The sequence below is a fragment of the Coregonus lavaretus genome (genome assembly GCF_964263955.1).
Source record: "Coregonus lavaretus genome assembly, chromosome: 20".
Taxonomy (NCBI): Eukaryota; Metazoa; Chordata; class Actinopteri; order Salmoniformes; family Salmonidae; genus Coregonus; species Coregonus lavaretus.
The window spans coordinates 14,319,617-14,441,512 of NC_140007.1; the positions used below are offsets into that span (position 1 = coordinate 14,319,617).

At 42.3% G+C, this 121,896-nt stretch overlaps 5 protein-coding genes across 14 annotated transcripts; 3 read left to right on the top strand and 2 right to left on the bottom strand.

The window, feature by feature from the left end:
* Positions 1-34,310: 34,310 nt before the first annotated feature.
* LOC311147622 (outer dynein arm-docking complex subunit 1-like) lies at positions 34,311-53,129 on the top strand. The gene is made up of 17 exons (XM_084184356.1): positions 34,311-37,590; positions 39,423-39,502; positions 39,651-39,750; positions 40,871-41,083; positions 41,188-41,446; positions 41,740-41,865; positions 41,963-42,076; positions 42,178-42,245; positions 42,412-42,599; positions 44,247-44,387; positions 49,475-49,557; positions 49,918-49,971; positions 50,465-50,633; positions 50,988-51,151; positions 51,432-51,535; positions 51,993-52,080; positions 52,345-53,129. Exons 1-17 carry the CDS (start codon positions 37,565-37,567, stop codon positions 52,444-52,446), a joined length of 2,079 nt encoding a protein of 692 aa, XP_084040482.1. The 5' UTR covers positions 34,311-37,564; the 3' UTR covers positions 52,447-53,129.
* A 94-nt stretch (positions 53,130-53,223) lies between these two features.
* On the bottom strand, positions 53,224-68,100 carry LOC311148353 (putative oxidoreductase YteT). 4 transcript variants are annotated; one of them, XM_084185291.1, is made up of 15 exons: positions 67,479-67,521; positions 67,320-67,398; positions 66,402-66,510; positions 64,781-64,865; positions 64,442-64,515; positions 64,169-64,228; positions 62,268-62,375; positions 61,961-62,017; positions 59,871-60,001; positions 59,710-59,764; positions 56,963-57,055; positions 56,598-56,732; positions 56,143-56,244; positions 54,081-54,242; positions 53,224-53,684 (listed from the first exon to the last, which is right to left on the bottom strand). In XM_084185291.1, exons 1-15 carry the CDS (start codon positions 67,492-67,494, stop codon positions 53,559-53,561), a joined length of 1,392 nt encoding a protein of 463 aa, XP_084041417.1. In that variant the 5' UTR covers positions 67,495-67,521; the 3' UTR covers positions 53,224-53,558. The 4 variants fall into 4 exon arrangements, with proteins under 4 accessions (XP_084041417.1, XP_084041416.1, XP_084041419.1 ...); XM_084185290.1 differs by having other exon boundaries at positions 66,402-66,513; XM_084185293.1 differs by lacking the exons at positions 67,320-67,398; positions 67,479-67,521 and adding an exon at positions 68,022-68,100.
* A 53-nt stretch (positions 68,101-68,153) lies between these two features.
* Positions 68,154-73,355, top strand: LOC311148355 (transcription initiation factor TFIID subunit 10-like). 2 transcript variants are annotated; one of them, XM_084185297.1, is made up of 5 exons: positions 68,154-68,489; positions 68,805-68,962; positions 72,493-72,557; positions 72,780-72,894; positions 73,061-73,355. In XM_084185297.1, exons 1-5 carry the CDS (start codon positions 68,357-68,359, stop codon positions 73,148-73,150), a joined length of 561 nt encoding a protein of 186 aa, XP_084041423.1. In that variant the 5' UTR covers positions 68,154-68,356; the 3' UTR covers positions 73,151-73,355. The 2 variants fall into 2 exon arrangements, with proteins under 2 accessions (XP_084041423.1, XP_084041422.1); XM_084185296.1 differs by having other exon boundaries at positions 68,174-68,489; positions 73,058-73,355.
* A 191-nt stretch (positions 73,356-73,546) lies between these two features.
* On the top strand, positions 73,547-113,494 carry ppih (peptidylprolyl isomerase H (cyclophilin H)). 5 transcript variants are annotated; one of them, XM_084185302.1, is made up of 10 exons: positions 73,631-73,714; positions 87,487-87,778; positions 105,437-105,501; positions 105,653-105,676; positions 109,348-109,392; positions 109,713-109,755; positions 110,915-111,007; positions 111,180-111,267; positions 111,355-111,395; positions 112,945-113,494. In XM_084185302.1, the coding sequence occupies exons 3-10, from the start codon at positions 105,449-105,451 to the stop codon at positions 113,011-113,013; spliced, it is 456 nt and encodes a 151-aa protein (XP_084041428.1). In that variant the 5' UTR covers positions 73,631-73,714; positions 87,487-87,778; positions 105,437-105,448; the 3' UTR covers positions 113,014-113,494. The 5 variants fall into 5 exon arrangements, with proteins under 5 accessions (XP_084041424.1, XP_084041428.1, XP_084041425.1 ...); XM_084185298.1 differs by lacking the exon at positions 87,487-87,778 and having other exon boundaries at positions 73,547-73,714; XM_084185299.1 differs by lacking the exons at positions 73,631-73,714; positions 87,487-87,778 and adding an exon at positions 95,449-95,570.
* On the bottom strand, positions 95,727-104,889 carry LOC311148354 (uncharacterized protein). Of its 2 annotated transcripts, none has more exons than XM_084185294.1 (2): positions 103,691-103,792; positions 95,727-97,693 (listed from the first exon to the last, which is right to left on the bottom strand). In XM_084185294.1, exon 2 carries the CDS (start codon positions 97,597-97,599, stop codon positions 96,526-96,528), a length of 1,074 nt encoding a protein of 357 aa, XP_084041420.1. In that variant the 5' UTR covers positions 97,600-97,693; positions 103,691-103,792; the 3' UTR covers positions 95,727-96,525. The 2 variants fall into 2 exon arrangements, with proteins under 2 accessions (XP_084041420.1, XP_084041421.1); XM_084185295.1 differs by lacking the exon at positions 103,691-103,792 and adding an exon at positions 104,789-104,889 and having other exon boundaries at positions 95,893-97,693.
* Positions 113,495-121,896: the final 8,402 nt, after the last annotated feature.

The window sequence follows — 121,896 nt, forward strand, 5'->3', positions numbered from 1 at the left end:
AGGAGATTGGAAATGAAAGGATTAGCACTAGGCTACATAAACAAACACACACACAGACACACACTTTCACAGGATGCTGAGAGAGGGTGAAACAAAGTGAGTCAGTGACTAAACAACTGGGCAAGGAAGTGGGCATGGATTAAAGTGATTTTAACACAACACAAATGATTTCATGGTGACGGCCAACTGTGAAATGCAAGTTTAAGTAGGATCTCCTAAATGAAAGGGGTGATTCTTTGCTGTTTGCCCAGGATACAGCACTGGAGGCCTGGGCAGCTTCCCTACCCGTGGTCCCAGGCCTTGGCCAGGGCAGAAGGTTTGCAGGCCCAGCAGGAGGCCTTCCGCAGCCCATTGTGAGAGAAAGGCCAGTGCATTAATTTACCAGTGAATGACTGGGAAAAAGAAACTCCAGCACACTGGCATTCTTGTATGGTCCACAATGTTTTTAATGGGGCTACTACTAATGAAGTACTCCCAATTAAGAAGAGGAAGAGAGGGAGAGTGGGAAGACAGGAAGACATAGATAGGCCTATTTGGGACTAATTCAAGAGAGATATGTAGGCCTATGATAAGTGGGTTGGAAAGTAAAAACTTATTTCCACACCAACACTGAAAATATGATGAGCACATTTAAAAAATGTATTTAACCAGGTAAGCCAGTTGAGAACAAGTTCTCATTTACAACTGCGACCTGGCCAAGATAAAGCAAAGCAGTGCGATAAAAACAACAACACAGAGTTACATATGGGGTAAAACAAAACATAAAGTCAAAAATACAACAGAAAATATATATATAGTGTGTTCAAATGTAGCAAGTTATGGAGGTAAGGCAATAAATAGGCCATAGTGCAAAATAATTACAATTAGTATTAACACTGGAATGATAGATGTGCAAGAGATGATGTGCAAATAGAGATACTGGGGTGCAAATGAGCAAAATAAATAACAATATGGGGATGAGGTAGTTGGGTGGGCTAATTTCAGATGGGCTGTGTACAGGTGCAGTGATCGGTAAGGTGCTCTGACAACTGATGCTTAAAGTTAGTGAGGGAGATAAGAGTCTCCAGCTTCAGAGATTTTTGCAATTCGTTCCAGTCATTGGCAGCAGAGAACTGGAAGGAATGGCGGCCAAAGGAGGTGTTGGCTTTGGGGATGACCAGTGAGATATACCTGCTGGAGCGCATACTGCGGGTGGGTGTTGCTATGGTGACCAATGAGCTAAGATAAGGCAGGGATTTGCCTAGCAGTGATTTATAGATGGCCTGGAACCAGTGGGTTTGGCGACGAATACAGTGAGGGAAAAAAGTATTTGATCCCCTGCTGATTTTGTACGTTTGCCCACTGACAAAGAAATAATCAGTCTATAATTTTAATGGTAGGTTTATTTGAACAGTGAGAGACAGAATAACAACAAAAAAATCCAGAAAAACGCATGTCAAAAATGTTATAAATTGATTTGCATTTTAATGAGGGAAATAAGTATTTGACCCCTCTGCAAAACATGACTTAGTACTTGGTGGCAAAACCCTTGTTGGCAATCACAGAGGTCAGACGTTTCTTGTAGTTGGCCACCAGGTTTGCACACATCTCAGGAGGGATTTTGTCCCACTCTTCTTTGCACATCTTCTCCAAGTCATTAAGGTTTCGAGACTGACGTTTGGCAACTTGAACCTTCAGCTCCCTCCACAGATTTTCTATAGGATTAAGATCTCGAGACTGGCTAGGCCACTCCAGGACCTTAATGTACTTCTTCTTGAGCCACTACTTTGTTGCCTTGGCCGTGTGTTTTGGGTCATTGTCATGCTGGAATACCCATCGACGACCCATTTTCAATGCCCTGGCTGAGGGAAGGAGGTTCTTACCCAAGATTTGACAGTACATGGCCCTGTCCATCGTCCCTTTGATGCGGTGAAGTTGTCCTGTCCCCTTAGCAGAAAAACACCCCCAAAGCATAATGTTTTCACCTCTATGTTTGACGGTGGGGATGGTGTTCTTGGGGTCATAGGCAGCATTCCTCCTCCTCCAAACACGGCGAGTTGAGTTGATGCCAAAGAGCTCGATTTTGGTCTCATCTGACCACAACACTTTCACCCAGTTCTCCTCTGAATCATTCAGGTGTTCATTGGCAAATTTCAGACGGCCCTGTATATGTGCTTTCTTGAGCAGGGGGACCTTACGAGCGCTGCAGGATTTCAGTCCTTCACAGCGTAGTGTGTAACCAATTGTTTTCTTGGTGACTATGGTCCCAGATGCCTTGAGATCATTGACAAGATCCTCCCGTGTAGTTCTGGGCTGATCCCTCACCGTTCTCATGATCATTGCAACTCCACGAGGTGAGATCTTGCAAGGAGCCCCAGGCCGAGGGAGATTGACAGTTCTTTTGTGTTTCTTCCATTTGCAAATAATCGCACCAACTGTTGTCACCTTCTCACCAAGCTGCTTGGCGATGGTGTTGTAGCCCACTCCAGCCTTGTGTAGGTCTACAATCTTGTCCCTGACATCCTTGGAGAGCTCTTTGGTCTTGGCCATGGTGGAGAGTTTGGAATCTGATTGATTGATTGCTTCTGTGGACAGGTGTCTTTTATACAGGTAACAAACTGAGATTAGGAGCACTCCCTTTAAGAGTGTGCTCCTAATCTCAGCTCGTTACCTGTATAAAAGACACCTGGGAGCCAGAAATCTATCTGATTGAGAGGGGGTCAAATACTTATTTCCCTCATTAAAATGCTAATCAATTTATAAAAAATTTGACATGCGTTTTTCTGGATTTTTTTGTTGTTATTCTGTCTTTCACTGTTCAAATAAACCTACCATTACAATTATAGACTGATAATTTCTTTGTCAGTGGGCAAATGTACAAAATCAGCAGGGGATCAAATACTTTTTTCCCTCACTGTATGTAGTGAAGACCAGCCAACAAGAGCGTACAGGTCACAGTGGTGGGTAGTATATGGGGCTTTGGTGACAAAACGGATGGCACTGTGATAGACTACATCCAATTTGCTGAGTAGAGTGTTGGAGGCTATTTTGTAAATGACATCGCCGAAGTCAAGGATCGGTAGGATAGTCAGTTTTACGAGGGCATGTTTGGCAGCATGAGTGAAGGAGGCTTTGTTGCGAAATAGGAAGCCGATTCTAGATTTAACTTTGGATTGGAGATGCTTAATGTGAGTCTGGAAGGAGAGTTTACAGTCTAACCAGACACCTAGGTATTTGTAGTTGCCCACATACTCTAGGTCAGACCCGTCGAGAGTAGTGATTCTAGTCGGGTGGGCGGGTGCCAGCAGCGTTCGACTGAAGAGCATGCATATAGTTTTACTAGTGTTTAAGAGCAGTTGGAGGCTACTGAAGGAGTGTTGTATGGCATTGAAGCTCGTTTGGAGGTTTGATAACACAGTGTCCAATGAAGGGCCAGATGTATACAAAATGGTGTCGTCTGCGTAGAGGTGGATCTGAGAGTCACCAAGCAGCAAGAGCGACATCATTGATATACACGGAGAAAAGAGTCGGCCCAAGAAATGAACCCTGTGGCACCCCCATAGAGACTGCCATAGGTCCAGACAACAGGCCCTCCGATTTGACACATTGAACTCTATCTGAGAAGTAGTTGGTGAACCAGGCGAGGCAGTCATTTGAGAAACCAAGGCTATTTAGTCTGCCAATAAGAATGCGGTGGTTGACAGAGTCGAAAGCCTTGGCCAGGTCGATGAAGACGGCTGCACAGTACTGTCTATTATCGATCGCGGTTATAATATCATTTAGGACCTTGAGTGTGGCTGAGGTGCACCCATGACCAGCTCGGAAACCGGATTGCATAGCGGAGAAGGTACGGTGGGATTCGAAATGGTCGGTGATCTGTTTGTTAACTTGGCTTTCAAAAACTTTCGAAAGGCAGGGCAGGATGGATATAGGTCTGTAACAGTTTGGATCTAGAGTGTCACCCCCTTTGAAGAGGGGGATGACCGTGGCAGCTTTCCAATCTCTGGGGATCTCAGACGTTACGAAAGAGAGGTTGAACAGGCTAGTAATAGGGGTTGCGACAATTTCCGCGGCTAGTTTTAGAAAGAAAGGGTTCAGATTGTCTAGCCCAGGTGATTTGTAGGGGTCCAGATTTTGCAGCTCTTTCAGAACATCAGCTGTCTGAATTTGTGTGAAGCAGAAGCGGGGGAGGGGGGCATGGGCAAGTTGCAGCAGAGGGTGCAGAGCTGGTGGCCGGGGTAGTGTTAGCCAGGTGGAAAGCATGGCCAGCCATAGCAAAATGCTTGTTGAAATTCTCGATTATTGTAGATTTATCGGTGGTGATAGTGTTTCCTAGCCTCAGTGCAGTGGGCAGCTGGGAGGAGGTGCTCTTATTCTCCATGGACTTTACAGTGTCCCAAAACTTTTTGGAGTTAGTGCTACAGGATGCATATTTCTGTTTGAAAAAGCTAGCCTTTTCTTTCCTAACTGCTTGTGTATATTGGTTCCTAACTTCCCTGAAAAGTTGCATATCGCGGGGGATATTCAATGCTAATGCAGTACACCACAGGTTGTTTTTGTGCTGGTCAAGAGCAGTCAAGTCTGAGGAGAACCAGGGGCTCTATCTGTTCTTAGTTCTGTATTTTTTGAATGGGGCATGTTTATTTAAGATTGAGAGGAAATTACTTTTAAAGAACAACCATGCATCCTCTACTGACGGAATGAGATCGATATCCATCCATGATACCTGGGCCAGGTCAATTAGGAAGGCCTGCTCGCTAAAGTGTTTTAGGGAGCGTTTGACAGTGATGAGGGGTGGTCGTTTGACCGCGGACCCGTTACGGACGCATGCAATAAGGCAGTGATCGCTGAGATCCTGGTTGAAGACAGCGGAGGTGTATTTAGAGGGTAAGTTAGTGTTACGGATACAGGTATCCTGTGTCCTGTGTTTTTCTCTCCTTCTGCCCTAATCACAGGTGTCCTGTATGTTCCTGATTGGTGGTCGTTGAGATGTCTGCTGATTGCAAAGGTGGACCAATCAGTGAACATTCCTCTGCATTTCACCACCTGTTGCTGGGTTTTCAATCACACATCCCATTATATAAAAACCAGTCAGTTATGTTTGTTGAGAGAGAGAGACATTTTCCGTATGTGAGTATGGACACTGTGGTGTCCTGTTTTTGTTTACTCACTAAGTTGCTGGTTCCGCTGTTTAGTAACTTTGTTTGACTACTTTTTGTATGTGAGTATGGATACGGTGGTGTCCTGTGTATTGTGTACTCACTAATTTGCTAATTACTCTGTTTGGCTATTTTGTGTGTTTCTGGGAAAAGGGGAAGTTAAGCAAGCTGCCCTTGGGCATACATTTCCCGTAGAAAGAACTGTCTATAAACACTAGTTAGACCTGAGCGGACCACCCACTGTATTTTTTTTATGAGTAGCAGTAGCTTAGCGGTTCTTGAGGCAGGCAAGATCAGTTTAGGGGTGTTTTACACTATTGTTTCATTTCTTGGGTCCTGCTCAGCCCTTTTTCCCAAACCTTTACCGTGTGTTCAGAAATAAACCATTTATGTTTGACGGTAGTTTATGGTTGTCGCGTAGTTTTTTCTCACTGTTCCATGTCACACTCCTAATTTGCCTGAATTATGTTACGGGTCTCATGTCCATCCACCCTAGACGTTTAGAGCCACGGGATTCGTAACATAAAGTGGGGGCTCGTCTGGGATCTATCCCATGCTACTCATGCAAATTAGTAAGTGTCTGGTTCAGTGTTGAGCTTGGCAGCTGTACTACCTGTTTTTTTTGTGTGTTCAGTAGTCGACGGCTCGTGTTGCTAGTTTAGGATGGCTACTTTTGATTTGGACGCATTTTTGGAAAACCCTACGTGGGAGGTTTTTGATAATTGCCGTAGAGTGGATCTACAGGCTTTGGCTGACCACTTTTCTGTACCCATACCGAGGGGTTTAGTGAAAGCAGAAGTTAGGGAAGTAGTGCTAGCGATATTGTTGAACGAGCGAGTGCTTGAGTTACCGCCGCCTGAGTCTGCTGCTCCTGTAGGGGATGTGGTTGCTGTTCCTGTAAGCCCATCAGTGTCTGAGGACGAGGCTAAGGCTCCAGCCACATTGCCCCGTTATGACCCACTCTCCCCACTGACTGACAGTGATGCCAGGATGGATGTCCGCTCGACACGGCTCCAAATGGAGGCGGAAGAGCGGGCACAAATCAGGCTAGACAAGCTGGAGACGCGTAGGCTTGATCAAGAACTGGAGACGCGTAGGCTTGATCAAGAACTGGAGACGCGTAGGCTTGATCACGAACTGGAGACGCGTAAGATGGAACTGGAGGTGCGTAAAATGGAACTGGAGGCAGAAACAGCGAGGTTAGTCTCTGCTCATACTATGCCTGCTAGTGAGCCATCCTCACCAGCTGTGTCGGCTGCTACGTTTGATATTAGTAGGCAGATCACCTTGGTGCCTGAGTTCAGGGAGTCAGAGGTTGATTCCTATTTCAGTGTTTTTGAACGTGTAGCATTGAAATGGCCCAAAGAGGTATGGTGCCTATTACTTCAGTGTAAACTAACAGGTAAAGCCCAAGAGGTTCTGGCAGCGCTACCTCTTGAAGACAGTTTGAATTATGATGTGGTCAAAGCTACTGTTCTTCGTGCCTATGAGCTTGTTCCTGAGGCATATCGACAGAGATTTAGGTCTCATAAAAAGTATCCTACTCAGACTTATGTGGAGTTTGCTAGAGACAAAGGAAATCTGTTTGACAAATGGCACAGTGCTAGTAAGGTAACTGATTTTAACTCTCTACGGGAGTTAATCTTGTTAGAAGAGTTTAAAAATTGCTTACCCGAACGCATTGTAGTTTATCTGAACGAACAGAAAGTATCCTCACTGTCGGAAGCATCTGTATTGGCAGACGAGTTTGTGTTGACGCATAAGAGCGTGTTTTCGGCTCGTACGGAGGGCAGGGCTGCGGAGTTGCTAACTTTTAGTCCTAGTCGACCAGCAGTACATCCAGCACGCCCAAAAGATGTGCGTCACTGTTTCTATTGTCATAAGGTGGGACATATGGTTAATGATTGCTTTCTGCTAAAACGCAAACCGGGGATGCCTCAGCACGCCAGGCCGCCAACGGGTGTTGGGCTGATTCGTACGGTTGTAAGGCCGGAATCAAGACAGAGGCCTCATAGTGAATGTGGTTTGAAAGTCCCTGTCCCAGATCACAGTTATGAACCGTTCATTTTTGAGGGGTTTGTTTCTATATCAGATGACGAAGCGTCTCAGCGTCCAGTTAGAATCCTCAGAGATACTGGTGCGGCGCAGTCGTTCATACTATCTGATGTGTTGCCCTTGTCCAATAATACATATTGTGGTTCCAGTGTGTTAGTACAAGGAATTGAAATGGGATTTGTCCCAGTGCCATTGCACTTTGTGAACGTACACTCTGAGTTAGTCAGTGGATTGTTCAGAGTGGGCGTACGTCCTATGTTGCCAGTAAAAGGTGTGACATTTATAATGGGAAACGATATTGCCGGAGGAAAGGTGATACCCGTATTGGAGGTATTGGATAAAAGTGACCAGTCTCTCTCCGAGGAGCTGGCACAGGGTTATCCAGATGTGTTCCCCGCTTGTGCTGTCACACGTGCTCAAGCACGACAAGTGGGTGAAGTGATAGATTTGTCAGACACGATTCTATTCAGAGAGTGTGACCCAGAGGATAGTTCGGGTGCTACCTCTGGTAAGCTGGTGCAGTCTGACCAACAGCCCAGAGAAAGGAAGAAGGATGTGGAACTTGTTGCTGAGGCAATACAGTTACCAGTTACTCGTGAGCAGCTGATCGCTAACCAACAGGTTGACATTAGCCTGGCTAAATGTTTTTCTAGTGTTGTCTCAGAGGAGGAGCTAAAGAAGAAAAACATGGCATACTTCATTGATGGTAATCTCCTCATGCGTAAATGGACATCCCATGTTTACGCTGGCGGAGATTGGAATGCTGTTTACCAAATAGTGATTCCTACAGCCTTTCGACAAAATGTTTTATCCCTCGCTCATGATCACCAGTGGTCCGGACATCTGGGAGTCACCAAGACTTATGATCGAGTTTTGCGACATTTCTTTTGGCCTGGTTTAAAGCAAGATGTGGCTCAGTTCTGTCGGACTTGCCACACCTGTCAAGTAACTGGGAAACCGAACCAGGTTATTTCCCCTCGCCTCTTTGTCCCATACCGGCCATAGGTGAACCCTTCGAACATGTGATGGTTGATTGTGTTGGACCATTACCAAAAACAAAATCTGGTAACCAGTTTATGTTGACAATTATGTGTGTTGCCACCAGGTACCCAGAGGCCATTCCTCTGCGAAGGATTACTGCTCCGGTGGTGAGTAAAGCGTTGATCAAATTCTTCTCAACTTTTGGGTTACCTAAGGTGATACAAACTGATCAGGGTACGAATTTCCTTTCTACACTTTTCAAACAAGTGTTAAAATCCTTGTCAGTTACACACCGTGTGTCAAGCGCATATCACCCAGAGTCTCAGGGTGCGCTTGAACGTTGGCATCAGACCCTGAAGTCTATGCTCCGTAAATATTGCTTGGAATCTGAGAAAGATTGGGATGAGGGAGTTCCTCTAGTTTTGTTTGCTGTCCGTGAGACAGTACAGGAATCCCTAGGGTTCAGCCTAGCTGAACTGGTGTTTGGACACACCATGAGAGGACCTATGAAAGTCCTTAAGGATCAGTTTTTGTCACAAGAGTTGTGTGTGAAAGAAAATGTGTTGGACTACGTTAGTCGCTTTCGTGAGCGCCTACATGCTGCCTGTGCTCTAGCAAAGGAAGCGCTGTCTTCCTCACAGAAACGGATGAAACGACACTATGACACACAGGCTGTTTCTCGTTCACTGCAGCCAGGTGACCAAGTTCTTGTATTGTTGCCTGTGCCAGGAGCGTCATTGTCAGCACGTTTCTCTGGTCCTTATGTCATTGAAAAGAAACTAAGTGAAACTGACTACGTGATACAGACTCCTGATAGAAAACGCCAATCTCGTGTGTGCCACGTTAACATGTTGAAGACATACCACACCAGACCCGGCACTCAGATAGACAGTCCAGAGAAACTGGCTGAGTCGGCTGTCTCTATTGCTGCTACGGCTGTAGTGGGAGGTCATGTTAATGATGTGGACGGAGATGGTTTGGAGTTGCGCAATACTCAGCAGCAGTGTGCTAGATTGCCCGATTCAGAGATGCTGCTGTCTCTCCCGTCAAGCCTGATTCATTTAACGGACAGACAGTCAGATGATATTGTGAGACTATTACACAGCTTTCCATGTCTTTTTAATGATGTTCCTACGTGCACAAATGTGTTAGAACATGACATTAATGTTGGAAACGCTGCACCTATCAAGCAACATGCTTATCGTGTCAACGTCTCTAAAAGAAAGATAATGAGGGATGAGGTCGGTTATTTGCTGGAGAATAACCTGGCTATGCCAAGTTCAAGTCCTTGGAGTTCTCCGTGCATTCTGGTTCCTAAACCTGATGGGACATCCAGATTATGTACGGACTATCGGAAGGTCAATGCTGTCACAGTGCCCGACTCGTTCCCGTTACCCAGACTGGATGACTGTATTGATACTGTTGGTGCTGCTACTTATGTAACCAAACTAGATCTTCTAAAAGGTTACTGGCAGGTGCCGTTAACCCCACGTGCCTCCGACATCTCTGCCTTTGTGACCCCAGATCACTTCCTACAATATGCTGTCATGGCATTTGGGATGCGGAACGCACCAGCCACTTTCCAACGCCTGGTTAACACAGTATTGGCTGGAGTTCCTAATTGTAGTGCTTACCTTGATGATCTGGTAATTTATTCAACTGAGTGGTCTGATCATGTTAACACTCTAAGGGTAGTGTGTGAACGTCTAGCCACCGCTTCTCTAACCCTGAACTTAGCAAAGTGCGAGTTTGGGAAGGCCACTGTTACTTATCTCGGTAAACAGGTCGGCCATGGTCAGGTGCGCCCTGTAGATGCCAAGGTCTCAGCTATAAACGCATTTCCCGCACCTACCACCAGAAGAGAGCTACGCCGTTTTTTAGGGATGGTTGGCTACTACCGTAGTTTCTGTAAAAATTTCTCTGCGGTAGTTGCTCCATTAACGGATTTGCTCAGTCCGGCGAGAAAATTTGTATGGTCTGAAGATTGTCGTACTGCTTTCAACACTGCTAAAGCACTCTTATGTAGTACTCCTGTTCTTGCTGCGCCAGATTTTGAACGACCGTTTAAACTGGAGGTAGATGCAAGTGCCAGAGGTGCTGGTGCTGTTCTACTGCAGCAGGACCAGAGTGGAGTGGACCACCCTGTCTGTTATTTTTCACGGAAATTTAACAAATGTCAGACAAACTATTCCACCATTGAACAAGAAGCTCTAGCTTTGTTGTTAGCTCTGCAGTACTTTGAAGTTTATGTTGGTTCCAGTGCATTACCAGTGATAGTGTATACTGACCATAACCCCTTAGTTTTTCTCCACCGGATGTACAACCAGAACCAACGCCTTATGCGTTGGGCACTTGTCGTGCAAAATTATAATTTGGAGATCCACCACAAAAAGGGGTTGGATAATGTGTTGGCAGATGCTTTGTCTTGAGTTTAATGATCTAGGTTTTTTTTTTTTGTTATCCCGGCAGGATGATTTGTGAATTTTGGATGTTGTGATAGTACGTGTGTCGCAAACCATTGTGGTTTGCTCTTTTAAGGGTGGGAGTGTTACGGATACAGGTATCCTGTGTCCTGTGTTTTTCTCTCCTTCTGCCCTAATCACAGGTGTCCTGTATGTTCCTGATTGGTGGTCGTTGAGATGTCTTCTGATTGCAAAGGTGGACCAATCAGTGAACATTCCTCTGCATTTCACCACCTGTTGCTGGGTTTTCAATCACACATCCCATTATATAAAAACCAGTCAGTTATGTTTGTTGAGAGAGAGAGACATTTTCCGTATGTGAGTATGGACACTGTGGTGTCCTGTTTTTGTTTACTCACTAAGTTGCTGGTTCCGCTGTTTAGTAACTTTGTTTGACTACTTTTTGTATGTGAGTATGGATACGGTGGTGTCCTGTGTATTGTGTACTCACTAATTTGCTAATTACTCTGTTTGGCTATTTTGTGTGTTTCTGGGAAAAGGGGAAGTTAAGCAAGCTGCCCTTGGGCATACATTTCCCGTAGAAAGAACTGTCTATAAACACTAGTTAGACCTGAGCGGACCACCCACTGTATTTTTTTTATGAGTAGCAGTAGCTTAGCGGTTCTTGAGGCAGGCAAGATCAGTTTAGGGGTGTTTTACACTATTGTTTCATTTCTTGGGTCCTGCTCAGCCCTTTTTCCCAAACCTTTACCGTGTGTTCAGAAATACCATTTATGTTTGACGGTAGTTTATGGTTGTCGCGTAGTTTTTTTCTCACTGTTCCATGTCACACTCCTAATTTGCCTGAATTATGTTACGGGTCTCATGTCCATCCACCCTAGACGTTTAGAGCCACGGGATTCGTAACAGTTAGTCAGGATGATATCAATGAGGGTACCCATGTTTACGGATTTAGGGTTGTACCTGGTAGGTTCGTTGATAATTTGTGTGAGATTGAGGGCATCTAGTTTGGATTGTAGGATGGCCGGGGTGTTAGGCATATCCCAATTTAGGTCACCAAGCAGTACGAACTCTGAGGATAAATCGGGGGCAATCAATTCACCTATGGTTTCCAGGGCACAACTGGGGGCTGAGGGGGGGCTGTAGCAAGCAGCAACAGTGAGAGACTTATTTCTGGAAAGGTGGATTTTTAGAAGTAGAAGCTCAAACTGTTTGGGCACAGACCTGGATAGTATGATAGAGCTCTGCAGGCTATCTCTACAGTAGATTGCAACTCCACCCCCTTTGGCAGTTCTATCTAGACGGAAAATGTTGTAGTTGGGGATGGACATTTCAGAATTTTTAGTGGCCTTCCTAAGCCAGGATTCAGACACTGCTAGAACATCAGGGTTGGCGGAGTGTGCTAAAGCAGTGAATAACTCAAACTTAGGAAGGAGGCTTCTGATGTTAACATGCAGAAAACTAAGGCTTTTACGGTTACAGAAGTCAACAAATGATAGCTCCTGGGGAGTAGGAGTGATACTGGGGGCTGCAGGGCCTGGGTTAGCCTCTACATCACCAGAGGAACAGAGGAGGACTAGAATAAGGATACAGCTAAAGGCTTTAAGAACTGGTCTTCTAGTGCATTGGGTACAGAGAATAAAGGGGGCAGATTTCCGGGCGTTGTAGAATAGATTCAGGGCATTCTGTACAGACAAGGATATGGAAGGATATGAGTACAGTGGAAGTAAACCTAAGCGTTGGGTAACAATGAAAGAGATAGCATCACTGGAGGCACCGAATGAGCCGGTCTCGGCGTGTATGGGGGGTGGAACAAAATAACTATTTGAGGCAGTTTGAGAGGGACTTGGGGTTCTACAGTGAAATTGTATAATAAGAACTAACTGGAACAGCAATAGGCAAGGCATATTGACATGGGAGAGAGGCATAAAGCAATCACAGGTGTTATTAGAGAGAGCTAAGACAACTGGTAATGGCGATAAAGTTTGGGCTGAGGTTAAACAGATAAACAGGACAGGGTACCGTGTAAAGGAACAGTCCAGCAGGCATCAGCTGTGCAGCTGAGAGATCATAAGGTCCAGTGAACAGCAATATGTGAGTCCGAGAGCAGTTCGAATTGGTACTACAGCACAGCGATCAGGAAGCACGGCTGTCGTTTACGTGTGCTAGCGGGCCCGGGGCTAGCAGATGGACCTTCGTGGTCGTCGCAACGGGAAGCCTGTTGAAACCACAGACGATTACGTCGGCAGACCAGTCGTGATGGATCGGCGGGGCTCCTTGTCGACTCTAGGAGGTCCCGTCCGGTTGACAGAGAGGTAGATAGCCGGGAGATGTGCCTGACTCAAGGCTAGCTCAAGGCTAGCTCAAGGCTGATTAGCCAACAACAACGTTAATTTGGTTGCAGCTAGCTAGTTGCGATTATCCAGTGTTAAAGGTCCAGTGATTCAGTGATTCCGGCAGAAAATCCGATAGGTTCTGGGTCGATAACGCGCTGTGCAGACAGTGCAGACTGGCCGATAATAGTCCAGGCTAGAGCTGTCTGGTAGGTAGTGCAGGCCACAGACAATGGTGAAAAACCGCTAACGGTGGCTAATAGCAAGTAGCTAGTTAGCTGGTTAGCTGGCTACTCCCGTCCGGTAGACAGAGAGGTAGATAGCCGGGATATGGGCCTGCTCGAGGCTAGCTCAAGGCTAACTGATGCTTGCTTCGGGGGCAGTGGTGATTAGCCTACAGCAACATCCATTCGACATCCATTCGGTTGCGGCTAGCTAGTTGCGATCCGGTGTTAAGGTCCAGTGATTCAGTTATTCCGGCAGAAAATCCGATGTTCTGGGTGAAAACCGCTAACGGTGGCTAATAGCAAGTAGCTAGTTAGCTAGTTAGCTGGCTGGCTAGTTTCAACTGGAGATTCTAGATAAAGGTGAGTAAAGAATAGAATCCGTTCTACATTGAGTGAGGCGGGTTGCAGGAAAGTATATTTAGTAGATGGATGAAAAGTGTGATAGGGAAATATATACGTAAAATACAAAATAATACAAAAAACTGGCTATTTACATGGACACACAAGAGAACACGACCGCACTGCTACGCCATCTTGGAAAATACATTAATGTTAATGTTAAGTTCTACATCATTTACCTGTATACAGAAAGTACATTGTCAAATGCTTATATTCATCATTCTATTAAATTTTTTATATTTGCTTGTTTTCTTTTCCCTCAGGGGTGGATAAGGGTGACAGTGTGTAGACAGCGTGTGTAACCACCTCCTGGTGGTGGTGGTCGTGGTGGTGGTCGTGTGTGTGCGTGTTTGTGTGCGTGTGTGTGTTTGTGTATGAGTGTTTGTGAATTTATTTTGTGTGTATTCATCTGATAGAGTTAGGAGAGCAGTGACAGGGACGTCTATGTATTTTTGGCCCACAGATTTCCTCCGAGGTCCTCTGGCCTCTCTGTCTGGCAGGAACTTCTTTGGGAATTCAGAGGCATTACAAAATTCAGCCGCAGCCCCTCCTCCCTCCTTTCCTTCTCCCACCTACTCACTCCCACCCTCCTCTCTTTCCATCCACCTCACAATCCACTTCCTGTTGAGTCACAGAACAGGACAGAACCATGTTTTACACTTTTACAGCTCCCCTCATCCCTTTCTACCTTCTTTCTGCTCTCTCTCTTTCGTTTAGTTCAATCCCTTACAGAGGGAGAATGATATAGTTGGATATATCTTTCCTTTGGCAGCAAGCAAAATCAATGAATAGCAGATGGTATGAGTGTACAGTGTGTATCCATTCCTGGCAATTGAAGTTCAACAGAGTTCATTGGCACAGTACATGACAAAGTGGATCATTGAATTATGAGCTTTGCAGAAAATATTAAATGGCAATATTATACCATAAAGAGAGGATAGAGGTGAATCTGTGAATTGTAACCATCCTAAGTGCTGGTATGTATCCACATAAACACATTAAAATGCACACGCACGTGCACACGCACGCACACACACGCACACACACACACACACACCCTGATACATAGTTAGTGTGGAGGCACAGCAGCCAACTGAGTCAGCAGCAGTATTTTAAATGAGTCAACCAGGCAACCACTGAGCCCTTAGTGTCTCCAAGTCCTCCCACATGCATACAAGCACGTATCCTACATTACACAGTGCCCTCCCTTTGCCTCACCATAGACCTTTCCCTCTGTCTGCCAAATTTGTTAGCACCTGGTTTTTATTAAAGGCAATAATGCTTGTATAATGTCGAAGTTTGCAATATTTTTATAGTGAGGAAAAATGTTTGAGGCTGCAGAATTGGACTGCACAATGTTGTAATGACATTTCTTGCAAATGGGCTCTCTAGTAGTTACTATACCATATACGTAGCCTACATAATGTTAGGGAACGAGAAACACTGAGATAGGGTGCAAAACAAATTTGCAAAGTACAAATTATAACTAGAGCAAAGTGCTTTAAAATGCTTTAAAAATAGAAAAACATATATAAATAAGTATAAAAAAAGAGACCGTCCTAAAAGCCTCAACTTCAAAAATAACTGAGGATAAGGTGCAGGAACAGAACGTAACGTTTAACTCACAAGAGGGGACTACACAGAGAGAATATGGGAGTGGCCAGTTCCATTCTCAGATTGAAGGGAGAAGTCTGCAAACATCAATTTTAAATACAGACTAACATAATATAAAGTTTAAATGCACTGATCAGATTTGAAATACAAACATTATTTACATTATTTTAGCATTAGTACACAACATCAATGTATCAAACTACTTTGCTATTTTAAACTCCTCAAGGGAAATGAATTCCCCCGCGGTGAATAGAGAGGTGGCATTTCCCAACACTGCTCCAGAACCATACTTCAGTATTCATACTTCAGCATTCCTTTACCAGAACACAACCGGCATCCATGCTGCGCAGACATGGTGCCGGTGTGGTGATACTGATGATTTGTCGAGACTGATGGTTTGTTGACAACTGTAGCATTTTAGCTAAGCCTAACCTACTACAGACACAGGTAACTTTAAGTAGCAGGTTATGAGAACTAACGCAGCAGGTTAGGGGAATGAACGTAGCAGGTTAGGAGAATTAACGTAGCAGGTTAGGAAAAGTGTTAGGGTTAGGTTTAGCTACAATTCTAGAGCTGTACTGATAGCCACAACCGTACAAACCATCCGTCTCGACACACCATCAGAATCATAACACTGGTAACTCTGAAGAGACATGGAGGTAAAGACATTATAGATAACTTTGACTGTTTGTTGATAATGACAATGGTTAAATTATAAAGTTAGATGATTAAGTTAAATTAAAACAGTGACTGTTACAACGTAAAACTATGAAGCATTCATTCAAGAAACGCTGTTAACAAATATCAAGATTGTATTTTAGAATTTCTGCAATGAAGTTATATGTCACGTTGCTATTTATATATTATGTGTTAAGTGTATCGCCATGTGTATAGTGTAAAGTGAGTGTTACGTGTATAAATGTTTTTTTTTATTGTGCAGTGCAGCCGTCACACATACCAGACCTGGGTCAATAGGTGTACTTGATTTAGCTTGCCTGGTGTGACAGGTCGACAGATTTGGCACTTTTGGACTATTCAATTGGCTCTATTTTGCTGGAAAAGCTAAATCAAACGCATCTATAATATTTGAATGAAATCAAATACTATTTTGACCCAATGAAGCCCCTCCCCTGACTTGAGCCAGGCTAGTATATTTCCTCCAATTCTATCCCTCTTTAGGGATTTGATCTGTTTACACCATACTCACCAACATACAGTACCAGTCAAATGTTTGGACACACCCTGTCCTGTTGAAAAACAAATCATAGTCCCACTAAGCGCAAACCAGACGGGATGGCGTATCGCTGCAGAATGCTGTGGTAGCTATGCTGGTTAAGTGTGCCTTGAATTCTAAATAAATCACTGGCAGTGTCACCAGCAAAGCACCCCCACCCCATCACACCTCCTCCTCCATGCTTCACGGTGGGAACCACACATGCAGAGATAATCCGTTCACATACTCTGCGTCTAACAAAGACACGGCGGTTGGAACCAAAAATCTCACATTTTGGACTCATCAGACCAAAGGACAGATTTCCACCGGTCTAATGTCCATTGTTCGTGTTTCTTGGCCCAAGCAAGTCTCTTCTTCTTATTGGTGTCCTTTAGTAGTGGTTTCTTTGCAGCAATTCGACCATGAAAGCCTGATTCACGCAGTCTCCTCTGAACAGTTGATGTTGAGATGTGTCTGTTACTTGAACTCTGTGAAGCATTTATTTGGGCTGCAATTTCTGAGGCTGGTAACTCTAATGAACTTATCCTCTGCAGCAGAGGTAACTCTGGGTCTTCCTTTCCTGTGGCGGTCCTCATGAGAGCCAGTTTCATCATAGCACTTGATGGTTTTTGCGACTGCACTTGAAGAAACTTTCAAAGTTCTTGAAATTTTCTGGATTGACTGACCTTCATGTCTTAAAGTAATGATGGACTGTCGTTTCTCTTTGCTTATTTTGAGCTATTCTTGCCATAATATGGACTTGGTATTTTACCAAATAGGGCTACCTTCTGTATACCACCCCTACCTTGTCACAACACAACTCAAACGCATTAAGAAGGAAAGAAATTCCACAAATTAACTTTTAACAAGGTACACCTGTTAATTGAAATGCATTCCAGGTGACTACCTCATGAAGCTGGTTGAGAGAATACCAAGAGTGTGCAAAGCTATCATCAAGGCAAAGGGTGGCTACTTTGAAGAATCTCAAATATAAAATATATTTTGATTTGTTTAACACTTCTTTGGTTACTATATGATTCCATATGTGATATTTCATAGTTTTGATGTCTTCACTATTATTCTACAATGTAAAAATAGTAAAAATAAAGAAAAACCCTTGAATGAGTAGATGTGTCCAAACTTTTGACTGGTACTGTATATTGCCACAGCCATGTAGTAATTGTGTCAATTGCTACAAGAAATGAAATGTGGTTCTACTGGTAATGTGGACATTGTGACGTAGCCAGGATTACTCACACTAGAAGTGTTGCAAGAACATGATCACTCACATCAACATTCCCACCACTGTAGACAACGACAGTAGGTCATGGCATGAGCAAATAATCAGTGGCAAGATGGTACTTTTCTTACATAAAGTCCACAGGTACGAAGCCGTACCTTTAGAAAATATACAAATTTGCCTTTTTAGTAAATTTTTTGCTACTTATTTAAAAGGAACAAATGGCTTTGTCACTGTGGTGTTACCCTAAAAAGGCAAATGTGTATATTTTCTAAAGGTACGCCTTCGTACCTGTGGACTTTATGTAAGAAAAGTACCATCTTGCCACTCTAAGGTCCACTATTGCCTCTTTTAAAGTACAAACTGCAAGGGTACAATGGAAGTACCTTACTGTACACACTCCCCTCCATATGTATTTGGACAGTGAAGCTACTATTTTAAATTAGGCTCTTTCCTCTAGCATTTTGGATTTGAGATTAAATGTCACCTTTTATTTGAGGGTATTTTCATACATATCTGTTTTACCGTTTAGAAATGAAAGCACTTTATGTATATAGTCCCCCCATTTGAGGAAGTCATAAGTATTTGGACAAATTCACTTATAGTGTATTAAAGTTGTCAAAAGTTTAGTATTTGGTTCCATATTCCTAGCACAAAATGACTACATCTGTCACGGTTTCGGCCGAGGCTGCTCCTCCTCCTTGTTCGGGCAGGCTTCGGCGGTCGTTGTCTCCGGAGTACTAGCTGCCACCGTTCAATGTTTCATGTTCGTTTGGTTTTGTCTGTTTGTAACACCTGTCCCTTGTTAGTGTTTGATTGTGTTCCCTATTTAGTTTCGTTATTTTGGGTCAGGTGTTATGTGTGATTGTTTTTGTCAGCTGTTCGTGTTCTTGGTATTTTGACTCTCTTCCTGTGTATTTCGAGAGTCCGCACTGCGTGCGCTTTTTCCTTGTTTTACGCACTGTGTTGTGTGCGTATTTGTCGTTCTCGCCTCCCGGTTGGGTTGGCTATTTTCTCCTGTTTGGAGTTGTTTTGCACCACTAAAGACTGTTGACGTACTCTTGTGTGCCTGCGCTTGATTCCCTACACCACATCCACACACAGCGTTCGTGACAACATCAAGCTTATGACTACAAAATTGTTGGATGCATTTGCAGTGTGTTATTGATGATGGTATCAATGTACTCATAGGTTCTTAAGAATATTAATGTTTTCCCATAAACATGCATACTTAATGCCCTGTTAAATGATTGATGATGTTAGTGGAGAAACAATGGTGATGCGAATTCATAGTTGTAACATATGGTTGACGAGTCATATTATGATCCTCCAATAAATCTATATCAAGCATCATACACATCGTTAGCCATGAAGGCTCTGCCATTGGGGAATGTGTACTGTCCCTCTCTTTGCATATCAATTCACTGGTTGGCAGTTGGGGTGGGCGGTAGCGTGTTCTGTGCACACACACACTGTCGGTCTACTAACCACCGGCCCTGGCAATCTTCATTACGCACACCTGCTCCCAATTAGGACATTGAAATGTGTGTCCTCTTCGTTAGAGTTCACAGACTTTACGGTATGTAACATTTATCATCTAACAGTGCCATTAAGTGGTTCACGCTTTTCATTGGCTAAACCTTAAGACATGTAGGCCTACCTCTCATTGGTGACCTATACATACCTATATTTCCTATATTTACTTATATTTCCCAATGATGGTCGAAGAAACGTGTATTCAAGAGCTGGAATTGAGATATACATGTTGATCCACCAATGTTTGCTATTTGCACTGCAGTGATAACCTGTGCCCTGGACAAAGTCAGTGCACACAAGCCATGTCGTTCCATAGGGCTGGGAATAATGTGGGCAGACCGCAAGGACATGTTCCTTGTCTCATATAAATTATGTCACACATACACACGTTACAGTGGTTGTCTAATACGATACAGCTGTAGCATAACTATCTATAGGCCAGGCCTAATATCTGTTTCTCTCTAATAGACTATAGCTTACTCTAATACTATTCCCACATGAATGCACACACCGAATAGGCCTACACAGACAAATATCAAAGGTGCTTCACAGACTACATACATATACAGAGAGGTTGAACAATTCTGACATCCAGTGGCAGTCACTGAAACTGAACATATTCAAAGCAATTTCTTGTTAGGCTAAGTTCTAGTAATTGTAATAAGGCCTCATCGGGTCGATATGTGACCGGATATCTATAAAAATGTTTTTAATTTTTCAAAGACCCAAGTTGGTGTCAATGTTGGTATACAAGCAGTCAATATCAATTGAGAAAAACAGTTTCTTGGGGCACACAAATCTTAGTTTTGTCACAAATTCATACGTCTTTAATAAAGCTTGGATGTTTCCATGACAGAGGATTGATCAAATGACCTAAGTACTCAGCTATTCTATACGATTCAGAGCCACAATCAGATCCAATCAGCCAACGGCATGGAACCTCAGAGGGGATTGTCCAAGTCTCAGGAGTTTTATGGATTTTAGGCAGTAAATAAAGTTGTCTTGGTCGTGGGGTGTCTGGTCCAATTAAGTAAAACATTTGTTTGTCATTAATGTAGTTTCTCATAAAGTTCCCCTATGATCTGTCTCATTTGTTTCTGGGTCTCCTGCAGCAGTGAGTGAGTCAGTGGTCTATAATGTTTTGAATTACTCAATTGTCTTTTAGCCTCTATGAGGTACTGAGTTTTTCTGCTGGTTTTATAACTATGTTAGAATTCTTGCTTAATGACTTTAAAGCTGCATGATCCTGTTTTGTAAGATTATCTGTCCATGCAAAATGAAACCTAAATGTACTAAAATAAATTGAGTCCTTTTGAATTAAGGTCTACATCGTATGAGACACTGACTGCAGCTTGGGTTCCCAGTGGGATGGACTAATAAATGGTCATCTTTGATTATCAGTATTATAGTTAAAATGAGTGGCACAGTGGTCTATGGCACTGCATCACAGTGCTTGCTGTGCCACTAGAGATCCTGGTTTGAATCCAGGCTCTGTCGTAGCCGGCCGCGACTGGGAGACCCATGGGGCGGCGCACAATTGGCCCAGGGTAGGGGAGAAAAAGATCAAGTAGTTTTAATTTCCTTTGATAAGTATTAAGATCCCTCCTGAGCTCCATGCGATCTTAACGGGTGTAAGGATAAACATGAGGCCCTTCTCCAGAAGTTACTGTTCTGCCGCTGTAAGCCTAAAAGTAACTGATAGGTTAAGGACATTGGAGTGTTGGGGAGTGACACTAGTACTGTCTTCCCCGTTTAATTGGTCTAGCTAGTAGTTCAAACTCTTTACAGCTGTATCTGGTCTCCAATGCACTGGATCGTAATGAGCCGTGTGGAATCTAAGCTCAGATCCAACAGTTCCGTAAAAAAATTCTGGATATGCTTATTCAGTTGGTTCAGTACCTCCTGCATTTCCCATGGAAGCTCATCCGAAAAGTGTATGATGGGAACATAAACCTGTGCATGAGGAAAAACTTTACAGTGAGGGAAAAAAGTATTTGATCCCCTGCTGATTTTGTACATTTGCCCACTGACAAAGAAATTATCAGTCTATAATTTTAATGGTAGGTTTATTTGAACAGTGAGAGACAGAATAACAACAACAAAATCCATAAAAACGCATGTCAAAAATGTTATAAAAAGCCTACCCCTTTTCCTCCAAACATAACGATGGTCATTATGGCCAAACAGTTTATTTTTGTTTCATCAGACCAGAGGACATTTCTCCAAAAAGTACGATCTTTGTCCCCATGTGCAGTTGCAAACCGTAGTCTGGCTTTTTTATGGCGGTTTTGGAGCAGTGGCTTCTTCCTTGCTGAGCGGCCTTTCAGGTTATGTCGATATAGGACTTGTTTTACTGTGGATATAGATACTTTTGTACCTGTTACCTCCAGCATCTTCACAAGGTCCTTTGCTGTTGTTCTGGGATTGATTTGCACTTTTCGCACCAAAGTACGTTCATCTCTAGGAGACAGAACGCGTCTCCTTCCTGAGCGGTATGAAGGCTGCGTGGTCCCATGGTGTTTAAACTTGCGTACTACTGTTTGTACAGATGAACGTGGTACCTTCAGGCGTTTGGAAATTGCTCCCAAGGATGAACCAGACTTGTGGAGGTCTAAAAACATTTTTCTGATGTCTTGGTTGATTTCTTTTGATTTTTCCATGATGTCAAGCAAAGAGGCACTGAGTTTGAAGGTAGGCCTTGAAATACATCCACAGGTACACCTCCAGTTGAGTCAAATTATGTCAATTAGCCTATCAGAAGCTTATAAAGCTGTTTAAAGGCACAGTCAACTTAGTGTATGTAAAATTCTGACCCACTGGAATTGTGATACAGTGAATTATAAGTGAAATAATCTGTAAACAATTGTTGGAAAAATTACTTGTGTCATGCACAAAGTAGATGTCCTTTCCGACTTTACAAAACCATAGTTTGTTAACAAGAAATTTGTGGAGTGGTTGAAAAACGAGTTTTAATGACTCCAACCTAAGTGTATGTAAACTTCCGACTTCAACTGTATATATACCCCTTACCAATAGGTGTAGTCTGCCATAAAACCTTCAAGAAGCAGAAGTAGGGGAAGGGTTAGCTAACATGCTAAGTAGTTGCAAAGTAGCTAAAAAAAGTAGTAAGTAGTTGCTAAAATTGTCCGTGATGAGAGGCTAGACATTCATGTTATACGCCCATCCATCTTTCGTTTCTGCCTTAAGTAACCTTCTGTCATATGTAACCATACCAAATGTAACATATCATACTAATTTGAGTGTCCCAGATTTACTATGTTACATTACATTTTAATCATTTAGCAGACGCTCTTATCCAGAGACACTTACAGTTAGTGAGTGCATACATCAAAAAAAAAATCATACTGGCCCCCCGTGGGAATCGAACCCACAACCCTGGCGTTGCAAGCGCCATGCTCTACCAACTGAGCTACACGGGGCAGGTATGGTGTCGCGTGCTCACTGCTCAAGAAGCCTAGCTTGATCAACATTTACAATCAGTCATTGACAATAAATCTATATCTAATAGATATGTGGTCCTCTGTAGCTCAGCTGGTACAGCACGGCGCTTGTAACACCAGGGTAGTGGGTTCGATCCCCGGGACCACCCATACACAAAAAAATGTATGCACGCATGACTGTAAGTCGCTTTGGATAAAAGCGTCTGCTAAATGGCAAATTAAATTATTATTAATTAAATTAATAAATCTATATCAAGCATCATACATTGTTAGCCATGTAGGCTCTGACATTGGGGGAATATGTACTGTCACGCTTTTTGCACATCAATTCACTGGTTGTCAGTTGGGGTGGGCGGGAGCGTGCACACACACACACACACACACACACACACACATTACAGAGGTTGTCTAATACAGCTGTAGCATAACTATCCATAGGCCAGGCCTAATATCTGTTTCTCTCTACTAGACTATAGCTTACTCTAATACTATGCCCACATGAATGAATGCACACATCGAGTAGGCCTACACAGACAAATATCAAAGGCGCATCATAGACAACAAGCGTAAACAGAGGTTGAACCACTCTGACACCCAGTGGCAGTCACTGAAACTGCAAAAAATGCAAGGTGGTCTAAGCCTTCATATACACTGAGTGTACAAAACATTAAGAACACCTGCTCTTTCCACGACAGACTGACCAGGTCAATCCAGGTGAAAGTTATGATCCCTTATTGATGTCACTTGTTAAATCAACTTCATTCAGTGTAGATGAAGGGGAGAAGACAGGTTAAATAATTATTTTTAAGCCTTGAGACATAGATTGTGTGTGTGTGTGCCATTCAGAGGGTGAATGAATGGGCAAGACAAAAGATTGAAGTGCCTTTGAACGGGGTAAGTTAGTAGGTGCCAGGCGCACCGGTTTGTGTCAAGAACTGCAACGCCGCTGGGTTTTTCACGCTCAACAGTTTCCCGTGTGTATCAAGAATGATCCACCAACCAAAGGACATCCACCTAACTCGAACTGTGGGAAGTGTTTCAATATGCTTTGCGTTGTAGTCATGACAGACAAAGATATATAGTTAAGCAAACTTTACTAGGCATGTTGTCAACCCGCACATTCATGCAGTAAGTCCCAACTGGTTTCCGTTTCCTGTGTAACATCAATATGAGTAACATCAATATTGCTACATGTTCTCTTTTTTTTTTTTTTTTTTTACAACAAAGCCATACTCCACCTAACTTTGGCTTGTAGTCCATGTCTGCAATAAACTGGAATGTGAACTGAATGTTTGTTTACTGTCTCTGACTGTCCATTAATTCTTATTATTTTTACCTTCCCACAAAGTCTTTCAGGTGTATAGGTCTTCGGATGGCCATACCAGACCTTGTGTGGGGAGTGTTGATTACATCAGGAGGTGCTTGACCTGAGATGTTTGGATCTTCTTGTTGAGGTGCAGCGTCCACCTCTAGGTTGTGTTCAGCATCCTGCTGGGTGTCAGCTGGTGCTCTGTTTACTGGCTCTGTGCCAGGCTCCTCAACAGTGGGGAAATCCTCCTCTATTTCTCTGCTCTTCCTCAGGTGTCGCCTGTTCCTCCTGAAGACTTGTCCCTGTTCTGTCTTCACCTCATAGGACGTTTGCTCCACTGGTCTGACTACTGTGGCCCTCTGCCACCAGTGTTTCTGTCCTGTGAGTGGCTGAACTCTCACCCTGTCATCTCGTTGCAGCTCTGTGAGATCCTTAGCAGAGGTGTCGTAGTACTTTGCCTGTTTCTGCTGTCTTTCTTTGAACTTCTCCAGCTGACAGTTTGCCATCCCTGATCTCAGAAGATTTTCACTCATTATAAGTAGTGTCTTTGTACGTCTTCCCATGAGCACCATTGCAGGGCTGCTGTTCCTTGTGACGGGGTATTTCTGTGATCCAGCATGGCCATGTATGGGTCAGCACCTGCTCTCTTTGTTTTCACTGCCGATTCCACTTTCCCATTACTTTGCGGGTATCCTGGAGACTATGTTTTGTGTGTAAAGTCCCAAGCCTTGCTGAAACTTCGGAACTCGTCTGAAGAGTACTGGGGAGCATTGTCTGAGTAAAGGTTGTCAGGTATCCCATAGCGTGCAAAGTGTGTCTTCAGTTTTCGAATGACCGTTTTCGACTGTGTGTTCTCCAAATGGTCCACTTCCCAGAAGTTGGAGAGATAATCAACTGTGACCATGTAGTCTCTGTCGTTGAACTGGAACAGGTCAGTCCCTATTTTTTCCCAGGGATGCTTTGGTGCTTCGTGGGGCCTCAACGTTTCTTTCTGCTGCTTCATACCCCATGCCGTGCTGGTGCTACATTGTGCCATGTATGTTCTCAGCTGTGGATTCATGCCTGGCCAGTAGACTCACTCGCAAGCTCTTCTCAGACATCCCTCTGTTCTTATGTGTGAGGAATGGATTCTCTGCATTATCTCTGACCTGAGGGCAGTAGGCACAATGACTCCCTCACCTCTGAAGATAACTCCATTTTGCACACTCAGCTCATCTCTGTTGTGAAAATGCATGGCTACATGTCCTTTCACTTCAGGCCACCCCTGCAGGATCACATTTTTCAGTGTCTGGAGCTTCCGGTCCAGCTCAGTGGCTCTCTGGATGTGGTTTAGTCTCTCGCTTGACCCAGGGAGGTAGTGTATCATATTGATTGATTCCACTTCGACCTCCACAGGGCCTCTGTTGTCTTGTTCTGTGAGGTACACCCTGCTCAGGGTGTCGGCCAGAACCACATGTTTTCCCGGAACGTATCGGAGACTGACCTCATAGTTTTGGAGTCTCATGAGCATGCGTTGTAGTCTTTTTGGTGCACTGAGGAGAGGCTTTGTCATGATGATTTCTAGAGGCTTGTGATCTGACTGCACTTCCACAGTTCGTCCATATGTGAATTGGTGGAACCTCTCCATGCCAAACACCACTGCAAGCAGCTCCTTCTCTATCTGTGCATACCCTTTATCAGTCTCTGTCAGGGCTCTGCTGGCGTATGCTATTGGTTGTCCTCCCTGCATCAAGGCTGCTCCTAACCCACTCTTTGAAGCATCACACTATAGTACAAGCTGCTCTGTTGGGTTGTAGTATTTCAGCACAGGGGTCTGTGCAATGGTATCCCTGATTGTATTGAAAGCCTGCTCATGTCTCTCTGACCACTCCCACAGTGAGTCCTTGTGTGTTAGCTGTCGCAGTGGCTCGCAGAGCTCCGTGGCATGGCTGCAGAACTTGGCCAGGTAGTTTACCATGCCCAGGAAGCGCTGCACCCCCTGCACATCTGTAGGCCTAGGCATCTGTTTGATGGCTGTCACTTTTCCTGGGTCCACTTTCAACCCCTATGATGTTAGCAGGTGGCCAATGTAGGGCACTTCCTTCAGCCTAAGCGGCAGCTTCTCCGGATTCAGCTAGATATTGAGCTTCCTGCATCTGTCCAGGAGCATTTTGAGGTTTTTGTCGTGGTCTAGAGTCGCCGCTTCATCGTTGTCTCCCTCTCCCACAATCAGGATGTCATCTGCAATGATTTTGACTCCTGGAAGACCTTCCATTGCCTGGTTCAACTTCCTCTGAAAGATCTCTAGGGCTGGACTGATTCCCATTGGCATGCGCAGCTACCTGTACGTCCCATGGGAGTAGAGAACGTGGTGAGATTCCTCCTCCAGTTCCACATGCCAAAATCCATTTTTTACATCACAAACAGAGAACACACGTCTTCAATAGTGGGAAGTGGGTAATGGCTCCTCTTGAGTGCCTTGTTGAGAGGTTTCGGATCAATGCACACTCTTAGTTTTCCAGATGGTTTCTTCACTACGATCAGGCTGCTAATCCAATCTGTGCTTTTTTCAACTGCTTTTATCATCCTTCTTTTCTCTAGACCACTGAGCTCCTCTTTGAGTGGTTTATATAGTGCTACTGGCACTCTTCTCTTTGGCAGCTGGACGGGCTCCACCCGCTCATCCACTTCCAGCTTCAGTTTGCCGGGTAAGCATCCATCTCCCTGGAATACATCAGAGTACTCTTGTTTAATTTGCTCTTTAGTCCAGGATCCTGTTGTTTTCTCGATGGCCAGGATGTTGTGATGCTGCACAGTAATCAACTCCATTGCCTGGATAGCCTTACTGCCTAGAATGGGCCTGTGCACATTCTTGTTGACTACGATGAACTCAACTCGGTAGGTTTTCTTATTGCGTGGATTGGTCACTTTAAGTGTGCACTTCCCCAGTTGCGTCAGAGTACTCTTGTTATACATCACCAATACCTGACTGCAGGGCTCTAGGTGACTGGCTTTTATGAGGTTTGCAGGGATAACATTACAACTAGCACCACAATCTAGCTGAAATCTGACTGACTTTTTGTTGACCAGTATGGTTGCAAAGAGAGCTGCATTGTGGTCTGTGGTTTTCTCCTGCACCATGTTGATGCTCTCTGACTTTGGCCCTAGTGTGATGCAGAGAACATCCTCACCGCTCTCTGAGTCAGATAACGCATTTTCCATTGCCAGGACTCTGTTTCTCTTGCTGGTCCCTGCACTTTTGCAAACCGTAGAGAAGTGATTGTTTTTTCCACAGGATTTACATTTTTGTCCATATGCAGGGTATTTTTCATTTTTTCTCTCATGTGTCCGTCCACAGTATCTGCATTGTATAATGCTCTGTCCCTCTGTAGCGTCTCCTCTCCCTCTCTGTCTATCTTTCTGTGTGACTGCATGCACTGCTACAGGGCCCTGCACATTTATGACTAGCTCTCTGTCTGGACAGTTCTGCAGCTCTGCCAATCTGTATGCATTTCGCATTTCTCTAAACTGAGATCAGTCTCTCTGAGTAAGCGCTCTCTTAAGTGTGGGTCACATGTGCCACACACAATCCTGTCCTGTTGAAAAACAAATCATAGTCCCACTAAGCGCAAACCAGACGGGATGGCGTATCGCTGCAGAATGCTGTGGTAGCTATGCTGGTTAAGTGTGCCTTGAATTCTAAATAAATCACTGGCAGTGTCACCAGCAAAGCACCCCCACCCCATCACACCTCCTCCTCCATGCTTCACGGTGGGAACCACACATGCAGAGATAATCCGTTCACATACTCTGCGTCTAACAAAGACACGGCGGTTGGAACCAAAAATCTCACATTTTGGACTCATCAGACCAAAGGAGCGATTTCCACCGGTCTAATGTCCATTGTTCGTGTTTCTTGGCCCAAGCAAGTCTCTTCTTCTTATTGGTGTCCTTTAGTAGTGGTTTCTTTGCAGCAATTCGACCATGAAAGCCTGATTCACGCAGTCTCCTCTGAACAGTTGATGTTGAGATGTGTCTGTTACTTGAACTCTGTGAAGCATTTATTTGGGCTGCAATTTCTGAGGCTGGTAACTCTAATGAACTTTGGGTCTTGAACTCTAAGACTCTGGGTCTTCCTTTCCTGTGGCGGTCCTCATGAGAGCCAGTTTCATCATAGCACTTGATGGTTTTTGCGACTGCACTTGAAGAAACTTTCAAAGTTCTTGAGATTTTCTGGATTGACTGACCTTCATGTCTTAAAGTAATGATGGACTGTCGTTTCTCTTTGCTTATTTTGAGCTGTTCTTGCCATAATATGGACTTGGTCTTTTACCAAATAGGGCTATCTTCTGTATACCACCCCTACCTTGTCACAACACAACTCAAACGCATTAAGAAGGAAAGAAATTCCACAAATTAACTTTTAACAAGGTACACCTGTTAATTGAAATGCATTCCAGGTGACTACCTCATGAAGCTGGTTGAGAGAATACCAAGAGTGTGCAAAGCTGTCATCAAGGCAAAGGGTGGCTACTTTGAAGAATCTCAAATATAAAATATATTTTGATTTGTTTAACACTTCTTTGGTTACTATATGATTCCATATGTGATATTTCATAGTTTTGATGTCTTCACTATTATTCTACAATGTAAAAATAGTAAAAATAAAGAAAAACCCTTGAATGAGTAGATGTGTCCAAACTTTTGACTGGTACTGTATATTGCCACAGCCATGTAGTAATTGTGTCAATTGCTACAAGAAATGAAATGTGGTTCTACTGGTAATGTGGACATTGTGACGTAGCCAGGATTACTCACACTAGAAGTGTTGCAAGAACATGATCACTCACATCAACATTCCCACCACTGTAGACAACGACAGTAGGTCATGGCATGAGCAAATAATCAGTGGCAAGATGGTACTTTTCTTACATAAAGTCCACAGGTACGAAGGCGTACCTTTAGAAAATATACAAATTTGCCTTTTTAGTAAATTTTTTGCTACTTATTTAAAAGGAACAAATGGCTTTGTCACTGTGGTGTTACCCTAAAAAGGCAAATGTGTATATTTTCTAAAGGTACGCCTTCGTACCTGTGGACTTTATGTAAGAAAAGTACCATCTTGCCACTCTAAGGTACACTATTGCCTCTTTTAAAGTACAAACTGCAAGGGTACAATTATGTAGCTACAACTAATTGTACAATGGAAGTACCTTACTGTACACACTCCCCTCCATATGTATTTGGACAGTGAAGCTACTATTTTAAATTAGGCTCCTTCCTCTAGCATTTTGGATTTGAGATTAAATGTCACCTTTTATTTGAGGGTATTTTCATACATATCTGTTTTACCGTTTAGAAATGAAAGCACTTTATGTATATAGTCCCCCCATTTGAGGAAGTCATAAGTATTTGGACAAATTCACTTATAGTGTATTAAAGTTGTCAAAAGTTTAGTATTTGGTTCCATATTCCTAGCACAAAATGACTACATCAAGCTTATGACTACAAAATTGTTGGATGCATTTGCAGTTTGTTATTGATGGTGGTATCAATGTACTCATAGGTTCTTAAGAATATTAATGTTTTCCCATAAACATGCATACTTAATGCCCTGTTAAATGATTGATGATGTTAGTGGAGAAACAATGGTGATGCGAATTCATAGTTGTAACATATGGTTGACGAGTCATATTATGATCCTCCAATAAATCTATATCAAGCATCATACACATCGTTAGCCATGAAGGCTCTGCCATTGGGGAATGTGTACTGTCCCTCTCTTTGCATATCAATTCACTGGTTGGCAGTTGGGGTGGGCGGTAGCGTGTTCTGTGCACACACACACTGTCACGCCTACCCCCGCTCCAGCGCTCGACGTATTCGGTCTACTAACCACCGGCCCTGGCAATCTTCATTACGCACACCTGCTCCCAATTAGGACATTGAAATGTGTGTCCTCTTCGTTAGAGTTCACAGACTTTACGGTATGTAACATTTATCATCTAACAGTGCCATTAAGTGGTTCACGCTTTTCATTGGCTAAACCTTAAGACATGTAGGCCTACCTCTCATTGGTGACCTATACATACCTATATTTCCTATATTTACTTATATTTCCCAATGATGGTCGAAGAAACGTGTATTCAAGAGCTGGAATTGAGATATACATGTTGATCCTCCAATGTTTGCTATTTGCACTGCAGTGATAACCTGTGCCCTGGACAAAGTCACACAAGCCATGTCGTTCCATAGGGCTGGGAATAATGTGGGCAGACCGCAAGGACATGTTCCTTGTCTCATATAAATTATGTCACACATACACACGTTACAGTGGTTGTCTAATACGATACAGCTGTAGCATAACTATCTATAGGCCAGGCCTAATATCTTTTTCTCTCTAATAGACTATAGCTTACTCTAATACTATTCCCACATGAATGCACACACCGAATAGGCCTACACAGACAAATATCAAAGGTGCTTCACAGACTACATACATATACAGAGAGGTTGAACAATTCTGACATCCAGTGGCAGTCACTGAAACTGAACATATTCAAAGCAATTTCTTGTTAGGCTAAGTTCTAGTAATTGTAATAAGGCCTCATCGGGTCGATATGTGACCGGATATCTATAAAAATGTTTTTAATTTTTCAAAGACCCAAGTTGGTGTCAATGTTGGTATACAAGCAGTCAATATCAATTGAGAAAAACAGTTTCTTGGGGCACACAAATCTTAGTTTTGTCACAAATTCATACGTCTTTAATAAAGCTTGGATGTTTCCATGACAGAGGATTGATCAAATGACCTAAGTACTCAGCTATTCTATACGATTCAGAGCCACAATCAGATCCAATCAGCCAACGGCATGGAACCTCAGAGGGGATTGTCCAAGTCTCAGGAGTTTTATGGATTTTAGGCAGTAAATAAAGTTGTCTTGGTCGTGGGGTGTCTGGTCCAATTAAGTAAAACATTTGTTTGTCATTAATGTAGTTTCTCATAAAGTTCCCCTATGATCTGTCTCATTTGTTTCTGGGTCTCCTGCAGCAGTGAGTGAGTCAGTGGTCTATAATGTTTTGAATTACTCAATTGTCTTTTAGCCTCTATGAGGTACTGAGTTTTTCTGCTGGTTTTATAACTATGTTAGAATTCTTGCTTAATGACTTTAAAGCTGCATGATCCTGTTTTGTAAGATTATCTGTCCATGCAAAATGAAACCTAAATGTACTAAAATAAATTGAGTCCTTTTGAATTAAGGTCTACATCGTATGAGACACTGACTGCAGCTTGGGTTCCCAGTGGGATGGACTAATAAATGGTCATCTTTGATTATCAGTATTATAGTTAAAATGAGTGGCACAGTGGTCTATGGCACTGCATCACAGTGCTTGCTGTGCCACTAGAGATCCTGGTTCGAATCCAGGCTCTGTCGTAGCCGGCCGCGACTGGGAGACCCATGGGGCGGCGCACAATTGGCCCAGGGTAGGGGAGAAAAAGATCAAGTAGTTTTAATTTCCTTTGATAAGTATTAAGATCCCTCCTGAGCTCCATGCGATCTTAACGGGTGTAAGGATAAACATGAGGCCCTTCTCCAGAAGTTACTGTTCTGCCACTGTAAGCCTAAAAGTAACTGATAGGTTAAGGACATTGGAGTGTTGGGGAGTGACACTAGTACTGTCTTCCCCGTTTAATTGGTCTAGCTAGTAGTTCAAACTCTTTACAGCTGTATCTGGTCTCCAATGCACTGGATCGTAATGAGCCGTGTGGAATCTAAGCTCAGATCCAACAGTTCCGTAAAAAAATTCTGGATATGCTTATTCAGTTGGTTCAGTACCTCCTGCATTTCCCATGGAAGCTCATCCGAAAAGTGTATGATGGGAACATAAATCTGTGCATGAGGAAAAACTTTACAGTGAGGGAAAAAAGTATTTGATCCCCTGCTGATTTTGTACATTTGCCCACTGACAAAGAAATTATCAGTCTATAATTTTAATGGTAGGTTTATTTGAACAGTGAGAGACAGAATAACAACAACAAAATCCATAAAAACGCGTGTCAAAAATGTTATAAAAAGCCTACCCCTTTTCCTCCAAACATAACAATGGTCATTATGGCCAAACAGTTTATTTTTGTTTCATCAGACCAGAGGACATTTCTCCAAAAAGTACGATCTTTGTCCCCATGTGCAGTTGCAAACCGTAGTCTGGCTTTTTTATGGCGGTTTTGGAGCAGTGGCTTCTTCCTTGCTGAGCGGCCTTTCAGGTTATGTCGATATAGGACTTGTTTTACTGTGGATATAGATACTTTTGTACCTGTTACCTCCAGCATCTTCACAAGGTCCTTTGCTGTTGTTCTGGGATTGATTTGCACTTTTCGCACCAAAGTACGTTCATCTCTAGGAGACAGAACGCGTCTCCTTCCTGAGCGGTATGAAGGCTGCGTGGTCCCATGGTGTTTAAACTTGCGTACTACTGTTTGTACAGATGAATGTGGTACCTTCAGGCGTTTGGAAATTGCTCCCAAGGATGAACCAAACTTGTGGAGGTCTAAAAACATTTTTCTGATGTCTTGGTTGATTTCTTTTGATTTTACCATGATGTCAAGCAAAGAGGCACTGAGTTTGAAGGTAGGCCTTGAAATACATCCACAGGTACACCTCCAGTTGAGTCAAATTATGTCAATTAGCCTATCAGAAGCTTATAAAGCTGTTTAAAGGCACAGTCAACTTAGTGTATGTAAAATTCTGACCCACTGGAATTGTGATACAGTGAATTATAAGTGAAATAATCTGTAAACAATTGTTGGAAAAATTACTTGTGTCATGCACAAAGTAGATGTCCTTTCCGACTTTACAAAACCATAGTTTGTTAACAAGAAATTTGTGGAGTGGTTGAAAAACGAGTTTTAATGACTCCAACCTAAGTGTATGTAAACTTCCGACTTCAACTGTATATATACCCCTTACCAATAGGTGTAGTCTGCCATAAAACCTTCAAGAAGCAGAAGTAAGGGAAGGGTTAGCTAACATGCTAAGTAGTTGCAAAGTAGCAAAAAAAAAGTACTAAGTAGTTGCTAAAATTGTCCGTGATGAGAGGCTAGACATTCATGTTATATGCCCATCCATCTTTCGTTTTTGCCTTAAGTAACCTTCTGTCATATGTAACCATACCAAATGTAACATATCATACTAATTTGAGTGTCCCAGATTTACTATGTTACATTACATTTTAATCATTTAGCAGACGCTCTTATCCAGAGACACTTACAGTTAGTGAGTGCATACATCAAAAAAAAAATCATACTGGCCCACGTGGGAATCGAACCCACAACCCTGGCATTGCAAGAGCCATGCTCTACCAACTGAGCTACACGGGGCAGGTATGGTGTCGCGTGCTCACTGCTCAAGTAGCCTAGCTTGATCAACATTTACAATCAGTCATTGACAATAAATCTATATCTAATAGATATGTGGTCCTCTGTAGCTCAGCTGGTACAGCACGGCGCTTGTAACACCAGGGTAGTGGGTTCGATCCCTGGGACCACCCATACACAAAAAAATGTATGCACGCATGACTGTAAGTCGCTTTGGATAAAAGCGTCTGCTAAATGTTAAATTATTATTAATTAAATTAATAAATCTATATCAAGCATCATACATTGTTAGCCATGTAGGCTCTGACATTGGGGGAATATGTACTGTCACGCTTTTTGCACATCAATTCACTGGTTGTCAGTTGGGGTGGGCGGGAGCGTGCACACACACACACACGCACACGCACACACACACTACAGAGGTTGTCTAATACAGCTGTAGCATAACTATCCATAGGCCAGGCCTAATATCTGTTTCTCTCTACTAGACTATAGCTTACTCTAATACTATGCCCACATGAATGAATGCACACATCGAGTAGGCCTACACAGACAAATATCAAAGGCGCATCATAGACAACAAGCGTAAACAGAGGTTGAACAACTCTGACACCCAGTGGCAGTCACTGAAACTGCAAAAAATGCAAGGTGGTCTAAGCCTTCATATACACTGAGTGTACAAAACATTAAGAACACCTGCTCTTTCCACGACAGACTGACCAGGTCAATCTAGGTGAAAGTTATGATCCCTTATTGATGTCACTTGTTAAATCAACTTCATTCAGTGTAGATGAAGGGGAGAAGACAGGTTAAATAATTATTTTTAAGCCTTGAGACATAGATTGTGTGTGTGTGCCATTCAGAGGGTGAATGAATGGGCAAGACAAAAGATTGAAGTGCCTTTGAACGGGGTAAGTTAGTAGGTGCCAGGCGCACCAGTTTGTGTCAAGAACTGCAACGCCGCTGGGTTTTTCACGCTCAACAGTTCCCCGTGTGTATCAAGAATGATCCACCAACCAAAGGACATCCACCTAACTCGAACTGTGGGAAGTGTTTCAATATGCTTTGCGTTGTAGTCATGACAGACAAAGATATATAGTTAAGCAAACTTTACTAGGCATGTTGTCAACCCGCACATTCATGCAGTAAGTCCCAACTGGTTTCCGTTTCCTGTGTAACATCAATATGAGTAACATCAATATTGCTACATGTTCTCTTTTTTTTTTTTTTTTTTACAACAAAGCCATACTCCACCTAACTTTGGCTTGTATCCATGTCTGCAATAAACTGGAATGTGAACTGAATGTTTGTTTACTATCTCTGACTGTCCATTAATTCTTATTATTTTTACCTTCCCACAAAGTCTTTCAGGTGTATAGGTCTTCGGATGGCCATACCAGACCTTGTGTGGGGAGTGTTGATTACATCAGGAGGTGCTTGACCTGAGATGTTTGGATCTACTTGTTGAGGTGCAGCGTCCACCTCTAGGTTGTGTTCAGCATCCTGCTGGGTGTCAGCTGGTGCTCTGTTTACTGGCTCTGTGCCAGGCTCCTCAACAGTGGGGAAATCCTCCTCTATTTCTCTGCTCTTCCTCAGGTGTCGCCTGTTCCTCCTGAAGACTTGTCCCTGTTCTGTCTTCACCTCATAGGACGTTTGCTCCACTGGTCTGACTACTGTGGCCCTCTGCCACCAGTGTTTCTGTCCTGTGAGTGGCTGAACTCTCACCCTGTCATCTCGTTGCAGCTCTGTGAGATCCTTAGCAGAGGTGTCGTAGTACTTTGCCTGTTTCTGCTGTCTTTCGTTGAACTTCTCCAGCTGACAGTTTGCCATCCCTGATCTCAGAAGATTTTCACTCATTATAAGTAGTGTCTTTGTACGTCTTCCCATGAGCACCATTGCAGGGCTGCTGTTCCTTGTGACGGGGTATTTCTGTGATCCAGCATGGCCATGTATGGGTCAGCACCTGCTCTCTTTGTTTTCACTGCCGATTCCACTTTCCCATTACTTTGCGGGTATCCTGGAGACTATGTTTTGTCCACTTTCAATATGGTCCACTTTCAACCCCTCTGATGTTAGCAGGTGGCCAATGTAGGGCACTTCCTTCAGCCTAAGCGGCAGCTTCTCCGGATTCAGCTAGATATTGAGCTTCCTGCATCTGTCCAGGAGCATTTTGAAGTTTTTGTCGTGGTCTAGAGTCGCCGCTTCATCGTTGTCTCCCTCTCCCACAATCAGGATGTCATCTGCAATGATTTTGACTCCTGGAAGACCTTCCATTGCCTGGTTCAACTTCCTCTGAAAGATCTCTAGGGCTGGACTGATTCCCATTGGCATGCGCAGCTACCTGTACGTCCCATGGGAGTAGAGAACGTGGTGAGATTCCTCCTCCAGTTCCACATGCCAAAATCAATTTTTTACATCACAAACAGAGAACACGCGTGCTCTGTTCAGATCTGGCAGCACGTCTTCAATAGTGGGAAGTGGGTAATGGCTCCTCTTGAGTGCCTTGTTGAGAGGTTTCGGATCAATGCACACTCTTAGTTTTCCAGATGGTTTCTTCACTACGATCAGGCTGCTAATCCAATCTGTGCTTTTATCATCCTTCTTTGCTCTAGACCACTGAGCTCCTCTTTGAGTGGTTTATATAGTGCTACTGGCACTCTTCTCTTTGGCAGCTGGACAGGCTCCACCCGCTCATCCACTTCCAGCTTCAGTTTGCCGGGTAAGCATCCATCTCCCTGGAATACATCAGAGTACTCTTGTTTAATTTGCTCTTTAGTCCAGGATCCTGTTGTTTACTCGATGGCCAGGATGTTGTGATGCTGCACAGTAATCAACTCCATTGCCTGGATAGCCTTACTGCCTAGAATGGGCCTGTGCACATTCTTGTTGACTACGATGAACTCAACTCGGTAGATTTTCTTATTGCGTGGATTGGTCACTTTAAGTGTGCACTTCCCCAGTTGCGTCAGAGTACTCTTGTTATACATCACCAATACCTGACTGCAGGGCTCTAGGTGACTGGCTTTTATGAGGTTTGCAGGGATAACATTACAACTAGCACCACAATCTAGCTGAAATCTGACTGACTTTTTGTTGACCAGTATGGTTGCAAAGAGAGCTGCATTGTGGTCTGTGGTTTTCTCCTGCACCATGTTGATGCTCTCTGACTTTGGCCCTAGTGTGATGCAGAGAACATCCTCACCGCTCTCTGAGTCAGATAACACATTTTCCATTGCCAGGACTCTGTTTCTCTTGCTGGTCCCTGCACTTTTGTAAACCGTAGAGAAGTGATTGTTTTTTCCACAGGATTTAAATTTTTGTCCATATGCAGGGTATTTTTCATTTTTTCTCTCATGTGTCCGTCCACAGTATCTGCATTGTATAATGCTCTGTCCCTCTGTAGCGTCTCCTCTCCCTCTCTGTCTATCTTTCTGTGTGACTGCATGCACTGCTACAGGGCCCTGCACATTTATGACTAGCTCTCTGTCTGGACAGTTCTGCAGCTCTGCCAATCTGTATGCATTTCGCATTTCTCTAAACTGAGATCAGTCTCTCTGAGTAAGCGCTCTCTTAAGTGTGGGTCACATGTGCCACACACAATCCTGTCCCTGATAAGAGTCAGTGATTACTCCAAAGTTGCAGGTGGCCACTAGTCCTCAATTCAGTGAGATATTTGTCTAAACTCTCATCTTGGCCCTGACTTCCCATGAAAAAAGTATATCTCTCAATTGTTTCATTTTTCTTGGGATCACAAAATGCATCCAGTGTTGCAATTACTTCCTCAACAGAGAGATTGTCTTTTGTCCTGCCCACACATAGTCTCACAAAGCTCTGCCTTTTCCCCAATGAGATAATACAGTAGCTTCACTTTGTAATCCTCAGGTTTTTCTCTCATTGTAAGAGCCATGTACAAATTGAATTCCCCTTTCCATCTTTTCCAGGTCAGTACTAAATTACAATCATCAAAGTCTATTTTCCCCGGAGGTTTCAGTGCATTTTCCATTGCGATATATTCGTAGAATGGAACGTTAGCTACTCACGAATCTGCTTGTATCCAATAGCCAGCTTGCTATTGGATACGATAGCTAGCTAACGTTAACGTTCGGCGCGATGGCTAGCCTTTAAACTCGGCACTTTTTCAAACTGCCGCCTGGGATGTATTCTTCCTTTACATCGATGAGATCCAGGTTATTTTGAGTACCGCTGGCACCATGTTTCAATATGCTTTGCGTTGTAGTCACGACAGACAAATATATATAGTTAAGCAAACTTTACTAGGCATGTTGTCAACCCGCACATTCATACAGTAAGTCCCAACTGGTTTCCGTTTCCTGTGTAACATCAATATGAGTAACATCAATATTGCTACAGGAAGCATTGGCGTCAACATCCCTGTGGAACACTTTAGACACGTTGTAGATTCCATGCCCCCCAACGACATGAGGCTGTTCTGAGGGCAAAAGGGGGTGCAACTCAATATTGGTCTTTTCAACTCAATATTAGGATGGTGTTCTTAATGTTTTGTACACTCAGTGTATACATACTGTCATTGGTCTATGCCCCATTGTTTGTTTGTCAATGTCATGGCTGCATACATTATTTACAAACTCACATCTAAACCACCTAAAACGAACGATACAAATCTATAATGTTAATGTAACTTATCAGTATTGTAACTAGCCAGCTAGCTACATATTTTGTCACTAGCTATTTTGTTTCGTGTGTCGCGTGCTCACTGCTCAAGTAGCCAGCGTCGTCAACGGTTACAATCGGTAATTGACTGCATAGAAAGCCAGCTAGCCAGTCATAGGCAAATGTGTTGCATGTTGTTTACGCAAATATCATCAGATAGCCAAGTACAAACTACAAGGCTAGTAGAGGTTGTCAAAAAGGAAGCTTCAAGATCCTGATAACAGTAAGAAAGTGATATAGTCACATTTTTGTTAGCCAACGTTAATGTAAGTTGACCAGTGTTAGCTGCAGCCAACCAGCCAGGCAGTTTGCAAATAGTTGTCATTATGGCCGATAGTAGTGGTCATTGGCCAAAGGCTGTTCCTTCATATTTCTTCTGATCTAGCTAAATATATATATATTTTGTATCTAAATGCATATCAGGTAAGCATATCGCAATTAGTGATGTTAGGCATAGCTAATTTTATCAGGGGTCCACCCTATGTTCCTTCAGCCTTATGTTCCCTCAGCCTTATGTTCCCTCACCCCTATGTTCCCTCAACCTATGTTCCCTCAGCCCTATGTTCCCTCATCCCTATGTTCCCTCAGTACCCACTGAACCAATTTCAATCAAAATTGGCACAAACGCTTAATTGTCCAAATAATTTGTATTGTAATCAAATTTGGCCTTGTTTGGGGATGGAGATCATTAGAATAATTCCCAGTGTGCTTTGCAGATGTTCATTTTCACGTAACATTTTGTTCATTTAGCAGACGCTTTTATCACACCATAGTGCCATCACACTTCTGACACCAATGCAGTACATTTGGGGTGATAGGGTGGCACAAATTGGTGAGCCGCTATAAAAATGGTATAGAAAAGTATTACAAAATACATTGCATTGTAGTTCAGGCCAGTGAAATATAAATGACAAAATATTCAAAAGTAATTGAAATACGTATTTCTGTTCCATCATGCAACAGTGGATCAACTCACCAAAAGACATATGTACATCAAGGGTGTAAAAAATATAAGCTATGTCAAATATTTGGTATCACTCACTTTTTTCCGTCGCCCCCCGCCCCCTCGACCCCTGGTTTAGAACATAAGGCTGAGGAAACATAGGGCTGAGGTAACATAGGGCCCAAGGAACAAAGGGCTGAGAGAACATAGGGCTGAGGGAACATAGGGCTGAGGGAACATAGGGCTGAGGGAACATAGGGCCCAGGGAACAAAGGGCTGAGGAAACATAGGGCTGAGGGAACATAGGGCTGAGGGAACATAGGGCTGAGGAAACATAGGGCCCAGGGAACAAAGGGCTGAGGAAACATAGGGCCCAGGGAACAAAGGGCTGAGGGAACATAGGGCCCAGGGAACAAAGGGCTGAGGGAACATAGGGCTGAGGGAACATAGACATGGTCCCCTTTATCATATCACATGATGTAATCTGAATTTCTCTCCTCCAGAACAATCACCACCATGCGTCGCAGAAGATCAGCTTGTAGTGTCAATTCTGACAGCAGTGATATCGATATTGATCTCTTAGGTATGCGTTTTCACAGTTCACCTACCTACAAGCATTCAATAGCATATGTTGCATGACTAAGACATGTCCTTTTACCTGATACCCTACCCATTTCTATCCCATAACACATTAGGATACACTTACCAGTTTTCAATGTTGTGTGTTGCAGCTGAGACAGAGTTGAGCAAACTCCAGAGACAGTTTCGCATCATGGAAGGAGACAGGCAGGTGTACAACGTAGAATCACAGGATCTCATTCGCAGACAGCTGTGAGGATCTTTTCCTCTTAAAGACTGAAAACAGTGAAGATCACTCATTAAGATTCAGTGTACCTCTCAAGTTGTCTTTTGCTATGTTTACCTGGACATTCAAACTATACTGTATGCCCATGACAACTTAGTGTGGGACCCGTGTACTCCGTTCTGCCTCCTCTGGTCACTTGGCTCCCCCCCCCCCCCCCCCCCAGCTCCCGCTCAACCCAGTCAAAGCTCTTGTCTGTCCTGGCACCCCTATGGTGGAACGAGCTTCCCGCTGATGTTAGGACAGCGGAGTCCCTGCCCATCTCCCGAAAACGTCTGAGAACCTACCTCTTCAAAGAGTATCTTAAAGTCCTACTCCAGTCTCCTTTTCACCAGATTTACTTAACAAAAGGCTCTTAATAGGTGGTCCAGGTATCCTCATGAAATTAGGATTTTTGTTTTGTTCTCTATTGCTCCTCTATTGTTCCCACAAGCAAGAGGGGGAGGCCGATGACATCAGAGAGCACCATAAGACCAACTCCTTGAAGTTTGCAGTTGTGTCTAAAAAAACATTATTTGCTCAAAACATACTATTTTACCCTTAGGTGTGTGTACATTACTGTATTTATACGTGGGATATTGTTTTTCAAAAGGAAAAGTTCAAAAATAGCTGGAGTGCGTCTTTACATACCCCCCCAATTTGTTTGAAATAAATTAAACCCTTGCTTTTCGTGAAGTAACACTCGCACTTGACTTTTTTCCTATTAGCACTGACTTTGCTGATGGCTACTTTGAGGAAAAATGTACTTACTATGACTGAGATATGTGGTTTTCTCACCTAGCTATCTTAAGATGAACGCACTAACTGTAAGTCACTCTGGATAAGAGCGTCTGCTAAATGACTAAAATGTAAATGTAAAATGTAATAAAAATGAGTTTAGTTGGAGCAACGTGGCCAGCCCAGCCACTGCCAACTGAACTGGCCTAATTGCTAACAAAAGGTTTTTAAAACAGTATGATTAAGTGTAGTACAGTGTACCGCCATATCAGTGCTAACTCTGCCTCTAGTAAGAGCACTGAGTCCAGTATGACACAAGCACATGGCTTCTTCCTCTGACACTGAAACGGTGCATGTCTGTTACCCAACCAGGAGGGAGATCCAAAGGCTCCATGGTGAACGCGAGGAACTTCTCCGTAGCCTGCGTGTCTCAGAGAGTCCATTCCGACGCTGGGATGACGCAGACGCCACGCAAAATCTGAGCAGCATGCTGGTGTACCGCGACAGGGTGGAGGAGCAACTCGACTCTGAACAAGGGAAAATGACTTATCTGAGACAGGAGGTGTTTGTATTGATGATTGGTTTGTTACAAACATCATAGATGTGAATTGTCCAGATAATCAGGAATTCATGATAGTTTAACCTCATCTTACCCATGCTAGAAACTGACTTTACCCCCAAACCTGCAGGTGTAGCAGATGGGAATCTGTGAAACTCATTCCTCAGCCTGAAGTGTCGCCCCTTGCGCTGTTGAAGAAGGCTTTTTTCAATAGCACGATGGGTTGGAACTCTTCAGGAGGGCGGTCACGTGTTTGGGAGGTTGTGAGTTTGAGAGCTGAATCAGAGGGGAAGCAGTATTCACTAAGCAAGAAGCGTGACATCCTTTACAATGGTGCTGTGACCTGGATCTGCAGCTGCACTCAGCTCAACCGCTGGGGTTGCTGTGGAGTGAGTTTGGGGGGTGAATGTAGCAGATGGGGACCTGTGAAACTCATTCCTCAGCCTGAAGTGTCGCCCCTACCGCTGTTGAATAAGGCCTTTTTCAATAGCGCAGAGTTCCTAAATTTGAGTCTCGGTATAAGCTGAATCAGGCGGAAGCGCTAAGCAAACAGCATGAAGTCCTTTACACAGGCCTATATCTTTTTCTAATGTATTTTATTTTAATCACCTCCGATTGACAATGTTTTATTCTTGCTCAAATACCTAGTGATTTATTTGCTTATCTGCTTCTTCTGTGGTAGATTTTGACTTGGGAGAGTAAGCTGGCTGGCCAGAGGAGAGGAGGGAGCACCACATGCCTCAGTCAGAAGTCGGAGGCCAACCAGACACAGAAGGACAGCCTCATCCTGGAGAACAAACTGGACAGGGTTAGCAGTAGCCTGAGTGCCCGTGTGTTTCTGCTCTCTTGCCAACTCCTTATGGAATTGTCATGGTGTTGACATGCCACCCATGTCTTTGCACCAGGGTCGTGTTCGCTTCAACAAGCTGTTGGCCAAGAACGGGCAGCTGAGAGAGGAGCTGAAGATCCTGCACGTGGAGAGGAAGCAGGTCCTCCCCCTCTACTGCAGGATGGAGAGGGTAGAGCTCACAGCACCATATAAATCAAATTACTAGAATGGGTAATGAATTGGGATGCACCCAATTCACTGAGCACTGTTGTATTCCTGTCTGTCCTTCAGGAGCTGCAGGAGATTCGCAAGGACATCCGAGACATGATGGCTCAGTCCACTGCTGCCTTTGAGGCCAGGTAATACATACAGCTTTTTTGTGTTGATGTGTTTTTGAGTAGAAAAAGGTTATTTGGTCTGCATTGTAGAAAACAGACTAAAACAGGGAGGGACTACCTGAACGTATTCTTTTTTTTTCATGCAAATGTTTTGTGATGGTGTGCCCTAATGAATATGACCCTCCAGAGTGGAGGCTCGGTGCAAACAGATGCTGCTGAAGGAGAAAAAGGTGAAGGACTTGACCCAGTATGGCACGGAGGTGAGCGAGCTGCAGCGGGTCATCTCCCACGACCACCGCCTCAAGATCTTCATGAGCATCAAGGGCAATGAGCGCAGCAGCCAGGAGGAGGGCCAGGACCTGAGCTGCAGACAGGGTCATAGATGAGATACTTATTATAGGCCTTGTTATAAGACATTATAAAGGCTTATACATGCTGATGACAAGTGACAGAGCATTAAATCTGTATGCTTTAATTCACACAATGACAAATGACTAAATCAAATACGCAGCACCATGGCTTTTCAGCAGCCCAATTATTTTATCAAAATATATTTTATATTTGAGATTCTTAAAATAGCCACCCTTTGCCTTGATGACAGCTTTGCACACTCTTGGCATTCTCTCAACCAGCTTCATGAGATAGTCACCTGGAATGCATTTCAATTAACAGGTGTGCCTTCTTAAAAGTTAATTTGTGAAATGTATTTCCTTCGTAATGCGTTTGAGCCAATCAGTTGTGTTGTGACAAGGTAGGGAGGGTATACAGAAGATAGCCCTATTTGGTAAAATACCAAGTCCATATTATGTCAAGAACAGCTCAAATAAGCAAAGAGAAACAACAGTCCATCATTACTTGAAGACATGAACGTCAGTCAATATGGAATGTTTCAAGAACTTTGAAAGTTTCTTCAAGTGCAGTCGCAAATAACCATCAAGCGTTATTATGAAACTGGCTCTCATGAGGACAGCCACAGGAATGGAAGACCCAGAGTTACCTCTGCTGCAGATGATACGTTCATTCGAGTTTTTCATTAGAGAAATTGCAGCCCAAATAAATGCTTCACAGAGTTCAAGTAACAGACACATCTCAACATCAACTGTTCAGAGGAGACTGTGTGAATCAGGCCTTCATGGTCGAATTGCTGCAAAGAAACCACTACTAAAGGACGCCAATAAGAAGAAGAGACTTGCTTGGGCCGAGAAACACGAGCAATGGACATTAGACCGTTAGAAATGTGTCCTTTGGTCTGGAGACCAAATGTGAGATTTCTGGTTCCAACCACCGTGGCTTTGTGAGACGCGGTGTGGGTGAACGGATGATCTCTGCATGTGTATTTCCCACCTTAAAGCATGGAGGAGGAGGTGTTATGGTGTGGGGGTGCTTTGCTGGTGACACTGTCTGTGATTTATTTAGAATTCAAGGCACGCTTAACCAGCATGGCTCCCGAAGCATTCTGCAGCCATACGCCATCCCATCTGGTTTGCGCTTAGTGGGACTATCATTTGTTTTTCAACAGGACAATGACTCAACACAACTCCAGGCTGTGTAAGGGCTATTTTACCAAGAAGGAGAGTGATGGAGTGCTGCATCAGATGACCTGGCCTCCACAATCCCCCAAATTCAACCCAATTGAGATGGTTTGGGATGAGTCGGACCGCAGAGTAAAGGAAAAGCAGCCAACAAGTGCTCAGCATATGTGGGAACTCCTTCAAGACTGTTGGAAAAGCATTCCAGGTGAAGCTGGTTGAGAGAATGCCAAGAGTGTGCAAAGCTGTCATCAAGGCAAAGGGTGGCTATTTGAAGAATCTCAAATAATAAATATATTTTGATTTGTTTATCACTTTTTTGGTTCCTACATGATTCCATATGTGTTATTTCATAGTTTTGATGTCTTCACTATTATTCTACAATGTAGAAAATAGTAAAAATAGAGAAAAATCCTAGAATGAGTAGGTGTGTCCAAACCTTTGACTGGTACTGTATATCTGTCTGACTCTGACCTCTAACCTCTGTCTTTAGTGGAGGAGAGGCAGCGCAGGAGACTGGACACTCAGGGAGGGGCTTTTGGGACTCTCGATTCCCTGCAGGAGACCTTCCACAAGATCCACTGTGTCACAGGGGAGGAGGACCTGCACAAGCTAGTGGGGACCTTCATTCAGAGTGAGTCACAAAGCCATGTCACCTCAGCAAAGGGGCACCTCTTAACTTCCAAAATAATCACTTACATTAACTTTATTATGGAAATATGATAAGGAAATATGCAGGCCTCATAGATTAGGCCCTCAAGAGTATGCTCCTTAACTCTCAAACTACCAACATACACTGCTCAAAAAAATTAAGGGAACACTAAAATAACACATCCTAGATCTGAATGAATGAAATAATCTTATGAAATACTTTTTTCTTTACATAGTTGAATGTGCTGACAACAAAATCACACAAAAACTATCAATGGAAATAAAATTTATCAACCCATGGAGGTCTGGATTTGGAGTCACCCTCAAAATTAAAGTGGAAAACCACACTACAGGCTGATCCAACTTCGATGTAATGTCCTTAAAACAAGTCAAAATGAGGCTCAGTAGTGTGTGTGGCCTCCACGTGCCTGTATGACCTCCCTACAACGCCTGGGCATGCTCCTGATGAGGTGGCGGATGGTCTCCTGAGGGATCTCCTCCCAGACCTGGACTAAAGCATCCGCCAACTCCTGGACAGTCTGTGGTGCAACGTGGCGTTGGTGGATGGAGCGAGACATGATGTCCCAGATGTGCCAAATTGGATTCAGGTCTGAGGAACGGGCGGGCCAGTCCATAGCATCAATGCCTTCCTCTTGCAGGAACTGCTGACACACTCCAGCCACATGAGGTCTAGCATTGTCTTGCATTAGGAGGAACCCAGGGCCAACCGCACCAGCATATGGTCTCACAAGGGGTCTGAGGATCTCATCTCGGTACCTAATGGCAGTCAGGCTACCTCTGGCGAGCACATGGAGGGCTGTGCGGCCACCCCACACAATGACTGACCCACCGCCAAACCGGTCATGCTGGAGGATGTTGCAGGCAGCAGAACGTTCTCCACGGCGTCTCCAGACTCTGTCACGTCTGTCATGTGCTCAGTGTGAACCTGCTTTCATCTGTGAAGAGCACAGGGCGCCAGTGGCGAATTTGCCAATCTTGGTGTTCTCTGGCAAATGCCAAACGTCCTGCACAGTGTTGGGCTGTAAGCACAACCCCCACCTGTGGACGTCGGGCCCTCATACCACCCTCATGGAGTCTGTTTCTGACCGTTTGAGCAGACACATGCACATTTGTGGCCTGCTGGAGGTCATTTTGCAGGGCTCTGGCAGTGCTCCTCCTGCTCCTCCTTGCACAAAGGTGGAGGTAGCAGTCCTGCTGCTGGGTTGTTGCCCTCCTACGGCCTCCTCCACGTCTCCTGATGTACTGGCCTGTCTCCTGGTAGCGCCTCCATGCTCTGGACACTACGCTGACAGACACAGCAAACCTTCTTGCCACAGCTCGCATTGATGTGCCATCCTGGATGAGCTGCACTACCTGAGCCACTTGTGTGGGTTGTAGACTCCGTCTCATGCTACCACTAGAGTGAAAGCACCGCCAGCATTCAAAAGTGACCAAAACATCAGCCTGGAAGCATAGGAACTGAGAAGTGGTCTGTGGTCACCACCTGCAAAAACAGTCCTTTATTGGGGGTGTCTTGCTAATTGCCTATAATTTCCTCCTGTTGTCTATTCCATTTGCACAACAGCATGTGAAATTTATTGTCAATCAGTGTTGCTTCCTAAGTGGACAGTTTGATTTCACAGAAGTGTGATTGACTTGGAGTTACATTGTGTTGTTTAAGTGTTCCCTTTATTTTTTTGAGCAGTGTATTTTACATACATGGATTATTACCAAGAACATTTAAGAAGAAACTATTGGAAAAAGCAACAATCATAGCAAAATATAAACTTAATTATTTTAAAACATTATTAGACATGTAAATAATGTTATCTGAAATGAAAAATAACCAAAACAATTCATTAGCATGATATGTCAAATGTAGATATACATTTTTCCCTTAGATAATGTGCAGCTTTTTTCAAAAGTACAATCCACATTAGTACTAAAAAGCTAATTTACAACCATTTGATTGTAGTATCATTTTGTTTTTTGAATTTTAAAGTAAATATTAATGTTGTCATATTGATGTGGTACATTTTTTTTTTTTTAAATAGCCTATACTTAATGTTATTGACAAAAAGTGATTCATCCATTGATCCGGAGAGATTGCTTCGTTTTCTTTATTTACTTACCCCACAGCCAACATTAGTATTGCTGCTTGTGAGACAATGGGAGTGGTAGGGCCTACGGCAGAATGCTTCAAAAGAGCATGCCCAAAGCCTCAAATTCACTTCAAACGAAATGTTATAGCAACCAAAATACCATAACAAGTTGCAAATATAGAATATTGGAGGGTATTATAAGAATTCTGCTATTTAGTTCAAATGTTCCTAGTGGTTAAGAGTGTTGGGCTAGTAACCGAAAGGTCTCTAGTTCGAATCCCTGCAACCGAATAGCTGAAAAATCTGTCGATGTGCCCTTGAGCAAGGCACCCTAATTGCTCTTGTAAGTCGTTCTGAATAAGAGCGTCTGCCAGTGGAGGCTCCTCAGAAGAGGAAGGGGAGGACCATCCTCCTCAGTGAATTTCATACAAATAAAAATGGTAACACATTGAAAAAGTTATCATTTTTAGATGAAACTTTACTAAATATATTCACGTCACCAAATAATTGATTAAAACACACTGTTTGGCAAGGAAGGTCTACAGTAGCCTCAACAGCACTCTGTAGGGTAGCACCATGGTGTAGCCGGAGGACAGCTAGCTTCTGTCCTCCTCTTGGTACATTGACTTCAATACAAAACCTAGAAGGATCTTGGTTCTCACCTCCTTCCATAGACTTACACAGTAATTATGACAACTTCCGGACGATGTCCTCCAACCTATCAGAGCTCTTGCAGCATGAACTGACATGTTGTCCACCCAATCAAAGGATCAGAGAATGAATCTAGTACTGAAAGCATAAGCTACAGCTAGCTAGCACTGCAGTGCATAACATTTGGTGAGTAGTTGACTCAAAGAGTCACTTACTTAGCTAGCAAATGCAGCTGGCTAGTTTAGTTACTCAAACACCCGGCTCAAACAGAGGGATGCTATGTTAGTTAGCTGGCTATGACTATCCAACACAACACTGGAACTTTTCCAAGTCAATGTAAGCTTTTGGTTTTATTAATTTATTGCCACCGGGGACCGCAGGTGTAACTGTTTACTGACTATACACTATAATGTTACTGCATGATTGTAGCGGGTTTACTAACACATTAGTTCTATTAGCTATGTTGACTAGGACGTTACTTTAGCTAATATGGGGACAACGATGTAGGCTGTGTGTAGCGGTTATGACATGGTTTGGCTTGGAAAGTTTTTTTCGCCTGGTCACATACAGCTGATGTGTGTTCATTGTAGTCCACAAATGAAGGGAAAAGGTGAGAGGGAATACAACACGACTGCTATGAAAGTGAACTGTGTTTATGCGTGATCAGGGGTGTATTCATTCCGCCGATTCTGTTGAATAACTTTTCTTAAACGGACCAAATGAAACGGGGATAAAAATACCTGAATTTGTCTCGTTTGCATCTGTTGGACTAATGATTACACCCTAGATAAGCTAGATACAGGCAAGAGTGTGCAAGGCGGTATTGAATGTGTCACTGTCTGTCCATGTGTCACTGTCATCTCAAATTGTTCTCTTCACCTGTGTGCACCTACGTTGTAAACTTTAATTCATAGGCTAGGTTGTAGCAACCTCATGATGGGTATAGGTAACATTTGAGTATCATGTAGGAGCCTAAACCTATCGATGTTACATTGAGCTGGGTGAATGGAATATGAATGACAGTCAACCAACATGCTGTAATAGAAATAAGGCCATGCTCATGAAAAAAAAAATGGTCCTCCCTCATCATAAACGGCACTGACCGCCACTGGTGTCTGCTAAATGATGCTCAATGTAATACAGCACTGTGCACATTCAGAAGGTAGATGGTTTCTGTAATTAAAGTTCTACCAAGTATTCATACCACTGACAATACTTTTATGAGCTGTTTTGACTGAAACTAAGCGTATAACTAATTTAGATTTTGACACGGTCATACCTAGTTATAACCAGTATAACCATAGGCGAGTACATAAGGTGCTCCATCTTTGCATGTGATCTGTCTATCCGGTCAAGATCACTCCACCCTCTGATAAAATAAGATACAGTGGGGAGAACAAGTATTTGATACACTGCCGAAGTTTTCCTACTTACAAAGCATGTAGAGGTCTGTAATTTTTATCATAGGTACACTTCAACTGTGAGAGACGGAATCGAAAACAAAAATCCAGAAAATCACATTGTATGATTTTTAAGTAATTAATTTGCATTTTATTGCATGACATAAGTATTTGATCACCTACCAACCAGTAAGAATTCCGTCTCTCACAGACCTGTTAGTTTTTCTTTAAGAAGCCCTCCTGTTCTCCACTCATTACCTGTATTAACTGCACCTGTTTGAACTCGTTACCTGTATAAAAGACACCTGTCCACACACTCAATCAAACAGACTCCAACCTCTCCACAATGGCCAAGACCAGAGAGCTGTGTAAGGACATCAGGAATAAAATTGTAGACCCGCACAAGGCTGGGATGGGCTACAGGACAATAGGCAAGCAGCTTGGTGAGAAGGCAACAACTGTTGGCGCAGTTATTAGAAAATGGAAGAACTTCAAGATGACGGTCAATCACCCTCGGTCTGGGGCTCCATGCAAGATCTCACCTCGTGGGGCATCAATGATCATGAGGAAGGTGAGGGATCAGCCCAGAACTACACGGCAGGACCTGGTCAATGACCTGAAGAGAGCTGGGACCACAGTCTCAAAGAAAACCATTAGTAACACACTACGCCGTCATGGATTAAAATCCTGCAGCGCACGCAAGGTCCCCCTTAAAAATTACAGACCTCTACATGCTTTGTAAGTAGGAAAACCTGCAAAATTGGCAGTGTATCAAATACTTGTTCACCCCACTGTATATCCCAGTCAGTAGTTTGAGGGTTAAACAAGGTCTGTGTTGACACAAGAGGCCTATCTAAGATCTATTCTGTTATATTTGTAACTGTGATAAATACATTTTGTGTTTGTGCATCCTACAGTTGAAGAACAGAACTTTGCTTTGCTAAACTTTGTTAACGAGCAGAACAACGAAGCCGAGACCTTGAAGGACGAAATCAACCAGGTCTGTATGAAATTGAAACTACATGCATGTTTACCTTTGAAATAAGTAATTTCTTTGGATGTTGTGCTTTAATGCACACAGTAAACTGCAGGGCACCTTCCTTTCTATTTGGCCACTTTGTTAAATGTAGCCAACTAACTGGAGGAGTGTGTGCGTGTGTGTATTATTGTGGTCCTCTGGTAGAGCACGGCGCTTGTAACGCCAAGGTAGTGGGTTCGATCCCCGGGACCACCCATACACAAAAAAATATAAAAAAATAATGTATGCACGCATGACTGTAAGTCGCTTTGGATAAAAGCGTCTGCTAAATGGTATATTATTTATTAATTGTATTATATTGTGCTTTCATGTGTCCATTAGGTGCCTCTTCTACCTTTGTGTTCAACCTGGTCTCAGAGCATTTCATATTATTCTGTATGTAAATCCGAGGATTCCATTTAGTATGATATGTTAAGTTTCGTATGGTATGTATTAATTTGTGGATGTCCATCACCCATTTCGTATGATATGTTAAAAATTACAATTCATACAATATGTTACGAATTAGCAAAACTAATGAAATGTTACGAATTCTAGCTAGGTGCTAACGTTAGCTAGCTGGCTAACGTTAGCTAGGCTAGAGGTTAGGGTTAAATTTAGAAGTTAGGTTAAACGGTTAAGGTTAGCTAAAAGGGTTAAAGTTAGGGTTAGCTAATTAGCTAAAATGCAAAAGTTGTCCGTGATGAGATTGTCCGTGATGTGCCTACCCATCCACCCCTACCAACCACCCTACTTTCGTTTTTGACTTAAGTAACCATCTGTCTTATGTAACCATACCAAACGTAACATATACTACTAATTTGAGTGTCCCGGATTTACATTTACTATGTTATGTCTAGTCTATGAGACCAGGCTGTGTGTGCCACAGATCCGCTGTGAGATGGAGGTGTTCTCCAGAGAGGAGCGCAGGCAGCATGAGGAGCACAGGGCCATGCTGCGGGGGGTCAATGTGCAGCAGCATGCCACAGAGCAGCAGGTGGGGGCCTACCAGCAGCTCATCACCTCAGTGGGGAAGATCCTCAACCAGCTCAAGACAGGTATGGATGGGAAAGAATGGTTTGTTTTGTTCCAGCCCAGAACTAGCTACATCTTACGACTATGACTTCCCTTCCTGTGGAGGCCTTAATAAGCTACTTACTATTACTTCTAGTACTAATACTACTGTAACTACTACAACTATTACTACTAACTATTTTCTTCAAATTCAACTGAATCAAGAGTGTGTTAGTTGAATCAGGTGTGTTAGTGCTGGGCTGTAACAAAATGTGCACCTCCTGGGGGTCTCGTCTCTCAATGCAGTGAAGAGACTCACAGGGTGCCAGTCTCCTTCTGCTTCTTTAGACAACCAGATTGAGAAGCCTAATTTCTTCCTGTGTGTTTCCGTGCACCAGGAATAGACAGTGTGTGCCACAACATAGACTGTGACCTGTCAGTGATCGAGGACAAGTTAGGCTCCTCGACCGGGATCCGGGACATTACCATCATGACTTACCTGGGATTGGTGGAGCGCAGGACCAATGAGCTGCTGACTTTGCAGTCTTTCCTCAGCTCCAAGGTAATTTCAATGTCACAAGGTCATAAAAATGCATTCATCCCTCCTTCATTGCTTCTCTGGAGTAAAAACGGATCCGAAATGACTGGATTGATGAAAGCTATTGTAATGTAGTGGAACCCTACTACTACTATCTAACTGCTTTTAACTATCAAATTGTGTCAGATCAGGGATAGGCTATATCAGTGGAGGGAGGGTGGAAGTATAGATTTTAGAAGTGAACAGAGCCTCAGTGAAGTGTTGACCTTCATCCATTTTATTTTGTTCTCTGTCTCCGCTCCAGGACCTTGATAAAGATTACAATCCTAGAATGGTTGCCAGACACGTCCTCGGACAAAGTCCACCACTGGTTAGGCAAAACAAAATGGTTGAGCCTCCCATTTCTGGGTATGTGTGTGTGTTTGTGTTCAATATAGAAGCTGCTACATCTAATGCCGGAAAGGGATGACAATGAACAGTCAATGGGACAGCGGCAAGTTTGTTTGCAATCCTGTAACAATAACCTATGTAATAAAATACATGGGGTTCTGTTTCTGAAATATACCCGACGATGCAGTTATATCCACTTTGCAGCTCATGTTTTCTTTTTAACCTGTGCTGCAGCGTAGGGAAACTTTTTAACCAACTGTATTTACAACCTTGCCGGAGGACAAACTAGTTTGCTATTCTAGGACAAACTAGTGTGCTATTTTAAGAGCCTAGTTTGCTATTTTAGTAGTAGGAACCTACATTTTCAGTTTTCTGACATTCATAAGGAAATAGTAAGTGAAAGCAATACTTGGAAGTGTGGTAACCATAACTTATAGTTTTACTCTATGGTGGTAACGTAAGACTACTATTTTAGGGATGCCAATGACCCAGAGGAGTCCCTGCTAACAGACAAGGTGAAGCCCCTCTCCAAGGACGAGCTGCTCCCGCTGGTAATGACGAGGGTGAGGCCTTCCCTTCACTCAACGTGGACCACCACAGCCATATAGCCAGGGATGGCCAACCTGGCTCTAGTTTAACCCTCAATCGGTAGCAAAATAGTGTCCACAATAGATGTTTAAAGTATAGAAATATCATCCATACCTGATCATTTTTATTGTAATACTATGGGGGCTCTGAGTTTGGTGCCATTATGGATTGATGGCATTCTGAATTGCCTACAGCACACATAACAAAATACTGTTTCGTTGGGTTGTTTTCTGCCACAGATGCAGAGGAAGGCGAAGATCGTCCAACCAGAGGTCCGAAAATCAGCCTCCAAACTCAGCGTTGTGGCCAGCAGAATCCGCCGCGGCTCCCTGGGACTCTGAACTCATCATCCTTTTATGAATTTTGATTGGGACACACAAACTGCAATAGTTTATTGACCTCATCCCTGGTAGTGTGACTTTATCCCTGGTAGTGTGACCTCATCCTTGGTAGTGTGACCTCATCCCTGGTAGCTGCAGACTGGGGGACAGCAGGAGGCCCACTCCTGTGGAAAGCAGCATCACAGCCCAGCTTTCATCAGCCATTCATAATCTCTTACTTTTATTAAATTTACATTTTAGTCATTTAGCAGATGCTCTTATCCAGAGCGACTTACAGTTAGTGAGTGCATACATTTTCATACTGGCCCCCCGTGGGAAACGAACCCACAACCCTGGCGGTGCAAGCGCCATGCTCTACCAACTGAGCTACAGGGGACATATCATTTTATAATGCTCCATTAGTTGCAAAATTGAGTTTAAATTAATTGAAGTATTCATTATTTGTTAATCAAATAAAATATTCTGTGGTGTAAGCGTTTAAAGTAAATAAATAAATAATTGTAATCAGAATAAATGCGTCAGCCTCTCCACTAATGGCAAAGGTTCATAAAGACGTCTTTTTCGGTTTTCCAGATTGGCAGCGTCTTGGAGCAAAAATGTGTATCATGTATACTGTGTTAATGACGATACAAAAGAAGAGTAATGTAGAGCAAAGTACAATACGGCAAATGCCACATTTTTGGTAAGTGTATGGGGTGTATTTATAGATTTTACTTAGATAGTCTACATGTGTGTAATTTCAAAAGCACTTTTTCGTACAAGACATTAGAACAAACACACAATCAACATTTTTATAAAATGATCAAAATATCAGATTTTTTGAAAATCAGTTTTCCACATCAAAACAGTTGCTGACATGACAAATAGTACATATATAATCACATTTTGTTAAGAAAAAGATTTTCATGGAATGTGCACATTAAACAATCCTTGAGAACTAAACAATCAAAACACTAGGCCTAGCTACAAATTACAAACAGTAAAATTAAATAACTAGCTACTTCATCATTTTCATGTGCTGCCTGATTCTGCTCTGTCATAATCATTAGTGTTGAATCATTAATGTTTGATCAAAATGATGATTATGGCACTTCACCACTTCACGTAGCCCTCTAGTCCTGGTCAGTCCCACAGAACACCACCTTGCTCTCCAGTCGAGCCCGCTCAGCCTCAAACACCAGCTTGTGGCTCAGCAGGGTCTCCTCTGGTCCCGAACGAATAAAAGATGCATCTCCACTCTGTACGTGACACACGCAAACACAAGTCACATTTTTTCCATCCACATGAGTATAATGTAAGGTTATTATGAGTGATACTGCAAAAGGTGTCATGACTGGTTTTGTAAAGGTGTTATGAATGCCCTATGTATACCCCTTCAAGTAAAGACTTAAGTTAAGAGTTAAGAGATTTTACAGCACCCAAAACCATTCTGTGATTTTATTGAACCAGGTACTGCAACAGCGTAAATGGGGGTTTGATTAAATCCTAACAAAGATCTAGATAACTCAAATAATATTTAGTTGCACAACATCAATGTATAATTAACACAAGCCTAAGTCAAAGCACAGATCTCAAGTTTAAAAAAATATTATCGGCCCTCAATGTTGACATTCACACAGGCTCCCAGCACTCACCGCCACAGCAGAGATGAAGGCTTCCACCAGTTGGTAGTCCGCCCCGCCGTGCCCGCCCATGCCAAAGGCCCCTGGGGCGCTAGTCTCTGCCGTGTGCTTGGTGGCCCTCCCTGTGAGGAAGTCAAACACTCGAATCTCATGTCCGTTATACGACAGCTCCCCCTATAGGAACAAAACAATAATTACATGATCAGAACATTTTCCGCATTTGCAGGAGGTTATCTTTATGTACTAAGATCAGACAGTAGCCAAATACATCCAGCTCTAGATTTACTGCTACTACAAATACAGACGATTATTTATAAGGATAAATATTCAGGAGAGAGATAACAAAGTTCACCACTGGTGTCCCCCAGGGCTCAGTTCTAGGCCCTCTCCTATTCTCGCTATACACCAAGTCACTTGGCTCTGTCATATCCTCACATGGCCTCTCCTATCATTGCTACGCTGACGATACACAACTAATCTTCTCCTTTCCCCCTTCTGATAACCAGGTGGCGAATCGCATCTCTGCATGTCTGGCAGACATATCAGTATAGATTACGGATCACCACCTCAAGCTGAACCTTGGCAAGATGGAGCTGCTCTTCCTCCCGGGGAAGGACTGCCCGTTCCATGATCTCGCCATCACGGTTGACAACTCCGCTGTGTCCTCCTCCCAGAGTGCGAAGAGCCTTGGCGTGACCCTGGACAACACCCTGTCGTTCTCTGCTAACATCAAGGCGGTGACCCGATCCTGTAGGTTCATGCTCTACAACATTCGGAGAGTATGACCCTGCCTTACACAGGAAGCGGCACAGGTCCTAATCCAGGCACTTGTCATCTCCCGTCTGGATTACTGCAACTCGCTGTTGGCTGGGCTCCCTGCCTGTGCCATTAAACCCCTACAACTGATCCAGAATGCCGCAGCCCGCCTGGTGTTCAACCTTCCCAAGTTCTCTCACGTCACCCCGCTCCTCCGCACACTCCACTGGCTTCCAGTTGAAGCTCGCATCTGTTACAAGACCATGGTGCTTGCCTATGGAGCTGTGAGGGGAACGGCACCTCCGTACCTTCAGGCTCTGATCAGTCCCTACACCCAAACGAGGGCATTGTGTTCATCCACCTCTGGCCTGCTGGCTCCCCTTCCTCTGCGGAAGCATAGTTCCCGCTCAGCCCAGTCAAAACTGTTCGCTGCTCTGGCACCCCAATGGTGGAACAAGCTCCCTCACGACGCCAGGACAGCGGAGTCACTCACCACCTTCCGGAGACATTTGAAACTCCACCTCTTTAAGGAATACCTGGGATAGGATAAAGTAATCCTTCTACCCCCCCCTTACCCCAACCCACCCCCCCCCCAAAAAAATAAAAACATTGTAAAGTGGTTGTACTACTGGCTATAAGGTGAATGCACCTATTTGTAAGTCGCTCTGGATAAGAGCGTCTGCTAAATGACGTAAACGTAAACGTATAAACCATGACACAGAAATTCAGGTCAATAAACTATTGCAGTTTGTGGGTGTCCAATCAATATTCATAATCTATCTCTTTCTATTCAATCCATATCCCTATCTTATGATCATATCACATTGATTTCAATCACAAAAGTGGCATATTAATGATCAACAATGAATTATTCATAATGATTCAACTTGATCTAATCATGGCTACCCGGACTATTTGCACTGCCCCCCCACCCCATCCTTTTTACGCTGCTGCTACTCTGTTAAGTATTTATGCATAGTCACTTTAACTCTACCCACATGTACATATTACCTCAACTACCTCAACTAGCCGGTGCCCCCGCACATTGACTCTGCAACGGTACCCCCCTGTATATATAGCCTCCCTACTGTCACTTTATTTTACTTCTGCTCTTTTTTTCTCAACACTTTTTTTGTTGTTGTTTTATTCTTACTTTTTTGTTTAAAATAAATGCACTGTTGGTTAAGGGCTGTAAGTAAGCATTTCACTGTAATGTCTGCACCTGTTGTATTCGGCGCATGTGACCAATAAAATTTGATTTGATTTGATTTGATCTTGGATTATTCAAGATTGTGTCTGGACTGGAGTGCTACAGTACCTTGCTGCCATAGATGGTGGTTCTCCGCTTACATATCTCCTCTGTAAATGCCACCATGGAAAAAGCAGCTGTAAGACCCCCTTCAAACTCCATGTTCACCACCTGTACACACAGGTACAACAAGGTGAGAGAAGAGAGATAAAGAGAGAGGAGCTGTGTCGACTTGAGCCAATATTTTTTCTGACCGAAGCATAAACTTAATTTAAATACAACAAAAGTGTGCAGGACTTAAATGTACAATTCTGTAACCTCTCTTTTGACACTCGGAACGGTCTCTGTTGTGAAAGAGACACTTATCCTAAAGGAGATGGCCTGTTAAAATAAATGTGAAATACCTAGTAATAAATCATAAATAAGTAATAAATCATAAGTGTAAATGTATACATGTAGGATAACCCTTATTCTAAGCATGGTTTCTCTGCGCTAGCGGCTAGCCAGATGGTGGTCAGTCTTACCTGGTTGGTGCAGACGTCGTTGTCACACTGGTAGACACAGCGGCCGTACGGCCCTGATTTCAGAGCCTCGGTCACAGACTCGATGTCTGGGAGAGAGCTGGAGCATATCACAGACACGGGCCAGCCCACACAGCCCTGAGAGACACACACAGGCTGGGTTACTGTAAAGTGCTTTGTGATAACTGCTGATGTAAAAAGGGCTTTATAATTACATTTGATTGATTGATTGACACAGATATAGATTTACACGCACAGTCACACACACACGTTCATTTTTTATGTGCCATCTAATTTACACTGCTTTCCCTGAATAATAATTGCCCCTCATGGGACAAATCAAATGTAATTGACTTGAATGGAAAAACCTGTTTGACTCTGTCCAGGTAAATCTTGCGTGCAGAATATGGGCAAGCTTCCTCTACAGGGCAGTCTAGGCAGCGGTCTGCAGCACCTGGTGGCTGGAGGGAAAACTATTTAGCACTGAATCACCTTTGACTATTCTAGGGTGGGTTTCCCGAAAGCGTCGTGGCACTCACATCATCTACAGTAAATCCGTTGTAGGCAATGGACGAAAGATGATCTTAGTGCTACAAAGCTTTTGGGAAACCCACATTATACTATGTAGGACAAAATGGAAACTGATTGTGGCCTTTTGTCCCAAAGGGGCCAAAGAGGCTTGAGTACCTTTGACAGAATCAACAACTATCTAAAAACAAACATTAATACACCAGTGATAATATCACAGAATGAATACAGTATCATGAGAAGGTAACTCAAAAGTGTGAATCAAATGTAAAGCATGGACATCAGCTACTTCGGGAGAGGTGGATGTAAGGCAGGAAACTGTGGTTGTGGGAGTGTGATGCAATGCTTTGTCAGCTATGTTATCCCAGACAAAGAATCACCAGGAGTTAGTTAGTTACAGTCGGTTCTCAGTCTTATGGGGGAGTATCTGTTCTCCCACTGTATCACCTGTGGTTTACTGTTATTCTGACACAGTGACTCTGTGTAAAGGTTGTATCAGATGTTGCTGTAATGTTTTCCTTACTGCTCCAATTTTCCCTAGTCAGAGTCCAAATAGTTGTGAAATCAGTGATTCCAGTATATTAAAAACGAAATGATATATAAAGTATTTGAGATGGTACAGGAATGTGGATGCTAATATGTTAAAGTAAAGTAACATGTTCATTCATGTGCATGTAACTATAGTTGTCTGTATTATTGTTCAATGGCAGGCCAAGCCCATTGTTTAAAACTATTTTGAGTTTATTTAGTGTCCAAAACAGTCAAACATAGTTGTACCACTTCCGTTCTGATTACAGTGCATTCAGAAAGAATTCACATTTTTTTACGCTATGCCTCATTCTAAAATGGATAAAAGTATTTTTTTCCTCATCAATCTACACACAATACCCATAATGACAAAGCAAAAACAGGTTTGTAGATTTTTTTGCAAATGTATAAATATTTTTTAAAATAAAAAACCTTATTTTTACTAAGTATTCAGACCCTTTGCTATGACATTTACGTCATTTAGTAGACGGTCTTATCCAGAGCGACTTACAGTTAGTGAGTGCATACATTATTTAATTTTTTCATACTGGCCCCCCGTGGGAATCGAACCCACAACCCTGGCGTTGCAAACGCCATGCTCTACCAACTGAGCTACATCCATGCCGGCCATTCCCTCCCCTACCCTGGACGAAGCTGGGCCAATTGTGCGCCGCCCCATGGGTCTCCCGGTCGAGACTTGAAATTGAGCTCAGGTGCTTCCTGTTTCCATTGATCATCCTTGAGATGTTTCTACAACTTGATTGGAGTCCACCTGTGGTAAATTCAATTGATTGGAAATGATTTGGAAAGGCACACACCTGTCTATATAATGTCCCACAGTTGACAGAGCAAAAACCAAGCCATGAGTTCGAAGGAATTGTCCGTAGAGCTCCGAGACAGGATTGTGTCGAGGCACAGATCTGAGAAAGGGTAGCAAAAAAATTCTGCAGCATTGAAGGTCCCCAAGAACACAGTGGCCTCTATCATTCTTAAATGGAAGAAGTTTGGAACCACCAAGACTCTTCCTAGAGCTGGACACCCGGCCAAACTGAGCAATCGGGGGAGAAGGGAGCTGACCAAGAAACTGATGGTCACTCTGACAGCGCTCCAGAGTTCCTCTGTGGAGATGGAAGAACCTTCCAGAAGGACAACCATCTCTGCAGCAGTCCACCAATCAAGTATTTATGGTAGAGTGGCTAGAAGGAAGCCACTCCTCAGTAAAAGGCACATGACAGCCCACTTTGAGTTTGCCAAAAGGCACCTAAAGACTCTCAGACCATGAGAAACAAGATTCTCTGGTCTGATGAATCCAAGATTGAATTCTTTGGCCTGAATCCCAAGCATCACATCTGGAGGAAACCAGGCACCACTCATCACCTGGCCAATACCATCCCTACGGTGAAGCATGGGGGTGGCAGCATCATGCTGTGGGGATGTTTTTCAGCGGCAGGGACTGGGAGATTAGTCAGGATCGATGGAAAGATGAACGGAGCAAAGTACAGAGAGATCCTTGATGAAAACCTGCTCCAGAGCGCTCAGGACCTCAGACTGGGGCAAAGGTTCACATTCCAAAAGGACAACGACCCTAAGCACACAGCCAAGACAACGCAGGAGTGGCTTCGGGACAAGTCTCTGAATGTCCTTGAGTGGCCCAGCCAGAGCCTGGACTTGAACCCGATCAAACATCTCTGGAGAGACCTGAAAATAGCTGTGCAGCGACGCTCCCCATCCAACCTGACAGAGCTTGAGAGGATCTGCAGAGAAGAATGGGAGAAACTCCCCAAATACTAGTGTGTCAAGCTTGTAGCGTCATACCCAAGAAGACTTGAGGCTGTAATCGCTGCCAAAGGTGCTTCAACAAAGTACTGAGTAAAGGGTCTGAATACTTATGTAAAGGTGACATCAGTTGTTTTTCTTTTATACATTTGTAAAAACTTCAAAATACCTGTTTTTGCTTTGTCATTATGTGTAGAATAAGGCTGTAACGTAACAAACATTTTGAAAAAGTGAAGGGGTCTGAATACTTTCCGAATGCACTGTGTATGAGAAGACCACACACCTTTTTCTCTTTGCGGAAGTGACTGAGAGATCCAAACGATGACACTTTCAAACACCTGTGAAGAACAAGCTATTTTTAAATAGGGCTGTCAGTCGAACAAAGAAATTAGTTGATTAACTTGTTATTTTATTTATAAAAAACTAAAAACATTGCCTCTTTACCTTCGTCCTCCAGCCCAGTGATGTATCAAGTCAATGTCATGGCAGGATTTGGCCAGAAGTGAAAAAGAGCTCTCAGCCTCATTCCTCCAGTTCCCTCGAACAAAGGAGTGGGCAAAGTGAAAGAAGCCTACCTAGAACAGGAGAAAGTAACCATGGAAATCTTTGCAGATACTTCAACCCATGCAGGCTGCATTGAGAGTGGAGTGGAGGCCACTATAATACTGTACGCAGACCTGGGTTCATATACTATTTGAAATCGTCCATAAATACAGTACCAGTCTAAAGTTTGGACACACCTACTCATTCAAGGGTTTTTCTTTATTTTTACTATTTTCGACATTGTAGAATAATAGTGAAGACATCAAAACTATGAAAGAACACATATGGAATCATGTAGTAACCAAAAAAGTTTTAAACAAATCAAAATATATTTTATATTTGAGGTTCTTCAAAGTAGCCACTCTTTGCCTTGATGACAGCTTTGCACTCTTGGCATTCTCCCAACCAGCTTCACCTAGAATGCTTTTCCAACAGTCTTGAAGGAGTTCCCACATATGCTGAGCACTTGTTGGCTGCTTTTCCTTCACTCTGTGGTCCAACTCATCCCAAACCATCTCAATTGGGTTGAGTTCAGGTGATTGTGGAGGCCAGGTCATCTGATGCAGCACTCCATCACTCTCCTTCTTGGTCAAAAAGCCCTTACACAGCCTGGAGATGTGTTGGGTCATTGTCCTGTTGAAAAACAAATGATAGTCCCACTAAGTGCAAACCAGATGGGATGGCGTATCGCTGCAGAATGCTGTGGTAGCCATGCTGGTTAAGTGTGCCTTGAATTCTAAATAAATCACAGACAGTGTCACCAGCAAAGCACCCCCACACCATCACACCTCATCCTCCATGCTTCACGGTGGGAACCACACATGCGGAGATCATCCGTTCACCTACTCTGCGTCTCACAAAGACACGGCGGTTGGAACCAAAAATCTCACATTTGGACTCATCAGACCAAAGGAGCGATTTCCACCGGTTTAATGTCCATTGTTTGTGTTTCTTGGCCCAAGCAAGTCTCTTCTTCTTATTGGTGTCCTTTAGTTGTGGTTTCTTTGCAGTAATTAGACCATGAAGGCCTGATTCACACAGTCTCCTCTGAACAGTTGATGTTGAGATGTGTCTGTTACTTGAACTCTGTGAAGCATTTATTTGGGCTGCAATTTCAGAGGCTGGTAACTCTAATGAACTTATCCTCTGCAGCAGAGGTGACTCTCGGTCTTCCTTTCCTGTGGCGGTCCTCATGAGAGCCAGTTTCATCATAGCGCTTGATGTTTCTTGCGACTGCGCTTGAAGAACCTTTCAAAGTTCTTGAAATGTTCCGGATTTACAAGGTAGGGGTGGTATACAGAAGATAGCCCTATTTGGTAAAAGACCAAGTCCATATTATGGCAAGAACAGCTCAAATGAGCAAAGAGAAACAACAGTCCATCATTACTTTAAGACATGCACAACTGATAGGCTCAAACGCATTAAGAAGGAAAGAAATTCCACAAATTAACTTTTAACAAGGCACACCTGTTAATTGAAATGCAGTCCAGGTGATTACCTCATGAAGCTGGTTGAGAGAATGCCAACAGTGTGCAAGCTGTCATCAAGAGAAAGGGTGGCTACTTTGAAGAATCTCAAAGAAAAAATATATTTTGATTTGTTTAACACGTTTTTGGTTACTACATGATTCCACATGTGTTATTTCATAGTTTTGATGTCTTCACTTTTATTCTCCAATGTAGAAAAGAGTAAAAATAAAGAAAAACCCTGGAATGAGTAGGTGTGTCCAAACTTTTGACTGGTAATGTATAAGCGTTTGCTATCGTCTGTCTGGAGAGCCTAGTTGAGCGGGCTTTGCAGTTTTGCAACTATTCTAGTCAAGTTAAGTTTATTTACTTATTCTGTTGGTTCCATTGTGCACGGCAAGATCACTCAAGCACAGATACATTAAATAGTATTAGTACTTGATAGTAATAGCACTTGAACCCAGGTCTGGCTATGCTCTATGTAAATGATGTAAAATTGACATGGTATTGTAAATTCATCCCTACCGGTTCTAGGTGTTGAATATGGACCAGGTCTCCAATCACTCCACTGTCCATCAGCACCTGTGGGGTCAATTCCAAAGCGTTGGCAACACACTATATGGCAGCCCTTCTCAAGCTTGATTTGACTGCTTCTATCCCGCAAGGAGTACCTTGTTGCTAGGCATATTTTCGCTCAAGCTCTTATTGGGCATTAAATCCAATCACAGTAGCCACTGTTCTAATGATGCTGGGTGACAATTTCGTCACGCAAAAAGCACAGATCTGTGCAAAAAAATAGTGTAATATTTCAAATAGATGGAAATACACTTACTTTTATCTTGTGGATGACAGGGTCATATCGGAGGACATGGCACACTGTTAGCATCACACCACTTTGAATGCAAGTTCTTACAATCTCTGTGCAGTCCTCAGCTGTTACCTAATATGAAAAAATATCAATTTGACACTGCGCATACACACGCCTGCATGCACACAAACACGGACAGACACAGACACACACTCTTTCTATATCTCTAGATATGATTGATTGTATAAACTACTTGCACTGCGCTGGTATAGGATAGCTGAAATGATCAGGTCTTGATCAGACATCACAACAACATACAGTACCAGTCAAAAGTTTGGACACACCTACTCATTCAAGGGTTTTTCTTTATTTTTACTATTTTCGACATTGTAGAATAATAGTGAAGACATCAAAACTATGAAATAACACATATGGAATCATGTAGTAAGCAAATTGGTGTTCAACAAATCAAAATATATTTTATATTTGAGATTCTTCAAAGTAGCCACCCTTTGCCTTGATGACAGCTTTGCACACTCTTGGCATTCCCTCAACCAGCTTCATGAGGAATGCTTTTCCAACAGTCTTGAAGGACTTCCCACATATGCTGAACACTTGTTGGCTGCTTTTCTTTCACTTAGAGGTCCAACTCATCCCAAACCATCTCAAATGGGTTGAAGTAGGGTGATTGTGGAGGCCAGGTCATCTGATGCAGCACTCCATCACTCTCCTTGGTCAAATAGCCCTTACACAGCCTCTAGGTATGTTTTGGGTCATTGTCCTGTTGAAAAACAAATGATAGTCCCACTAAGCGCAAACCAGATGGGATGGCGTATCGCTGCAGAATGCTGTGGTAGCCATGCTGGTTAAGTGTGCCTTGAATTCTAAATAAATCACAGACAGTGTCACCGGCAAAGCACCCCCACACCATCACACCTCCTCCTCCATGCTTCACAGTGGGAACCACACATGCGGAGATCATCCGTTCACCTACTCTGCGTCTCACAAAGACACGGCAGTTGGAACCAAAGATCTCACATTTGGACTCCAGACCAAAGGACAGATTTCCACCGGTTTAATGTTCATTGCTCATGTTTCTTGGCCCAAGCAAGTTTCTTCTTCTTATTGGTGTCCTTTAGTAGTGGTTTCTTTACAACAATTCGACCATGAAGGGCTGATTCACACAGTCTCCTCTGAACAGTTGATGTTGAGATGTGTCTGTTACTTGAACTCTGTGAAGCATTTATTTAGGCTGCAATCTGAGGTGCAGTTAACTCTAATGAACTTATCCTCTGCAGCAGAGGTAACTCTGGGTCTTCCTTTCCTGTGGTGGTCCTCATGAGAGCCAGTTTCATCATAGCATTTGATGGTTTTTGCGACTGCACTTGAAGAAACTTTCAAAGTTCTTGAAATGTTCTGGATTGACAAGGTAGGGGTGGTATACAGAAGATAGCCCTATTTGGTAAAAGACCAAGTCCATATTATGGCAAGAACAGCTCAAATAAGCAAAGAGAAACGACAGTCCATCATTACTTTAAGACATGCACAACTGATTGGCTCAAACGCATTAAGGAAAGAAATTCCACAAATTAACTTTTAACAAGGCACACCTGGTAATTGAAATGCATTCCAGGTGACTACCTCATGAAGCTGGTTGAGAGAATGCCAAGAGTGTGCAAAGTTGTCATCAAGGCAAAGGGTGGCTACTTTGAAGAATCTCAAATATAAAATATATTTTGATTTGTTTAACACTTTTTGGGTTACTACATGATTCCTTATGTGTTATTTCATAGTTTTGATGTCTTCACTATTATTCTACAATGTGGAAAATAGTACAAATAAAGAAAAACCCTTGAATGTGTAGGTGTGTCCAAACTTTTGACTTGTACTGTACATCGTTTTTACAGGGGACGGAGAACACTCACAGCCATGGGCTTCTCCAGAAGAATATGGTAGCCTTTCTTTGCCAGTGCCACAGTGGGGTCCTTGACAAGAAGACAAGAACACATACTCACTCAGAACAGCCATCATGGATTCTCAATCTTAGCCTACTGTAGCATCAATGGGCAAAATACTTTTTTTGAGTAACCTCATCAGACACTGAGCATCCTAAAATAGTTATGTTGAAATGGTTGCTCAGATTCTGTGACATACCAAATTTGATTAATTGAGTAACAAGTATCCTCTACTACTATTACCTTATGATGGCGGTCTGGGGTACAAATGAACACAGCATCCGCAAACTTCTCCCTTTGTACTATACCACGCCAATCTGGGAAAGAGGAATATAGGTAACATATGTCATAACACTTTTCATAACTGATTACAATGCACGCAAAATTATACTGGTTTGTACTTGACATTCAGTGACATAAGATGCCACAAGAGCTTATTTGTTATGACATGCATATGATAATATCACGCTGTTATGATGTATAGTTCAAATGAAGTGCTACCAAATAATCAATCCAGCGTTTATCAAAAGGGAGAGGGAGAAAATGGTTGTGGACCGACAGTTACATAATTTTCACTCGTACCAGCAAACACGTTGTCATTTGCTACTCTGTGTTGCTTCTGAAGTTTCTCCCGTGCAAATTTCCTGGGGTCAGCCACTCCAACGACCTACAATAAATTTGAGTTATCATTGTTGTCATTCTTATCATCATCATTACTTTTATGTAAAACCTTAGTCAAGACGTTTTATATGTTTAGGAAGAGAGCTTGAAACAGTCAAACTATGCCTACTTGTTCAGTTTCTCTCTTTAAGAGAGGGTTAAATAAAGTGATATCATTCTGGAAAACAGAACAGACACAGTGCTGATTTTCAGGTTATTTAAAGCACAGATCCTTCAGGAGATGCAAATGTCTTCACTTTATTCAATAACATGTCATGTCAACATTACACACACTACTGGAAGCCCCTCCTTTCGCTCTCTTTGGTGGGTTTCTCCAGGTAGAGAACACAGGTATGCTAATTGGTTTATAAAGTCAACCCCGCCCCCCAGCCTTACCCTCATCCCCTTGTTAGTTTACTATGTTAACTGTTCAGAGTTTGAGTTGAGTTTTTTCTGCGTTGTCTGACGTTGTCACTTCTCTGTTGGCTTGCTCTACGATTCATTGCGCTTTATCACGGTCAGGTCATTATTGTTAAAGGGAATGTGTTCTCAAGGACACACATGATTAAATAAAGACAAATAAATAAAGAGTGGACTAAAGTAAACGTTTTGTAAATTTAATTACTTGGTCTCTGCATTTAAAAAAAAACTACTTCAAGAATATTTCTAAAACAGTAGCAAGACAAGCTTTCACCAAATGGACGTACACTTTATTTACTGCTCTAATGGAGCCCAATATGGTGACTGACTGGCTCATTCCCTGGCCTGGCCTGGCATGTGTCTGTATGAGGATAAAACCACTGCAGACTGGGAGCTAGAGCCCAACCTCACTCTCTAGGAATGTTATCCATGTGTTAATGGACCCACTGGGCGGTCACGTGTGTGTGTTAGTTATCAGTGGTGATGGGGAATGCTGAAACACAAAGGTGTGTGTGTGTGTGTGTGCGACCCATAACAAGGTCTGGTTGTCTCTACTCTACCCCTACTGTGCAGGATATGGCCGCCCCTTAATGTGGGCGAGCTGCTGTGGAGCCGCACGCAGCCCCTGGCGCCGACGAAGGTGGCGTTCTCGCGACTAGCTCTTAGGAAACTTTTCAGTATTTTGTTTTTTTATGTATTATTTTTAACATTATTAGCTCAGAAAGTGTTTACTAGTTTTCTGTGTATTAGGTGTATGTTGTGAAATGGTTAGATATTACTGCACTGTCGGAGCTAGAAGCACAAGCATTTCGCTACACCCGCTATAACATCTGCTAAACACGTGTATGTAACAAATATGTGACAAGTATGAAAAATGTATGCACTCACTAACTGTAAGTCGCTCTGGATAAGAGCGTCTGCTAAATGACTAAAATGTAAATGTAAATGTAAGACCGAATGGCTACTAATCGGTAACACACTTAAATTATAATGGAAAGAAGTGATGAATGATTTAGCATAGCAGGGATGAAAGCCTATATCTTTCTAAGATCAGGTCTACTCATTAAGTTATTTCAGTCAATATTGACAAGACCAGATGTAGAGAGATGTTGGGGAGCCTTACTTGCATGCGTTGAGGCTGAAGGGAGGCAAAGTGTGAGTATGTCTCCCCACGGTTCCCAGCCCCCACCACAATGACATCCACAGGTGATGCCATCCTGACTTTCTGGGCCCTGCTTCAAAATGACAAAGACATCAGTTCAAACCAGCCATGTTTCATTTATTGATGTATATGATGTCTAATGCTATTGTTTTCGTTGACTGAACATCCTCTTAAGTTTGACTGAGCTTTGTGTAATAGGTCATTATCATGGTGAAACAATTAATAATAATAATAATAATACGCAATTTAGCAGACGCTTTTATCCAAAGCGACTTACAGTCATGCGTGCATATATTTTTGTGTATGGGTGGTCCCGGGGATCGAACCCACTACCTTGGCGTTACAAGCGCCGTGCTCTACCAGCTGAGCTACAGAGGACCACAAATTATTATAAAACAAATATTATTGTAACATTGTTACCAAGTTACATTTGAAGAATGACCCATTTATTGCTTTCCTAGTTGAACCTAGTTGAACTAGTTGAACTTTATTTCATTTTACATCGAATAATGTACTGTATTCGTTTAAACAAGGTTGACACTAGTTAACACAGCTACAATGTCAAAATTGGCCATATCGTAAAAATTAATGCAAACAAAAATGAGCTTTTTGGTCTTAAGGTTAGCAGTGTGGTTAAGTTAAGGTAAGGTTTCAAATCTGATTTTAACATGACGACTACACTGGGCACGCGCGTGCATATGTTGATTTTGTCCATCCACAGCAGACGCAATCAGGACATGCAGGTTGAAATATCATAACGAACTCTGAACCAACTATATTAATTTGGAGACGGGTCCAAACATTCATGTACATTAACCTATCTAGCTTGCTATGCTAGCTAATTTGTCATGGGATATAAACATTTGGTTGTTATTTTACCTGAAATGCGCAAGGTCCTTTTTTCCTGGGTCTTTGTAGAATTGTGACCCATTTTGAGTCACACAAAATCGTGTGTTCTCTACTCCAACAATTAATCCACAGATAAAAGGGGAAATGTAGTTAGTTTCTAGTAATCGACTTTATATGGCGGTTGGCAACCAACTGTAAGGTGCATTACCACCAACAACTTGACTGGAGTGTGGACCCCCAGCTTCCAATCACCCACGTGGGTATATGCTCCTAAAAATCAATGAGGAGATGGAAGAGGCTGGACTTCCAGCGCGTCAATTGTCAAATACCTATTTCGCAGATGCTTGTTGACGCGCGCGAGCAGTCTGGATGAAATTATTGAATAACATGTATGTGTAAGATTGTAAGAAAATAAATTGTAGAAATGGGCGGGTTTTATCCATAATTATGACTGTGGTTGTGTTAACTACTGACGATCTTTTAAACAAAGCATGTATTTGTTTCCTTTTCCTGACAAGATAAAGTGACTGTCACATGATCATATAAAAAACTGCACTAGTAGGCAAAAGGTTAAACGGGGTTGCAATATTTCTACAACAAAAACATAACGACCATAATTCACGCCAGAGAGAGTTTATCTTTGACCGTGTACAAAAAAACGCTAAATTCAGATAGATCTTAATCTATTGTTTTTTTTTATACAAACGTTTGCATACAATGTAGGCTACCTACCTTGAACACTGGTGGTCTTCTTCAGTGAGTCCAAGATTAAGCCACCCTGGATGCATCTGCGCACATTCTTCTGGGGGGAACCATTAGTAGGACAAGACATGTTTGAAAGCCGGACATTGAAATCGATGCACACGGAAGGCGTGAAAATACATTTTTGCAAGCTAACACGATCATAGTGGACGAATGATCTTTATTTTTCGCTATTTACCCATACACTGTCGTAAAAGGGTATTTTTGGCAGTTAATTTAACCCCTTCACTATAGCTAGCTAGCTAACTTAATATTTTGACTTTGGCTATTTTACCAAGCGACCTGCGGTGCAGCCAGCAACAATTATGAACGTTGATACTCCACAGCCAGTCATACCAGGGGGCTCTTCTTCCATTTCCTCGACATCCAGTAATTGCATCACTAACAACAATGCAGCAACTAATGTCAGCAGCATCCCCTCGGTTGCCATAAGTAATGGTAAGTATTTACACACATTTTGAGGTTATAAACAGCTTTAGAGACGGTTACACAACAGATGAATGGTCTGCTATCTACTAGTTAAGCTAACTAGGTCAAAAGTGACTCAGAACCTTTGAAATTATTCAAGTACAGTAGCCCACACACCATATAGCACTATACAGAACTTGAAAACCATCTTAGATCTAGCACGTTCATTGCTGGCTGCTTTGTGAAACAGTCAACAGCTTAGCCCAGAGCTGGACCTTGGCTATCAACATCTCAGCTACATTTAGGAAAATATTAAACCATGTAATTATTTATTTTTTGTTTCAGCCCCAACCTCGGCTGCCATGGCCACACCATCATCTGACACATCCGTGTCCAACGGGGTCTATGTGCCCAGTGGCATTGCCAACGGCGACGTGAAGCCTGTAATCTCCACCACACCACTGGCTGACTTTCTCATGCAGTTGGAGGACTACACTCCTACAGTGAGTCAAACCCCTTTTTAAAGTCGTAACGTTAGTTCACGAGAAGACATGTAGATAACTTTTTTCACATACCTAGGCTGATGTCGATTGACTTATATACAGTGCATTCGGAACGTATTCAGACCCCTTGACCGTTAATAATAATAATAATATGCCATTTAGCAGACGCTTTTATCCAAAGCGACTTACAGTCATGCGTGCATACATTATTATTTTTTGTGTATGGGTGGTCCCGGGGATCGAACCCACTACCTTGGCGTTACAAGGGCCGTGCTCTACCAGCTGAGCTACAGAGGACCACATTATTATCGTTAACACATTTTGTTGCGTTAAAGCCTTATTCTAAAATGGATTACATTTTTTTAAAGGCCTCAATCTACACACAATACCCCATAATGACAAAGCGAAAACAGGGTTTTCCTTATTTACATAAGTATTCAGACCCTTTGCTATGAGACTCGAAATTGAGCTCATGTGCATCCTGTTTCCATTGATCATCCTTGAGATGTTTCTACAACTTGATTGGAGTCCACCTGTGCTGAATTCAAATGATTGGACATGATTTGGAAAGGCACACACCTGTCTATATAAGGTCCCACAGTTGACAGTGCATGTCAGAGCAAAAACCAAGCCATGAGGTAGAAGGAATTTTCCGTAGAGCTCCGAGACAGGATTGTGTCGAGGCACAGATCTGGGGAAGGTCTGGGAAAAACATTTCTGCAGCATTGACAGTCCCCAAGAATACAGTGGCCTCCATCATTCTTAAATGGAAGAAGTTTGGAACCAGCAAGACTCTTCCTAGAGCTGGACGCCCGGCCAAACTGAGCAATAGGGGGAGAAGGGCCTTGGTCAGGGAGGTGACCAAGAACCAGATGGTCACTCTGACAGAGCTCTAGAGTTCCTTTGTGGATATGGGACAACCTTCCAGAAGGACAACCATCTCTGCAGCCCTCCACCAATCAGGCCTTTATGGTAGAGTGGCCAGACGGAAGCCACTCCTCAGTAAAAGGCACATGACAGCCGCTTTGAGTTTGCCAAAAGGCACCTAAAGGACTCTGACTATGAGAAACAAGATTCTCTGGTCTGATGAAACCAAGATTAAACTATTTGGGCTGAATGCCAAGCATCACATCTGGAGGAAACCTGGCACCATCCCTACGGTGAAGCTTGGTGGTGGCAGCATCATGTTGTGGGTTTGTTTTTCAGCGGCAGGGACTGGGAGACTAGTCAGGATCGAGGAAAATATGAACAAAGCAAAGTACAGAGAGATCCTTGATGAAAACCTGCTCCAGAGCGCTCAGGACCTCAGACTGGGGCGAAGGTTCACCTTCCAACAGGACAACGACCCTAAGCACACAGCCAAGACAACGCAGGAGTGGCTTCGGGACAAGTCTCTGAATGTCCTTGAGTGGCCCGGCCAGACCCCGGACTTGAACCCGATCTAACATCTCTGGAGAGACCTTACAATAGCTGTGCAGCGACGCTCCCCATCCAACCTGACAGAGCTTGAGAGGATCTGCAGAGAAGAATGGGAGAAACCCCCCAAATACAGGTGTGCCAAGCTTGTAGCGTCATATCCAAGAAGACTTGAGGCTGTAATCGCTGCCAAAGGTGCTTCAACAAAGTACTGAGTAAAGGGTCTGAATACTTACAGTACCAGTCAAAAGTTTGGACACAGCTACTCATTCTAGGGTTTTTCTTTATTTTGACTATTTTCTACATTGTAGAATAATAATGAAGACATCAAAACTATGAAATAACACATTGAATCATGTAGTAACCAAAACAAGTGTTAAACAAATCAAAATATTTGATATTTTATAGGTTTTGAGAATGCACACTCATGGCATTCTCTCAACTAGCTTCACCTGGAATGCTTTTCCAACAGTCTTGTAGGAGTTCCCACATATGCTGAGCACTTGTTGGCTGCTTTTCTTTCACTCTGCGGTCCGACTCATCCCAAACCATCTCAATTTGGTTGAGGTCGGGGGATTGTGGAGGCCAGGTCATCTGATGCAGCACTCCATCACTCTCCTTCTTGGTCAAATAGCCCTTACACCGCCTGGAGGTGGGTTGGGTCATTGTCCTGTTGAAAAACAAATGATAGTCCCACTAAGCCCAAACCAGATGGGATGGCGTATCACTGCAGAATGCTGTGGTAGCCATGCTGGTTAAGTGTGCCTTGAATTCTAAATAAATCACAGACAGTGTCACCAGCAAAGCACCCCCACACCATAACAGCTCCTCCTCCATGCTTTACGGTGGGAAATACACATGCGGAGATCATCCATTCACCCACACAGTGTCTCACAAAGACACGGCGGTTAGAACAAAAATCTAATTTCCACGGGTCTAATGTCCATTGCTCGTGTTTCTTGGCCCAAGCAAGTCTCTTCTTTATTATTGGTTTCCGTTAGTAGTGGTTTATTTGCAGCAATTTGACCATGAAGGCCTGATTCACACAGTCTCCTCTGAACAGTTGATGTTGAGATGTGTCTGTTACTTGAACTCTGTTAAGCATTTATTTGGGCTGCAATTTCTGAGGCTGGTAACTCTCTACTGATCTGCAGCAGAGGTAACTCTGGGTCTTCCATTCCTGTGGCGGGCCTCATGAGAGCCAGTTTCATCATAGCGCTTGATGGTTTTTGCGACTGCACTTGAAGAAACTTCCAAAGTTCTTGACATTTTCTGGATTGACTGACCTTCATGTCTTAAAATAATGATGGACTGTTGTTTCTCTTTGCTTATTTGAGCTGTTCTTGCCATAATATGGACTTAGTATTTTACCAAATAGGGCCATCTTCTGTATACCCCCCCTACCTTGTCACAACACAACTGATTGTCTCAAACGTATTAAGAAGGAAAGAAATTCCACAAATTAACTTTTAACAAGGCACACCTGTTAATTGAAACGCATTCCAGGTGACTATCTCATGAAGCTGGCCAAGAGTGTGCAAAGCTGTCATCAAGGCAAAGGGTGGCTACTTTGAAGAATCTCAAATATAAAATATATTTTGATTTGTTTTAACACTTGTTTTGGTTACTACATGATTCCATATGTGTTATTTCATAGTTTTGATATCTTTACTATTATTCTACAATGTAAAAAATAGTAAAAAATAAAGAAAAACCCTTGAATGAGTAGGTGTGTCCAAACCTTTGACTGGTAGTGTATGTAAATGTGATATTTCAGTTTTTTATTTTTAATACATTTGCTAAGATTTCAAAAAAACGGTTTTTGCTTTGTCATTATGGGGTAATGTGTGTAGACTGATTAGGGGAAAAAACAATTTTATCCATTTTAGAATAAGGCTGTAACTAAACAGAATGTGGAAAAAGTCAAGGGGTCTGAATACTTTCCGAATGCACTGTACATATTGCATATTTGGGTTATGTAGTTATAAGAAGCCTCTGATTAATTTAGCATGTAAATGGACTCCGGTATCAACTGTGGGGATGCTAGGGTACAGAATACCTTACCAAAACACATCACAATGACTTCAGTCCAACCTCTACCATTTGTTTGCCAGATCCCTGATGCAGTGACAGGCTACTATCTCAACCGGGCTGGCTTTGAGGCGTCTGATCCGCGAATGTAAGCATGCATCATATTGTTTACCTCTTTACCTGCAAAGAGTCCTCTCCATCTCTTTCAGCTTTATACCAATTCAATATCAACTCACTTGAGCGCCAAACATAAACATTATATATGCCCATCGTTTTCAGAATCCTTTTGGTCTCCCTAGCAGCTCAGAAGTTCATCTCAGACATTGCTAACGAGCCAAACGTAAACATTATATATGCCCATCGTTTTCAGAATCCGTTTGGTCTCCCTAGCAGCTCAGAAGTTCATCTCAGACATTGCTAACGATGCCCTGCAGCATTGTAAAATGAAGGGCACTGCCTCGGGGAGCTCCAGGAACAAGACAAAGGTTGGTGCATTTCTGATGGTACTGAAACATAACATAGGCTATACATCTCAGTGAATTAACACATTAACTGTTTATATGAGTTGCACAGAATTATTCATGCATATGTATACATTTATTTTTGATTGGTTTCTCACTTTGTCCTCCCACCTCTTCTCTCCCAAAGCAGGACAAGAAGTACACATTGACCATGGAGGACCTCTCCCCTGCCCTGTCCGAGTATGGCATCAATGTAAAGAAACCTCATTACTTCACATAGGAGATTGGCTATGCAGTCTGGCAGCTCCTGCTGTTTTTGCTCCTCATAAACCCCTTATGATGGTCCTTTAGGATGGCCATAGAATATTAATTGCAGTCACTCTTTTGTTCTGTTAATTTTTTCAAGTAGAGCATGCTTTGCTTTGTGTGGAATTTTGAGCTTGTAATATTTTATTGAGACAAATAAAACCTTCAGCAATGACTTATTTCTGACAATGTGCTTTTTCATTTATGTACTCTGGTGATAAACAAATAGAAGAGTTATGGGTAGTTTATATACTCTATTAATCAGGACGCGATAACACAAGTCATGTTTTGCTTGAGTGGGGGCATTCGGTAATGTTTGTCCATGGAAGTGAGCCGTAGTAAATGTCCACCCGCGGCTACCGTAGATTTAGGAGCCGCAGTTCTTTTTGAATTAGTTCGCTAATGACATGCTTTCGGCTAACCACTGAATAGTTTGACGTATTGTTTTCCTTGTGCTTGAAAATAAATAACAATGAATGTTCAGCCTTCTAATCCCAACAACCCGATTGTGTTCTTTGATGTCACCATTGGAGGACAAGTGAGTAACGTCAGTTTTATTGCTTTCATAGCTACGAAATGGCCAGCTAGCACGTTGTTGGCTAGCCTGCCAGCTAGCAAACTTTACCCAAAAATGTAATTATGACGAATCTAGCTAGCCATCACATTGAGGCTCAAAAACAACATCCCATATAATATCGAGACATGTGGTCTCAAGCAATAGATAGCACTTTGTACGTTAGCTAGCTAACGTTACGTGATAATATTTTATGTGTAGTAGCTAGTTAAACATTAGCTTGCTCGAAGGCACAGAGTTTCTAAATCGCGAGACTTCCGTGAACGGCTTGCGAAAGACCAATCCGGGGTGTGAGGAGTCAATGAGAGAAGTGAAAAATTCTCCCTTAGTTCATTTTCTCAATCTGAAGACGCAACGTAGATTCGAGCCAATGTCTTAATTAGTTGAACATGTTATTACCCCAACCTCGTGAAAGAGACAAACTGACACGTTTTAATTTGAGTCTAAAACTGCATCTCCAATAGAAATCCCCCATCACACTTGCAGGCGATGTCATGGCGACGTTGGCTAGCTAAATTCATGTGGAGAAACATGACATCGCCTACAAGTGTGATGGGGGCTTTCTATTGGAGAAGCAGTTTTGGCCTATTTTACATTTTAGTCATTTAGCAGACGCTCTTATCCAGAGCAACTTACAGTTAGTGAGGGCATACATTATTATTTTTTATACTGGTCCCCCGTGGGAATCGAACCCACAACCCTGGCGTTGCAAGCGCCAATGCTCTACCAACTGAGCTACACGGGACTACTGTACTGTCTTTGCCTTCGTCAAAGACACTACCAAATATATTTTTTATAACTAACCCAACCCAACTAACCTGTCGTTTCCAATGGGTGCAAATGACTTTAAGCATCAGTTGTCAGAGCATCAGTTGTCAGAGCACCTTACCGATCACTGCACCTGTACACAGCCCATCTGAAATTAGCCCGCCCAACTACCTCATCCCTATATTGTTATCTATTTTGCTCATTTGTACCCCAGTATCTCAATTTGCACATCATCTCTTGCACATCTATCATTCCAGTGTTAATACTAATTGTAATTATTTTGCACTATAGCCTATTTTATTGCCTACCTCCATAACTTGCTAAATTTGCACACTGTATATCATATGTATTTCTGTTGTATTTTTGACTTTGTTTTGTTTTACCCCATATGTAACTCTGTGTTTGTTTTTATCGCACTGCTATGCTTTATCTTGGCCAGGTCGCAGTTGTAAATGAGAACTTGTTGTCAACTGGTTTACCTGGTTAAATAAAGGTGAAAAAAAAAAAAGAATCATAGTAGGCAAAACAAGCAAGGAGGTGGGCAGAGCCAAGCGCGAGTTCCTATTGGCACGTTCTAGCAGTATTTGCATATTTCCGTTAGGGAACGCCTACTTTGAAGTGCATGTTTGCAATAACTCAATACGCCCTTGAATTCCTTAAAAATCATTTTTGTTGAAACTTTGGCAAAGGGTAAAGTCTACAAAACTTTGTCCACTCTGTTCGTAACATATGTTAGTTTAGGAAACAAAAAACTGTATTGAGATCATGTTTCATTGAGTAAATTAGCAGCATGTCGGCCACTTGGCTCCCACTGCTGGCCACTGGGCTTCCTCTCGTCACCATATAGTGAGTGGAAGGGCCAACTGGATGCTTCACATTTATTTATTTATTCCGGTGAAATATCTGGTTCATTGTTCCATCTGACAGTACAGTATGTAGATAGCCAGAAAGTGCTTCTCCAATAGAAATCCCCAATCACACTTGTAGGCAATGACATAGAAATAAATAGTATTGCCGTCTTTTTGTAGGTTGGACAAAGCTTATGTGGAAATTAATGGCGTTTTTGGATAAACGCCAAAAATAAGGTTTGTGGTAAACAGGTTTAGGAGATCTTATACTTTTTGTTCTATGGGATCATCTTCATCAGCTAACGTCACTTTCTGTGAATTTTGAAGTATTTATATAATTTAAAAAAGCACAAAGGCTTCATAATTCATAAAGGTCATGTTAATTGACTGATATTATCTCATAAAACAAAACGTGTAAGATCTAAGCTTGTCTTAACCTCAGACCTTATTTTCGGCATTTATCCCAAACCCTATTCTTTCCTCATTTTATTTTCGTCATAAGAATGGCTGAACGAACCGGAGTTACCTAATTTACAGGTTTTCGGACTACAAGCTGGCGAGCTCTATGGCGACTATGGCTAGCTAAGCTCATGCGCAGAAAGACTTCATTGGGTCTAACGGTTGTCTCGCACCGAACTGTGCATATGCAGGCCGTCAATTGAAAGGCACTCCTTCGATATAAAGTTGTTGTTTTTTTACAAAAATTTTAACGTGTCAGTTTGTCATTTTCACAAGGTTGGAGTAATAACATGTTCAACTACTTAAGACATTGACTGGAATTTAGGATGTGCCATTTAGATTTAGAGAATTTACAACTAAGAAATAATTTTTCACTTCTCTCATCAGGGCATAAAATTAACACCCGCCAAATGCGGGTAGATTTTGGCATTGGCTGGTAAGATGTCTATTTCACCAGCCACATTGGCAGGTGGTCAGGGCGCCACAGTGCGAACATGTCACTTGCATTTGTGAATAAAAATAGTCAAATATCTCATTTCTAGCAAAATAAATGCTGTAGTATCTGTTTTGAAAGTATTTCTGCCATTTTGTTTCATAGCTGGTAAATTAATCGCACGGTCAAACAACTACGAATCCTATAGCCAGGGGTTGGGGTCACAAAAACGCTGAATTCATCATGAGGGGCCGCAGTTGTTGAAGCGCTACGCACAGGCATAACAGTTGGTCTAATTTAGGTACTTGAAACGATAATCTACTGAGACTTTGTCCTTGTGTTTCTTGGCTATTTTCATTGTTTTGTTTTTCAATGTTCGAGTTTCAACTGCTAGGGAAGAGAAGACAATGTGGCTACTAGTGGTCCTCTGTAGCTCAATTGGTAGAGCATGGCGCTTGTAACGCTAGGGTAGTGGGTTCGATCCCCGGGACCACCCATACGTAAAAATGTATGCGCACATGACTGTAAGTCGCTTTGGATAAAAGCGTCTGCTAGATGGCATATTATATTATTATTATAGTCAGACTCAATGTCACAGACATGACTTGAGCCGCGTTACCACGGTAACCTCCGCAATTAAAGGGGCAGGTGAAAATGTTTGTCTCATCTGTGATATTTTGGTTAAAAGACTCAGGTCCAGGGGCGGCCTGTTCAATAGGGCGATATGGGCGACGCACTGCCAAACGGGAAAAGGAAGGGATTTTTTTTCTAATCAATTATATCACGGCAACAGTAGTTATCAGTGTTGTAATCTATACGTCTGATCTGCCACAGTGCCACACTGCCACTAAATGTCGAATCAGGCTAAAGTCGTGCTTCAAATGGCTCCCCCCCCTTTTGGGGCGATTTCAGTCAGGTTGAAAATCGCCCAGAAGTCTGTAATAGACTCCCATGTAAAATCTATTTTTTTCAAATTTCAGAGCCTTCAATACAATCTCAATGGGTGTCTGTGGGCTTGCACTTACGCGCTTTCGTCATACGTTACGTAACCATGAACGTAACTGAGAAAAGAGTGGATTGTTTGAAAGAAGTTCCTTTTTGTCGGCGAACAAATGGAGATAAATTGGCAACGAAACAATTAGGACCTCCCAGACCAAATTTAATAATTCAACAGGTTTCTACTAAAGGCGGAAAGTCCTACACCCGAGGATTTTCCAAAAATTGGTACGAACGAAAAAAGACATTGCCACTCACTCAACTGGATGACGAGGGATACAGGCTAGCTGTCCGCCGCCACAACGATGAGGTTAGTGTTGATAATCACAAGTTTACTGGATGTGGATATGGTGTAATAAAGGCAGTTTATTCAGAGGTAAATATATCTGGAATCGCGTTCACGGACCCGTTCGTCAAACTCTTAGGGAGCTATAAATTAAGCCCCATTACTCACCATATCAGATAAGAGAAATTGCTGCAGCTACATATATTTTACATCCTGGCCCTACATAGTTCACTATTTGCATCACTTACCAAAATATTACATGTGGTCATATATGCTTGGAAAGTGGAGATGCCATAGAACGTCAAAAAAGTAAACATTGCTGGAGACACATTGCCGTTTTGGAGAAGACATCGCGTTTGCTAGCGAAGAGATTTGTTGTGGCAAATGAACTTGGGCTGGGAATTGCCAGGAACCTCACGATAAGATATATGCATCAGCATTGCGAGTCTCATGATTCTATACGTATTGCGATTCGATACTGTGATTTTATTGCGCACCATATGTCTGTTGCAGAGCGATCAGAAAGCCATGAGAACGAGTTTTGATCAGTCATGGAAATAAAAGTGCTGAAAACAAATTTGCTCCCAATGTGAAAAGATTGAGAACAAGCTATGAAGGAACAATAATGGTGTTTTGGTGCAGGTACAGCCAACTAGCGCTAAAATATTGCGATATTGTCAATACAGTATATCGTAAAGTATCACTATGTAACTCGATTTCTTTCACCCCAATCCCTCAAATTAACGGTAAATAACTGAATTGTTTGTCCCACATTTAGCTAAGATGATTAGCTAGCCAGCTAAAATGTTTTATTTAGTTAGCAGTCGCATCTACAATAGTTTACTGTCAATAACATGTCTCCAAAAATGACGTGGTGTCTCCAATTGTGTTGACATTTTACAATTGCAATGGGCATCCATGAGTATCCACTTTCTGTAGCTCAGCTGGTAGAGCATGGTGCTTGTAACGCCAAGGTAGTGGGTTCGATCCCCGGGACCACCCATACACAAAAATGTATGCACGCATGACTGTAAGTCGCTTTGGATAAAAGCGTCTGCTAAATGGCATATTATTATTATTATTATTATTATTATTATCTGAAGAGAGCCCCGAAACATTGTGTGCAGACATTTTATGCAATAAATGAAGTAGGTTCAATCTAGTAGTTCTGATCTTCTGATTGGTCCTGATGAGTTGGGCGAGGTCCCCTGCAGGCTACTGTCACTGTTGCATTGGCTCTGAGTCGGGTTCTCTGTCTTCAAATGTTCAGCCTAAGAGAGGGGATTTTTGTGTGTGTGTGTGTGTTTAACAGTGATGATGTGTGTGTGTGTGTTTAACAGTGATGATGTGTGTGTGTGTGTGTGTTTGTGTGTGTGTGTGTCCTCAGAGCAAGAACTCGTGAGTTGGAAGAACTGAGAGGCCTATGGCGTGGGTGTTGTCCTTGGCCACCTGCTGACAAGGCTGACAAGATAGGACCCTTTTGTCCATTGTTATTGGATAGGAACAGAACTTATAACCAGCTCCTGACCTAAATAGATCTTAGCACAACATTTTACTCAACATATCATATTCCATATTCACTATAACAAATATATTTACTACGACATTAGCAAGAACCGCCACATCCTCAGCCGGCTAATCCAGTGTGTGAAGTTTTGCGGAGTGTTTGAGTTAGCTTTGCGAGGCAAAGATGAAACTGAGGGCTCCACCAACCCTGGTAAGCCAACACTTTTGAGATCAGTCAATAAATGCTTCTGGTATTGACTTATATGCTGCCCCTGTCTTCATGTTGTTGCTGGACATATCTTTTTTTAAATGTGTGTAGGTCACCTAAATCATCAGAAAAATTGCCCCTCCTGAGAATTTTTTCAGGAGCCGCCACTGCTCAGGTCACATTAAACAATATACTACATGACTTCTTACTAGTAATACATTTATTGTTTTAGAAACATTACAAAGCATCCTCATCTGTTTTTTTCTGTTTTGTTGGTGTAATTTTGGCAGGGGAAAAATTCTGTCTGATAAAGATTCTGAGTGGCTGATAGATTTTTGGACCAAAAAATTAGTTTTAGGTCATGTCTCTCATTGACTTCTCAAACCCCATCAAGGTCTGTTTTGCAAGCATTCAAGGAAGTGTCGCGATGTTCTGACGCTCTGTTTTAACATTTAGAAAAGTTATTAATCCTCGCTAGCGGTAAGGTTTTGGAAACCTTTGGAACTTAACTATCATATAAGCAATAAATCATCTTTCAAATATAAAATATACACTTACTGTGTGCAGTTTAGCAAAGTAGCACCTGGCTGTTTTCACACACCGCCTCGCTATGACACATCCACTCACTTTGCAGTCGCATTTCCATTGGACCATTCAATTCTACATTTCCGTCTAGATTGCATGCGTTTCTCAAAATACAGCCAGGTGCAACTTTCCTAAACTGCGTTCAAAAGTTTGGTATCACTTAGAAATGTCCTTGTTTTCCATGAAAACATAGATGAAATGAGTTTGAATAGGAAATATAGCAAAATGCATAGGAAATATAGTCATTGACAAGGTTAGAAATAATGATTTTTAATAGAAATAATAATTGTGTCCTTCAAACTTTGCTTTCGTCAAAGAATCCTCCATTTGCAGCAATTACAGCCTTGCAGACCTTTGGCATCCTAGTTGTCAATTTGTTGAGGTAATCTGAAGAGATTTCACCCCATGCTTCCTGAAGCACCTCCCACAAGTGGGATTGGCTTGATGGGTCAAGCTGCTCCCACAACAGCTCAATTGGGTTGAGATACGGTGACTGTGCTGGCCACTCCATTATAGACAGAATACCAGCTGACTGCTTCTTCCCTAAATAGTTATTGCATAGTTTGGAGCTGTGCTTTGGGTCATTGTCCTGTTGTAGGAGGAAATTGGCTCCAATCAAGCGCCGCCCACAGGGTATGGCATGGCGTTGCAAAATGGAGTGATTGCCTTCCTTCTTCAAGATCCCTTTTACCCTGTACAAATCTCCCACTTTACCACCACCAAAGCACCCCCAGAACATCACATTGCCTCCACCATGCTTGACAGATGGCATCAAGCACTCCTCCAGCATCTTTTCATTTGGTCTGTGTCTCACAAATGTTCTTCTTTGTGATCCGAACACCTCAAACTTCGATTCGCCTGTCCATAACACTTTTTTTTCAATCTTCCTCTGTCCAGTGTCTGTGTTCTTTTGCCCATCTTAATCTTTTATTTTTATTGGCCAGTCTGAGATATGGCTTTTTCTTTGCAAATCTGCCTAGAAGGTCAGCATCCCGACGTCGCCTCTTCACTGTTGACGTTGAGACTGGTGTTTTGCAGGTGCTATGTAATGAAGATGCCAGTTGAGGAACTGTGAGGCGTCTGTTTCTCAAACTAGACACTCTAATGTATTTGTCCTCTTGCTCAGTTGTGCACCGGGGCCTCCCACTTCTCTTTCTATTCTGGTTAGAGCCAGTTTACGCTGTTCTGTGAAGGGAGTTGTACACAGCGTTGTACGAGATCTTCAGTTTCTTGGCAATATCTTGCTTGGAATAGCCTTCATTTCTCAGAACAAGAATAGACTGACGCGTTTCAGAAGAACGTTTTTGGTTTCTGGCCATTTTGATTCTGTAATCGAACCCACAATTGCTGATGCTCCAGATACTCAACTAGTCTCAAGGCCAGTTTTATTGCTTCTTTAATCAGCACAACAGTTTTCAGCTGTGCTAACATAATTGCAAAAGGGTTTTCTAATGATCAATTAGCCTTTTTAAAATGATAAACTTGGATTAGCAAACACAACGTGCCATTGGAACACAGGACTGATGGTTGCTGATAATGGGCCTCTGTACGCTTATGTAGATATTCCATTAAAAATCAGCCGTTTCCAGATACAATAGCCATTTACAACATTAACAATGTCTACACTGTATTTCTGATCAATTTGATATTTTAATGGACAAAAAAATGGCTTTTCTTTCAAAAACAAGGACATTTCTAAGTGACCCAAAACGTTTGAACGGTAGTGTATATTTAAAAAAATGTATTCTTGCTTATATGAAAGTTAAGTTCCAAGTGTTTCCAAAGTTGTATCGCATGCCAGGCGTATTTGCGTTTAGACAGAGCATTTGGGCAGTGTCGGGCAGCGTCAGAGCATTTCTGTCACAAGGCTAAAGGGGATGTCCAATGGCTCAATGTAATGCAATGGAATTGGAGTCATGAATAAGGGCTAGTGGTTCTCCAAAAACCAGAGAATATTCAGAAAGATATTAAATTCACGTTTTGAATCGAATTAAAAATACCTCTTGAATGGGTACCTATCTTTGTTTTGGTCGCACTGTGATGTGCTGCCATCTACTTCTAAACGCGGCCACGTCGCATAGAAACGACTACTTCCTGCAAAGATGTTGTGAAATGCACTCTGGTAGCTAAAATGGTGAGGTAACTATTCACTCAGTGCAAAATGTGGATTTAATATTTTTCTGAATTTTCTCTGGTTTTTCGAGAACCACTTGCAACTGGACACACATTTACAAGATACACATTTCTTCTGAATTGAGAACGAAGAAAGTAGGATATCGCCAAGCACAGGTTAGTAGATATCGCCAAGCACAGGTTAGCCTGGTATGCTTTACACTAGCTATGTATCAACGACTATCGCTCATCTGGAACACAGCTAGTAATGATCAGACTAGCCAATGATTTATTAGCTAACATTGTGGATCTCCTAGCCTAGTCAGCATGGCTATGGGTCTCCAGGACTATAGGTCAGTGGTGTTCAAATCCGAGCCTGGAGGTCCAGACTGAGTATTGCTGGTTTTCTGCTCTACCTGATATTTGATTGCACCCACTGCAGAGTTTTGTGGTGTCTACTCCTAGGTCTAAATCAGTCCTTGTTTAGAGGGGAAGAATGTAAATCAGCAGTGGAACTGGGCTGGTTTCAAGGTACAGATTTGAATTTGCCTGCCATAGGTCATATTAGAGCTTTCCTTTGGTAAGAGGACCAATTTATTTGGAATTTGACTCTTTCCTCTCCACCAAATAATGGGCAGCCTTTCATATTTTAATGTAATCGGACACAAGAAAGTTTGGTCATGACTCATGAGGACATTGCCCGTTTGACATGACCAGCAGATGGAGTCTGTTACCTTCATTGTGAATTTTGTTGGGGCAGTTTGATGTTTGTCACTTTATGAAACACACATGTGTACTTGGCAGGAAAGGGCTGGACTGTGTCATCATATTTGATTACTTAAAGCTGATTATTTTTAAATTGTGTGTAGGACAGTGTAGGCCTACACTTGGGGCTCAATTCAATCATTGTTGTACAGTAGCTGTCTTTTCTCATGGTCAATTGTAATCACAGAATGATTTTGCATACCAGAATAGGCCATTCCATGCCTGCATAGCCTGAAAATATTTTTGGTAACTCAGATTGTTCTGGCAATTCTCACATAGAAACTTATACTGAACAAAAATATAAACGCAACATGTAAAGTGTTGGTCCCATGTTTCATGAGCTGAAATAAAAGATACCAGAAATGTTCCATACACACAGAAAGCTTATTTCTCTCATATTTTGTGGACAAATTTGTTTACATCCCTGATAGTGAGCATTTCTCCTTTGCCCAGATAATCCATCCACCTGACAGGTGTGGCATATCAAGAAGCTGATTTAAACAGCATGATCATTACACAGGTGCACTTCGTGCTGGGGAAAATAAAAGGCCACTCAAAAATGTGCAGTTTTGTCACAACACAATGCCACAGATGTCTCAAGTTTTGAGGGAGCATGCAATTGGCATGCTGACTGCAGGAATGTCCACCAGAGTTGTTGCCAGATAATTTAATGTTAATTTCTCTACCATAAGCCGCCTCCAATGTTGTTTTAGAGAATTTGGCAGTACGTCCAACTGGCCTCACAACCGCAGACCATGTGTTGCCATGCCAGCCCAGGACCTCCACATCCGGCTTCTTCACCTGCGGGATTGTCTGGGACCAGCAAAATAAACAGCTGATGAAACTGAGGAGTATTTCTGTCTGTAATAAAGCCCTTTTGTAGGGAAAAACTCATCCTGATTGGCTGGGCCTGGTTCCCAAGTGGCTGCGCCCCTGCCCTGTCTTGTGAAATCCATAGATTAGGGCCTAAAGAATTTATTTAAATTGACTGATTTCCTTTATATGAACTGTAACTCAGTAAAATTGTTGAAATTGTTGCATTTTATATTTTTGTTCAGTATAGTTGGGAGGAAGGAAGCTTGATATGCTTTTTACATTTGTAACATAAACCATATTTGAGAAAATCATTATGAAGTGGCCATTTTAGGCCGTTTTTAGACCTATACATGCCCCCTGTAAGACACAATGATCTGTGAACCGTACATTATACAGACAATACCTTTCTGTCATTATACTTGGATGAAGCTATATGAGTGAACAAAGGAAGCATGAGTCATTTGGCACATTGTGGATATAGGATACTCCATCTTATTCCTACACAATAGGCCTGATCTTCATTGAAAGATTCAGGTTGATGTAGCCTTAGCTGTAATGCATCATTGAATTTGCAAACTGTGTAGTCAGTGTGAGGCAGTTAGTTGGAAAAGGTCAAACAAGAAACAGACCTACCTTTTTGACAAACCAGACCTACAAGAAAGTCTCTACCATTGTTCTAAAAAGAAAGGCATCTTTACTCTAGTTGGGTCATTCTCACAAAACTGACATTTGACAAAACAATTCTCAAGTGATATTTTTCACAATTTCCTCTGATCACTGAGAATAGGATCTGTACTTATCTATTTCATAATAATTTGTATGTTTATTGATCAGATACTATTCATTGTACCACAATTTCCACTACCAACGCAGAGATTCCAGAAGTCCAGAAAAGTTAAACAAATCAGTGTAATATCTTTTTAGCATTTCTTACCTAATGAAAAGGCCGGAGTTAAACATAACACTGAATTTTTTATTTATTGAAAATGTAATTGTTAAAATGTTTTTCATTAATCTTATTATTCATTTATAATTGTTATTTTATTTTTTATTTATATACTTTTACTTTTTCGTGAGTCTTGTACGCTAATGATGAGCAGGTTCCGGAGAGGAGACTGCATGATTCGGTAATGAGTGTTTGCATAGTTTGCAATTTAAAAACTGTACTAATCTCTATCAGAGATTCAGTAATCCAACAAATTATCAGTGTCATTTGTTAATCCCAAATGATTTGCATAATACTAAAATCATTGATCTTAATGAAATTTACTAAAATATCCCTTATTTCAGTATAAGAACTGTAATTACATGCATGACAAAGTCTTTACAGATGACATTGGTGTATTAGGATGTGGATAGGTGTGGTTGTAAGGTATTTTAGATGCATTTCTGGATTGAATGGGATCCTATGGGCAAATGGGATAATACAATATGCCTATAAAGTATCTAAATATGTGAGCTAATATGTGTGAAAACCGATACACGTGTCAAAATGGGGGATATCCTCCTTTAAGTGGCTGGATTGCTCTTTGCTGAAACACAAACTGCAGATTTTGTCTTAAAGTAAGTTACATGGGGTTTATACACCCCATTTTATTGGGACAAACCATACTAAATCAAATTACTGTTGTTTTACCCAAAAATCTATACAATAGTTGTAAGGAGTGGTCCTAGTAAATAAAGTTACCAGCACATCACACCCGTTGAATATACATTAGAATTAGCTTATTACCTAAATTATTAATGTTCTCATTACCAAAACCCTTACACCTTGGCTAAACCGGCCACGCACGTACAAAGGCTTGCGCGTTTTGCTTTTGTCTAGCTGCACCAGAAGCGATCGGGACAAGCTGGTTGAAATATCAAAATGAACTCGGAGCCAATTATATTACTTTGGGGGTAGGACGATGTGGTTAGCGCCTTTTCTTGGTTGCATTTTTTCAGTGGAAAATGTATTCCGATTCTTCTGATTTCACCGCGATTGAGGAGTGGTAACATGGGTAAGTACATGATTGCATATTGTACGGTAGTGATATTATTGCTAGGACAGGAGTATAATTTATGAAATGCAAATTGTAGGCTATTAGTTTTAAACATCTAGGCTTTTAGCTAAAAGCTAGCTAGTCTTCCAACAATATCTGTGTGTGGCAGGCAGACTCCTACAGTGAGGGGGAAAAGTATTTGATCCCCTGCTGATGTTGTACATTTGCCCACTGACAAAGAAATGATCAGTCTATAATTTTAATGGTAGGTTTATTTGAACAGTGAGAGACAGAATAACAACAACAAAATCCAGAAAAACGCATGTCAAAAATGTTATAAATTGATTAGCATTTTAATGAGGAAATAAGTATTTGACCCCCTCTCAATCAGAAAGATTTCTGGCTCCCAGGTGTCTTTTTATACAGGTAACGAGCTGAGATTAGGAGCACACTCTTAAAGGGAGTGCTCCTAATCTCAGCTTGTTACCTGTATAAAAGACACCTGTCCACAGAAGCAATCAGTCAATCAGATTCCAAACTCTCCACCATGGCCAAGACCAAAAAGCTCACCAAGGATGTCAGGGACAAGATTGTAGACCTACACAAGGCTGGAGTGGGCTACAAGACCATCGTCAAGCAGCTTGGGGAGAAGGTGACAACAGTTGGTGCGATTATTCGCAAATGGAAGAAACACAAAAGAACTGTCAATCTCCCTCGGCCTGGGGCTCCATGCAAGATCTCACCTCGTGGAGTTGCAATGATCATGAGAACGGTGAGTAAACAGCCCAGAACTACACGGGAGGATCTTGTCAATGATCTCAAGGCAGCTGGGACTATAGTCACCAAGAAAACAATTGGTAACACACTACGCCGTGAAGGACTAAAATCCTGCAGCGCCCGCAAGGTCCCCCTGCTCAAGAAAGCACATATACAGGCCTGTCTGAAGTCTGCCAATGAACATCTGAATGATTCAGAGGAGAACTGGGTCAAAGTGTTGTGGTCAGATGAGACCAAAATCGAGCTCTTTGGCATCAACTCAACTCGCCGTGTTTGGAGGAGGAGGAATGCTGCCTATGACCCCAAGAACACCATCTCCACCATCAAACATGGAGGTGGAAACATTATGCTTTGGGGGTGTTTTTCTGCTAAGGGGACAGGACAACTTCACCACATCAAAGGGACGATGGACGGGGCCATGTACCGTCAAATCTTGGGTGAGAACCTCCTTCCCTCAGCCAGGGCATTGAAAATGGGTCGTGGATGGGTATTCCAGCATGACAATGACCCAAAACACACGGCCAAGGCAACAAAGGAGTGGCTCAAGAAGAAGAATATTAAGGTCCTGGAGTGGCCTAGCCAGTCTCCAGACCTTAATCCCATAGAAAATCTGTGGAGGGAGCTGAAGGTTCGAGTTGCCAAACGTCAGCCTCGAAACCTTAATGACTTGGAGAAGATCTGCAAAGAGGAGTGGGACAAAATCCCTCCTGAGATGTGTGCAAACCTGGTGGCCAACTACAAGAAACGTCTGACCTCTGTGATTGCCAACAAGGGTTTTGCCACCAAGTACTAAGTCATGTTTTGCAGAGGGGTCAAATACTTATTTCCCTCATTAAAATGCAAATCAATTCTGTTTTTTGTTGTTGTTATTCTGTCTCTCACTGTTCAAATAAACCTACCATTAAAATTATAGACTGATCATTTCTTTGTCAGTGGGCAAACGTACAAAATCAGCAGGGGATCAAATACTTTTTTCCTTCACTGTATATGCCTATAATATGTATACATGATGACAGGCTGTAACTGAGTACTTTAATAAACCATTGTCTTTCACCTTACAACCAAACCAGTCTGGTATGAGACATAAATTAGCATTTACTGAAAAAAAGACCACGTAATAAGAAACTAATATTGTACTCATCCAAACACAAGTTTTTAAAAAATCACAATACATTATGTATGCTTTTCTTAACAGCATGGATCAACCGTCGCCACCTGCCAAGACAGAAGTTGGTGGTCATTGTATTATTGAGGCACAGACAGGGAAGGAGGTGGTTATGGGTGCATCCCATAAATGTGCTGAGAAGGGAGCATGGGGAATACTACCACCTTGTCCAAGAGCTGCTCCTGAACAGTGCCTGACATCATCGATACTTCCGGATGAGTGTAGAAGAGATGGAGACTCTTGTTGGCCCAGACCTCATCAAGCAAAATACTAACTACAGGACCCCAATAGAGCCAAATCAAAGACTAGCTGTCACTCTAAGGTAAGTTATTGGAAAAGGTTGTATTGTGTAAGAAGGTGCATGGAGAAAAGCAGTATACTATAGTGTAAAGAAACTCCAGCACACTGGTGATCAGGATGCTCCACAGATGTAGGCCTATGTTCCATTACATCTAGGGAGCAGCAAGATCACTGTGCTGAATTTTTCCCCCATTATACTCTGAGGTAAGTAAGACACACTGTTCTTTTGAGTATTTTTTAAATAATTATTCAAGGTGACATGAACAGCAGTGGAGGCTGCTGAGGGGAGGACGGCTCATGTTAATTGTCGGAATGGAGTGAATGGAATGGTATCAAACACATGGTTTTCATCTGTTTGATTTCACTCCATTCCAGCCATTATTATGAGCCATCGTCCCCTCAGCAGCCTCCACTGATGAACAGCCACATCAAGGCATGGTGCACCTGTTGTAGGTGACAGTCACATGAAGGTGACCTACTCCTGAGTGGCGCAGTGGTCTAAGGCAATGCATCGCAGTGCTAACTGTGCCACTAGAGATCCTGGTTCGAATCCAGGCTCTGTCGCAGCCGGCCGCGACCGGGAGACTCATGGGCGGCGCACAATTGGCCCAGCGTCGTCCAGGGTAGGGGAGGGAATGGCCGGCAGGGATGTAGCTCAGTTGATAGAGCATGGCGTTTGCAACGCCAGGGTTGTGGGTTTGATTCCCACGGGGGGCCAGTATAAAAAAAAAAAGTAATTCGCTCTGGATAAGAGCGTCTGCTAAATGACTAAAATGTAAATGTAAGGTATGTAAACAAAAACTACCTGTTGTAGGTGACATTAACAGCCACAGCAAGACATATAAACAAAAAAACTAGGCATATCCCTCCCAATTACAATATCCACTGAATAGCAAAACAGTTCAATACAAGCTACAATACAAAAAAATATAAATGCAACAAAGCAGTGTAAAAAGTGCATACATAAACTTTTGGTTTCCCTTTTTAAAACTGTTTCACAGGGCCTCCTAAAACAGAACATAAGCCTATGAATGCGCGGGACTGGGATCTGCCTTTTAGGAGGATATTATCAATGTGACTGTGTCTTTGTCCCAGCTCTCTTGAGAGAATGTACTGAAGCTGTCATCCCAGTTATGTGTTGGAGACCTAGGTTCTGGCGAGTTTTGATCCCTGGGCTCATCGTACATGATTGGCTGCAGTCCACCTCTTCCGTTCGGAGTACTTGCGGACCGCGTGACAGCGGTGTTGCCTCATCCCAGATATGTGTTGGAGACCTAGGTTCTGGTGATTAGGAGTATGGATGTCTGGGCTGGCTGTACATCATAGGCTGCAGTCCAACTCTTTAATGCGGAGCACCGAAGAGCCATTGTGGTGGTGGCGGTGGTGTTACCTGCTGGTCATCCCAGTTTACAATCAATGATAGTAGTTGCACTTTCAGACGTCCCTTGTTTCTTCCTATTTTCTTCTGCTCTGGCACAAGGCTGAGGTAGCAGCAGAAGGGATTGGCTTCCTGAGAAACGCAAGCAGCTCTTCATCCACCTTCTGTTTTCTTTTTCTTGGCTGCCAGTCCTTGAGCCTTGTCTTGACTGTTCAGTCGTCTGAAGCACAGGGTCATGACCTCCGTGTCACAGGCTACACAGGTTGTGATTTACAAAAATCAGCATTTTCAAGACTGAGGTTGCCTCTTGAGCTGAAAAAGGTCAACATATAAATGAAAAGTTAGTTTAATTTACATACAGTGGGGGAAAAAAGTATTTAGTCAGCCACCAATTGTGCAAGTTCTCCCACTTAAAAAGATGAGAGGCCTGTAATTTTCATCATAGGTACACGTCAACTATGAATTTATTTGCAAATTATGGTGGAAAATAAGTATTTGGTCAATAACAAAAGTTTCTCAATACTTTGTTATATACCCTTTGTTGGCAATGACACAGGTCAAACGTTTTCTGTAAGTCTTCAAGGTTTTCACACACTGTTGCTGGTATTTTGGCCCATTCCTCCATGCAGATCTCCTCTAGAGCAGTGATGTTTTGGGGCTGTCGCTGGGCAACACGGACTTTCAACTCCCTCCAAAGATTTTCTATGGGGTTGAGATCTGGAGACTGGCTAGGCCACTCCAGGACCTTGAAATGCTTCTTACGAAGCCACTCCTTCGTTGCCCGGGCGGTGTGTTTGGGATCATTGTCATGCTGAAAGACCCAGCCACGTTTTATCTTCAATGCCCTTGCTGATGGAAGGAGGTTTTCACTCAAAATCTCACGATACATGGCCCCATTCATTCTTTCCTTTACACAGATCAGTCGTCCTGGTCCCTTTGCAGAAAAACAGCCCCAAAGCATGATGTTTCCACCCCCATGCTTCACAGTAGGTATGGTGTTCTTTGGATGCAACTCAGCATTCTTTGTCCTCCAAACACGACGAGTTGAGTTTTTACCAAAAAGTTATATTTGGGTTTCATCTGACCATATGACATTCTCCCAATCCTCTTCTGGATCATCCAAATGAACTCTAGCAAACTTCAGACGGGCCTGGACATGTACTGGCTTAAGCAGGGGGACACGTCTGGCACTGCAGGATTTGAGTCCCTGGCGGCGTAGTGTGTTACTGATGGTAGGCTTTGTTACTTTGGTCCCAGCTCTCTGCAGGTCATTCACTAGGTCCCCCCGTGTGGTTCTGGGATTTTTGCTCACCGTTCTTGTGATCATTTTGACCCCACGGGGTGAGATCTTGCGTGGAGCCCCAGATCGAGGGAGATTATCAGTGGTCTTGTATGTCTTCCATTTCCTAATAATTGCTCCCACAGTTGATTTCTTCAAACCAAGCTGCTTACCTATTGCAGATTCAGTCTTCCCAGCCTGGTGCAGGTCTACAATTTTGTTTCTGGTGTCCTTTGACAGCTCTTTGGTCTTGGCCATAGTGGAGTTTGGAGTGTGACTGTTTGAGGTTGTGGACAGGTGTCTTTTATACTGATAACAAGTTCAAACAGGTGCCATTAATACAGGTAACGAGTGGAGGACAGAGGAGCCTCTTAAAGAAGAAGTTACAGGTCTGTGAGAGCCAGAAATCTTGCTTGTTTGTAGGTGACCAAATACTTATTTTCCACCATAATTTGCAAATAAATTCATAAAAAATCCTACAATGTGATTTTCTGGATTTTTTTCTTCTCAATTTGTCTGTCATAGTTGACGTGTACCTATGATGAAAATTACAGGCCTCTCATCTTTTTAAGTGGGAGAACTTGCACAATTGGTGGCTGACTAAATACTTTTTTCCCCCACTGTATTTAATCAAATGAGTTTAAGGAAACTTGAAAGCTCAGGTTCAATTAATCATATTTCTCAAATCTGGGCCACAAAGTCTGCAACACTGCAGGTTTTCATAATTCCTCTAATAAGGGACTGATTCATAATCTATAGGCCTATATAATCACTAATTCAGAAATGTGATGCCAGTTGACATTAAACGATCAGGTAGTTACTTAGCAGGTAGGAAATAATGCTAGCAATACTGCAGACCTTGAGGTTCAGTATTCAGTGCACAATAAAATGTCAGTGTAATCAATTAAAATGTATTATAACGTACCTTCTTGGCTGGATGTAAGGTATCAAAAGAATGATAATATTTTAATGTATTTCCACTCTTTATGATTAGTTCCCCCAGAACCGTTGGGTTGGGTCTTACGTAGATGCCTTACAAAAGTACCATGGAGGGACTTCCATCAGGTTTTGCACAATTCAACATATGTGAAGAGTAAAATAGACATGATTGTTAACCAATAACAAAACATTTATTTTGTCATTACCAGGTACTTGGCATCTGGAGGCTCTATTTGCAGCATGGCCTTCACATATCGTCTTTGATTCGATTATGGAGACCTTTGAGGCAATATGTCGCCAGCATCCTCCTCAATCTGCCATGACCCACTGAGGAAACCTGGATACAAACAGCTCAAGAGTTTAAGGAAAAATAGGACTTTCCCAGTTGTTTGGGATTGATTTAAGGAAAACATATTATGATCACCAAACCACCAAACTCAGGGAGCTGTTTCTTTAATTATAAAGGAACCTTTTCTGTGGTGCTCCTTGCCCTTGTGGATGCAAACTACCGCTTCACAGCTATTCAAGTGGGGGATTTTGGGAGAAATGGTGGAGTCTATGCCAACTCCCCAATTGGAAGGGGAATGGGGTCAAAAACCCTGCAGGTGCCCCAAGATGCCTTCCTGCCTGGGGGTGAAGAGTTAGGAAAGATACCATACGCAATGGTGGGCGATGCTGCTTTCCCACTGAAGCCCTACCTAGGGCTCTAAAGTGTGACCAATTTAGTTGCATATGCTACAAAATATTTAGCTGTGCAACCAGGAGTTTTGTTTGGGAGTACTTTGCGACTTTGGAAAAAGATCTCCCAGATAATAATTGTTGTAATGATAAGGCTTCGCTGTGCCGTTGTTTCCGAGTGCCTTAGAGAAACAAGCAGGTGCAGATTCGTTAGCGTCATGGTTGCACCATTACTACAGCGAAAACTGCTTGCTTCTAGCCCAACCAGGTCAAAAGACATGACCCACATTACCGGCGCAACATTCTTGTTTACACTTTTCAGTCATGTCACCTCATTGACTAGAGAACAACCTGGTAACTTTACCAGTATATTCAAACATTTGGGGTCACAGAAATAACGTACAAGGGATAATCTCTTTCATAACAAACCTGATGTTTTTAAACAGACGGTGTAAAATGTTCTATGTAATCTCAATAGGAAAATAATGCTTTTACACAATGTAGAAACCTAATATTCCACATATGACTTTTGTAATTTCAATGACAGGTATTCGTACCAACGTTTAGCTTTTATAATAAACTAATGTATTTACAGTTTTACATAGAGTGCATTCGGAAAGTATTCAGACCCCTTGACTTTTTCCACATTTTGTTACATTACAGACATTCTAAAATTAATTAAATATTTTTTTCCCCTCATCAATCTACACACAATACCCCATAATGACAAAGCAAAAACTGTTTTTTTTAAAAATGTTTGCAAATGTATACTTTTTTTTACATTTACATAAGTATTCAGACCCTTTACTCAGTACTTTGTTGAAGCACCTTTGGCAGTGATTACAGCCTCGCGTCTTCTTGGGTATGACGCTACAAGCTTGGCACACCTGTATTTGGGGAGTTTTCCCATTCTTCTCCGCAGTTCCTCTCAAACTCTAAATGGTTGAATGGGGAGCGTCGCTGCACAGCTATTTTCAGGTCTCTCCAGAGATGTTCTATCGGGTTCAAGTCCGGACTCTGGCTGGGCCACTCAAGGACATTCAGAGACTTGTCCCGAAGCCACTCCTGCGTTGTTTTGGCTGTGTGCTTAGGGTCGTTGTCCTTTTGGAAGGTGAACCTTTGCCCCAGTCTGAGGTCCTGAGCGCTCTGGAGCAGGTTTTTATCATGGATCTCGCTGTACTTTGCTCCGTTCATCTTTCCCTCGATCCTGACTAGTCTCCCAGTCCCTGCCGCTGAAAAACATCCCCACAGCATGATGCTGCCACCACCATGCTTCACCATAGGGATGGTGCCAGGTTTCCTCCAGACGTGACGCTTGGCATTCATGCCAAAAAGTTCAATCTCCAGAGAATCTTGTTTCTCATGGACTGAGAGTCTTTAGGTGCCTTTTGGCAAACTCCAAGCGAGCTGTCGTGCCTTATACTGAAGGCCTTAATGGTGGAGTGCTGCAGAGATGGAATAACCTTCCAGAAGGAAAACCATCTCCACAGAGGAGCTCTGTCAGAGTGACCATCGGTTTCTTGCTCACCTCCCTGACCAAGGCCCTTCTTCCCCGATTGCTCAGTTTGGCCGGGCGGCCAGCTCTAGGAAGAGTCTTGGTGGTTCCAAACTTCTTCCATTTAAGAATGATGGAGGCCACTGTGTTCTTGGAGACCGTCAATGCTACAGACATTTTTTGGTACCCTTCCCCAGATCTGTACCGTGACACAATCCTGTCTCTGAGCTCTATCGACAATTCCTTCGACCTCATGGCTTTGTTTTTGCTCGGACATGCGCTGTCAACTATGGGACCTTATATAGACAGGTGTGTGCCTTTCCAAATCATGTCCAATCAATTGAATTTACCACCGGTGGACTCCAAGTTGTAGAAACATCTCAAGGATGATCAATGGAAACAACATGCACCTGAGCTCAATTTAGAGACTCATAGCAAAGGGTCTGAATACTAATGTAAATAAAGTTTTTTTTTTTTTTTTTTGTATACATTTGCAAACATTTCTAAAAACCTGTTTTCGCTTTGTCATTATGGGGTACTGTGTGTAGATTGATGAGGAAAACAATTTAATTGACTCAATTTTAGAATAAGGCTGTAACGTAACAAAATGTGGAACAAGTCAAGTGGTCTGAATACTTTCCGAATGCACTGTATTAGTTTCTAGGGCATAACGTGTGCTTCGAAAGTAGGTAGAATTCATAGAAGCTGTATCTCAATCAATTTAAACATGATTCATTTTTGGTGCTCTTAAATGTCATGTGGTGCTCCTAACTTTTGTAAGTTGGGAGCACCAGTGCTAACAATGAAAAAATCTTAATGTAAAGCCCTGGCTTTACATTAAGATTTTTTCATTGTTAGCACTGGTGCTCCCAACTTACAAAAGTTAGGAGCACCACATGACATTTAAGAGCACCAAAAATGAATCATGTTTAAATTGATTGAGATACAGCTTCTATGAATTCTACCTACTTTCGAAGCACACGTTATGCCCTAGAAACTAATACAGTGCATTCGGAAAGTATTCAGACCACTTGACTTTTTCCACATTTTGTTACGTTACCTGATGAGGCCATAGGCCGGGCACAACATCAGCTACGAGAAACAAATATTCAACTGTTGTCTCTGTTGAGCTAGAATGACAGTGGAGAAGGCATTCGGGATCCTTGCGGCCAGATGGAGGATCCTTTACAAGATGGAGGATCCTTTACAAGAAGATCAACCTACTGCCAGGTTGATACCCTAGTGGTTGCAATGTGCATACTATATAACTTCCTCACAAATGCTTGTGATGTGGAGATGTGGCTACAACAGAGTGGGTCAAGGATGATGCATAGCCATCCAGGCAAACAGAGCAGGTCAGGAGGCCGTTTCTGTCAGGGAAAAGTTGACCAAGTATTTCACCTCTGGCAGGCAGAATTGTCTTCCAGGACAGAATGATTGGAGCTATACCTACTTAATTGCACTGAGTGTATGTCTCTAGTTAAAAAATAATTATACCTGATTGTTTATTAAAATGTGACAGTATGTTCATCTTTGACATCTTCATTTGTATTGTTTGTTTATTCTACACTTTAAAACTACCATTCCACCATTATTTCACCAACTAAAAAACAACCAAGGAAAATCTCTCGCATAACTCTCTTGGCTACAGAGGATTTCTACTTTACCTGAAATGGTAGAATTTTGAAGCCTTGTCCTTTAAATTCAAGTACTTCTATACTTCCACGATTAATCTCTCGTCATTCTTTCAAGCACACGTTGGCTTTTGTTTACCTGAAGTATGCTCGACGTGAGAACCAATTAGGTGATGGGAGAGGCGGGACTTGCAGAAAGCTGCAGCGTCACAGACAACCATGTTCTAGTTTAGAGCTCTTGAATAACATGTACGCATACATATTTTTTTTGTGTTGCAACGCTCGGGCACGCAATGTAGCTGGTCTAGTCAGCATGTTAGCTCAATCTGCAAATAATAGGAAACAGCCATTATGAGTCCTCAAAGAATTGACCACATCACTAAAGCTCATTCATGCCTCCATGTTGGTAAGGTAATGCTTCTGACTTTTTCCCAATTTTGAGCTTTTTAGGCGTTTCGGTAATGAGAAGGTCAAGTGGGGTAAAGGGGGTGTTTGAGAATAAGGGTCTAATTCTGAAGGCATATGCGAATACATGAAGTCTAAGGACCACTCTAGATTATGCATCTTGGGTGAATAAAAATTTATTTAAAAACTGGATTTTTTACAGGATCTTGAAAAAGTGTTACTTTAATGAGAGACGTGTCCACAGACAATGTTTTTACATAATACCTATAGTTTTAATGTAAACTTCAACTAGTATAGAATTGTTATGATTTATGGACAAACTACAGCAACATACTCTGTTTTTATTCAAATAAGTTAAAATTGTATAAAATGACCCGAGAATTTAATCCGGACACATTTCGGTAATGAGAATTAGAGGTGTAAATTTACAAAATTCATTGCAGAAATCTAAAATGTATTTAAAATAAGACACTTGTTTTTTGCAGATGCATCATGGTTTTGTTACTCAATTTGCTACAGACAATTAAAACTAGTTTCATGAGAATCACCTAGTTTCTCTAAAGCATATTGAAAAACCTGTAATAGAGAAACATGAAACTCGAGGAGTGAGAGTCAATACAGAGAGTTTATTGATCAAACATATAAAGTACACTACTACAAAGTGCTGCAGGTCCTTTTTATGCCCATGTCGTTGCGTGTGTGTGAAAGTGTTTGTAGTAACAATGAGGTAGGTTAGCCTAAACTAATGGCACCACCCTTCATACAGTTGCATATCAAGGGCAAGAACTATTGACAATCATATAGGCTAGGCCTACTAACAAAGCTATCAGTAGAAGTATGTAACAGCATAATTGCTTTCTTTGTCGTCATATCTGAACCGAACATTATCAGAGGAATGGAAAGGTAATATAGTAGGACTATCTTGCATCATGAGTCAAGCCCACTTTTCGATTGGCCTGATTCAGACATACAGGAGTGGGTTTCTGTCCTTGCCTGACAGGCTGAACACAGTCTTGGGAAGTTTCTCAGAGTCTCTAACGGGTCCTCTACTTAAGTGCCAGTAAACCTGCCACTGGCAGATGTCGTCCGGGAGATTGCTGTACGGCCCCAGCCAGTCGCTCTTGAGCCAGAACACCAGCCCCACCAATAAGCTGTTGGCACACTCCAACCACAGGAGGTTGATGGCAATGTAGGCGGGGACCGCAAGGCCCAAGAGCTCACAGGCGACGCACATGACCAGGTATGAGGCCCACGTTGTGCTGAAGCCCAAAGTCAGGCTGAGGTAAAGGGGGTGCCTCTGCCATTCGGTCTCCATCGCCAGTGCTTTCTCCTCGTCCTTGTCAGCTCCTGCCTGGCCTAACTTGGCATACCTGAAGCTCAAGTCTCTGTGCAGCGTTGGGTTGACGTCGTCCCTCTGTTCTGAAAGCTTGTTGGCCTCCTTCAGCCACGAGGAAAGCTGTTTGTAGTGGAGCAGCAGCACACAGCAGACGGCTACGGAGATCCCCACTGAGAAATGTACCACAAACACAGACTCCTGCACCACGCACCCTAAAGCATGCTTCCCTCCCTCGTACTCGACCTCTATGAGGTTGGTGAAGGTTGACCAGCAGGCGCACACACCGGCCAGCACCCACACCAGCAGCGTCAGGGTGCAGTTGCACAAGGCCCTGCCGGGGGTGGCATGGCAGGAGTCATAGTGTGACTCTGTGGCATAGTCCAGCAGCCCCAGGCCCAGCACGGGCAGAGGCAGCGCGTTGAACACGGCCGAGGCCTGCGCCAAGAGGAAGCACATGGACACTGGGGAGTGGGCAGGTCCTAGTAACCAAACAGCCACAACGGCGCATGCCAACGCCACGTCGACCAGGAAGACTGAGAGGCCAAAGACGCCCATGAAGGAGGTGTGCAGCCGGCACAGGCAGATGGACAGGACCAGACAATCCATGCCCACCTTTAACAGCAAGATGAACAGAAACTGCCTGGTGTTGTCCTCGAGGCAGCTCCCCTCCTCTTCCCAGGACTCAATGATGGCCAGCATGTTGAAGCTTTTGCCGTTGAGACTGAGCCCAAACCCAGAAGTCACCTATTGGGTCTGTGATGTTCCGGTTGATGTCACCATGCTCAGGAAAAAGCTGTTGAAGAGAGAGTGGAGCAGTTAGCAGAAATCTACAAACTGCTTCTACCATGAAATTAGACTTTTTCTAGTGTTATCAGTACTACCTGGCCTCTCGTGACTTGTCTACAGAAACAACAACACCTTAGGGAAGTCGAAAATAAGAAACTTAAACTCTCCCTTTTAATGTATGTGGGCACCTGTAGGAGCGGATAATATTTTTGGTATCTCAGTTTGTTCTGGAAATTCTCACATAGAAACTTAATTGGGAGGAATGTATGTTTTTACGCGATATTCAAAATGCCTGTATCGCAAGAATCAATATTATTTTTCTTCGTTTTTAGGAGCGTTTAGTTTATGTCCACTTGTTCTCATGTCTTTTTGGGCTTGTCTCTTTCGCTCCTTCTGCTGTGACTGTGCACCTTCTCATTTACACACACAAATGTGGTCCTCTGTAGCTCAGCTGGCAGAGCACGGCGCTTGTAACGCCAAGGTAGTGGGTTCGATCCCCGGGACCACCCATACACAACAAAAAATGTATGCACACATGACTGTAAGTCGCTTTGGATATAAGCGTCTGCTAAATGGCATATTATATTATTATATATATTATACAAAGATGTGAGATCACTTCTTCCTCTCTGACAAGCGGTTTCAACCATAGACATTAAAACCAGTAGATAGTGATAGCGCTGACGTCATCCATGTATTCCTATGGAAAACTCCTGATGGCGCATGAAGCCATATTGTTGAAAGGGGCTTAATCATAGACTGTTTTTTTTTTTTAATGGACGACACCATCTACGACGTCACCCCATTGTTTCCTATGAGAATGCTCAGTGGCGCATTTGATGATCAGGAAGTGTCATTTCAGAGTACCAGTCAAAAGTTTGGACACACCTACTCATTCAAGGGTTTTTCTTTATTTTTACTATTTTCTACATTGTAGAATAATTGTGAAGACATCAAAACTATGAAATGGCACATATGGAATCATGTAGTAACCAAAAAAGTGTTAAACAAATCAAAATATATTTTAGATTTTAGATTCTTCAAAGTAGCCACCCTTTGCCTTGATGACAGCTTTGCACACTCTTGGCATTCTCTCAACCAGCTTCATGAGGTAGTCACCTGGAATGCATTTCAATTAACAGGTGTGCCTTGTTAAAAGTTAATTTGTGGAATTTATTTCCTTCTGAATGCGTTTGAGCCAATCAGATGTGTTGTGAAAAGGTAGGGATGGTATACAGAAGAGAGCCCAATTTGGTAAAAGACCAAGTCCATATTATGGCAAGAACAGCTCAAATAAGCAAAGAGAAACAACAGTCCATCATTACTTTAAGACATGATGGTCGGTCAAGTTAGTCCGGAAAAAATGAAGAACTTTGAACGTTTCTTCAAGTGCAGTTTCAAAAACCATCAAGTGCTATGATGAGGTGACTACCTCATGAAGCTGGTTGAGAGAATACCAAGAGTGTGCAAAGCTGTCATCAAGGCAAAGGGTGGTTACTTTGAAGAATCTCAAATATAAAATATATTTTGATTTGTTGACCACTTTTTTTTGGTTACTACATGATTCCATATGTGTTATTTCATAGTTTTGATGTCTTCACTATTATTATCCAATGTAGAAAATAGTAAAAAATAAAGAAAAACCCTTGAATGAGTAAGTGTTCTAAAACTTTTGACTGGTACTGTATATCCACGAATATTGACCATGAAGATCACCATTTCCCCATTCACTATAATGGGGGATCCTGCTTTCTGGAAACAATGCCTGCAGTACTGCGGTTGGGCCTTCAACTTGAAATCTTCAATGCGAGGGGGCAGTCATTCTCCCCTAGGCTGAATGGCACCAAAACATTGCTATTGATCATTGTGAAAGTGGCCATAACTAGCAAAGGATCATGGTCAACATAGTCATTTTCATCCTGCCTTAGAGTCAAACTTAATGTCTATGGCATGAGGGCGCGAGCTTCCTCGTAGCCTGCCGGCCCGTTATTGGTCTGTGTCAGCACGTGGTCCTGTGTGACGAAAAATGTAGTCAGAATGGATCACTATTGAATTAAAGCAAAACAATTGCCTTGGGGATTCAACTTGATCATAATAAAAATAAAATGGAGCACAAAACGGCAGTCAAAACATTTTGGAGCCGTTCTAGCGATCATAAACCAGAGCTTTTGGCACTGATAGGTTGCTACGCAGTAGCCACCCAGAAGAGCTTGTGACGTTATGCACCAAACCAGACACTGGGTGCCTGGGTTTCAAGTTGCTATTTGCATTTGAGGTTTGGCCCAAAAGAATCAGTCATATGGACACCAAAACACATTGAGACATTATTTAACATTTTACATTTATTTTTTAGTCATTTAGCAGACGCTCTTATCCAGAGCGACTTACAGTTAGTGAGTGCATACATTATTATTATATATATTTTTTCATACTGGCCCCCCGTGGGAATCGAACCCAAAACCCTGGCGTTGCAAACGCCATGCTCTACCAACTGAGCTACATCCCTGCCGGCCATTCCCTCCCCTACCCTGGACGACGCTGGGCCAATTGTGCGCCGCCCCATGGGTCTCCCGGTCGCGGCCGGCTACGACAGAGCCTGGATTTGAACCAGGATCTCTAGTGGCACAGCTAGCACTGCGATGCAGTGCCTTAGACCACTGCGCCACTTGGGAGGTTACTTTTACTGTAATAGAGAAGTTAACCTTTCTAATGATACCATTTTAATGTCTTAATTCCAATGCAGAGCAGACACTACTAAAACGGGAGTATCAATGAACATTGATTCTGGAAAATGTATGATCAGTTTGTTGCGCGGGCCATTGCGATTTCGCTAGCAGCATTTTAGCCAAAGACTTACAGTGCATTCAGAAAGTATTCAGACCCCTTGACTTTTTCCACATTTTGTTACGTTACAGCCTTATTCTAAAATGGATTAAATTATTTTTTCCCCTCAAATCTACACACAATAACCCATAATGACAAAGCGAAAACAGGTTGTTTTAATAAATATACCTAATTTACATAAGTATTCAGACCCTTTGCTGTGAGACTCAATTGAGATCAGGTGCATCCTGTTTCCATTGATTGTCCTTGATGTTTCTACAACTTGATTGGAGTCTACCTGTGGTAAATTCAATTGAATTTACCATGATTGGCTCCAGGTCATCTATGAATCACTTCTAGGCAAATCCCTGCCTTATTTTAGATCATTGGTCACCATAGCAACACCCACCCGTAGTATGCGTTCCAGCAGGTATATCTCACTAGTCATCCCCAAAGCCAACACCTCCTTTGGCCGCCATTCCTTCCAGTTCTCTGCTGCAAATGACTGGAACGAACTGCAAAAATCTCTGAAGCTGGAGACACTTATCTCCCTGACTAACTTTAAGCATCAGTTGTCAGAGCAGCTTACCGATCACTGCACCTGTACACACCCATCTGTAATTAGCCCACCCAACTACCTCATCCCCATATTGTTATTTACATTGTTATTTATTTTGCTCATTTGCACCCCAGTATCTCTATTTGCACATCATCTTCTGCACATCTATCACTCCACTGTTAATACTAAATTGTAATTATTTTGCACTATGGCCTATTTATTGCCTTACCTCCATAACTTACTACATTTGCACACACTGTACATAGATTTTCTATTGTGTTTTTGACTGTATGTTTTGTTTCATCCCATGTGTAACTCTGTTGTTTTTATCGCACTGCTTTGCTTTATCTTGACCAGGTCGCAGTTGTAAATGAGAACTTGTTCTCAACTGGCTTACCTGGTTAAATACAGATGAAATAAAATAAAAATATTTGGAAAGGCGCACACATAAGGTCCCACAGTTGACAGTGCATGTCAGAGCAAAAACCAAGCCATGAGGTCGAAGGAGTTGTCCGTAGAGCTCCGAGACAGGATTGTGTCGAGACACAGATCGGGGGAAGGGTACCAATTTTTTTTTGCCAAAAGGCACGTAAACAAGACTCTCTGGTCTGATGAAACCAAGAAGGAACTCTTTGGCCTGAATGCCAAGCGTCACGTCTGGAGGAAACCTGGCACCATCCCTATGGTGAAGTATGGTGGTGGCAGCATCATGCTGTGGGGATGTTTTTCAGCGGCAGGGACTGGGAGACTAGTCTGAATCGAGGGAAAGATGAACGGAGCAAAGTACAGAGAGATCCTTGATGAAAACCTGCTCCAGAGCGTTCAGGACCTCAGACTGGGGTGAAGGTTCACCTTCCAACAGGACAACGACCCTAAGCAGCACACAGCCAAGACAACGCAGGAGTAGCTTTGGGACAAGTCTCTGAATGTCCTTGAGTGGCCCAGCCAGAGCCCGGACTTGAACCCGATCGAACATCTCTGGAGAGACCTGAAAATAGCTGTGCAGCGACGCTCTCCATCCAACCTGACAGCGCTTGAGAGGATCTGCAGAGAAGAATCTGAGAAACTCCCCAAATACAGGTGTGCCAAGCTTGTAGCGTCATACCAAGAAGACTCGAGGCTGTAATCACTGCCAAAGGAGCTTCAACAAAGTACTGAGTAAAGGGTTTGAATACTTATGTAAATGATATATTTCGTTTTTAAAATTACATTTGCACAAATTTCTAAAAACCTTTTTTTTTTATGGGGTATTGTGTGTAGATTGATGAGGGGGAGAAAAACAACTGAATCCATTTTAGAATAAGATGCTCTACAGATGGTCATACTATCAACAAACTATCTGTTGATAAGCAACTGCTTGCTAGGGTTACGGTTAGGTTTAGAATAAGGGTTAGGGTTAAGTTCAGGGTTAGGATAAGGGTTAGGGCTAGGGTTAGTAGATAATTAGTTGAAATGTTATTGATAGTCTTTAACGTAAGTGAAACTGATTGTATCAGTCTCCTAGCAAACATTTCTAAAAACCTGTTTTTGCTTTGTCAGTATGGGGTATTATGTGTAGATTGATGAGGGGGGAAAAACTATTTAATCAATTTTAGAATAAGGCTGTAACTTAACAAAATGTTGAAAAAGTCAAGGGGTCTGAATACTTTCCGAAGGCACTGTATGTTGTGAATTGCCCATAAGTTTGAAGAAGCATAAATATCATTTTTAGGCCATATTGCCCAGCCCTAGTTTGAAGAGTATATTGTTACAAACAATATGTCTTAAAATTAGCAAAATCAAAAAGGGTAGTTTTAAGATATTATAATATTTTATGTTGAATAAATTAATGTGAAAATGTGTATTTCAGAATCTTGATATAGGCCTACTCCATATTTATGAGAATGTTATAAGGAGTATAATGACACCAATATGTTGTCTGTATCATGTACGGTTCAAAGATCATAGGGTCTTACAGGTGGCATGTATAGGTCTAAAAAGGGCCTAAAATTGCCAATTTGATCATGCTTTTTTCAAAAATGGTTTGTGATACAAAAATATGTTTAAAAAAAAAACATGTTAAACATCCTTCTTCCCAATGAAGTTCCTATGTGAGAATTCTGAGAACAATCTGAGATGCCAAAAATAGTTTCAACTCCCACTGGGGTGGAGTCCACCAACCTCAAGTGTTAAGAAATACAGTTGCCTATTATGTACTGTATTTATTTCACTGGTGACAGGCTGAAGCTAGACAAAGGCTAACATTTCAGTTATGGCAGTAAATTAATTTACAATTTTTTTGCTATAAAAAACAAGTTTGCCAACATGTAGGAGAAAATGTGTGCCTTCTTTTGGTGCAATGCTATTGCTTAACCCAGATATTTCCACATACAGTAACAGGAATCTTTAAAGATGAAAAGCTTCAAAATAAGGTTTTAACTATCATGCTGATCTCATGGAATGTCTGTCCTTGCATCCATAGCTCCATCTATGAATTTGAGCAAGATTAGGCTACATTCAGCCAGCCCCACCCCTCAGCGCTATTGAAAACTAATCATTAAGAATTATTTTACGATGACATCGAAAAAGCTATCAATCCACGTAATACTGTGATCTTTTGAACACTTTGCATGTAGGCCCTACCTCTTAATCGTTGTGGGTAATCCTGGTCATGTATGTGTAGTTGGAGATCCAGTGGCAGCATCAACAGGTGTATGTGCTTTACTCTTAGCATAGGCTAGGATTGATTGGCAAGCACAGTCCTTCCTTATTATATCGTAAATGTTCTGCCTCATTGTGGGTGGGTCTATTACCTGCTCAGGGTTTCCTGGGTGAAACTAGCCTTGTAGCCAACCCGACACGCCTGTAATTCTACCTGGCAGTTTCACCCACCCACCTTGCCCTTCCCTCCTCAGGTGCTACCTTTTCTCTGTTTTGCATAGCCTTTTGTGGTTGAGTTTTAGGTGGGGTGAGGATTCACCACTAAGGCCATGCAGAAACTATTGGTTGTTGAAGAGTCAGTGTCTTACAAACATGCTCTCTTGCTGTGATGCCAATATGGGGCCAACACTGTTCAAACCCGAGACATCCATCAATAATGATTCCCGTAAAATAGAGTCGAAGCTTATGGTCTAGAGATATCAATTTTATCATGTTGCCCCCCCCCCCCCCCCCCATCATCTGGTAGTCTGGAGTTGAATATAGCTCAAATGCATGTGTACTGTAAATGAATGGCCTGAGCAGTGTAACCGTTTTTTAAAATGACACATGTTGTTTGTGATGTTCATGATACGTGCTGCTAATAGCTTAGCTGGCATATGCTGCTTGGACATTTTAGAAATGTAATGGCCTGTTTTGCATAGCAGGCTGAGGGCTATGTAAGGTGTGTAGGAGGGGGGTGACACATCTACTCTGCTATCTGTTCAACGCAATAAAGAACTCTCTACCACCTCAGTGACCCAATCCCTGCATTAGAGCAGCCAGAGTCCAGCCAGTGTTTATTTGCTGATCTCTGTAAATGTTCAGGATATTAAGGAGTCACGTGGTTTGTTTTGGTCTAGGGGAAGTGAAATGTACAGGCTCCAAGGGGAACAAAGGCCACGTCTAGATTTCGGTCGCACCCTGAATAAATGGTTAGTTAACAATGATGAAAGGAACACTAGACTAGGGTGTAAAAGCCAATGTATGGTCTATCAGGTTACACTGCGCAAAGGATCCACTGGGCGCTTATGATGCAGTTACCGTGAAAATGGAAGTGTGCGACGTGTTGGCTGAGTGGAGGGTGCTCCTGCACCTCCCAATTAGTTTAACAACACAGAAGCTCTCCAGCGATGCCTTGGAGACAAACGGCTCTTTTCAGAGGGGCTGAATTCCCAACCTGTAGCACAATATTTGACATAAAGCAGGTTTTCAAAGAGTTTAGTCTGCTTCGTATTTTCCTTTTTGCCATGGAAAATCGAGTATCGTCTTACTGTTATCATGACAACCCTACAGTTGATACTGCTTAATTAATCCAGTGGGAACAGGTGTTCATTAAGTAGCCTATTAGTCATTTAATTTGAGTAAGCTGACATACCATGTGAATATGATGATTACAAAACATTGTTGAATATAAGAAACCAGTTCTTTGGTCAAAAGATATAGAGACTATGTTTTGTCATATACATTTTACACTGCTTCTAGAAAACCATTCCTCGTGCAAAACAATGAATGTAGCTTAGACATACTAATTGCTAAGCATACCAGGAAATATGAATGTGGGCAAAAACGGCTTTCAAAACCCGGTCAAGCAAGGTGATGCTTTCATTATATGACCATTGTGGTCTCGCTTGTCAATATTTGCATGTGGAGTGTTTACCGTACTCAGCCCTTTGACTTACTGTTTTCCAGGAAGTTGGGAGAATGAAGGTAGAACTCTTTGCGGATGTGGTTCCCAAGACGGCAGAGAACTTCCGGTAATATAAAACACCAAGAGATTCACCACCTAAACAAATTTCATGACTTTCTAGTGCAAAATCATGCCTTCAAGTCTAAACTGTCACATCAAGGCCACATTCAGTATGGCATAATGTTGTAGAATAAATAAATCCCTTTTGTCTTTTACAGGCAGTTCTGCACAGGGGAATTCAGGTAAGGGAATCTCTATGGACACTAGAGTGGCTGTCTATTGATCCCTGTTCCACTTGCTTATCTACTCGCTGTGAACACCCAACTGTACCCATATACTTCTACAGTTACAAGCACATTCACTGTGTGAGACTGTTGTCAGGAGAGATTTTATTGTTCACTTGACACAAGTATCTAGCAGGTTAAGGTGTTTATAGCGCCATCTACTGGAGCTGTAGACCCCTTTCCACTCCCTTCCCCACACCCAACTCTAGCTAGAACTAGCATAGTTGACCCTTGAAAAGAGTTCAGTATTAGATTAAAAGAATGTACCTGCAGCCTGTTCAGTGGCCATGGTGTCCACTTAGTGGAACAGGTGTATAGAGTGTTGTTTTTCCCCAGTACATGTGTTAATTGTGGTAAACGTCCCTTTTCACTTATTGTTTAGGCTGTTAAGCACAAGTTAGAAGACAGTAATCTGGCCAGTTCCTTTGTGTCAGCTCTGCAACCCCTTGTCTAATCACAGCAGTAAATATTACTGTGATTTGAAATAACAAAAATTGAAATGACGAGTACTTTATTGGAAATATACACTGAGTGTACAGAACAGCTTCCCATGACATAGACTGACCACGTAATTCCAGGTGAAAGCTATGATCCCTTATTGATGTCACCTGTTAAATCCCCTTCAATCAGTGTAGATGAAGGGGGGGAGATGGGTTTGAAGAATGATTTTTAAGCTTGGAGACAATTGAGACATGGATTGTGTATGTGTGCCATTCAGAGGGTGAATGGGCAAGACAAAATATTTATGTGCCTTTGAACGGGGTATGGTAGTAGGTGCCAGGCTCACCGGTTTGAGTGTGTCAAGAACTGCAACGCTGCTGGGTTTTTCATGCTAAACAGTTTCAAGAATAGTCCACCACCTAAAGGACATCCAGCAAACTTGACACAACTGTACTCCTGAGTGGCGCAGTGGTCTAAGGCACTGCATCGCAGTGCTAACTGTGCCACTAGAGATCCTGGTTCGAATCCAGGCTCTGTCGCAGCCGGCCGCGACCGGGAGACTCATGGGCGGCGCACAATTGGCCCAGCGTCGTCCAGGGTAGGGGAGGGAATGGCCGGCAGGGATGTAGTTCAGTTGATAGAGCATGGTGTTTGCAACGCCAGGGTTGTGGGTTCGTTTCCCACGGGGGGCCAGTATAAAAAAAAATATGTATTCACTAACTGTAAGTTGCTCTGGATAAGAGCGTCTGCTAAATGACTAAAATGTAAATGTAACTGTGGGAAACATTGGAGTCAACATGGGCCAGCATCCGTGTGGAATGCTTTCGACACCTTGTAGAGTCCATGCCCCGACGAATTGAGGCTGTTCTGATGGCAAAAGAGGGGGTGTAACTCAATATTAGGAAGGTGTTCTTAATGTTTTGCACACTCAATCTATTTTAAAACTCAAACCTGTTTGAAAATGTATCTTGTAATCTGCTATGACACTGTCACACATATAGGCCTAAAGAAAATCCTACATGGTAATATTACTCTAGGGCAGCCATACTCAACAGGCAGACTGCTGTCTGGATCCGGACCCAGACCGGGATCAATAGGGACCACCACAGGTCCATACAAAAATGTTAAACAATAAAAAATTGATCAAGTAGCCCATGTTAGGTAAATTAGGCTAACATACCTAGCTATCTAAATATTGTAGGCTAGTTAGCATGGCCAGATTACGTGCCTTGGGCCCTCGACCACCAGGGGGCCCACAATTTTATTTTGTTGAGTCACTCGGGTATTATATGAACACATATAAGACATGGCAAAATGTGTAGAAATGAGCTTTAAAACTGCTAAAATTCTACGCCAACAAGATACATTTGAACAGTATGGGGTTGCAAGGTTGGGTTTGTTACTACGCTGTTAAATGAGAAAAAGCCATTTGGACTTTTGCCATCTATGAAATTTGTGTGACTGGACCTTCTCAAATAGTACGGTACATGAAAGTTGAGTACCCCTACTATAGGGTAAAAATTATCAAAAAGTTTATTAAATTATATATATTTTTCCTACCAATGTACTACACATTTTCAAAGTGAAAGACAAATTATAGAAATGTTTCCTAATTAATAATAAATAATCAAGACATCTTTGTTATTTATTATTAATTAGGTCTTCAAACCCCAGAGTTAATACTTGGTAGAATCTCCTTTGGCAGCCGTTACAGCTGTGAGTCATTGATGAACAGCAATTTTCAAACCTTGCCTCTGATTTTCAAGCAGACTTAAGTCAGGACTGAGACTGGGCCATTCAGTAACACTCAACACCTATTGGAAATCTATTCTGGTGTGTCTTTGGCATAAAAATGTGTGTAATTGTCCCACTGAAAAATAACTATCTGAGGGTTAGGTATTCAGAAGACTGAGACTTATCAGGGCTTTGCTCCTTTCATATTTATTTTGATCCTGACAAACTCCCCAGTCCCTGCTGGTGACAAGCATACGCATAACATGATGCTGCCACCACAATACTTGAAAATACAGATGATCAACAACATTGCATTCACGCCACATTACTGGCCTTTATGTCAAAGTGAAAAGAAAAAAATCATCATCATTGATTTAATCTGTAGCCTAATAAACTGCATGCTTTCCCAAGTCGTAGTGGGAGGACCACACAACATATCATCACGTGACTCCATATTATATCAATATTTTAGCATAAAGGCGTTTCCACCGCCATTTCTTGCGTAATGAATTTTACAGACACAAAGTTGCCGCCATGTCGAACGAACAAATTGTCTGTCGACATTTATGAAATTGTACCAACGTTTCCTGTTTGCATCAGCCCGGCCGTTACTTTTTTTATGCGACAGGTAATTCATCCACATGAAATGGTTGGATGAAAACCTGGTTCCTGAGAGTTTTATTTTTCAGCAGGACAATTAATACATTTGAATGCCTAAGACACCAGAATGGCTTTCCGAGAGGTGTTGAGTGTTTCTGAGTGGTCGAGTCTGTCCTTATTTAAATTTGCTTGAAAATCTGAGACAAGGTTTGAATATTGTTGTCCATCAATGATTCCCAACCAAATGTACTGTTTGACCAATTTTGACAAATACAATGGTAAAATGTTGTCCTCAGAGTTATCCCAAGATGGTGAAATCTTAGTCAAAATGATTCACAGCTGTAATGGCTGCCAAAGGTGCTTCCACCTAGTATTAACTCTGGGGTGTGAAGACATACGCAATTAAGATATCTTAGTTTGTATTATTTAGCAACATTTTCTATAATTTTTCTTGAAATTTGAAAAATTGCAGTAGGAAAAAAAAAAACATTTATTTTCTTTTGGGATTTAATTTTAAGGCAACAAAATGTGTAGACTGTGCAAGGGCTGCGTAGACTCACTAACGACTGTATATTTCCCTGTTAACAATAAGGGTATATGTCTGGTTCGTGAAACTTAATGTTTATTACTTTCATGTGAATGCGCTATCTTTAACTACCTAGCGCTGACTGGGGAGGTGTAAAATGAGCTCCAACTTCAACACATCTTCTTCAGGAAATCTAGCGCTTTAGTTGTAGTAGACTAGCCTATTCCTTTAACGTTAGAGGCTTTCTGTATACTCTGGTGACTTGTATATCAATACAGCAAAGGAGCCAGTACCATGCTAATTTATATGTACAAACTCTCTCCTACAGAAAGGACGGTGTCCCTATCGGATTTAAAGGCTGCACATTCCACAGGTATGGTTGAGTGGGATGATGTTACTTTACATATATTTTTGATGTGACATCAAATCACTATGATGGATATTGTGATAGGCTAGTCATTGTTTCTTACAAGCAACAACATGCATATTAAATAAATATTGAATCCATAAAACCTATATCTTGATGGGGTGTTTAGTGTCTTTGTGTTGGTAATGCTTTTCTATTCTAGCACATTCTCTCATGTTATGATTTGGTAAGATATAATATGAATATTTTTGTATAATTTGATTGTTAGATAAAAAGCTCCTCAGTCTATTGCCAGTTTTAAGGTTTTTTATTGCCTCATCTACTAGGGTGATAAAGGACTTCATGATCCAAGGCGGGGACTTTGTAAATGTAAGTCAATTCACTGCTCTTTATTGTTTCTGATTTGTTCTTTTTGAATTCCAGCCAAACCGTTTGTTTATTCTCCATACTGTAAACTACAAAGAACTTTATGATTTATTAGATTTCAGTGTAACCAATGTTTCATCCTAGCTCATGCCCAGGTGTCAGCAACTTTTACTTACCATATATTTGGCCCAGATAATCTAGCACTAGATCTTCTGTAAATCCATCTGATTCTAGTTAGGTGTACTCTGTTTCGGTAATAACATATTTATTTACCATTTATTTGTAATTCCTTGCATTGAGATTGCACTTTAATTTGTTATTTGTTTAACCAGAATATGCACTTTCAATAAATTGCTTGATGACTTACCCATAGTCAATACGTGTTTGTTTACAGTGAAACCGTTGCCCCATCTACCCATGTCGTAGACATTGCTCACGTGGTCAGTCCTCTCCCAAGGGGCTGGTTGAGTCAGCTCAATTCATGGGGCTAGTTGAACCTTTTCATCTTTCTCGCTCTAGTGGACATGTTTCTGAACTACAGCTGAGTTTTGTGACTTACTTCAAAGATGCTCAAATCTGAGGCTGGAGCACGGTTTTCTTTTTCACTCCAGTCAATTTGTTGATACATGTCACTGATCGGCCATTACAACCTTTGGTTTGCTAGGTCTAAATCAAAAATGAAAATGAACAGTACATCACCGATTAACTCACACTTACAGATGGGTGTGTTCAGAAGTTACTTTTCGAAATGCCTGGGCTGTAGCAACGGTACATCATGTGACAGTGAAACTCTCACAAGGTGACGCCCAGCATCAAGTTTGTTTGCAATCATCTAACAGTTGCCTGTAATGAAATACGTGGGTTGCTGTTTCTGAACTTTACCCCTGACAATGCAGTTATAACTACTTATTTGCAGCATGTTCTTCATCTGCATTGCAGTGCAGGTAAACGTTTTAATGAACCCAACTGTAATAGTGTGCTTCAGAGTTTGAAGCTGCAAATGTCTGCTACTCGATAACAGTCAATTAAATGTGGTGCAAAATATGTAACGGGCCGGGGGACTATCGCTCTCTGCGGCTCTGGACTCTGTTTTAAATTAGCATTACGGTCTACTTCTAATTTGTCGTCCTTTGTTTCCCTTGACCCTGTGGTGCATCTGTAGGGCGATGGTACAGGTATCTGCAGCATCTACAGAGGACCATTTGCAGATGAAAACTTTAGAATGAAGCACTCTGCCCCTGGCCTCCTGTCCATGGTACATACATTTTAGACAAAGAAATCCCACGTATACACACACTGCTGTTCATACACACGTGCTCCATTGGGGACATTAAACATTGATATGAATAGACATTGATTATAACTGATGTTATTGGTCGATTGTAGCTGAAGCATCGAGTAATAACCCTCCAATCCGTCCTCTGCAGGCAAACAGTGGCCCCGGCACAAATGGCTGTCAGTTTTTCATTACCTGTACGAAATGTGACTGGCTAGATGGAAAGCATGTGGTCTTCGGTGAGTATTACTATATTGTGGATTACAAAGGATAAGATTAGCTGTTTGTGTATTTGGCTCATGACATATTTTATTTCAACATTTCAGGGAAAGTGGTCGACGGCTTGCTCGTCATGAGAAAAATTGAGGTAAGAAGCTCTTCATTTGATAAGGCTTTGGGAATTTATGTGCCTAGGGCAAGATATAATGATGATTCACAACAATGATCAAACTTTAAGGGCCGGTGAGTTTCATGGAAGTAGAAGCAGGGAATACTGTTCTTAGTTAAGCCAGATTTAGAAACGTGATTTCAGAGCCATGTTTTAACCTTGGATGACATAGTATTGGATTATTGAGTCCTTGACTGTGCTAGAGAAAAACAAGGCTAATTTATCATCTGAATTATTCGCTTAGTTAGATGTTAACAACATTGGGGCTGTTTTCTCGACACAGATTAAGCCTAGTCCTGGACTACAAAGAATTCTCCATTGAGTTTGCTTTTTAGTCCAGGACTAGGCTTAAAGGGCAACTGAACGCAAACACCAATTTATCTGAAAATGGCCTATGTGGCATTGATATTAGTCCGAAAAATTTATTCCAGTGCCAAAATGGACTAAAAATTGTAAGTAGGATCATTTTGGTCATAGTCAGTATACTCCAAAACATAGTTTTGTGAAGTTTGTGTAATCAAGGTCGTCACGATTTACATGAGGGTTGGGTTTGGATGACAATCATGCCCACTAACATGGGATTGTAACACCTAGGGAGAATTGTCATGCACAGAGAAACAGCTTCGCTCACATGATTTGCTATGAAACACTGCCAGACAGACGCATACTCTGGTAATAGATAGTGAGAAAGTTGTAAAAACTAAACGGCACCGAAGCACACGTTGCCACTCGCCAGTGACTTGATAAACTGATTTAGCTAACGTGGCCTGCTGGTCAATGTGCCTGCTATCTACTACTAGCTAGCTTCATTGACAAACACTGAGATGTAACTTTGCTAGTTAGCTAGTGATTTTGGGCACTGATACACAGCGTGTAGCAGCTTGTGCTTTATTTACGATAGTTTGACAGCTTGCTGCTGATTTTAAGTTGTAGACATGTTCTCCGAAATCAGTCCTGAGTGCAGCTAGCAGCAGCTGACTCGAAACTGTCAGCAGTGCAGTGACTTTTTTTATGCAAATGTTTTTAACTTGAGAAATACTGCACCAAACACCTTAGCTAGATATGAAATTGTGTGACTAAGACCTCTGCAAAAACGTCAAAATTACAGATTTCATGATTTATCATAGATTAATTCGGACTATTTTGAGGAAGTGGTAGTGACTATGTTGTTGCTACCGTGCCTCAAGAATGTAAAAAAAAAAAACTGTAACTGCCAGGGTACTATAAAGCGAACGTACCATATCCCCATACACATCTGGTTGAAAAATAAATCTCAGTTTAACCTCAAACCACTTCTACACATCAGAGTACACACTGTTTAGACATGAGAAGTATCTGTCGCCGGTCCTAAGCTGTTTGCAACAACCATCTGATTGATATACGTCAGAATTCATTGTATACACTACGTCAATTGCTGGTCGTAGAATCACAACCCTAATTTGGTCTCCAACAAATGTCGTAGTGTAGAAATGACTGTACCATTTTAGAATGTTATATTGAACGTTATCTGGACTCCTCTTTCCCACAGAATGTTCCTACCGGCCCAAACAACAAGCCCAAGCTTCCCATCCTCATAGCTCAGTGTGGTGAAATGTGACTCAACTTACAGGGCAAGTTAATTTTTTAGGACAGCCACACAACCTCTTTTTGTACTTGAATCAGTGTGTTCTTCTCCCATGTTTGCTCTCAAAAGACAACAACCAAATTCTGTTTACTTCTGTAAGTTGAGTGGAAGTCAGTCTGTCAGAGTTTGGCACACAATTATGAAGTCTCCTATGAATAGTATAGCTATACAAACTGACATTGCCAATAGTTTCACATTGCGAATGTAAGATGTAAGACTGTTTTTCTTGGACATCAACTAGACTTAAGCCTCATTACTCCTTACAACAACCAAAAAAATCAACAACCAATCGATACATTTCCCATGTGTAATTCGATAACTCGCTAGTAAATGTATAGAATACTGTAGCTTACTCAAATGTTTTCTCAATGCATATCTATGAATAACAATTATTGGAAATGCAATGTTTTGTATGGAATCTGTTGCCTTTTTATAAATTGATAATATAAATGTGCTTTTTGGTGCAGCTGTTTTGTTCAGTAGTTGTTCTTAGAAATGGCAGGTTTTCAACAATGATTTGGTATCCCCCATCAACAATTTATGTGAGTAACAAGACATTGAGTTTTCTTATAGCCTAAACAGAATAGATTCCACATATGGACAATATTGAGGTTTATCAATGTGTCAGGTATAATAAATTATTGTACTTTTTTGTTAACTACTGCTGGTATTCTCATTTGTCAAGACATCCAAACCTATAAAACATTATCTATTAGGGTTGAGAAGCAATCTCAAAGGCATTCACAAAGTTCCTCAGGTAATGGGAGGAATATAAGTAAGTTGGACAAAATCTGACAGTTTTTAAAACAGGCGCAAAGAAAATACCCTCCCCAACCCCCACGCCCAAACTCGCCTTGGACCCTTTCCCTCCCAGTACAAAAGAATCCTTTCAGATGAAGCTCGGCTCTCTTATGGAGCAGGAAGAGTTTTTGGGGGGCTTGGTGGGAGGCTTCTGGGGTCAATGTTAAAGGCCGTCTTTGTGTGGGACAACAGGGCCCGGCCATTAACAACAGGCTCTTCACACATCAACCAGTACTCATAAACCGTGCCAGTGGGGCATTAACATGACAAAGGATGGGGGGGGGGGGGGCTGGGGCTGTCTCGTACTCAGGCTGGCTGGCTGTCTAGTCTACCACACTGGCAAGTGGATCCTTTTAAATGTTGGATTTTAGTTGAGGACAATGACGACAATTTAGAGTTCATTTGATTTGAGGCAAATTGCTGATAGGAAAGCCAAATCCCTTTCTGTGAAAATGTGCCAGAAATCTTTTTGGATAGAAATACCTATTGGTGCTGCTACAGACTACAGAGAAACACTTGCCATACACATATCAGCCAAAAAAGGATACACAAAAGCTGTAATATGATAGAGATGTGCCTAGAAGTACATACAGTGGCTTGCGAAAGTATTCATCCCCCATGGCATTTTTCCTAATTTATTTTCTAAAAATGAAAAGTATGAATTATTCATTCATTTGTTATTATTCCATTCATTCATGTATAATAATGATTGATCCCACTTAAAATGAAAAATGACTAAGGCATAATGAAGCCTTCACCTTTCATAAGGCCTATATAGATGCTTCAGAAATCATTCATAAGCAATTGTCTATAGTTACAGTGGCTTGCGAAATAATTCACCCCCCTTGGCATTTTACCTATTTTGTTGCCTTACAACCTAGAATGAAAATGGATTTTGGGGTGGGGGTTTGTATCATTATATATATATTTTTTTCTATTATTTGATTTACACAACATGCCTACCACTTTGAAGATGGAAAAAACATTTTTTATTGTGAAACAAACAAGAAATAAGACAAAAAAACAGAACTTGAGCGTGCATAACTATTCACCCACCCAAAGTCAATACTTTGTAGAGCCACCTTTTGCAGCAATTACAGCTGCAAGTCTCTTGGGGTATGTCTCTATAAGCTTGGCACATCTAGCCACTGGGATATTTGGCCATTCTTCAAGGCAAAACTGCTCCAGCTCCTTCAAGTTGGATGGGTTCCGCTGGTGTACAACAATATTTAGGTCATACCACAGATTCTCAATTGGATTGAGGTCTGGGCTTTGACTAGGCCATTCCAAGACATTTAAATGTTTCCCCTTAAACCACTCGAGTGTTGCTTTAGCAGTATGCTTAGGGTCATTGTCCTGCTGGAAGGTGAATCTCCATCCCAGTCTCAAATCTCTGGAAGACGGAAACAGGTTTCCCTCAAGAATTTCCCTGTATTTAGCGCCATCCATCATTCCTTCAATTCTGACCAGTTTCCCAGTCCCTGCCGATGAAAAACATCCCCACAGCATGATGCTGCCACCACCATGCTTCACTGTGGGGATGGTGTTCTCGGGGTGATGAGAGGTGTTGGGGTTTGCGCCAGACATAGCGTTTTCCTTGATGGCCAAAAAGCTAAATTTTAGTCTCATCTGACCAGAGTACCTTCTTTCATATGTTTGGGGAGTCTCCCACATGGCTTTTGGCGAACACCAAACGTGTTTGCTTATTTTTTTCTTTATGCAATGGCTTTTTTCTGGCCACTCTTCCTTAAAGCCCAGCTCTGTGGAGTGTACGGCTTAAAGTGGTCCTATGGACAGATACTCCAATCTCCGCTGTGGAGCTTTGCAGCTCCTTCAGGGTTATCTTTGGTCTCTTTGTTGCCTCTCTGATTAATGCCCTCCTTGCCTGGTTCGTGGGTTTTGGTGGGCGGCCCTCTCTTGGCAGGTTTGTTGTGGTGCCATATTTTTTCAGTTTTTTAATAATGGATTTAATGGTGCTCCGTGGGATGTTCAAAGTTTCTGATATTTTTTTATAACCTAACCCTGATCTGTACTTCTCTACAACTTTGTCCCTGACCTGTTTGGAGAGCTCCTTGGTCTTCATGGTGCTGCTTGCTTGGTGGTGCCCCTTGCTTAGTGGTGTTGCAGACTCTGGGTCTGCAACACCACTAAGCGAGCACCACACACCTGTTCTGACTCCTTTCAGAACAGGTGTGTGTGTGTGTGTATGTGTGTGTATATGTATATATATATATATATAAGTGGGGAGAATAAGTATTTGATACACTGCCGATTTTGCAGGTTTTCCTACTTACAAAGCATGTAGAGGTCTGTAATTTTTATCATAGGTACACTTCAACTGTGAGAGACGGAATCTAAAAAATCCAGAAAATCACATTTGTATGATTTTTAAGTAATTAATTTGCATTTTATTGCAAGACATAAGTATTTGATCACCTACCAACCAGTAAGAATTCCGGCTCTCACAGACCTGTTAGTTTTTCTTTAAGAAGCACTCCTGTTCTCCACTCATTACCTGTATTAACTGCACCTGTTTGAACTCGTTACCTGTATAAAAGACACCTGTCCACACACTCAATCAGACAGACTCCAACCTCTCCACAATGGCCAAGACCAGAGAGCTGTGTAAGGACATCAGGGATACAATTGTAGACCTGCACAAGGCTGGGATGAGCTACAGGACAATAGGCAAGCAGCTTGGTGAGAAGGCAACAACTGTTGGCGCAATTATTAGAAAATGGAAGAAGTTCAAGATGACGGTCAATCACCCTCGGTCTGGGGCTCCATGCAAGATCTCACCTCGTGGGGCATCAATGATCATGAGGAAGGTGAGGGATCAGCCCAGAACTACACGGCAGGACCTGGTCAATGACCTGAAGAGAGCTGGGACCACAGTCTCAAAGAAAACCATTCATGGATTAAAATCCTGCAGCGCACACAAGGTCCCCCTGCTCAAGCCAGCGCATGTCCAGGCCCGTCTGAAGTTTGCCAATGACCATCTGGATGATCCAGAGGAGGAATGGGAGAAGGTCATGTGGTCTGATGAGACAAAAATATAGCTTTTTGGTCTAAACTCCACTCGCCGTGTTTGGAGGAAGAAGAAGGATGAGTACAACCCCAAGAACACCATCCCAACCATGAAGCATGGAGGTAGAAACATCATTCTTTGGGGATGCTTTTCTGCAAAGGGGACAGGACGACTGCACCGTATTGAGGGGAGGATGGATGGGGCCATGTATCGCGAGATCTTGGCCAACAACCTCCTTCCCTCAGTAAGAGCATTGAAGATGGGTCGTGGCTGGGTCTTCCAGCATGACAACGACCCGAAACACACAGCTAGGGCAACTAAGGAGTGTCTCCGTAAGAAGCATCTCAAGGTCCTGGAGTGGCCTAGCCAGTCTCCAGACCTGAACCCAATAGAAAATCTTTGGAGGGAGCTGAAAGTCCGTATTGCCCAGCGACAGCCCCAAAACCTGAAGGATCTGGAGAAGGTCTGTATGGAGGAGTGGGCCAAAATCCCTGATGCAGTGTGTGCAAACCTGGTCAAGACCTACAGGAAATGTATGATCTCTGTAATTGCAAACAAAGGTTTCTGTACCAAATATTAAGTTCTGATTTTCTGATGTATCAAATACTTATGTCATGCAATAAAATGCAAATGAATTACTTAAAAATCATACAATGTGATTTTCTGGATTTTTGTTTTAGATTCCGTCTCTCACAGTTGAAGTGTACCTATGATAAAAATTACAGACCTCTACATGCTTTGTAAGTAGGAAAACCTGCAAAATCGGCAGTGTATCAAATACTTGTTCTCCCCACTGTATATATATATATATATATATATATATATATATATATATATATATATATATATATATATATATATATATATATATATATATATATATATATATATATATATATATATATATATATATATATATATATATATATATATATGAGATCATGTGACACTTAGATTGCACACAGGTGGCCTTTATTTAACTAATTACAGTTGGGGAAAAAAGTATTTAGTCAGCCACCAATTGTGCAAGTTCTCCCACTTAAAAAGATGAGAGAGGCCTGTAATGTTCATCATAGGTACACGTCAACTATGACAGACGAAATGAGGAAAAAAATTCCAGATAATCACATTGTAGGATTTTTTATGAATTTATTTGCAAATTATGGTGGAAAATAAGTATTTGGTCAATAACAAAAGTTTCTCAATACTTTGTTATATACCCTTTGTTGGCAATGACCGCCGCATTCTTATTGGCAGACTAAATAGCCTTGGTTTCTCAAATGACTGCCTCGCCTGGTTCACCAACTACTTCTCAGATAGAGTTCAGTGTGTCAAATCGGAGGGCCTGCTGTCTGGACCTATGGCAGTCTCTATGGGGGTGCCACAGGGTTCAATTCTTGGGCCGACACTTTTCTCTGTGTATATCAATGATGTCGCTCTTGCTGCTGGTGACTCTCAGATCCACCTCTACGCAGACGACACCATTTTGTATACATCTGGCCCTTCATTGGACACTGTGTTAACAAACCTCCAAACGAGCTTCAATGCCATACAACACTCCTTCAGTAGCCTCCAACTGCTCTTAAACACTAGTAAAACTAAATGCATGCTTTTCAATCGAATGCTGCTGGCACCCGCCCACCCGACTAGAATCACCACTCTCGACGGGTCTGACCTAGAGTATGTGGACAACTACAAATACCTAGGTGTCTGGTTAGACTGTAAACTCTCCTTCCAGACTCACATAAAGAATCTCCAATCCAAAGTTAAATCTAGAATCGGCTTCCTATTTCGCAACAAAGCCTCCTTCACTCATGCTGCCAAACATGCCCTCGTAAAACTGACTATCCTACCGATCCTTGACTTCGGCGATGTCATTTACAAAATAGCCTCCAACACTCTACTCAGCAAATTGGATGTAGTCTATCACAGTGCCATCCGTTTTGTCTCCAAAGCCCCATACACTACCCACCACTGTGACCTGTACGCTCTTGTTGGCTGGTCCTCACTACATGTTCGTCGTCAAACCCACTGGCTCCAGGCCATCTATAAATCACTGCTAGGCAAATCCCCGCCTTATCTTAGCTCATTGGTCACCATAGCAGCACCCACCCGTAGTCTGCGCTCCAGCAGGTATATCTCACTGGTAATTCCCAAAGCCAACACCTCCTTTGGCCGCCATTCCTTCCAGTTCTCTGCTGCCAATGACTGGAACGAATTGCAAAAATCTCTGAAGCTGGAGACTCTTATCTCCCTCACTAACTTTAAGCATCAGTTGTCAGAGCACCTTACCGATCACTGCACCTGTACACAGCCCATCTGAAATTAGCCCACCCAACTACCTCATCCCTATATTGTTATTTATTTTGCTCTTTTGCACCCCAGTATCTCTATTTGCACATAATCTCTTGCACATCTAGCATTCCAGTGTTAATACTATTGTAATTATTTTGCACTACAGCCTATTTATTGCCTTACCTCCATAACTTGCTACATTTGCACAAACTGTATATATATTTTCTGTTGTATTTTTGACTTTGTTTTTTTACCCCATATGTAACTCTGTGTTGTTTTTATCGCACTGCTTTGCTTTATCTTGGCCAGGTCGCAGTTGTAAATGAGAACCTGTTCTCAACTGGCTTACCTGGTTAAATAAAGGTGAAATAATTTTTTTTTAAATGACACAGGTCAAACGTTTTCTGTAAGTCTTCACAAGGTTTTCACACACTGTTGCTGGTATTTTGGCCCATTCCTCCATGCAGATCTCCTCTAGAGCAGTGATGTTTTTTGGGGCTGTCGCTGGGCAACACAGACTTTCAACTCCCTCCAAAGATTTTCTATGGGGTTGAGATCTGGAGACTGGCTAGGCCACTCCAGGACCTTGAAATGCTTCTTACGAAGCCACTCCTTCGTTGCCCGGGCGGTTTGTTTGGGATCATTGTCATGCTGAAAGACCCAGCCACGTTTCATCTTCAATGCCCTTGCTGATGGAAGGAGGTTTTCACTCAAAATCTCACGATACATGGCCCCATTCATTCTTTCCTTTACACGGATCAGTCGTCCTGGTCCCTTTGCAGAAAAACAGCCCCAAAGCATGATGTTTCCACCCCCATGCTTCACAGTAGGTATGGTGTTCTTTGGATGCAACTCAGCATTCTTTGTCCTCCAAACACGACGAGTTGAGTTTTTACCAAAAAGTTCTATTTGGGTTTTATCTGACCATATGACATTCTCCCAATCCTCTTCTGGATCATCCAAATGCACTCTAGCAAACTTCAGACGGGCCTGGACATGTACTGGCTTAAGCAGGGGGACACGTCTGGCACTGCAGGATTTGAGTCCCTGGCGGCGTAGTGTGTTACTGATGGTAGGCTTTGTTACTTTGGTCCCAGCTCTCTGCAGGTCATTCACTAGGTCCCCCCGTGTGGTTCTGGGATTTTTGCTCACCGTTCTTGTGATCATTTTGACCCCACGGGGTGAGATCTTGCGTGGAGCCCCAGATCGAGGGAGATTATCAGTGGTCTTGTATGTCTTCCATTTCCTAATAATTGCTCCCACAGTTGATTTCTTCAAACCAAGCTGCTTACCTATTGCAGATTCAGTCTTCCCAGCCTGGTGCAGGTCTACAATTTTGTTTCTGGTGTCCTTAGACAGCTCTTTGGTCTTGGCCATAGTGGAGTTTGGAGTGTGACTGTTTGAGGTTGTGGACAGGTGTCTTTTATACTGATAACAAGTTCAAACAGGTGCCATTAATACAGGTAACGATTGGAGGACAGAGGAGCCTCTTAAAGAAGAAGTTACAGGTCTGTGAGAGCCAGAAATCTTGCTTGTTTGTAGGTAACCAAATACTTATTTTCTGCCATAATTTGCAAATAAATTCATAAAAAATCCTACAATGTGATGTTCTGGAGAAAAAAATTCTCAATTTGTCTGTCATAGTTGACGTGTACCTATGATGAAAATTACAGGCCTCTCTCATCTTTTTAAGTGGGAGAACTTGCACAATTGGTGGCTGACTAAATACTTTTTTCCCCCACTGTATGTGACTTCTGAAGGTAATTGGTTGCACCAGATCTTATTTATAGGCTTCATAGCAAAGGGGGTGAATACATATGCACGCAGCACTTTTCCGTTATTTATTTGTTCGAATTTTTTGAAACAAGTTATTTTTTTCATTTCACTTCACCAATTTGGACTATTTTGTGTATGTCCATCACATGAAATCCAAATAAAAATCAATTTAAATTACAGGTTGTAATGCAACAAAATAGGAAAACGCCAAGGGGGGATGAATACTTTTGCATGGCACTGTATGGCTATTGAATAATATCCTTTATTTGTAAAGTGCATTTCATACAGTGACAACTTTTTTAATATAATAAAGAATGTGTATAAAAACAATGAAACATAATAAATTATAAAAGCAGCATAGAATAATAAAAATGAATACAAACACATAGGAATAAGATGTTAAAAATGAAGACAAAAGCTAGCCAGACTAATTACATGCCAAACTAAAGAGGTTGAATCTTAACCTTGCTTGTAAAAAAATGTATACAGTACTGTTTTTGCCTCCCTCCTTTTTATATGATGTGGTACAGCATTCCAGTTTTGGGTTGTAAAAGCTAAAAGCTGCTTCCCCACTTGACAGCAATATGTGTACGAAATTCCAGCAAAATCAGGAAAATATTTAGGAAATTGCCTTTGAGCACTCTATTAATGGTTCATAGAATAATCTGCTATTTAGTTTTGATGTCAGAAACTATAGACATTACTGACTCATAGCCTGCATTGTTCAAGGGCACTCAAGTTTTTTTAAATGATGCTGGGACACAACAGGACACTTGACATTCATGAGAGCAACCTGGAACCCACCTCCTTCCTATTGTCTCTTCCCAACCCACAGTCATTCCAGTCGGGATTTTGGCGCCACTCCAGCCATGATAACCAAACTGAAACATGTCCAACCTTATAACAACAAACTAAAGGATAGGCTAGGTAGCTACCAGGCAGTGATTCATAGCTAG

What these genes read in the sequence shown, in the direction of transcription:
- LOC311147622 (XM_084184356.1), top strand. Translation starts at nt 37,565, where the DNA reads ATGTTGTCAACCCGCACATTCATACA. An exon ending in TATCGATATTGATCTCTTAG is followed by an intron (nt 39,503 to 39,650) that starts GTATGCGTTTTC and finishes TGTGTGTTGCAG; the next exon opens with CTGAGACAGAGTTGAGCAAA. An exon ending in ACTGCTGCCTTTGAGGCCAG is followed by an intron (nt 42,246 to 42,411) that starts GTAATACATACA and finishes ATGACCCTCCAG; the next exon opens with AGTGGAGGCTCGGTGCAAAC.
- LOC311148353 (XM_084185290.1), bottom strand. An exon ending in AAATGACAACGTGTTTGCTG is followed by an intron (nt 64,516 to 64,780) that starts GTACGAGTGAAA and finishes CCTCTTTCCCAG; the next exon opens with ATTGGCGTGGTATAGTACAA. An exon ending in CCTTCATCTCTGCTGTGGCG is followed by an intron (nt 53,685 to 54,080) that starts GTGAGTGCTGGG and finishes TGTCACGTACAG; the next exon opens with AGTGGAGATGCATCTTTTAT.
- LOC311148354 (XM_084185294.1), bottom strand. Translation starts at nt 97,599, where the DNA reads ATGCTGGCCATCATTGAGTCCTGGGAAGAGGAGGGGAGCTGCCTCGAG.
- ppih (XM_084185298.1), top strand. Translation starts at nt 73,649, where the DNA reads ATGAATGTTCAGCCTTCTAATCCCAACAACCCGATTGTGTTCTTTGAT. An exon ending in TTCTGCACAGGGGAATTCAG is followed by an intron (nt 105,677 to 109,347) that starts GTAAGGGAATCT and finishes TCTCTCCTACAG; the next exon opens with AAAGGACGGTGTCCCTATCG. An exon ending in AAGGCGGGGACTTTGTAAAT is followed by an intron (nt 109,756 to 110,914) that starts GTAAGTCAATTC and finishes GTGCATCTGTAG; the next exon opens with GGCGATGGTACAGGTATCTG.
- LOC311148355 (XM_084185296.1), top strand. Translation starts at nt 68,357, where the DNA reads ATGAACGTTGATACTCCACAGCCAGTCATACCAGGGGGCTCTTCTTCC. An exon ending in TGGAGGACTACACTCCTACA is followed by an intron (nt 68,963 to 72,492) that starts GTGAGTCAAACC and finishes TTTGTTTGCCAG; the next exon opens with ATCCCTGATGCAGTGACAGG. An exon ending in GCTCCAGGAACAAGACAAAG is followed by an intron (nt 72,895 to 73,057) that starts GTTGGTGCATTT and finishes TCTCTCCCAAAG; the next exon opens with CAGGACAAGAAGTACACATT.